Genomic DNA, 136,138 nt, shown 5'->3' with positions numbered 1-136,138 from the left:
TACAACAATTATTTCTCTTCCCATGCGCAAACAAACAATAGTGACCCGAACTTGAGATGAAAACACATTTCCTTTTCTCGCTACAACACCAGTCCTGCAACAAACATTGGTTACATACGCGCGGATATGTCATAACTAAAATGTTCATTCCTTTCAACAGCAAATAAACGACCTTTATCTTATCCATTAATTGAGTCTTGGTTTCCTTCAATTCCTCATTTGTTTCATTATTCTCTTGTAACGGGATTGGGGTATTTATATATCCTAGTCCCCTACAAATATGGTGACCCGGCCCCTTTATTTAAATGAAATGGATGAGGTTGAACGAAGCACGCAAACACACCTACAAACACCCTAGGAACACTTTACCTCTTCTAAATAAAACTGTCATAAAATAAAACCTCCTCAACCTCCAAAAAAAACAAAAAAAAAACATCTGGGCCATAAATGGTGAACCCACCAACCAACGAACAAACCAACCCAACCAACCAACGAACCAACCCACCAACCAACCAACCAACGAACAAACCAACGAACCAACCAACCAACCAACCCACCAACCAACGAACAAACTAACCCACCAACCAACGAACCAACCAACCAACAAACCAACCCAACCAACCAACCAACCAACAAACCAACCAACCAACCAATCCACCAAAATCCTCACAGGCACTCTCGGAATAGCTCCGCTATTTCGGGTGGCGATGTGTGTGGGAACATGTCAACCGGATGCTAACGTCTCCAGCATAAGAGACAAAATAAAAAATCGTCGTTTGCACATGGCTCCACGCATCGCTTCCGTTTGGAAAAAGAAAAATAAGAAACCATAAAAGAATTATGAACCAATGGCAGAGCTCCCCGCCGAAAATAAAGGCCTAAATTATCACAGCCGCTGGGAGCCGGTTTACGACTATAAAAGGAGGGGACCAGAAAGAAAAGAAGGAGAGATTCGCCTAGCTGCGTCAGTGAATGCACGGACAGTCTTCCACCAGACCTAAAGAGATGAAGAAGAAGAAGAAGAAGAAGAAGAAGAAATAAGGCACCAGTGAACTGAAGCCAACTCCGCTCTCACGTTATGAGCCGAGACGCCTTCAATTCTAACAATGCCTATTTTACACAAACCAAAGAAGAAAAAGAAGAAGAAAAACACAGGAGGCGAAAACGCCGCGCTGCTAGGTTGATAAATGTAGTCGCCGCTCTCAAGTTAAAAGCCTGACACATATCACCAAAGTAGCACGACCAGCCGCCCACTTACCACCCCCGTCGTCTGAAAAGATAAGTACGCTTTGTTTAATTATACTACCCTACTCAAGTTCATTCCGTATCAATGCATACACACGCTGGACTACCATTCTCAATTTTCCTACAACAATTATTTCTCTTCCCACGCGCGAACAAACAATAGTGACCCGAACTTGAGATGAAAACACATTTCCTTTTCTTGCTACAACACCAGTCCTGCAACGAACATTGGTTACATATGCGCGGATATGTCATAACTAAAATGTTCATTCCTTTCAACAGCAAATAAACGACCTTTATCTTATCCATTAATTGAGTCTTGGTTTCCTTCAATTCCTCATTTGTTTCATTATTCTCTTGTAACGGGATTGGGGTATTTATATATCCTAGTCCCCTACAATATACACGCATATATATACACACACATATATATATACATACACACACATATGTATACACACACATTATATATATATATACACGCACACATTATATATATATATATATATATATATATATATATATATATATATATATATATATATATATATATATATATATATATATATAAAGCTTTAGCATTTATTTACATTCCACGAGGACAAAGCAAGAAGTTTTACACTTGGAACAAAGTTTTTTTAATTAAAATGTGCAATAACAAGACGAGTATGTAAAACCGTATTTATAATAAGCTTAGTGAATAGCAAAGTTTGTTTTTATTTTTATATAAAAAGTTGTAAAAAGATTTGTAAATAAAATTATGTATCTTTAATTTTTTTTGTTTGCTCATAGTACAAACATGTAAACTTTTTTATTCTATATTTTATTTACAAAGTTTTGTTATAAACACAAATTTTTAAATTTTAAATAAAACTGTTATCCAATAAAACTATTTTTAAATGGTAATCTCCTTACTTTACTTTGCAGGCAAAGATTTTGTTTTTATGAAAAAATAAATTATTAAAAAATTGTAAATAAAATGTATTTAAACAATGTTTTTCGTTTGTTTGCCTGCGGTAAAATTTTATTTAATCTGTAAAGTTTAAAAGAAATATATTTGTATATTTTTTATTACTCTGTAAAGTGTATACAATTCAAAATAGTGTTTTTTGATTAAAATGTTTTTGCGTATTACCCCTTTTTCGACGGCTTATAATGGCAAAGTTAAAAATATTTGTATTAAAAAAAGCAATTTTAATGACAAGCTTATTTTGTTATACGCCTATTTTTAATTAATAATAAGCTTTTTATAAATAAAACCGTTGTTAAATAGTAAAACTTTTTTCGTTAATAAAAATCTGTGACCTAAAAGTTATAAAAGTATGATTCAACTCAGTTAGAACTTCCGGTTCAGTTGAATCGCAAAAAGAGGATCACATAAACAGTGTATTCCTTCTACCCTAATTGATATTCTACTAATAGACTACCTAGTACTTACCTTTCCCAATACAATTGATATAAAAAAGAATTTAACCATGGTCTCCTTGCACCCCCAAGAAATAACTTCTGCGACGGTAAATGAACTTCAACAGATTGAGTTTTCACAGCAGTCTCTCCATGATAAAGTTGTAATTAAGAAAAGAAGCCGTTCAACGCCTGATATTCAAATATCTCAGCCAGGCATTAGCAACAACAAAGTGTATATTCGTAGCTTTAATGGTACCAACGGAAAAGTTAGCTTTGCGGCTGTGAACTAAAAAAGGCATTGTTCTGCTTTCCTTGTTTGTTGTTAGGGGGTGATGTGACATGGACAAAAGATAGTTTCAGAACTATTAGCAAAATGAAAGATAGAACTGAAAAGCATGAGAAGCACGTTGACAATGTAGTTTCCCTATCAATTTTGGGGACCATAAATATTAAAGCAAAACTTAGTGAGGCCTGCAGACTTTCAATCAATCATCATAACATTAATGTTAAGAAGAACCGTGAAATTTTATCTAAAATAATAGATTGTATTTTCTTTTGTGGGAACTTTGAAACTCCCTCACGAGGACATGATGAAAAAGATGATTCAGTAAATCCAAGTGTATTTAGAGGATTTTTAAATTTTGCATCTTAATTAGATCCAGATTTAAAGAATCACTTAGAAACCAGTAATGTCTTCAAAGGTGTTTCCAAGACTATTCAGAATGACATACTTGACTGTCTTTTACAAATATACCATAATGAAATAAGGGCAGAAATTAGCAAAGCTTCCTTTGTAGCTGTCATGGCTGATGAAATAACAGATGTGTCTGAACATACACAAATGATCATTGTTTTACGGTACGTCTTGGATGAAAAAATACTTGAACGCATTTGGGGATTCTTTATTCCAGAAAACCAAACCGCTGATAGGATATCAAAATGTATTCTACAACAATTAGATATAATCCTTCAAGGGAATCGCCAAAAACTGATAGCTCAGACATTTGATGATGCAAATGTCATGAAAAGCAAAAAAGCTGGTACTCAGGCGAAAATAAAAGCAGTTTATAGTAATGCGCATTTCACTCACTGTTATGCGCATCAACTTAATTTAATAATGAGGAATGCAGCAAGCATTACACGAAATGCTAGAATATTTATCTCTAACATTTTGGCTATTCCGACTTTCTTTTCTAGATCACCACAGCGTCTGTCCATTTTTCAAGAAGCATCTGGATGTAAGCATTCTACGTGTATCCGCCACAAGGTGGAACTTTAACATACATAAATAGAGTTCATGAAAATGTTCAAGCATAAAAAAACTGTCACTGAAATTCAGTCAACATCATATGTAGATGAGACCGTTGCAGCAGCGACAGGAATTCTGAAATATTTGAACGATGAAAATTTCATATTTTGATTTGAGCTATTTCATAAAATTATGTCTCATGTTGAAATTATTTCTCGGGAAATTAGCATATATAAAGTCAATGAATACATAACAAATTTCAAAACTGCTATTTTAGAGATAAGAAACACCAAATACTGTGAAAATTCTTCACAAACACTCAAGGGCGAAGCTAAAGAACTGTGTGACTATATATCTGTTAATATAACGGACAGATATTCTTCAACTAAACATTTAATACTTGCTAAATTGTTTTACAAGATAAGCTTTGCTAGTTTTAAGAAAAAAAACTACCTACAGAAGAGATATCCTTGACAACTGAAGCATATTCCATGATTGACAAAGAAAAGTTTGAAACTGAGCTAGAAATATTTTATAGTAGGTCAGATATCCATGAGTATTGCAAAGTAATTGATCTCCTGAAATTTATTTTGGAAAACAATTTAAACGATGTTCTTAGTGAAATCACAAAACCCATAAAAATTATCTTGACAATTCCCATGACTACATAAGAGATAGAACGTTGTTTTTCAACTCTGAAAAGAATAAAAACTTTTCTAAGGAACACCATGGGTTGCGAAAGACTAAATGAACTTGCAGTGCTTTCAATTGATAAAAAAGTTCTTCAGCAGCTATTCAGAACTTAAGGAGAAAATTATCAATCTTTTCTCACAAATTAAAACAAGAAGAATTGAGTTTACTTTCAAATGAATGTAATAAGTAAAATATTTACATCTATTTAGGATTCCTTTAAGTTATTGTATTTTTATACGTGTGCATACGTATAAATTATGTATGATTTTATGTTTGTTTTATTTTTACACAATATTAAAAAAATAGATGTTTTCTTTATAACAGCACCCCCACTAATCTTAGGCACGAGCCGCCACTGCTCAAAACTGGATGCTAAAGCAGGATACTGGTCTATAAAGCTTGACCAGGAAAGCCAGATCCTGACCACTTTTCAAACACCATTTGGAAGGTACTGCTTCCAACGACTTCCATTTGGTTTAAACGTGAGCCAAGACATCTACCAGCTCGAGATGGACAGAATACTTGAGAAGTGCACAGGAGCATGCGGTATAGCAGATGATATTGTTGTATATGGCTCAACAGAACGTGAACATGACAACAACCTAAGGCACCTCATGGAAGTCGCCACACAAGAGGGCCTCACAATGAATTCCAAGAAATGCGAGATAAAACGCCAGGAAATCTCCTTCTTCGGAAATATATACACCCATTCTGGAATGAAACCTGACCCAGCAAAGGTACGAGACCTACAGGAAATGCCAGAACCACGCAATAAAACAGAACTGCAACAGTTTCTAGGTGTAATGACATACCTATTCCGCTTTATTAAGGATTTCAGCTCAAAAACCACTGTATTACGTGACTTACTTCACAAAGAGTCAGAATTCCAATGGGAGCCACACTACCAGACGGTTTTCAAAAACCTGAAGAGTCAAGTGTCTGAAACGTCCCTGCTTCACTACTTTGACCCCAAGCGCTCAATCTACTTACACTGTGACGCAAGTTTTCATGGAATAGGAGCAGCGCTTCTACAACCAGACTCAGCTGGCAATTTAATGCCTGTCTTATACGCAAGCAAGAGTCTGACACAAACAGAACAACGATACGCATGTATCGAGCGGGAACTACTGGCAATCGTGTTTGGCACACATAGATTCCACACATATTTATACGGTCATGGTTTCCAAATTGTCCCTGACCACAAACCTCTTGTCATGATCATTGACAAACCTCTCACCTCAGCTCCAGCTCGCCTACAACGAATGCTCATCCAGGTACAGGGATATAATTTCAGATTATCCTACAACAAGGGATCCGAAAACATATTGGCTGATGGGTTATCACGCCTGCCATCACCTGGTAATTCGCACCCTATCGATCTGGATGTTCGAGTTGACACCATTCGTTTCTCTGCTGACCGCATTGAAAAACTGAGAGACTGCACAACAGCTGACCCTCTGCTTAACCAGCTAAGAGATACCATTGTCATGGGATGGCCTGAGACAATCAAGCAACTGCCTACCGATATCAGAGAATTCTGGAACCTAAGAGATCAGCTATCAATTGATGACGGCCTTATCCTTAAAGGACAACAAATTGTCATTCCTCAGACCCTCCAAGAAGATATCCTAAAGCAACTCCACACCGCTCACTTAGGACAGGAGAAAACCAAACTCCTAGCCAAAGACACTGTCTATTGGAAAAATATAAACAGAGACATCGAACAATTCACAAGCTCATGTAGCATCTGTCAACAACATCAGCCATCACAAATGTCAGAGCCTCTTCTGCAGCACGACATTCCGACAAAGTCTTGGGACGTAGTTGGAACAGACCTTTTCGAGCTCCATGGACATCAATGGCTGATCATAGCAGACTACTACTCCAAGTACCCTGTTATCAAACAGTTACCTGCCCACTCACCAAGCAGTGTTGTCATAAAAATAACGCAACAAACCTTCGCGGAGTTTGGCATACCGTCAAAAGTGGTTAGTGACAACGGGCCGCACTTCTCAAGCACCCTTTACCACGAATTTGCCACAGAATGGGGTTTCAACCGTCAGACTACCTCACCTCGAAGACCACAGGGAAATGGTTTCATAGAGCGCCAGATAAGGACCATCAAGACCATCCTCAAAAAAGGCCAAGCAATCTAGGACAACACCCGAAATTGCATTATTGCACTGGCGCTGCACACCTATCTCAAACGCCATACCCAGCCCCGCACAGCTACTCATGGGTAGACGAATCCAATCCCCAATTGCAACAAAAATAGAAAACAACCACCAAGATCGGGATCAAATATATGATGCTTTTAAACAAAGACAACACAAGCAAAAGAAATATTTTGACCAACATGCGCTCAAGGAAGACCTACCACCTTTATATCCTGGCCAGAGGGTAAGAGCACAAAACCCTACACACGGAAACTGGGACTTAGCAACCGTAGCTTCTCAAGCAGATGGTCCCCGATCATATCTCCTACAAACTGCAAACGGATATATGATACGGAGAAACCGGCAGCATATTAGGAGTGCTCCAATAAGGCCAACACCACCACAAACGCCAAAGCATGTAACATTTGCAGAACCACCTGCATGTACAACTCAGTCTCCACAAAGAGACTCCCAACAATACACTCGCAGTGGCAGGATGGTACGACCACCATCAAAAATGAACTTGCGAACATTTTCTAGAGAAGTATAGCAAGCAATTCATGGGGCAGAATAATCCCCTGCTTCGCTGTAGCTATTCAGGCAGTCTACCCTGAATTAGCCCTTACCTTTTATCATGTTATATTCGCATATCTCTCCACATTTCCATGAATAAACCGGAAATCAGCAAGGCAATGACGGCAGCAACAATGGCGACCCTAAGACAAATCTGTTCGCCGTTACAACGTAGTCAAACACAATAAATACACAGGACAATTTCAAATCCCATCTCTTTAGATACACACATCATTAAAATAACTCGCACCTTACTTCAACATAGAAAACCTCCAGAGAAAGTTGCACAGCAAAAGAAAAAACCTAAATAAAAAATCACAGACACTACCGTAAACGCAACTCAGATAGCATAAAAACGCAAATAATGATTCCACAAAACACCCCAACAATACGACACCGACTAGGTTACATTCACAACTTTCTCAGCTTTAAATCGATGTAACACATGCATACACACACCAAACAGATAATTCCCTACAAGTCATTAAAGCACAAAAAACAAACACAAATAAAAAATACGACGGCCATTTTGACGCCGGAGCCGATGTGCCTTTTACTACGTCCGCACGTGCTGTATAAATAAGCCGGCCGTCAGAGAAAAGGTCAGTCTTCCAGCAGATCGCTGGCCAGAGCAGGTCGCCTCGCTACCAGTAGAAGCGGATACAGCTGTTCCCCTCAACTTTCTAGCAGCAGCAGCGGCAGCAGCAGTAGCCATTCCCTTCAGCTCCATCCAGCAGCAGCAGCTCAGCGACAGCCGTTCCCCTCAACTTCTAGCAGCAGCAGCAGCAGTGGCAGCAGCAATAGCCGTTTCCTTCAGCTCCATCAAGCAGCAGCAGCTCAGCGACAGCCGTTCCCCTCAACCTTCTAGCAGCAGCAGCGACAGCCGTTCCCCTCAACTTTCTAGCAGCAGCAGCGGCAGCAGCAATAGCCGTTCCCTTCAGCTCCATCCAGCAGTAGCAGCGGCAGCTCAGCGACAGCAGTTTGATTCAAAGCGCCTAGTCACCATATCACCGCTTGTTCCAGTCCCGGACGTCATCCCTAGACCGTACCAGCATCTAGGCCCCTGTACCTGCCCGAACCTGATCAGGCCAGGATCCCTACCTCTCTAATCCATATTCCGGCCTTCCTGACGCCCGGCTGACCGTTCCGGCTTTGATTGAAGATATATATGCTTATTCACTTTGACCCTCAATAAAGGTTGAAACCAAATTACTTCGTTTGTTCTCCTTGCTTCCATACGCTCGTGTTATTTTATAACAACTGGTGTCAGAGCGTTAAGCAAGATGAGTACAGACAGCTACGAGGGTTTCACGCGGTCAGAACTATTCACACTGATCAAAGAACAGAAGCATCTGCTGTTCAACCTGAGGACAAGCTCAACACAACCATCGGAAGAGGCACTTCAGGAGATCCGAAATGACATAGATGCCATGACAACCGCCCTGAGATCAACAGCAATAATAACAGCCACCACCCCCCACACAAGCAGCGACTACAGTATGCTAATGCGCCAGCAAACAATTCGGGACGCCATGAGACAACAGAAGCCCTTCCGCCCTGGACAGGATGTAAACCAGTTCATATCAGTGCTCACCAAAATATACGCAATACACATCTTACCGGAGGGAGCAACATACCCAAGCCTGGAGGGCGAATTTGTCAAGGCCGCGAAAGACATGCTGGACCAGGGTATATTTCAGCAAATGCTGGATTCTGCACAAGATACATCCACCTTCAACAACCTGAAGGAGTATCTACTAACAACACACGGCAGCCAAATGACCACCTTCCAACATCTAAGCAAGGCCTGGGACTTAGAACGACATGACGGCGAAAAACTAACCGACTTTGCCGGTCGACTCGAAACCACACTCAGGGAAGCGGCCGTCCACATCAAGGCAAAATACAGAAAGGACAGAAACAGTGAACTATCCGTTGACGGACTCATAGCAATCATAGGCGCAATGCTTATGAGTGAAAAGGTGAAAGCATGGAACACAAATATCTACCCGCACCTCGTCAGAACAATGGACAACCACTATACGGCAACTGGTATAGCGGCTGAAGCACAGCGATACCTGGATCGCGGCATAAAATCCTTGCTTCCATACGCTCGTGTTATTTTATAACATCATATATTGAATATGCTCAATATCATAATCTTCATATTGGTAAAGGGGGGATGTAACGATGTTATCGTTTCATTTCGTTACAATCCTAGTTTTTTAACAACGTTATCATTTCATTTCATGATAATCCTTGTTTTGTAACAACCACGCATGCGCACTGGAAATAAAGGCCTCCATGTTTTATATTTAAAACTAACAACACGCGTCTTTTCGTTTCTCTCTATTAACTAACCACACAACACGAGCTAACACAGCGTGACAACCCTCTTGTGGAGCGGGTTGAACTTCTTGACTGCAATCCCACCTATGCCACCATTAGGTATTCTGACGGGCGAGAGTCTATGGTATCTGTCCGTGATCTAGCCCGGTGTCCTGACACCGCAACTATTCAAGGAACTTACCTTAAGGAACCTGCACAGACTCATCTAACACCTGTGGTACCTAACGTAGAGGATCAGACAGCCTCAGTGCAGGAGGAGACTACTGCTGAGGAGGTACAACATTTGAACTGTGAAAATGACACTCCATGTGAAACAAGGAAATCTACTCGTATCTCAAAACCTCCTATACGCTATGGCTGAGACTAAATCAGGTGTATAGATGTCTTTGGCTGAAAGGATATGTGCATATGTGTTTGTGTATATTATTAATTCTGTTCTAGTTTGTTTAAGGTCTGCTGTGTCAGCGCATACCTACAGTGCTATCATTTTCTTTCTAGGAGGGAAGAATGTTATATTGGTTTTGTAGGTTAACTTTGTTGTTACTGTGACATTTTCATACTTCGCTAGCAAGCGTTTTCATATTTGTTTATGTTTTGGAGACTGGCGGGAAACAAGCTCAGCATGTAGAAAAAATGTGTAAGGAAAGTCCTTTAAAAAAAATTACTGCGCCCGCTGTAGATGTATAAGGAAAAATTCAAGATGGCGCCCGACTCTCTCTTTAACACGGTAAGTTCAGGAAAAGATGTTATAAATGTTGCAGCAATTCAATAACCAGTGTACACCGGTTCTGCACGGTTAGCAAGGTGCCTAGACGGACGCGAACGGTTACTCAGACCAGACCCAACAACTGTAAGATATCCTCACATGGCACGAGAAGCAACAGCAACACGATTCCCCAACCAACTCAATCGTCGCTCTCCCAACGTCTTTTACATCACCCGCTTTTATGGTCATTGTAGGCCAGCTAAATTTGCATATTGCGAGAATTCGTGTGACTTTGTGAGATATCCGCCTTTACAAAAGACGGCGGCCGCCATCTTGATCTTTCTTTATCTATTTTCGGTCGGTGCTGCTGAGCTGGTCTCGAGGTAAGTCTTTCCTTTTCGTCCGTCTCTCTTACGCACCCACACACCACGCAAACACGCGGGCGCTTATCTCCTGAATGCACATATGGGTGTCTCGCAGACATATGGGTGTCTCGCTTTCATTACTTACTTTACCTCACTATTTATTTATTGTGTATATGTACATTGTTCATATGTCACTGTCTTTACAATATGTCTCAGGAGCGTTATGTTCTTTTGTATTGCAGGCTGTACCTTGGGTTTAAGTTGAGTAAAGCTTGGTCTGCACAACCAAGTTTCCTTACCCTACAACACCACGCATACCGAGTTTCAATGGTAAGCATAGGTCAATATATCAAATGTTCTCCTGACCCCAAAATAAAAATGGTGAATGAACATCACACCAAATATTTACCCCAGCAGACGTCAACTACAAAGCTCGGTGAAAATTTCGGTGGTAACACACTGGACACCACAATAGAAAAATTTGGCAACCCAGCAATCCTAATCGCCTGAAAGAAGAGAAAGGAGTATACAAAAAGGGAACTGAAGACAAGACTAGAAGGATGGCAACAACATAAGAGAGCAGGCAGGTTAATGGAAGAACTGAGCTAAAACTACATTGAAAAGGAGGCTTCACTGCAGTGGCTTAAAAGTGGCAAATTTCCATTTGATGAAGAACAATTAATTATAGCAGCTCAAGACCAAGGCTTACTCACAAATGGATTTTAAAAAATGGCTGGTCTACAAAAAACAGATCAATGCAGATTCTGTCACTCAGCTGTTGAAAGCCCAACCCACCATATGTCTGGATGCAAGATCCTTCTAGCCGATCGTCATTACACTGCCTGCCACAACAAAGTATGTAGATACTTACATTGGAAGATCTGTGGAGAGATGCAACTAGATAGGTCGTCGAACATCTGGGAACATGAACCACCACTGATAACATAAAATGGAAAAGTGACAGTGTTCTATGATAAAGGCATACAGGCGGGCAGATACATAAAAGACAAGGCCAACAAACCAGATATAATAATATGGAACAAGCCTGAAAGGATTGCACTCATTATCGACGTCACAGTTCCAAACGACTTTGGCCTTAATAGACCAGAACGGGAAAAGATAACAAAATATCAGGACCTAAAAAATGATCTAAAAACAACATGGTCTCTGAAAGAAATAAACATTATACCAGTTGTGAGAGGAGCAACTGACCTAATAAAAAAGAATCTTCATAAATACTTAGAAGCAATCCCTGAAAAAACAAGCTATAAGGAAATACAGATAGCAGCCATAAAGGGAACAGTGTCTATTCTTAAAAGAGCTCTCGGATATAAATTTAAACTATAATAGAATTAAGTGTTAGCCCCAGGAAGGAGCCCCTTGATCTCTTCAAACTAACAAAAGTAAAATAAAAAAAAGAAAGGGGATTGAAATATGCGAAGGGGTTATGAGGAAATGGAGGAGGATGGAGCGGGCCACTGAGATTGTCAACCTGAAGTTGGCTTATCTCCAGATCTATGTAGATGAAAAACTCTGGCAACATCAATTGGTCCGGTACAAGGAGAAGATGTATTGCCTGACGAGGTTTGGCCTTGGGCTGAGCTCAGCCCCCAAAATTATGACTGCCGTGCTGAAGACGGTACTGAGTGAAGACTGTACAGTGGACAAGGCCACTTGCTCGTACATTGACAACATTCTCATGGAGGAAGCAGAGGTGACAGAGTAGAAAGTGAGAGGCCATGTCGAGACGTATGGGTTGACTTCAAAACTGGCAGAGTCCCTGGATGGATCTTCTCGGTCTGCGGGAGACTGGTGGGACACTATCCAATCGCTGGCTGGCTCAGGATAGTGTGCAGCTTTATTAAATGACAAACGAGCACTGATAGCTGGGAGGGCCGCATGACGAAGGAGGTCACAAACATGCAACAAGAAATCATTGCGAGAGTGACGAAAGAAGACCCAGTGAAAGGGAAATGGTATGTCAGCGACAGAAACGCGGGGGTGATTTGGTGCAATGCCAGCAGTCTGGTATTGGGAATCATATTAGAGATGGGATGTGTAACTGTGGAAGATGCGGCGTGGCTAAAAAAGGAAAACGACTATTACCATATCAACATAGCTGAACTAGAGGCTGCTATGAAAGGAATCAATCTAACCCTGAAGTGGGGATTGAAAATAATTGAAATCAAATCTGATTCGGCAATGGTAGTTTCATGGATCAGGTCGGCAGTAACTAGTGATAAAAGAGTTAGGACCAGAGGTGCTTTAGAAATGCTGATCAAGCGCAGGCTCGGAGCACTCAAAGATTTGATAGCGGAATTCCAGTTGAGGGTATCTGTACTGCTGGTCCCATCGGAAAAAACAAGGCAGATTCAAGGCTTGCAAGAGGGAAAGGAGGTTTCGTTGGTATGCTGTGCAGGGGAGGAAGTAAAAGAGTTACATGAAATGTACCACTTTGCTCGAGAACAGATGTTATTCCTGGCAAGAGAGGTTTACTCGGAAACCACCAAGGAGGAGGTCAAGGAGGTAGTGGAGCAATCGATAGACCCCAGACCATCCAGACACGAAGCAGAAGAGTTGCACATTGCAGAGGACTAGAAGCTATTGGCCATTGATGTGACTCATTATCGGCATAAGCTGTATCTGTCGATGGTCGACTGTGGACCAGAGAAGTTTGCCATCTGGAGAGAAATCAGGGCAGAATCTCCATGGGCAATTGGAGGGGTCATCGAAGAAATATTTTTGGAGAGAGGGCCGGTTGAGGAACTGTTAATGGACAATGGCCCCACTTTCTGATCAGAAGCCTTTAAAGAGGTGTGTGATAAGTGGGGAGTAAGGCAATTTTTTTAGGGAAGCATATCGGCTGAGTGGCAATGGGATAGTGGAGAGGAATCATCGCACCTTCAAGGCTACTGCGGAAAAAAGTAATATTTCGCCCATGGAGGTGGTATTTTGGTACAACATCTCACCGAAAACCAGACAAGATGACACAACCGTGCCTCATAGAGCCATCTTCGCATATAAGTGGCAGCATTCGTGTAACAAAACGGTAGGAATTGAGGGTAAAGAAGCTACCATTAAAGTGGGTGAAGAGGTGTGGGTGACGCCCTAATGCAAAATGTACCACTCGCTAGGGGAGAGGTGTCGGAACGGGAACGCAGTCGCAGAACAACTCTGCCCGTGTGCAGTGAAGGCAGTGAAGAGGAGGGAGTCGAGATCCACCAAGAAGCTAATGATGCACCCCAATTTGACTTAGCCCCACATTGCGGTTCTTTACAACTGGACGAGAATGTCTGTAGTGAATCTGAAAACTTTAACCCCCCCCCCAAAAAAAAAGTTGTATTGATCTCAGAGATCGGGAGGGGGGGCGTGTGGGGTATAAGCGAAAGGGAGAAAAAAAAGTATCGTTTAAGGCTAGGTTATGGTTAGAAACAAAAACAAAACAAACAAAAATAAGTAATATACGACGTACCGGGCGTATCTGCATCGCTCTTTGGGAAAAAGAAAAGAGTCGTGAACATTTTCTCTTGAAAAGTATTTCGTGTTGCTGACGTTCAGATTGTGCGCTGTCTGTGCGGTGTGACATTGGTGGTGAGGCCAGGTGTGGTCGATTGGAAAAGAAGAGGGCAGAAATCTGCTGTTGTCGAGCGAGTGACTCACTCCTTCCCAAACCTCAGCATCGAATCCTGATCGTAACAATTAGACAAATATTGTATAATTTGCTATTAAACCTGTTATTATTTTTTTTTTTAATTTTTGGTCTTTGCTCCTTTAATTGAAAAAAAATTAGGGCTTGAATTACATTTTTCAAGTAGTTATAAGCTTGTAATAATAGGAGGTCGAATTATTCAATTTTTTTAACGCATTCTTAAGATCGGTTTCTGACACACCTAGTGCTTACTGCTTGGGCAAGTTTGTCGCACATTTGCTGATGGGGAAATTGCTTGTCTCAGTCAATTCGGTTAACACGCCTTGACAGGCCCTGCCATATTTTGCTCTGTCCCAATTAAAATATTGCGATAAATAAAATAATAGTTTTATGCTTAATATTGACCGAAAATATCCACTGTTTCGCAATAGTGCAATTAGTTGGGCTTTAATTTTCTGCGAACCTACCTTTTTAGGCCGCCGCCATATTAATTTAGCTTTCCACCCGTCAAACTCGTCTCGCTGAATACATCATATAATCTTTTCTTTCTTGAAAGCAGTTTATCAAACAAATTGTAAGTATTATTTGAATTTATTTATTTTTATTTTGTTAAGGTTTCTTTGATTATGATTCTGTTTCTTTTTGGTGTAGAAATAAGTTAACGTCCCAAGATTGCACGTAAAGGAAGGCCGGCAATCTTGAATTTTCAGTCGGGTTGGGTGTTATATATATATATATATATATATATATATATATATATATATATATATATATGAGAGAGAGAGAAGGGGGGGATCGACTTGTTTTTAAATTTAGTACGAAGACGAGAGCAATGGGTCGAAGCAAGAGAGAAAAAACAAATAATAGACTCGGGAACAATTGCAAACATTTATAATAACTTTTATTGATCATTGATCATTATCCCCCCCCCCACTATTACTTAAAACATCATACAAAAATTAACATATTAACAGAATTTAAATGAAAATTTCAGTTCTATAAAACTGAAACAAAGCCTGTTTGTTCTGCAAACGTTTATTGTCCACTGCAATGATCAAGATCTACAAACGATAGAGACGCAATAGTTAACCAAGAACAGTAAACAAGGTAATAAGTCCTTATAACTCCCTCCAATATTTGTGTGAGTACGAGTGTGAGTAGTCGGTCGAACATTTATAAAGATTGATACAAAAAATGTCAATGAGGTGAACGCTAGTGAAACACATACAATGCCGATAAAAAGAAAGTCCGCACTTGTAATTTCTTCAAAAACTGCAAATTTAAACTAAATTTAATGTAACTGTTTAAACAACCTATACCTCATTTGATTCGCCTTTTATTCCTCTATAATTTCACCTGTTCATATTTGACTTTTAATTGAAATATTCTAGTGTTCACGTCAATTTAAAAAAATATCTTTAAATTGAGGAGGCAAAAAGAAAGTCCGCAGCAACAAATTCGCTTAAAACCAGCTTAAATTATCAATTTAAAATATCCACCAACAGGCAACAAAGAATCTCTAATCGTAATTGTTGTTGTTCCAGGTTATACAACGTAACATTTAGTCCATATGCTACGACTTTCTCTTAGTGGTCGTCAGGAGCTCATTAATCTGGTTTATCCAATCGAGAAATTTGTTGCATATTGAAATGTGAGGAGAAAACGGTACGAAAGACTGTGCAAAAGCACCAAAACACAGGCAGTGTTCATGATGCCCCTAAATCTGGTCGTACTAGGAAGACAATGCTATCAAAATCCGCAGCCTAAGAAACAGATTCAAAACGGCTCCCCAGATCCAACAACACTGCAATCTTGTTAAAAAGTGCTCTTTTTCTAATCTCAAGAACAGATTAAAGGAATTTAATTTGCGAGGATATGTTGCAAGATGCAAGCCAATGATTTCTGTAAAGAACAGAAAGCGCCGTCTGGACTTCGTCAGATGCAATAAAGATCATGGCTCTTCATATTGGTAAAAAGTGCTTTTTAGCGATGAAAACAAATTCAATAGGCTAGGCAGTGATGGTAGGCAGTACGTTCGTCAGAGGAAAGGCGAAGAATTTAATCCTAGGTGCTAAGTTTCAACGCTGCAAGGTGGTGGAAGTTCAGTTTTGGTGTGGGGCATTATTAGTACCAATGGCCCAGGGCCTATACGAGGGTTGTGCAATAAGTAATGCCCCTGACCCACTTCCCATAGCAGTAGAGCAACAAAACTTGGCACAGTTATTAGTCTTTCTCTAAAGAGGAACCACCCAGAGTTATGCATTTCTCCCATCGTTTGATGCAGCTCTGGAGACCGTTTTTGTAGAACACCCCAGTTTAGTCCTCCAACCACGACGTGACTTCAGAAATCAAGGCTGCATCATCTAGGAAACGCTTTCCTTTCAAAAACAACTTCATGGCTGGGAAGAGGTGAAAGTCAAGAGAGTAGGGAGGATTTCATAACCACATGCCCATGCTTCTGATCTAGCGACATGCAAGTTGTGGACTGGAGCATTATCCTGCAGGAGGAGGGTACCTTTGCTGATCTTGCCCCGCCTCTTGATTTTGATAGCTTCCCTTAATTTCCTCAAAAGTAAAGCATAATAGGCTCCTGTAATTGTGGTACCCTTTGCTAGGAAATCTGTCATCACTACTCCGTCCTGGTCCCAGAAGACTGTGAACATTACCTTGCCAGCGGAGGGCTGCATCCTTGCCTTGTTAGGAGGTAGTGAGTCCAAGTGCTTCCACTGCATTGACTGGCCTTTGGTCTCTGGATCATAGTGATGGACCCAGGTTTTATCCTGTGTAATCAGTCTTTTGAAAAACTTGGACTCATCTTCTTGGTACATCCCCAAATTCATCCTTGAGCACTCAACACGTTCTAGCTTCTGGAATGGTATGAGCAACCTGGGAATCCATCTGGCAAACACCTTATGCATATGCAAATGGTCATAAATAATAGTTTCCACAGACCTTGTACTAATCTTGACATCTTGGGCAATTTGGCGAAAAGTAATGCGCCGATCTTCCAAAATGTCAGCCTCAACTTGACAGGTAGATGCCTCATCAATGGCAGAAGGGGGGTGATCAGGTCTGGGATCTGTTTCCACAGACTTCTGACCATGTTTGAATTCACGATGCCAGCGTTTTACAAGGTTATATGATGGGGCATTATCACCATAAGTTTCTTTCATTTCATCAAAAGTCTCCTGTGGTGTGCGTCCTTTACAAAAACCGGATCATTGCTCGGCATTCAACAGGCTCTATTTCACACCTGAGTCAGTTCAAACACCTGTAAAACAGAAATCACAATTAGTTCAGAGCTGTAATTTGCCACATAACCTGAGGAGATATAAATCATTGCACATGCAAAATTTCAGCTAGATCAGACAAATGGAAGTGGGGCAGGGGCATTACTTATTGCACACCCTTCATAGTTTGCTTGCAAGGTCAAATTGATTCGACAAAGTACATTAATATGTTTACTGAGCATTTTCTACCCTACTTTGGTCGGAATTAGGATGAAAATCCCATCTTCATGTAGGATAATGCTCCCATTTGCACAGTTGGCAATGTCAAGAGGTTCCTGGAAGAGCATGATATTCCATGTTTGGATTGGCCTGCACAATCTCCAGACCTCAAACCTATCAAAAATGTATGGCATTACATCAAACAACAGCTATGCAATGATAAAATTTTAAATTTGGAAGCACTTTGGACAAAAATTAAAGAAAAGTGGGAGGCCCTTTCCCCGGAGTATTGCTGCAGTCTAATTCAAGGAATTCCAAAAAGATTGTAGGCTGTCAAATTGCTGAAGGACTATGCTACTAAATAATGACTAGTTAATTGTGTTCCTGTTGTATTTGTGTTGCATTAATGTCCTAAAGTTACATTTAAATAACAATTTTCCATTGTGCGGACTTTCTTTTGCCTCCTCAATTTGAAGTTTATTTTTTTAAATTGACGTGAACACTAGACTATTTCAATTAAAAGTCAAATATGAACTGGTAAAATTATAGAAGAATAGAAGGCCAATCAAATGAGATATAGTCTGTTTAAACAGTTACATTAAATTTAGTTTAAATTTTCAGTTTTTGAAAAAATTACAAGTGCGGATTTTCTTTTTGACACCTGTGTAAATTGGAACACCGAATCAAGTGTTGTGTGAGGTCTCAATCATCATTATGTAATCTTCTTCTTCAGGGATTTCTTAGGGAGACTCGATCTACTTAGAATATGTAACACAAAAGGAGTGGAGAAAGCCATCACTGGTCTTAGTTGTATGGGCTCAGCTTGGTGATACAATGGGTTCATCAACAGTTGATTTTCTCTGGTCAGATGGAGGGATTCCCAGTACTGATGAGTTACTTGGAAGGGTGTCTGGTTCCTTCAATGAGATCACTGGCTGGGTGGATGAGTTGAGATTGATAAGAGTCTTGTGTTCTGTTAGTTGTGGTGCTGGCATTGACAGGTGATTCAGAATATGTTTCAATGTTGAGGCAGTAATTTGATGATCGAATTTAATGTCAACATCGACTGTCAGCTTTTGGGTTGACAGCTACACAAGGATATACTTGCTTAGAAACTTCCCATTGCAAAATGTCACTCTTCTTGACCTGTCGGTCTTTACCATGTTTTGATTGAATTGGCGGATTTTGATAAAAATTTGACTAACTTGAATTTAAGAGTATTAAGTGACATATCAGCAACTGCAGTCATATCTTTTTTATATCGTCATTTGTGGTGTTGTATATCCACAGGCCAGGCATTGGGGAAGCTGGGTATTGAAATGCACCATAATCAGATGTAATTGATGCCATATCATCAGTAATACTACTTTCACGGGCTTGCATGTTTGATGACGTGATAGACAGTCACTGGCACAATGCTTTACTCTAGGGATGTGGACCATTCTGAACCATGTTTTCTTTTTGAGTTTTTGTAGATGTGTATTTGAGATGTCCTCAAGTGAACTATCAAAGAATATCTTCAGTGATAGTTTGTCATCAACTGGATGATTAGGTCTGAGCCACCTAGGATAAAGTATCTAGCTTTGTCTAGGACATTAGCAACAGTGAGGGCTTCATCTTCTATTGGTGTACTTTGAGGCTCTGCTGCATGAGTGAATCAACTGTTTACCAGTGCAATCTTCCAAACAGAGCAAAAGCAGAAGGTTTTGCTTTTAGTCAGTCACAGTGCTTCTGAAAAGAAAAAAAAAAAATCGATGCCAGATTTCAACCAATCAGTCGCTAATAATGTTGGTTTGTCATATCTAAAATGCATATGCTGTGTTCAGTTTCAATGGCAATTGTTGCCTTGGATTCCTGAAAGAAATCCTGCAGGTTTTTATTCCAGTGTGTAGAGAATAGGAACGACCATTAAGACGGGACACAAAAGAGTGACACCGTCGTCTGATGAGTAGTATACATAGAGCACGCACGCACGCACCGGTGGAAAAACTACGACTACGACGATAGTCGACTCGGAAACTTTACATGGCGCTACGAACAGGATCCTGATAACTACCACCCACAGGATACGAGGAATCACAGACGAACCCCTAGATATCAAGGGGGTAGTCCTGACTCAGATTAAGCTCGGTCAGAAGGAAACGCGACAAGTGGTCTACGTTTCAGAAAACACGTCAGGATTCTACTTGTAAGAATCGGCCCTCAAAGACCTAGGAGTAATCAATCGCGACTTCCCGCATCGAGTATCAAAGGCCGATTTATCGGCTTCAGAAAGTGGGACAGCACCGTGTGGATGTCCGAAAAGAGAATCCGTCCCAGACAAGCCAGCGAGGATCCCGTTTACCCCCACTGAAGATAATAGGGAACGGTTAGAGAAGTGGTTACGTGAACACTTTAAGTCCAGCGCATTCAACACCTGCCCCCATCAACCGTTACAAGTCATGGTAGGGAGGCCGCTGGATATAACTTTTACCCCGGGGGCGAAACCATCGGCCATACACACACCCATTCCAGTCCCTCATCACTGGAAGAAAAGGGTAAAGGATGATTTGGATCGAGATGTTGCGTTGGGTATTATCGAACCGGTACCAGCAGGCACACCTACGATCTGGTGTTCGAGGATGGTAGTCGCTCCAAAGAAAGACGGTTCACCAAGAAGGACGGTAGACCTACAAAAATTGAATGCAGCAACGATGAGAGAGAGGGCGATGGCGAAAAGGCACGTACTTAACAAAGAACAGTACGACATACACAGCCGCCCCCTCCAACAGCTCCGAGTCGGCGAGTCTGTGCAGGTGCAGAATCAGGAGGGACCAAATCCACGACGATGGGCGAAAACTGGGAGAGTCGTCGAGACAATGGGTAACAGGCAGTACAGGATACGGTTGGATGGTAGCGGCAGGATCACATTACGCAATCGCCGTTTCCTCAGGAAAATCAAACCGGTCATGGATACGCCGGAGTATCCACCCACTCAACAACCCCATCAACCACCTCCCCAAACACCAAGAAGGGAGGACAGCAAACCACCGTGCAACATGCATGAGATGATGGAGGTGGAAGAAGCTGATTGTGACACATCAGAAACAGATATGGAGGTGGACCAAGATCCGATCAACCACAAGCCAATGCAGACGAGTCCGGTCCCACAACGCAGCATGAGGGTAACACGAGCACCAAGGCCACTTTCCCCTGAAATGCAAGGACCAACTCACTACTACACGGAATTCTCCAGTCACATGACCACAAAACGACGGTAGTGTGGTCACATGGTGGGGGGAGGGCATGTAGAGAATAGGAACGACCATTAAGACGGGACACACAAAAGAGTGACACTGTCGTCTGATGAGTAGTATAAATAGAGCATGCACGCACGCACCGGTGGAAAAACTACGACTACGACGATAGTCGACTCGGAAACTTTACACAGTGGAATTGGATGCCAGGTCTTCATTGCTAGCTTTAATTTATGAAAACATGTCAAATTAGGGTCAATCCAGATTGTCACATTTGCAACTAACATTAACTTGGAGTCAATTGTATGTGGAAATGAAAGCATGTCTTCATCATCATCATCATCAAGCAATCTAATTGCCTCTTCAGTTGTATTCAAAAGATTACATGTATTCATTTGTTTCATTTTACTCTCATATTTTAATTTGAGTAACAATATTTCTTTATGACATAATGAAATGAAAGTATGAAATCTTTTATTGAAAATGTAATATTTAACGCAATACAAGCTCTACCCACTCCCACCATATGCTTAAAATAACTTTCTTTTCATGTTACTGTTGTCCTCATCTCTTTGTTATAGGGAGATTGTTTATATTTTGATAGCAAATTAAAACATTGCTAGAAATTTTATATTCAAAGTATTAACATTAAATCATTTCTCTCCGATAGGTTCATAAGAGTAGTGGTTGATGGGCAAAAATCAGAAGCCCACAGGATTAATGCTGGAGTCCCTCAGGGGTCCATCCTGGGCTCAACTCTCTTCCTGATCTATATTAATGATCTTCCAAATCACATCCTTACATCATTCATAGACATCTCTGCTAATGACACTACTATTTATGGTAGCACATCTAAGACCGTTAACAACCAAGTTCTCTCTGATTCTCTCTCCTCTGATCTTGAGCAAGTGGTACAATGGGGGAAGAGGTGGCTGGTCACTTTTAATGCATCCAAAACCAAGTTTCTATCTTTACATCATCAACGCTCTGATCCCCATCTGGCATCAATTGAAATGGATGGCTCTTGTCTTGGGGAGGCTCCATATTTTGACAAGCTTCTGGGTTTAACCTTTACTCCTGATCTTAACTGGAACACGTACATCAAGTCTGTTGCTAAGGACACTGGGAAAATGGTGGGATCCTTCTACCACTCCAGAAGATATCTCACTACTGATGCAATTCTCTATTTGTATTATATACTGGGTGGTATGGTGGTGACGTCTATTTTATTAGCACCAAGCCTGTATTTTAACTATCCGAGATTTTTTAATATCTCGATAGATATAGAGATAGTCCGTTTGACATTTATGCATATATGTTTGTTGTAAGTCGTCTAGTGAATTAAATGACCGCTGTTCATTTATCAATGAATAACGAGACGCTTTGTTATAAAACAACTTTGTTTATTTAATAAACATTCATATACACATAATCGGCGGTAGAGGTGGTGGTGGAGATAGTGTAGGTGGAGAGGGTGTGGTTGTGACCATGACAGGCAGTTGAGCATCGTCTGTCCTCTCCTTTCTGCTGTCACTCTCTGACTGACTCGTTCTTTTGTTTATCATTTGACTTTTATGAATTTTCGACCTCGTAATCCATTAACCAATTTACGTCATTGACTCACATTCTGACCCTTGGTCTTACTTGCGGCCGAATTACGTCATCTTATTCCCGGGTTTCATTTTTGTCAGTCAGGGTTTAAGTTCATTCGAACTTTGCTCCATTCAACGGTCTGACCCATAAACCGACTTGCGTCATAGGATCAGGTCATCCAATTCCAGGTTCTATTTTTGATGGCCCAGATTTCGAGTTCATTTGCACCTCTCCTCTCTCTATAACATTTGTATAAAAGCCAAGTACGTCCAAGGATGGAGTATTGCTGCCACATCTGGGCAGGAGCTGCTAAAAACAGCCTATCCTGCCTTGACAGAGTACAAAATAGACTTTGTAGCTTAGTGGGGGATGCCTTTTTCTCTTCCCTGCAGCCTCTCTCCTACAGAAGAGACGTTGCGAGCCTGTTTTTGTTTTATCGTTATTTCCATGGCAAGTGCCAATCTCTCGTCCCTCCCTCGCTAATCTTTCACGAGAAACACCCGTCTGGCTGAAGCTACTGTCAATAATTTTCCCCACTCTTTATCTGTGCCTAAATCCAAACGTAGATTCCATGAGCAGAGCTTCTTTCTCAGAAGTGCACAATTGTGGAACTCTCTTCCATTTGCCTGTTTTCCACCTGACTACAACTTGGATGTCTTCAAGTCCAACATAAACAAATTCCTGACAAACCGCCCTCTTAAGTAAGACACTCTATCAAATCTCCAATACTAAGGATTTTTAATTTTCCCCACTCTTTATCTGTGCCTAAATCCAAATTTAGATTCCATGAGCAGAGCTTTTTTTTTTTACATAGGCATCACCACTTATCAAGCCCAAGAGGCCACTCGAGGATAAGGGTTAAAGAGTGTACAGTAGAAATTGGACAATATAGTAATCATTAGTAATGGAAATTTGGTAAATTTGTTAACAAGTGGGATGGCTCATCAAGAACGTGTTTACGTTAGACTTGAAGATAACCATATTGTAGTCAGCTGGAAAGCAGGAAAACGGAAGACAATTCCACAGGCGTGCAGTTTTAAGAAAGAAGCTTTGTTCATGGAATCTGCATCTAATTCTTTCTCAGAAGTGCATGATTGTGGAACTCTCTTCCGTTTGCCTGTTTTCCATCTGACTACAACTTGGATGTCTTTAAGTCCAACATAAACAAATTCCTGACAAACCGTCCCCTTAAGTAAGACACTCTATCAAATCTCCAATACTAATGATTACTACAATACTATCTCATTGATTACTGTACACGCAATAACCCTTATCCCTGAGTGGCCTCCGGGCCTTGATAAGTGGTGACCTCCATGTAAAAAAAACAAAAAACTTGTGCTAAGTTTGAAGGCAAAATTTCAAGACTTCAGACTAGGATAAAAGTGTAGATAAATCTGTTCTGTCCACAGTGAGAGGAGGAATAATTCTTTTTGACTGAGTGAATTTTTATTAGCTGGATATCTCCTACATAAAAACCATCCATGTATCTAACTTTTCCCTTGTGTAGAAGCAAGTAAATACAAATGATTACATTACATGGACTGGATCTTTTGTTTCTATAAAGAAAGCACCCCGTCTCTCGTCTAATTAGATATATCACTTATATTGATTTATATTTAAGGCCTTCAAACATCAGCAACTATGCAGAATTGAATGGAAAACTGATGTTTGTAGATCTTCAGCATTCTAAAACCAAAGTTGCTAAAAAAAATTGGTGAATGCTGAGTGTTTTGATGCATTGATAGTATTGAAAATGGTGTACAGGAGAGCAATTTTTGTTTTATCAGGCTAGTTTCTTGTTCAAGATGATCCTGTTGCAATCAACTTCTATATATTGAAGATGAGTATGAAGATAAACTAATAAGAGGAAAAGCATGTGTACACCTAACAGCTGCATATTATACTGTGTATTACAAGACAGTCGTGAAGACTACTGAAAGCAGTCCAAATGACGAAGAACACAACAGTTGTCAAGGTTATCTAATCAATTCTCACAAGCTGCAAGGTTTTCATTGAAACAGGTGGAACGTAGAAATAGCATCATAGAAACATGGACTGATATGGACCAGTGCTTGTAACTACCTTTTTCAATAAATATACCAATGACTAACCTGAGTTTTATTAAATTTGTAGATCGTTGTAACATGAATGACAATGAACTCAATGCTAATCCAGGAAAGACACAAGTATGCCCATTTTATGTCACCAACTGTGAGCTGAAGTTAGACCTAGATTGTGCCATACCAAATTAACCAACCCAGTACTAATGATTAGAGTCAGTGCAAAACTAAGACCAACCTTACTGCTAGTGATCTACACATTGGTTGGCATGGTACTTCCCCCATATCAGAACGGATATGTATTTGAGAATCCTAATAAACAAGAAACCATCAAGACACTCCCCAGTTCATGACCACCCTGAGTCTTAAACTTGCATGGTCACAGATCTATGTCAGTGATAGATGAAATGACAAAAATGACTACTTAAACAAAACTAATCAAGAAAACAGAGAACATGTTCCACATAAAATAGATCTCTCAAGTAATTACCCTGAACAGAGAAACAGTGAAGGTTAGAAGGACAGATATCAGCCTTCACAGGTGGAGACTAGCAAGAATAAGTATCTGCTCTTGTTGGAATCCTAGACAAGCAATTTGAGACATCCTCAGTGATTGCAGTTATGGAGTAACTTATCATGACTAAGAGTTTATTGACTGTAACCTTTATGATGAACAATGGATCAAATATTAACAAGATATAATATAATCATGATCTGCTTACAGTTATATTCTTCAGTGACATAAAATTAAATTTTACACTTTCTAAATTGATCAACGTTTTAAATTATTGAAGAAGTCATAGCAGTAAAAATGTTTAATAAGTTTGGATCTGATACTAATGTTAAAACTGATCCATTTTTTCCAATCCACTCTACTCTCAAACTGAAACTGTCAAATGAAATATCATCCCAAACAAAAATAATGATTAAATCAAACACCCCCAGAAAAAAAGCAATTCGCCTTCCTTCTTGAGGTTCACATTCACAAATATCCATGGGCTGAGAAGTAATCTAAGTTATGTAAAATCTTTTATTGTAAACTACTTGAATATCCTTACATTAACTGAAATTAACCTCCAATTTTCAACTCACCCCCAATCTGCTTTAATTTCACTTTCTGTGGTAAGGACTCTAACACATATATGTGAAGACTTGGAATCTAAATCTGTAACACTCTTCCCTATACTAGAGAGCATAATCTAGAATCATATAATCAAGTTACTTCAGACTAGCCTATGTTAGTTACTTATATTTCCTCTACCATTCTTTCTCCACTCCAGACTGTACCATCAACCATGTTTCTAACAGTACAGATGCAATACTTTCCTTAGATACTAACGTCCAAGTACATGTATTTGTTTATTTTAATTTCTATCACAATAATTGCCTCGGTTTCTTGAGTTACACAGATGCAGCTGGTAGCATCACACAATTTTTCTATAACTTACATTCCCAATCTGCCTCCTAGCAAATCTCATTCCTTCCTAGTTGAGGAGCTGTTACTCCAGATGACAAGTTACTACAAAAAGCTGATTGGAAACCATCAGAGATATCCCAGGGACTAATATATTTTCTCTTCCTGCTGAACAATGTACAAAGGAGTCATCTGAATGTTGCAAAGCTGAAACAAAAATGTAGTAGGCAAAACAAACAAAAAAAAAATACAACTAAAAACAGACGGGACAAAAAACTCGCTTCTCGCAGACACGTGGGTCGTAACAAGCACAATCTACTCGCCAGAATCACCTACACACAATCTGCAGAACGCTCCCTCTCCTTTCCAGTGTCCTGCCTTTGTAGCGGCCGGCAACAGCATATTTGCATAATCGCGCAAGAGCAGACATGATTCAACGATAATTACATTAGGTAAACGCTAATAAAAGCCCATGGATGCCATCTCGGAACTCTCTCTTTTGCTTAGCCCAAAACAGACGTATCCGAGGTAAGCTCTCTATTTCTCATTTTGGTTACTGCTAATTCTGCTACAAAAGCAGACATTGAAGCACATGTTCTCAGATGGAAGTACTAAGACAAACCCTACTATCCCCAATGATTAACTAAAATGTCTGCAACTGCCATTGTGTAAAGGTAGCATGCATTTTGTTGATTCATCTGCCATAAGTCAAGTAAAAATAGGTAAAATTTATTGATGCTATAAACTATTGTAAAAGTGAAGTAGCCACAGCCAAGAAAAGTCATATTGAAATAACTTGAAATGCATTGAGTCATAGAAATTAGGAACTCATAATTTCTGGAAAATTTATAATAGTATATTGAATAGGAAGCAGTCAACAATTCCTCCACTATTCAACAACTGAGAAATTAACCTGTTGACTTGATAGTTTGATTCCAACTCCACCTTGAATTTAGCAAACCACACCTTTCCAAATTTCCCTTTATAGATAAAATTAACATTCGTAGATCTGAAAACCATGTCTTATCATGTTCATAATATTATAGAAACCTTCACAGATCTCATCTCTGCTATACTAATTAAGAAATGTTTTGCTGAGCCAGCACCTGTCCTTTCCAAACTCCATGCCATTCCCAAGTTGTGTTTCTCTGATAGCTGGAAAATTACTTCCATTGTACTAGTATTCAAGAATTCTGGAAAGAACTGACCCACTAAACTATTTCCCCAACAGTATCCTCTCCTTCTTTGCTAAAATATTTGAGCCATTAATCAATTAAGCACAAGTACATCACCTTGTAAATACTAAGTTTCCTTCTGACCAACAGTTTGGATTTATGCAAGCCCATTCTACTGCAGATACAACTGGATAAGGTTGAGGAAGTTATGAGGATAGCCTTTGATATATGCAAAGTCCTTGACAAGATCTGGCATAAAGGTTTCCCATGAAAGTTAAATCATATAATATTTCTATTGTCACTGATACATGATAAATGACATGCCTACTAAAATAATGTCAAAGATGGATATATTTTCTGATGACACCATGCTTATAATAGACATCAGAAAAAACAAATGCACATATCCAAGGCAATGGCATAAACCTCTTAAAACAACCTTTAGTCTAGTGGAATGAGGCTATAAAGGAATGGTAACATATAATGCTACTAAACTAAGCTTCTTTTGGTTAACTATAAAAAAAATTTTTTTCAAAAATCAATTGCCATGACAAACAACATTGTACTTGAAAGTACATTGTTCAGACTCTTTGGTGTAAAATTCATAGGCAACATGACTTGAAACAAATACATTGATGATATTGCCAAACCTGCTGCAAGGAAGGTGAGATCCTTCTACCATACTAGAAAATTACTCATACTTGAAAGTATCCTATATCTCTATAAAACCACCATTCACCCATGCATGGAGTATTGTTACCACATCTTGGCTGTTGCATCTTCCACTACTCTTACCTCTTTCGGTCCAAAAACGAATCTTAAATTTAATAGGTCTCACATTATAGGCCAATCTCCAACGTCTATCCCATCACCACAATGTTGAACTCCTGTGACTGTTTTATGAATACTTTAATGAAATGTACTGTGATAAACTCATAACTCTTGTGCCTCCTTGACCTATATACGCTTGAATAATGCTAAAGCAAAAAATCCTACCTCTACTCTGTTTAGGTCTCTATATGCTGGAAAGATTTCTTTAATAGTTTCTTCCCTTGGACGGCTAGACTTTGGAATTTCCATTTCTGACACTACTCATATGCTAAAGTTTAAATGTAATGTGGACAGCCAGCTTACTGATACACTCTCCACAATCCACTAATAGATAAGATCCCAAGTATTTGCCTCTTAGGACCAATGACAATATGTCTTGTTTGGAGTGCCTTGACAGAGTACAAAATAGACTTTGTGGCTTAGTGGGGGATGCCTGCAACCTCTCTCCCACAGAAGAGACATTGTGAGCCTATCCTTGTTTTATCGTTATTTCCATGGCAGGTGCTCGTCTGAACTCCAATCTCTGGTCCCCCCTCGCCAATCTTTCATGAAAAAAACCCGTCTAGTTGAATCCACTGTGAAAAATTTCCCCCACTCTATATCTGTGCCTAAATCAAAACGTGGATTCCATGAACAAAGCTTCTTTCTTAGAACTGCATGGCTGTGGAACTCTGTTCCGTCTGCCTGCTTCCTACTGGACTACAACTTGGATGTGTTCAAGTCCAATGTTAACAAATTCCTAATGAACCGCTCCCTTAAGTAAACACTTCATCAAATCTCCACACTAACGTAATGTACTTGCAATAACCCTTATCCCTGAGTGGCTTCCGGGCCTTGATAAGTGGTGATCACTGTAAAAAAAAAAGTGAAAATGAGTAAAAGAAAATGTACAAGTTAGCCTCTAAATTTTAAGAATGTCACTTTTTCAATTTTTTCGTTTATTTAGATGTAAAATAACCATTATATTTACTAATCAAAATAATGTGATGACAATATAATTATAAAGTCCAAAGCTAATCAAGACGCCAGAAAACATGTTTCTTCATGGAATAGATCGCCAAAGCATGCACTAGCTTTACCTTTAACTGTGCAACAGAGAAGGTTGGAAGGACAATTACCAATCTCCACAAGTGGAAACTAACAACAACAAAGAACTGGCCTTGTGGAAATGCCAAATAATCAATGGGCCACATCATGTAACTACAGTTATGAAATAACTAAGAACTGATGGCCTGTAATCTTGATGCTCACTGATGGATCTAGTATTGACATAAGAAACAATAATGATATTCTCACAGTTATATTGTTAAGTAACATTAAATAAAATTCTACTATTGATCAACATTTATTGAAACCATTTATTGAAACCATATATTCAAAAAGTCATAGATGTGGAAACATCAAGTAGCGTTAAATCTGAAATCTAATGGTCAATTTATTGTTTAAATTGTAGGTCAAATTATTTCTAATTTATTCATTTATTGGAATATGAACTAAGCATAAGATTTATTAATAAAAATATTCAATTCAGTATATAAAGAAAATTCCACAAAAACCTGTCTAAGCTCTTCATTTCCTTATATTTTTGTAAATTATATTCTTATATTTTTATAAATTATACTTTTTTCTGATTGCAAAACAATAATTTATGAAGTCTTAAAAACATTTTGGCATAATTTTTTTTGTGAAGTATTAACTTGCTTTCTTTTGATTGTCAGATAAACTTCAAAATACATAAAATATATAATCTTTAACTTGCATCACCTGCTCAATTTTTGTATTTTTGACAATTACTTTTTTTTTTACATAAGTCTGTGGGTTTACTTCAGTATAGGATAAATAATCTAATATTGAATTCAAATCATTTGATTTTTTATTATATTATTTTATGTTCATATTCATATTTTAATTCTAGTAAAAGTGCATGAGATTTAATTTTTAATGTTAAAAAATATTTAAAAAATAGAAGTTTATAAATACATGCTTAACAATGAAAAATCAAAATTCATCATGTCTTATTATTATGTGAAAGCAAAATTGATTTATGTTTACAAAGTTATTTCAAAAAGCCTCAACAGTAACTTTGTGACTTTAAGAAAAACACACAGCTTTGATATTGAAATATTTTTGAATAACAGGTAATTATCCGAATTTGTAAAACTGTTTAGTGTTTATCATTTATTTAATGATTATTGTAATTGTATAAGTTTATTATATATGTTTAATTTATACTTCTCTAAAGTGAATTAATTTGAACAAATTAATACAGTTAGTGATGTTTTTAAAAATAAAAAGCTTTAAGCATAAAAGGTTGAATTATATTTTTTAAAATGTAATTGAGATTAGTATTAACAACAATAGGAAAAGATAAGTGGACTAGAAAATATTTAAAGATTTTTGACATTGATTTTAATTTAAAACAGCATTTCATTTTAAATTAAATAAACAATGACCTAATGTACCTACTTAAAATAGCATGCCTTTTTAAAGTTTTAAAATGAGATAGTAAATATACTTCTTAAATAATTGCTACATCTAAATACAGAATTATATATAAATCGGAAAAGTCTGACGAGTTGCACAACAAAGATAACTATACACAAGTTGTATCAAGAAATCTGACGAGTTACACAGCAAAGTTCACTCTACACAGGTTGTATCAAGATATCTGACGAGGCGCACAACGACATTCACTATACACAGGTTGGACGCTTCTACTCACTCCCCCTAGTGACCTGCATTTATGGTGCCCAGGAACACCTCATAATCACGTGTGAGACGTGATTTTTCGAGAACAGTTTAAGACCATGGACATTAAAAGACCACAGTCGCCATCTTGAATCTTTTCATTTTTTCCTTCTCAGCCCGCACAATAGACAGACTTTGTTCCGAACATGTTTTGCGGTAAGCCTTCTCTATTCTTCCCCCCCCCCAATCTCATGATCACAGCAATGGCACGGGGGTGGTGGTGGCCTCCGCCGAGTGCTTCTTTGAAGTCGGGGGGAACACCACATGCCTAATCTTCGCTTGATCTCTCATCCGTGGTTTGTAGGTAAAAAAAAAAACTACGTCCGTTAGGAGGCTACTGATGTCTGAGTCACTTTCGAATAAAGTTAGTGTGAATCAGAGCGATGCTTCACTGATCTCCAACTCTGATTTGCTTGTGTCGTCCAGGGGTGCTTGCAACTGTGTTGACAGCTGTAGGTTCCTAACGTGACAGGGCATGCTTGTGACTCACACTGCCTGTGTGCTGATAACCTCAGTTATACATGATGTACCTTGTTATACATTTGCCATGCACGTTTTTAATCCAGACGACATCCCCTTTCTTCCACCTATCTCCAGTTGTTTCCAGTTCAGTCAACGGGTTGGTCTCTATGCCTTTTACCCTGACATGAGACCTGTAAATGCATCAACCAGCACCATGTAGGATGAGATATCATCCTTCAGGGTCACGTTATACAGGTAGACCGCTTCAGACACTGTGCAGTTCGTTCTGGCTGTGATGGTCTTGACAGTCCTGTGGTTCTGCTCAATGACCCCATTTCCGCTTGATATGTGGGCACATTAGAACTGTAGGCATACTCCCCAGCTATGAGCAAACTTTTTGAATTGCCCACTGGTGAATGTGGTGCCATTGTCGGTTAGTATCTCTGTTGGAAGGTCTCGTTCAAGGAAAACACTTTAACTGACGGATGATGTATTTAGTGCAGTGGCCGCCATATTACAAACCTGGATCGACCGCAGTCAATGAGAGTCAGGAAATCCGCATAATTGTGGCGACCACAACCGTCTCCAGTGGTCCCTCACCCCCAGCTCCCCTTTCTCCCAGCAAACAGGTGCTGGGTCGATGGATTGGCAAGCCACACAGCTTTTGACTACTCTCCTGACGTCTGCCTTCAACACTCCTGTATCAACCAACTTAGCAAAATATAAGGTCCGTTTGATCCCAGGATGCCTGCTTTGCTGGTGGACTTCCTTGATTCGATTGGATCAAACAGGCAGAATGGTGAACAGTCGCAGCATAGTCAATTTCCATATGATTGCCAAGTTTATCCCCTTGATGATGGATTCAAGCTCTGCTGGGAGTTCTTTTCTTGTTGTAGCCAGCAAGCATCCTCCACCACACCCCTATCATGGAATAGTGACATGCCAGTAGCAAGCGAGCTTGCGTCAAACCACACACTGAGGTCTCCGCTGTTGACACATTCTGCTCCATGCTGGGTCTTCCTTGCGCGCCCTGGTAAGGACCTCTCCAAGCATTGTGTTGAGAGGGGCATCATGAACTTCAACATCCCACCCAGCGGTAACATCAAACGGTCTCTGCTTGATGAATGCCACTACAACACAAAACCAGCAGCCCACAGGAAAGTGTCCCACTAACTCTCCACACAGAGAAAATATGCTTCACCATGTAGCAATGAGGGGCATGTCCAGGACCTTGTTTCCAACATAGGACGTCATTCTCTTTCCAAACCTGAAGACCAAGCGCTTGTGCACCATCTTGTAGTCTTTCCGGTTCCTTGCTAAGGAGGCCAAAGTTGCAGAGATGCTCCTTCATATGCGCCGCAGCCATAATTCCTTCATCTATGTACACATCAATATATACAGATGTTGCCTGCTGTACATGCTCATTCTTAGCCAGAACAGCATCAACAATCATCTGCATAATCGATGACACTACATTAGATCCAAACCCCATGCGTGTTAGACAATACCTTTTCCTCTTTATAAGTATGGTTTTGTAGGGCCACAGTGATTGGTGCATGCGCACTTAAAGATATGCCTTGCGAAGATCTAACACAGATACATTAGATCCCATTTGCTGCCATTCTCTCAATTTCTTAATGCATACATCCACGCAAGCTGCAAAAGGGTCCATGTGTTTATTCAGTTCCCAATAGTCGAGTACTGGCCTCACCTGCTTGTTTTGCTCGATAACCGTCATTTGCAGGATCAGGCACTTTGGGCGGACCCAATTCCTTCTCAGGATAAGGAACTAGCCACCTGTTATCAATCCAAGTCTGCATATTCTGCACGGGCTCCGAGGGGAATTTTATATTCTGGCACTGTATTGTACAACTTTTCTGGTGACTGCTCATTCGACCATTTCCAGGATACCATCCAGGACTTTGTGCACTGGTGGAATCTGAAAAAGAGACAACATAAAATTGACTGAGCTTTTATAGCAAACCTGAATCACATGCTTACAGATCATGTGATGGGGGGAATGGATAAAAACGGTGTGAGAAGTGGAAGAGGGAAGAGAGGAAGGAAATGAAATCTACAGGCATTTTTGATCAACTGCTACCAGGAAGCAACTGTTACAGGAATTAATTTATTTTGCGGGAGGAAAGGAAAAATCAGAACTGAAGTTATTTCAACAAGCTATTTCGGCTATTTTTAACTTATTTCCAGCTGACTTGCTAACAGCTCCAGTTTGATGTGAAACTGATATCCGAATTTGACAGGTTGTTATATAAAAGGGTCAAGTTGACATACAACCTCTCTGAAGTAAAGAGGATACACATGATGATTCCCTTGAGATTGGCTGGAGGCACCTTGAGTGTATATCCACAACTTAGTGCTGCCGAGAAGACTGATTTGACGGCCTTTAAAAATACACTGCATGAGGCATTTGCCATGGATCCATGTACAGCTTATGAGAAATTTGCATAAATGAGATTCATGCACAGAGCAGACATCCAGGTATCAAGAAAACCCTGTATTTTGTGAGGCACGTGAACCCAGCAGTGACAAGGGCAGATGTCAGGAAGATCATCACGTACTGTGAGGCATGCCAGTCTATTGATCCTGTACCAGAGCAATGGAAGAAAGGGCAACTTGAAGTTAAGGACATATGGCAATGGGTGGTGATGGATATTACCCATTACAGTGTTAAACCCTTTTTAACTTATTGATTGCAAACCTATGCCTTTTGCTGTGAGATGACAAATGACCAGGCAGGACGTGGCAAGTATTGTTTGCCAATTATCATCCATCTTTTCTGAGCGAGGTGTGCTCAAAAAAGATCTTGATGGACAACGATGCTGCAGTAATCTGAAGAATCCAAATCATACAAAAATAAAAGGAGTTATAAACTTGGAAACTAAAATTAAATTTGATGTTTTAAAAAAATCAATGCATAAAAATCTTTAAAAATTTAGAATAAAAACTAAAATTAATAAAAAAAAGAATAACTTGAAAGTAAAACTAAAATAGGTGGTAATTTAGAAAGTAATAAAATAAAAATTATCAAACGAATTAAAAAGAAAAAGTAATAAGAAATCAGATAATTTAAACATATAAGAATAGAATTATTTGTTAAAAATATAGGAAATATTTTAAAACGTTTGTAGGATGTAGAAAAGAAATATCAAAGATAAAAATACAAGACAAGTAATAAAGAATATTTTTGAATTATCTTGTTTAAAAACAATGGCAATTAATGATAAAATAATATTCCAACTGCTCATTTAAAAACCATATAAACTTACTTTCCTCTTAAAAGTAAAATACAAAACTAAATTACTATAGGTAGAACGATTTTATGTGCTTGTAAGAAAATGAACATATATTTACCTTGTAACATGTGAGGTAATGTAGAATAGTTTTGAATTTAAAAATATATTCTCTATCTGATGATGAAAATTTTACTTAGTTAATATCTTTTTAATAATTTCATTTAATAAGAAAGGTAATAGCATATTCGAATTTTAGCCTTGGAGTATTTACGTAATCACTACTTAGTATGAATTTGCAACATAACTAATGAAAATCAGTGTTTCAAACATATTAAAAATTTAATAGATTTTTATAGTATTTTTCCCATTTTTACTTTTACTTTAAATCATCCCAAATGAGGAAAAACGCTACTGAGACGTAAAGTTCTATTGTGAATTAGGAACCATATTTATAGGCACATTATAAATGGAGAATTGATTAGTAAGATGTGTGTCCACATTACATATAAATTTATGTGTATTCATGTAATCAATCAGAAACGAAATTCAGAATGTTATCATTTCAAAAAAAGAAGCTATTAACATAGAAACCTCATGTCAGAATGGGTGCCATTTTGATTATTTGTTTCGTAATGGATATTTACATTCAGAGTTAGGCACCAATGGACATGTTCATCAGAGCACATTCTATTGAAATACTTGTAAAATAATCACAACTTTGCATCGATGGGCCAGGGCTGGCACTTGATAGACAGTGTGCAGCCTCTTAAATTAGAATCTTTTTTCATGACACTGTCAAAGATGAGATTAGTAATTGATGCACCAGCCCAGATGTTATAACAATACTACATAAATGTGTGAATGGTGGCTTTCTAGAAAAGCACATGCAAGAAGTTTTCTCTTTTTATTTGTGGTCCTATTCTACTACAAACTGGAATTGGTTTTATAAGGATTCAGCCACTTTCTTGGATATGTTTACATTCATTTTGCCCACACATTTAGAGTAAAGTATTATGTAATTAATAAGTATATTCATCTCAGACACAGTTAAATCAGGGAGTTCGTTTATGAAAATCCGAAAGAATAAGGTCCAATGATCAACTTCTGTGGCTTATCTGCAATTTTCTTATGTTGTTTATATGTACATTCAGTGAAGTCACTATAAATTTTTTTTATCTAAAAATAATCTAATTATATTAAACATCCATTTACTGTACAAAGTAATTTTCATGAAAAGACTTTCATGCCAGACATTGTTAAAAGTTTTATATATATATCAAATGCTACAACTGTAGTTGCATCTGCCTTATTAAATGAATGGTATAAGCATTCATAGATAGCTAGTGTGATATTTGCAGTAGAACAGGCTTGTCAGCCAGAAAGAATTTTAGCATTAACAAGGTGGTGAACTATCACTATAAGAGTTAGGGAAAACTTATGGGGGCTATAATTACGCAGTGCTATTTTTTCTGTAGAATCTTTGCAGATTGATTACACATAGACAATTATTCAGATATCAGAAAAACAAAATTCAGGAGGGCATTTATTATAGAGTTTAGAGAGACCATCTACTGATGATAATTATGTTAGTAGTCATCAACAAAGGATTTAACATTGCATAACTATGTTTAGTTTAAGTTTATAGGAAGAAAATATCTAATTGAAATTATTTTTTCACCCACACTTACCATCTAAAATTTCTAATTTCAGAATATATATCTTATGTTTTTGAAAATACTTGATGATAATGTCAAAGACATTTTATTTTTACTTAGAGATGTAAATTTATTACATCTCAACTGTTTTTTTCCAGGATATAAAATTATTAAATCTCTAGTGTTTACAGCATGACACACTAATCATTGAATCTACAGTTTTTGTTTCAGGATATATTACCATTTAATTTCTAGTGTTTATTCCCTGAAATAATATCATTATATCTTCAATTTTTATGCTAGGATATAAAATAATAATATCAATTATTTATTCTATAATATGAAATAACAAAATCTGTATGTTTTATTCCATGAAATAAAATGAATAAATCTCCCATGCTTATTTCATTATATAGAATAATTAGATCTTTCGATTGTATCATTTGGGTTGATTTGTTTCTTCAAATAACATTTTATTCCTTCTTTTGTTTAAGTGAAATTTAATTTTCAAAGAAATAATCTCATTCAGTACAGTTAAATATATATAATAATTAAATATTTTCTGACATATATGAAAAAGATGAAGGGTTTCCTTTGGTTATGTTTGTATTGATACAGTTTACAATTCATTCTGAAACTGACTTTTGTCAGCATCTTCAGACAGTTTACATAAATAGATAGATGTTGATGCAATGAACGAATCAGACTATAGCAGATAACAATTTTCAGTTGTGAATCATGTAAGGCTTAAATTTTATTAACACAATTGTGTAAAGTGATAATGAATGTCAGCGTTAAAGCACAAACGAAATAAGAGAATAAAAAAATGTAGAAACTGTTTTTCTTTTTCAGTCTACCCTTACACTTAAATCTTTATCTTAAGGAAAATGTAAAAACCCTTATTTTTATTTTAATCCTAAACTAACTACTATCTATATCCTAACCTAGTTTTACTCTTACACTAAACTAACCCTTACTCAACCAGTCTGATTCAAAAGCTGTTCCAGTACAAAAAGAAAACAATCTATTATAACGACAAAAAATAAATTAAAAACCCTTAACTTTATAGTGAAAAACAAACTTTTTGCATAAAATCGTAACATTTTTTAACTACATTTTCTTCATAAAAATATTTTTTCTTAAAATTTTTCATACAGTGAGTGTTTTTATTTATTTTAAATAATTCATTATTTTTCCCATTTAATAGTGTCACTTTGTATAATTTTCAGGTTCAGAATATTTCCATTCAGCATTTCCAAGCTGTTTGCATAACTCAGAATCATGGGCTACACACTGTACAAGTACCATTATGTTTTATGGCATATAATCCATTTATGGATAATTTTTGTAATTAAAATATATTTTTTAATTTCTTAGAATCTTCAAACATTGATAGATTAATTTTATGAACCAAGACCAATGGGAATGTTTTTCAGATTTAGTACATGCATTGTAAAAACATGTTGTGGAAGAAATGGGATTATTATAACTTTTTATTTTTGAAAATTATCAATTATTTTTGAAAATTTTATTTTGGAAAATTATTATGAAAAAGTATTGGTGCTTCTCAAATATTATCATTTCTTAATTTTGTAAACTATAAAACTGTAAATTATAAAAAAATATTATTATACTTTAGATATTATTAATGAAAGTTTTATTAATATATGTTCCAATATTAAAAATCATTAATTTTACTAATAGATATGTATTGCAACTTATTTTCTTATATTTCGAATTTAATCAATAATAAATGTTAAGATTTTTTGCCTTTAAGCCCATGATGCTTCATAGTATTATTTGCAAATAGCATGTATATAATGAATAATTCTTGAAATTTATCTTTAAATTTTATTTTATTTTGCAGAATATCAAGCATTCATAAGAAAATATCACTGGATTCAAATAGATCTACATTTTCTTGATGACTTCAAATACAAAAATATCTAATGAAAAGATATTTTGAAATTATTGATGTAAATTGCTTAAAAGCCTGAAACGAGAGAATCTATACTCTTGAGAAATATAAGAATATTTCTGTCATCAAATCGAATTTTATTAGAATTCATTTTCTTATCAACCTCTTGCATATTTCTTATCTTCTTAATCTTATTTAATAGAACACTAGCAAAAATACTTATCTCAAATGCGTATGACTAATAAAGTCAAAACTCTTTAATAAATGCATGAATTCCAGGTATCAACAATAATTGAAAAGAAACGCATATGACTAATGGGGAAACCTGATATTATGTTTTGATTATGACTGTGTGAAATGGTCATTAAAATATGTAGAGAATTATTTTATTGCAATGCATTCTGCATATTATCAATTTAACAATGTTTTCACTGTAATTTAAGAAAATAGCAATCATGATTGCCATTTGACGATCTACTAAATTTTACCTCATAAAAATTGAATAAAATTTAAATGTTTCATTATTCATTACGTTTTTACACAATACGAAAACAAATTGTACTAACAAGTGTAACCTATTTCAACTTCAAATAATGAACCATAATTCTGGCACTAGAGATAAACCATATTCTTGTGAGATATGCGGCTCTTCTTTCACAATGAAACAACATGTTTCAAACCATATGCGAACACATACTGGAGAGAAACCATATTCCTGTGAAGTATGTGGCTCTGCTTTTACAATGAAGCAAAGCATGTTGCAACATATGCGAACACATACTGGAGAGAAACCATATTCTTGTGAAATATGTGGTTCTTCTTTTGCACAGAAAATACATATGCTAAACCATATGCGAATGCATACTGGAGAGAAACCATATTCTTGTGAAATGTGTGGCTCTTTTTTTACTAGGAAAGAAAATATGTTGCGACATATGCGAAGGCATACGGGAGAGAAACCATATTCTTGTGAAGTATGTGGCTCTTCTTTTACAAGAAAACAAAGTATGTTGCAACATATGCAAACGCACACTGGGGATAAACCATATTCTTGTGAAGTGTGTGGGTCTTCTTTTACAATAAAACTAGATGTATTACGACATATGCGCACACATACTGGAGAGAGACCTTATACCTGTAAAGTATGTGGCACTTCATTTAAAATGAAACAACACATGTTGACACATATGCGAAGGCATACTGGGGAAAAACCATTTTCTTGTGAAGTATGTGGCTCTTCTTTTACAAGTAAGCAAAATATGTTGAAACATATACAAAAGCATATTTGAGAGAAACCATATTCTTTTTAAGTATACATGTCTTGGTGCTAGTATAGAAAAAGTCCCCAAATTCATGGCTTCTTTCTTTCTTAGAAAAACTAAGATCACAATATTAGATGACTCGTGTAACATAAAATGACATAACCTCCAGTTTTGATCAATGCTGTATTTCAGACACCTCAATTTCTGTTTTTTGTTTACTTTTATATTTTGTTACTTAGTCATTTTATTGGTTTTTAAAGTGGAGCACAAAAAATTAAAATGAATACTTCAAAAATACCTAAGAACAGTTCAAAGAATATTTTTTCAACAATCAATAAAATATGTAAAAAACAAATCATTTTCTTTTTCAATAAATAATAAAACCTTTAATAAAAACGTTTGGTTTGTTAGTTAATTTAGTGCACATTTTGTCACTTGGGTGTTATATGATCAAAATACAATAGTTGTATGAAAGTCTCTAGTGACATCACTTTTTTTAATAGTTTCATCTGTCATTTCTCTTTGGTAAATAGAAAACAGAGAAATTTCGTTTTTAAAACATTTTTACCTTTAAAAAACTTTTTGTATTCTTATGCATTTCCCAAATCTCGGTTCATGTTGATTATTTCCAAGTTAATTTTGATTTGTGTATTAAATGCTATGTAGTTTGTTGTTATACCAGTCATCTAATATTATGTAACATAAGTTTTCCAAGGCCAGAAATTTGGAGCCCCTTGTATACATAAGCACCCATGTCTTTTACTAAAACTCCAATATGTTGCATGTAAATACATACTGCAAATAAAACAATATTTTTATGAAGTATATCATTCTTACCTTTTACACACATACTATAATTAATCAATGCTGAATACACACTGTGTATAAACTATATTACTGTCAAATATGCTGATCTTCATTTGCAAAGAAATCCAATATGCTGATGCTAAAAGGAAAAAATATTTTCGTAAAATATTTAATTTATAATATTACAGTAGATGTTTTAATATGGGCGAAACTATATTATTGTAGAATGTGTCTCACAGATAAGACACATGTGCGACATATGCAAAAACATTCTTGAATGAAATTATATCTGAAGTATGACACACTTTTTAAACAGAAATGAATTACATCACATGTAAAGATATGTAAGAAACAATATTGTTGTGGAAAATGTGGGGCTCAGACGCTTTGAAGTAATCAAATATGTCATAGGATATATTCTAGACTAGAGAAAACATTTTTGTTAAGTATATAGCTAGCTATATTTGTGTGGTCTTTATAACTCTTATTTTTGCAACAGATACACTGTTGAATCATACCCAAGCACATACCACATAGAAACTACTTTCTTATGTATTATAAGGCCCTTAATTTTCAAATAAAACAAATATGCTGAGACTAAAAAGAAAATATATTCGCTTAAAATATTTTATTCATTTATTATATCAGCATATATTGCAACACATACAAATACATACATAAGCAAAACATTATTATTTTGCAGTGTATTTCTTTGTACAAACAACATGTATGGCATATGCGAAAACATACTCGAGGGAACATTTATTCCTATAGATGTGTGACTCATTTTTTAAAACAAATGAAGTTGCATCACATGCAAATATTTGTGAAATATATAACTCCTTTTTTTCAAAGAAATCAAATATGTAACAAAATATATTCCAGACTAAAGAAGAAAATTATTTTTAACATAGACTTATTTATACAGATGTCTATATGCCGTTGCTCATATAGAAGCACACTGGATAGAAACCAAAATGTAAAATATTTTTTTTACAATACTGGAGAAACACCATAATTTATCACGTATGTGCCTCATCTCTTACAAAGAAATCACATGTGAGCACAAATTAGAGATAAATTCCAATAGTCATAAACGCCACTTGTTTCCTGGAAAATCTTTTAAAAATTACATGGCAAATATACCTGGTTACCACAGTAAACGAGAAGTATAATATTAGAAAAAAACTGTAAACCCTAATAATCTCTCAGAGTGGAATATTTGGATCCCTTACACAACAAATATTGATATGTTAAAACACATTTAGGAGAAAATTCAGCTGAGCTAACATTAAAGACCACTCGTAATTTTGGACAATATTAATTCAATTAAAACCTGACAAAATATTTTTAATGAAATAAATATGTAAAGAAACGTTTTAGAAAAAATTTTAATATCTTATAACATTTGAATATAACATTTCAAAGATTCCTTCAGAAATCATTTTATATTTAATGATAGGAAAAGACAACTTTATTTATTTATTTTTTTTTTATTACATTTTCACCCAAAACAAGGCACATTGCCACTTTGGTGTAGGGGGCTACTATCAGGGGAAACATCTACTAGGGTACTATGTAGGGATTAGGGCAGCAAGATGTTGGTTCACGTTGCACTTGAACTTATGCATGTCAGTACAGTTGGGGAAGCAGTGACCTGGAATGGAATTCCAAAGTCTAGCAGTTCTGGGGAAGAAACTACTGGAGTAGAAAGATCTTTTACATCTAGGGATCTCTACAGTGTGGGGGTGGGATTTTGCAGCTTGTCGGGTCTGTCGAGGGTGTTCACGTCATGGGGGCACAAGTGCTTGCAGTTCTTCAGAGCATTCACCATTATAATACTTGTAGAACAGGCAGAGGGATGCAACGTTTCAACGATGGGACAGAGGCTGAAGCTTAGATGCCAGTTTAGGGTCTATCAGATTTGCGACTCTCTTTTGAACCCTGTCAAGGAGCGAGAGACTAGTAGCCGATGCACCGGCCCAAATATGACAGCAATACTCCATACATGGGCAAATAGTGGCCTTATAGAGGTACAGGATACTTTCGGGTGTTAGAAGTTTTCTAGCGCGGTAGAGAGAGCCCACCTTCCATGCAGCGGCCCTGGCAATGCCCTCGATGTAATTGTTCCAACTCATGTTTCCTATGAACGTTAGGTCAAGGAGCTTGAGAGACGTACTCTCAGATAATGAGTCGTTGGCCATTGCTATAGGTGGTAGAGAAGGTTTCTTGTAATTATTGAATGAAACCAGTTTTGTCTTGGTAGCATTGAACGTTACCATCTATTTTTGTCCCCATTCCACTACTGATTGGAGGTCATCCTCTAGCGTTTCTGCCATTACTTTAGATATATGTTCATTTGTTTTCCTGTCGTGCCTGCTATAGAGTGTGGTGTCATCAGCATATATACCCATCTCAGAGGCAATTTGTCGGGGAGGTCATTTATGAATATCAGGAACAGCAGCGGTCCAAGGATAGATCCCTGGGGCACTCCCGCATTTATATCATATTGTTTAGATGTACGACCGTCGAGGACAGCCTGGATTTTTCTCTTATCTAAGAAGGATTTAATTATGTTAAGTATTCTACCAGTGATACCGTAAAATCTAATCTTCCTGAGGAGACCCTCATGCCATACCCTGTCAAAAGCCTTAGATATATCTAGAGCTACCGCTCTGCCCTCTCCTGCTTTGTCCAGTGAATGGTATATGCGTTCAGAGATTACAGTGAGGATGTCTGCCGTGGAACGGGCTTGTCTAAATCCATATTGATGGTCGGTCAGAAGTTTAGCATCTGTAAGGTGCTGGACTAGAGCATGGTTAATTAAGGTCTCAAATATTTTGGCAAAAAGTGGGAGGAGGCTAATAGGGCGATAATTTAATGGGTCAGTTCTTTTGCCAGAATTCTTGAATACTGGTACTACAGAAGCAGTTTTAATAGGACTATTTGTTGCATATCCAATTAGACCAACAGAATATGTTTCTCGGCGTTAACACATAGTTATGCACGAGTCATTCACATGTGGCAGTCAATTTGACGTATAACCACACTATTATTTGTTGTATTTTTTTTCTGTTCAATCTATTTTGTTTCCACTAAATACCGAGTTGTATCTTTCATCTGAACGTTGACGATATAACAACACTTTTAATATAAAATTTGAGAAAAATAAAAAAAAAAAAACGTTGATTCACATGAATGCACATTTAGGAGAAAACATAGTTTTGACAATATTAATGAAATGCAGACAGTAAAAATATTTTTTAAATAAGGTAAAAATGTGAAGCAATAATTTAGAAAATCCGTTTGTTTTATAACAGGAAAATAATTATATTTTAACTCCTTGAAAATTTTCATATTTCTAATATGATCAGAAAACAATTTATATTTAATAAGAGGAAAATGACATAGCAAATCATATCGCTTAACATTAATGTTTTCCCATAAAAATAAAACAATTTCTCCCAAAATGCATGTGAAATATTGGTAATTTTATTCTGTATTCGTGAATGAATTTCTCTATTTCCTTTAATACATTACTGTTATTAAGTTTACAGTTTGTACAATGCACTCTGATCATTTTTTTTTGTAAATTGATTTTAACATTAATATATAGAAATGAAAATGTTCATATATTTTATTTAATTTGTATGAGAAATATATAGTTGTTTAACTATTTTTAATTAAATAAAGTGTTATTCTGAGATGAAATCGACTAGAAGCTCGATTCTTTCTACAATTACTGGCTCTACAACTCATTCATAAATATGACTTTTTATAATTTTTGCAAAGTAGAACTTACATGGAACATCTGGTTATCTGTATCTCAGAAATAAAATATTAAGGGTCTGCCATCTTTAAACACAAAATATCAGAACGAAATTATGAATGATCTTTGTATAAAATACATATAGAACATCTAGTGTATCATTTTTCGTAATGTTTTGAATTTATAATTTTGACCGACTCATAAGCATGTAATAATATTTTCACCTAGAATATGTTCGTTTAAAAATTGCTAATCTGCACAAGTACTAATAACTGAATGCATGCACTCACGACCCAAAAATTTCATCTCTCTGTTACAGATATTGATGGTGTGAGACTCTGAAATAACTACCTCTATCATGAACATGCGGCTTGTAATGTTGTCATTACATTTTCACTTCGATCCAACGTTGCATATGAAAATTTCACAAAGAAAAATGGAAAGAAAAAGAAATTGGCTTTAGTTTTTTTTCTGTTAAAATAAAAGATGTTTATTCATGGTACTTTCCAAACAATGCAGTACATCTTATTTTAAGAGTCTCTTAGTTCGCCATATAGGTGACAAAACTCTGCTGTGTTAAACACATGCTTTTCCTTCTCATGCATCAAAATGTCTGCTTGTTCCGTCGCCATGCAGGTTTCAAATCTATCATGCTGGCCTGTCTTTGCTTCGTTGTCCTGTCACATTTTTCTAATCTTTCTTTTTCTTTCCAACACTATGTGTTCATTTCGCTCAATGGCACACAGTCATCTAAGCATTTTGTCTTAAAAGTCTATGTTACATGATAAGGGCTGTCCCCTTTTCATATAAGTAAAAATAAATAAAATAACTCACTTACAAATAACATTTTCTATTCTCTTTGTTTTACAAAGGAATTTAACCTATTTGTTAATTCTGTAACCGATATTTTTATTGTGCATTTTTTCTAAGAATTGTGAATAGTTTTTCCCCAAATTTGTATTTATTAAATATTTTAAAAGAATTAACAATTTAAGTAGACATTCCATTTAAAACCTATTATTCTTTAAAACTTATCTACAGGGTTCGATCCCCGTTTTATCTGATATCATTTTCATTTAACTAATTCTCTTTTTATTTTACTCATATGAAAAGGGGACAGCCCTTATCATGCATCTTTTTTTAAAAGTTCTCCTGCTGACTCATGATTCCAAATCCTCTGGTCACCCATGTGGTTCATTGTTGTCACTACCCATGTGCTTTTCCATGACTTGCAGTTCACGTGTGTCCCTTTTCTCTCCATTCTTATTTTCATTCTTTTCCTCTGCTGTGACATCAGCTCGCACACTAGCAAGGTCATTTGAATATGTATAATACAGCTCCTGCTGTTGAATATGCATTAGCCGCTCTGTTAGATATCTCCCCAAGCCAAAATAATTACTTACAAGAATTTATAAAAGCCTGCGCCGAGATAATAAAACAAAAGAAAAAATCCAAAGTTTAAATAAAACCATGAATAAATAAATCCAAAGGAAATGTCAGTATATAGTTTGTTTGACCTTTTCATTTTACTTTTATATCAGAATTTCCCTTTTAATTTTTTTTCTTGTAAAATGGAATTCCAACATATTTTTCTAAATATATAATGACTAGCAGTATTACCCAACCTTATTGGGGGTTGATTTAATGCCATTTTTATGCTTATTTTCTGTATCTTTGGTAAATTAAATTTTTTTTTTTGTAATCCTTAAATTTAGTAAATTTTGGTTGTATTGACACCTCACTGATCAATGGAGCTTCCACATAGTGAATGCAATGTCCCAGCAACAATCTAATTTCTTTGATTTGTCCTCTTAGCAGCTATTCTTCCAGCTCAAAACCATGCCGTCCGAGCTGATTTTTTGGGTGGCATTGTTGAGAAATTACTCTGTGGGTGCGTGTGGAATCGAAATGGAATGCTCCAAGCAAGTGGTCAGAAAGGGTTGCGGTAGATGTTTATTTAGTTTGCTGTAGACTCTTCCAAAAGAATGATTGACCAATCAATATTTAGGTAGTGTGTATGGTAAAACATTTATTTTTTTAAAAATGTCCAGGAAAAAGGTAATCAATATATGTCAATTCTCAGATACATCAGTGAAGAATTATGAGGATCAATAGAAATTGCATAGAAATATACAATTTTGTAAATTTCTATATCTGTATATGTATAAAACAAAGTAAGATATACAAAAAGTAAATGACGTGTAAGATAAAATAAATATACAAAAATAAATTTTTTGAAAAAAATCTCAATCGAAATTTATGAAAAGATTAAATGAGAAAAGAGAATTTTAAGTGTTTGTAAATGCATAAGTATTGTATAAGCAATGTGGTTTTATTGTTATGAGGAGTGTTTTGATTAGTTAGTCAAAAAACAATTTTGGTAAGTTAATTAATCTGTATTTGTATAAATAAATGTTATTTAAAGTTAATTAAAGTCAAGTTAATGGAAAAAACGGAAGAACTTTTAAAATATAAAAAAATGTTAATTTGTATTCATACTGTAAATAAGGTATTACCGTCTGTGAATTTTTGATTTAAAAAAGTAAATTGTCCAATTGTATCAATAAACGTCTTTCCAATTAATGGAACAACATTAAGAAGTTACGTCATCAAACAATAAAAAGAAAGAGAAAATAGGCTGTAATAGTCGTGTGTGCAGGTGTGGGTGACTGCGTCCGTGCGTATGCTGTGAAGTAGTAGTATGAACAATTCCATAACAAATACGGTGTAAGCATCAGTCTGGAAAACTGGCTGGTCATTTTCATTTGCATACGTACAATAATAAAAAGCGATGATCAGTTGCTGATACTTGTTGAAAACATTTTGATGCAAAACTTAGCTTAAAACACTGCCAGGCACAGCAAGTACCTTTGTGTGAAATTTCATAAAAATCGGTCCAGCCGTTTTTGAGTCTATAACGAACGAACTCACACGCACACACCGACAAAGTTGCATTTATATAATTGTAGAGATAATATTTTAATAGGTTGAAACGATAAAATCTGTTAACTGTTTTAATAGTGAGAATTTATTTTTTGCATTTTAAGAAATTTCATTAAATCAGTACTGAAATATTTCAGCTTTGTTGATCAAGATTAACGTTTTGAATGTTAACAATATGTTAAAAACCATCTAAATTTAGGCAAGACCTATCTGAGTTCCATTAGTTTTATGTTTGTTGGTTCTGCGTCTATAAATTCCCAAACAGAAATGGGATATTTTTTTTATTTTAGCATCATGTCGCCCTCTCCTCCGTATATGTTAAGAAGAACAATCCCCTCAAGTATTGCCACAGTCGTCGTCATGATGCAATATATATAAATGTCATTATCATTCTAATATCAGTGTTATAAGAACGGTTATATATGATCACCCAAAAAAGCATACAAGAACTGATATAAATGTCTCCCTCATCATCACTATCGTTATGTCTGTATTGCATGAGTCCCGTTATATATGTGTCCCGATATGAACTTGTCATCTCTTTAAATATATTCCCCGCTATATAGCAAAGTGACAGACATACATGCACAGTAATTTTGAAGAAAAAAAGGAAAGGATAGTTGAAGAAAATAATACACATGCACACGCACCCGATGGGAAACAAATATTTAAAGTAATTAAGAAAAAGAGACGATATGCCAGAATCTATGTCAAGTGTTATCAAAATACTGTTTATATTAATGTGATTTTGTTATATTTGTGTAGTTATAAAAATGGATGTTCTTTTAGTTTTTCTTGTACCTAAAATATGCCCGATGGTGCCCGAGATAAATGTACTTTTGTGTATTGTAATGAAAAACTTTGATACGGAATGAATTTAAGAAGCTTCATTTTACTCTTTCCCTTGGGGTCGAACATAAAAGAGACAGATTTTTGGTCAGTGATCAATTTAAGATGCTTCCTCAGCAGTAAATATCGCCATTTTCGGATTGCTATGAGTAAGTTGCTGGAATCAATATTAGATAGAGAAATAGTCAACCACCTCAGCAGGAATAACCTTCTTAGTGACACACTATATGGTTTCCGCTCTGCAAGATCTACCGCAGATGTGCTGACGGTTATATCCCACAGGATTAGTGAATCTCTTGACAAAGGCTTCCTTTCTAGGGCAATTGCTCTTGACATATCAAAGGCTTTCGACAAGGTATGGCATAAGCGTCTACTTCACAAGATTTCCAGCTATGGTATAACTGGAAATGTTTTCTCAATCATTAAATCATTTCTCTCCGATAGGTTCATAAGAGTAGTGGTAGATGGACAAAAATCGGAGGCCTGCAATATAAATGCTGGAGTCCCTCAGGGGTCAATCCTAGGCCCAACTCTCTTCCTGATCTACATCAATGACCTCCCTAAACACATACTTAAATCATTCGTTGACATCTATGCTGATGACACGACCATCTACGGCAACGCATCAAAGGCTGTAAATGACAAAGTTCTCTCTGATTCTCTATCCTCTGATCTCGAGCGCGTGGTTCAGTGGGGAAGATGTGGCTGGTTACCTTTAATGCATCCAAAACCAAACTCCTATCCTTACATCATCAACGCTCTGATCCCCAGCTGGCATCAATTGTGATGGATGGCTCTCGTCTGGGTGAGGCCCCGTGTTTTGACAAGCTTCTGGGTTTGACTTTTACTCCTGATCTGAAATGGAACACGTACATCAAGTCTGTTGCCAAGGTCGCTGGAAAGATGGTGGGATCCTTCTACCGCTCCAGAAGATATCTCACTACTGATGCAATTCTCTATCTATATAAAAGCCACGTACGTCCAAGGATGGAGTACTGTTGCCATATCTGGGCAGGAGCTGCTAAAAACAGCCTATCCTGCCTTGACAGAGTACAAAATAGACTTTGTGGCTTAGTGGGGGATGCCCTTTTCTCTACCCTGCAACCTCTCTCCCACAGAAGAGACGTTGCGAGCCTTTCCTTGTTTTATCGTTATTTCCATGGCAGGTGCTCGTCTGAACTCCAATCTCTGGTCCCCCCTCGCCAATCTTTCATGAAAAACACCCGTCTAGCTGAATCCACTGTGAAAAATTTCCCCCACTCTTTATCTGTGCCTAAATCAAAACGTGGATTCCATGAACAAAGCTTCTTTTTTAGAACTGCACGCCTGTGGAATTCCGTTCCGTCTGCCTGCTTTCCACCGGACTACAACTTGGATGTCTTCAAGTCCAACGTTAACAAATTCCTAATTAATCGCCCCCCCCCTAAGTAAACACTTCATCAAATCTCCACACTAACGTAATGTACTTGCAATAACCCTTATCCCTGAGTGGCTTCCGGGCCTTGATAAGTGGTGATCTCTGTGTAAAAAAAAAAAAAAAATCGCTTCTACAATTGCATAGGCCTCCTTGTCTCACTGGAAAAGGGTAGAATTTTTCTCGTCCGGGACAGAAGCAGTTATAGTTCTTTAAGGGGTTAAGGAAGATCCCTGCGCTCCGCTATGCATCTGATTGGTCAGTATGTGCCATATCGCACAGTCAGAGGAGGCACTGACGCACAAGAAAAGAGTTCTATTTGTTTCTGCTACAAAATAGAACAATTTGTCTGTGTTGCTGTATGGACTTGATGAGTGTTATTTTGTGTTTTGTGGCATTATGTAAAGGTTTTTTTTTTCAGGGTGAGGTGTTTTTCAAAGGACAATATTGCTGTAATGCATGAAATTGTTATTTAAACTATGTATAATGTAATTTATGATGTATTGATGTATTTTTTATTGTTGTCTCCAAGTTACACGTGTAAATTAATTAAGTTAAGAAAAAAAATAAGAGAGATAAGAAGGAAGTGTTACATAGCGGTACATTATTTTATTATTTTTGAAGTGTCACGCCCCCCACCTCCCAAAAAAACTTGTCGAGTTTTGTTGGTGAAGCAAAAGGAGCCTACTATTTACTATGGCTAAGGGTTGCTGGAAAGAAACAGCCAACAACGATCGTAGGGAATATAGCCTACATCTAATGGAAATGTCATAAGACCTGTCAGGAGATCTGGTCTAAATGAAATAAGGTCGTAGATAGTGGGTAAAGACTGATTCCCTAAAATAATAAGGATAGAGTGTGAGCTTTTTATTACCCTGTCAGAGCGTGGAAAATCTAGAGATTGCTGTTAAGGAAAATAGGATAAGGGGATATAGAAATATGTATTAACAGTTTAGTAAAATATCATACATTTTTTTTTAATGCCGAATGTATTGTAGCATTTCCAGGTCAAGACTAAGTGACCAAAGAGATTATTATTATTATTATTATTATTATTATTATTATTATTATTATTATTAATTTTTATCAAAGACTAGATGTTGAATGCGAAAAATGCAATAAGGAGGAAATGTTGGGAATAGAAGAATGTTTGGATAGCAAGAATAACATTAACTGTGGAATTTTAATATAAGCCGAATAGGTTAGGGATTCTAGTTGATAAATAATAACAATGAATACCCGACAAAACATCAGTTAATTTTATTCTTATGGCTACATGTGTTGATATCGTAATTACTAAGGGAGAAATTTTTATATACTCGTACAGCTTAGAGTTGGTAAGTTGGAACCGATCTGTTAGAAATGTGGTCAGGTTGGCCACGAATCTAAGTGGTATACTGATACGGCAGATCATAGGTTGGAAATCAAAAAGTGGGATGACATGATGCCCCACGGTCCTCCAAATGACAAGACTTGGAATGCTGAGACCGCCCCTGCCTAAGGATGGAGATATTAATGCCGGAGGGCAAATGGTCGAAAAGAGCAGGGAGCGAGTCTGAATCAAAGCAAAATGTGTAGAATTGATGCTAATTTGTTTTTAATAATAATTTGCAAGCATTTAAACTGATTACTTCTCAGTTTGAAACAAAAAAAAAAAAAACAATGTTGTATGTGCTCTGTTGCTATTTTGTTCTTAGCAATAAATTGTAAGCATTTAAACTGATTGCATTTGATTTTGAAAAAAAGAAAGTATTGTTGTGAGTGTGTAGCAGCAAACACTCGTTACATTCACAGGCAGGAGCTACTTCTCTCGACTCGAGATTTGGAATACATTTTCTCCCTGGTTTGTCCAATCACAAGCCAGCTCTCAACCAAGTGACCGAGTACACAAAAGACGAAATCTGAAACTCTTAACCTCTTTGATCTTGACCCTGCCTGGAAGCAGACTTCATCTGGGGTTTGGCCCAGGCAGAACGTGAGTACTACAAGCTAACAATGGCTCTTTTCAAACTTCCATCTGTTTCCACATGAGGTACCCACACGAACTTTATCATGCTAAATGCATACAACTCACACACCCATGACAACACGTAAATACACTGAAGACTTTGCCCTTTCTTTCTCCTTTAACTGGCTTCTTTCATCCCGGCGACTACTAGCTATAAACATGTGTGAACTGAACTGTTCTCTCTCTCAAGCCGGCAATTAATTCTATCTTTACACAAGAACACTTCAACCTACTAACCCGTTTCTCTTTTCTACTAACGCCACTAACGAATATGACAAAGTTGTTTATTAAATGTTAAAATGAGACTTCTTTTCGTTGTCTTCATTATTAACTAAAAGTGTTTTAGTGCTATTTTGTTTTTAAGAATAATTTGAAAGTCTTTAAACTGGCTGCTTCTGGAAAAAAAAACAAATAATAATAATATATTTTAGGTGCGCTCTTATGCTGTTTCGTTCTTAACGATAAATTGAGAGCATTCAAATTGATGAATAAACAGTCATTAGGCGGAGAATCTTTTTGAAAAAGAAAGATGAGATGACAAATGGCTATGAAGTCATATAGAAGCATTTAAACTGTTGGAAAACAACATTTGACCTGAGAGTTATGGGAAAAACTGACGATATCGATTTTGTTTTGGCTTTGCTGGAACAGAGAGATACAGAGAGAGAGAGAGAGAGAGAGAGAGAGAGAGAGAGAGAGTCGCTGAATGAAAGGGGGGACCAGCTAACCAAATATAGAAAGTATATCAATTAACTGAACAATCGGAAGGAGAAACTGTTGCCGGCGCCGAGGGTCCGTGTTAATGTCGCAAATTCAAAACGTATAATAATCAGTGATTATAATAATAGGTGATAAGATGGTGATAATAGGGATAAGAATCATAAGAAGAATCAAGTGTAAAATGGAAATGAAAGCAAGCAAGCAAAGATGACTGAGACGAATGGATAAATTATTTACAAAAGTTTATTTTTTTTATAAAAGATTGCAAATGAAAAGAGAAGATACGAAAGTTTCTTCTTGGTCGAAAAGTGACTGAGATAATTCAATGTTTTTCCATGTAATAAAAAAGACAGTTCCTCAGCTGAGGTATAAAAAGATCTTTATGTGATGAAGTAGAAAAGTCCTGCAACTGAATTAATTGAATGGTTCTTTATGTATTGTGGAGAGATTGGAGTAATGGAGACCAGCTTCCTGGGTAGTAGGAGAGCTGGATAGTGACAATTGGTATGAAGGGTTTCCCCTACATTAATCAATAACTGATTGTTACAAGAGCAATGGTCGTATATGTAAAGTTGCCCCACATATGCTTGTCGCTTGAACTTTGTCACACAGGGCCCGTAGGACCCGGGCCGACGAGTTTCTATCTATTTGCTTTCCCACTGAGCAAATTAGGCACAAGGCCATTTTTTAATGTGGAAAGATTAGGGAAATGGGGACACGCTCCCAGAAGAATAGAGGAGCTGGATAGTGACAATTGGTATGAAGGTTTTCCCCTACATTGACTTATAACTGATGGCTACAAGAGCAAAGGTCCTATATGTGGGGTTTCTCCCACATATGGTCTTTACTTAAACTTTGTTGCCCAGGCCCCTGTAGGGCCCGAGGGCCAGTTGTACTCGCCGGGCGAGTTGATGGGTTCATTTGCTTCCCCACTGAGCAACTAAGGCACAAGGCCGTTTTTTTTATGTGGAGAGTGAAGGCAAAATGAGGACCAACTCCCCGGGGAGTAGGGGAGCTGGAAAGTGACAATTTGTATGAACGGTTATCCCTACATTGATTAACAACTGATTACTACAAGAGCAACGGTCTTATATGTGGGATTTCCCCCACATATGGTCTTTGCTTGAACTTTGGTGCACAGGCTATGCAGAGCGCCATGCGAGTTGACTGGATTTTTTTGCTTCCCCACTGAGCATATTAGGCAAAAGGCCATTTTTTAATGTGGTGAGTGAAGGGGAAATGGGGATAAGCTCAAAGAGGAGTAGGTGAGCTGGATAGTGACAATTGGTATGAAGGGTTTCCTCTACAGTGACAAATAACTGATTGCCACAAGAGCAATGGTCTTATATGTGGCGTTGCCACCATGTATGGTCTTTGCTTGAACTTTGGTGCCTTAGCCTCACAGGAGGCTGGGCGAGTTGATGGGATTTATTTGCTTCCCCACTGAGCAAATAAGGCACAAGGCTGTTTTTTAATGCAGAGAAATTGGGGAAATGGGGACAAGCTCACCGTGGAGTAGGAGAGCTGGATAGTGACAATTGGTATGAAGGGTTTCCTCTACATTGACCAATAACTGATTACTACAAGAGCAATGGTTTTATATGTGGGGTTGCCCTCACATATGGTCTTTGCTTGAAATTTGGTGCCCAAACCCCGCAGGGAGAAGTGGATTTATTTGCTTTTCCACTGGGCACATTAGGCACAAGGCCGTTTTTTAATATGGAGAGTGAGGGGGAAATGGGGACCAGCTCCCCGGGGAGTGAGGAGCTGGATAGTGACAATTGGTATGGACGGTTTCCCCTAAATTGACCAATAACTGATTGCTACAAGAGCAATGGTCTTATATGTGGGGGTGCCACCATATATAGTGTTTGCTTGAACTTTGTTGCCCAGGCCTCACAGGGCACTGGGCGAGTTGACGGGATTTATTTGCTTCCCCACTGAGTAAATTAGTCACAAGGCCGATTTTTAAAGTGAGGAGTGAAGGGGAAATGGGGACCAACTCCCCGGGGAGTAGAGGAGCTGGATAGTGACAATTGGTATGAAGGGTTTCCCCTACATTGACCAATAACTGCAATGGTCTTTACTTGAATTTTGGAGCCCTGCATAGAGGAGGGCTAGTTGCCTTTAATTATCATAAAAATTGTGTGTACATTTCTTAGGGCATACAACAAGTGCCAGGCAGGTGTTATATAACAAAAAACGCTACAACTTTATGATTGGGCATGAAGCCCGAAAGGAAGTGGAGGGGAGAAAGGCGTGTCGGGGTTGTCCACTGGTCTATTCCCTAAAACTAGTTGCAATCACCACAATACCGCATTCACTCTATGAACTTAAGCTATATGAAAGCTACCCAGATGGGGTGAAAATGACATATTTACAATATTTACAATGCTAATATATATATATACAGGGTGTCCACAAAGTCTGGCTACATTATGCAGCCAGACTTTGTGGAAGCATCCTCTAGATTATGTAGCCAGACTTTGTGGGCACCCTGTATGTATGTGTATATATATATATATATATATATATATATATATATATACACATACACACACACACACACACACGTGTGTGTGTGTGTGTGTGTCTATATACAGGGTGCCCACAAAGTCTAGCTACATAATCTACAGGATGCTTCCACAAAGTCTGGCTACATAATGTAGCCAGACTTTGTGGACACTCTGTGTATATGTGTGTGTATATATATATATATATATATTAGGGATTTTTTTTTTAAATATATACAAAAATTGGGTGATGTTTATGATATATGAAGTTGTTGTGATGAAGTTGTGATGTGTATGATATATGAGGATGATGGGGGGGGGTGATGAAAGCCTTAAAACACCCAAAAATAAAGAAAAATAACAGTAATACAAAATAAAGAAACCAAATAAAATGCTAATGATGATGTGTTAGCAGGAACCCTCCCTTCCTAATCTAATTCCGAAATGCCTCCTGTTTTCCGGTTCACAACCAAAAACAAGGGAGTCATTTCCTAAGTGGGAGTGGGCAGTCTATGGACAAAACAAATGGGTGGAGTTTGAAGGGATGTACGGTGACCTCCAAGATGTGTGCCATGGGGATGGACAGAGGCAAAAATAAATTATTGGGTGCGGGCTTCTTGGAGGTATTCTAACACCTGAAAAATAAATAATGGGGCCCTGAGATTCATTCATACCAACTAGCTAAGGGACTGATCCACCATGATGGGATTTTCTTGTTTGTTCTTATAGTCGGCGTGAGCCTGTTTCGCGTGAACGTGCACAAACTAGCGGTGTGTTGTCCAAAACGAGTTGTATTGATTTAGTCAACGTGATGTTAGTGATGTCGCTCCTGTAGAGGACCAGGATATAAATACCCTGGCTTGCCACAAGAAAATAATGAAACGAATGGAATTGAAGGAAACAAAAACGCAATTGATGGATAAGATAAACGTGTCGTTTATTTACTGTTGAAAGAATGAATGTTTTAGATATAACATGTGTTCATGTCCGCACGGGTGTAACCATTGTTTATAGAGGACTGGTATTGTAGAAGGAAAAAGGAAATGTATTTTTATCTCACATTCGGGTCACTATCGTTTGTTCGCACATGGGAAAAGAAGTGAGTAATATAGTAGAAATGAGAATGATAGTCCAGCATGTAGACAAAGACAAATGATAGAGGGTTCAGCTGTACGCCATGTTAGCAGTCAGCTACGCGAAGGTATTCTCAAGGACAAGTTATATATGTAGAGAGAGAAAGAGTGAGAATGTGTACGTACGGTCTGTTAGCTTTTTGCCCCACATAGTAGCAAGTGGTGTGAGGCATGCGGTCGGTCCGTAGACCAACCAGCTCGAAAGCTGGTCCTAAAAGGAAGAATCCGCTTATTGCTCTTTCTTTTATACTTGTTTCCGGTGGTCTTTTGCGCATGTGTGTATTTCCTTTGGAAGGAAGTGACGTCGTCCATCTGTGTGCGTACATGTGCGCAAGTGTGAGTACATTTGTGTACGTTAGCGTGTGTGTATATACACGTGAATGTGAGTGTATGTACGCGAACGTGAATATATATACGTGTGTGGACGTGGGTGCATGTTTGTGTGTGCATATGTATATGACAAGTAATATAGCTTGAAATGTGAACGCATGTTTTTTTGTGAGACTAGAAAAAGGCTCGCGCAATACTCCCCTTCCTAGGAAAAAAATATATGCAGTGTATATATATTTATATATATATATATTTTTTTTTTGGTAAGTAATGTTTTCGGCAATTGACTTTTCGTCCTGTTTTTTGCTGTTGGTGTGGGTATTTAAAACAAAACGTCAAAAAGAATGGAATGTCAAAAACGGAGTGTGTTCGTAAAGAAAAGTATTTACTTACGAGTGGAAAAGCGTTTACTCTTTTTTTTTTTTAGGCTGACATTTGTTTGTTTGGTTTTTGTTGTGTGCTGACATGTGGAACGAGTTGCTTGGACAGAGAAGTGAATTGTTCGTTTGGAAGGAAAATTATTTTGTTTCGTGGTGACGTCGTGTGTCCAGTTGCCATTGTCTTTGCATGTGAGTCTGCGGTAGTGTGTGCATTGTTTGGACGGGTGCTAGTTGCGCATTCGTTCTTGTTGAACGAGGTGTTTGGTTGCCGTTGTCTTCGCATGTGAGTCTGTGGTAGTGTGTGTACATTGTCTGTACGGGCGTTTGTTGTGCATTCGTTCGTGGTTGAACACTAGTGTCTGGTTGCCGGCTGTCAACGAAACTTCCAAGTTGTGAGTTTATCAGCGTGCATGGTGCATCTCAACTCATATTGTTGATTCAACTTCTTCCTATGTGTTGATAGGGATGTCCTATAATTGTTTCTTTGTTGTTGCGTCTGCTGTGCAGGAGGGAATGTGTATAGGCCTATGTGATTTTGCTCCTCGCGTTTGTTGCAGGGTAATGTCAGGAAACCGTGAAAAATGTTTATCGAGCTCGAATTTTTCTTTTAAATTCACTATGAAGTCGACAGCTCTGTGTTTATTTTCTGCTGAGTCTGACGAAGGGTTTCGTCATTGTGGTTCGTTGAGGTCCTTGTCGGTAGCAGTTCACTTGTTTTTCTTTGTTGAAAAGTTCGTTTTTTTCTTTATCAAATAAAACGCGTGTCTCGCTCAAAACAATCAATTTAAAAATAAACGTAGGGTCACCATGCTTGTTTGTTTCGTGTCAGTCGGGCGCCAGTTTGTTGTGGACTTGTGGCATAGGAGGCAATGCTAGTTCGTCTCGCGTTCGGTTGTCACCATTTTGTGGTGTTGGTGCAAAATACGGAAAATGAATTGTCTCGAGGAAGAAACGAACGACGTGTTAAATTGAATTAAATGAACAGGAATTTCTTTCATGAAAGAAACAAATGAAAGAAAAGGGTACCACACGTGTTTAGTTTGGCGTGCGTCTCTCATTATTAACTGGTGAAGAGGAAGGTCTAAAGTTTGGCGTGCGTCTCTCGTTGTTAGCTGGTGAGAGGGAAAGTGTATTGTCGTAGAGAGAGAGAGTGAGTGTGTTTATGAGTGTTTCGTTCAACCTCATCCATTTCATTTTAAAATAAAGGGGTCACCATTTTCCTGTAGAAAGAATGGAACGTATGTTTTAAGTATAACATGTGTTCATGTCCGCGCGGGTGTAACCATCGTTTGTAGAGGACTGGTATTGTAGAAGGAAAAAGGAAATGTGTTTTCATCTCACGTTCAGGTCACTATCATTTGTTCGCTCGTGGGAAAAGAAGTGAGTAATATAGTAGAAATGAGAATGATAGTCCAGCGTGTAGACAAAGACAAAGGATAGAGGTTAAGCTGTGCACCATGTTAGTCGTCAGCTATGCGGTGGTGTTCTCTGGCACAAACAGTAGATAGAGAGAGAAAGAGTGTACATACTGTCTGTTGGCTTTTTGTCCCACATAGTAGCAAGTGGTGTGAGGCACGCGGTCGAAAGCTGGTCCTAAAAGAAAGAAGACGCTTATTGCTCTTTCTTTTATACTTGTTTCCAGTGGTCGTTTGCACATGTGTGTATTTCCTTTGAAAGGAAGTGACGTCGTCCATCTGTGTGCGTACGTGTGCGCGTGTGTGAGTACATGTGTGTACGTTAGCATGTGTGTATATACACGTGAATGTGAGTATATGTACATAAACGTGAATATATGTACGTGTGTGGACGTGAGCGCATATCTTTGTGTGCGCGTATGTATATGACAAATAATATAGCTTGAAATGTGAACGCGTGTTTTTTTTTGTGAGACTAGGAAAGGCTCGCGCAGCACTCTTAACATTTGACTTTTATTTGTTTTTCATGCTACCTTTTTCTATTACCAACTCCCTGCCTTATATGTGCACCACGGATATTATTATTATTATGATTATTATTATTATTATTACTACTACTACAACAACAACGACAACGATGATGACAACGACGACAACAACAATGACAACAACAACAACAACAACAACATGAGTCAACTCAACCCCATTTACACACATGGTATAAATAGTCTCTGCTACCAGAAACATTCCCCTCGCAAAATTATTTCACACACAAAAAATTTCTTTTCACCAAAGAGCAACGATTTTTTTCCCCACAGAAAAAATAAATAACTGTTTACTGAACAGTCAAGTCCAACAAAAACGTATAACTGGCGATTAGCGAGCCAAAACACTCTTCACAGGAGAACACACATGAAACATTTATTTTTTTTTTTTTTTAGAACCTCCACTAAAGTAATTCGTCAACAATACAATTTGTCATTGTCGTTTAGCAATGAGCAACATAGTGACATCAATTTCCACGGAAATAGTTCAAATTTAAAGAAATTTTATACAATTCTATGAAACAAATTTGAACATTGTCACAAGCATTAAGCCTCGTGTTGACACAAAAAACGATTTTAGAAGCAGCTGTCATGGATAGACATATTACAAAATCCTTAATACTTCGAATTTTCTAAATTACAACTGACACACATAAAAGAACCTTTCTTTTATTTCGATAAGCAATCCAACAAGGGGGTATTTGTAGCAGCCAAAACTTGCTACAATAACAGGTAAGAGCTAATTCTCGTGGCTCAAGATTTTAAATTTATTTACTATCTGGTTTGTCCAATCACAAGCTAGCTCTCAAACATGTTACCGAGTGTATAAAAGGTAAAACCGAGAACGATCTCTCTCTCTCTCTCTCTCTCTCACTCTCTCTCTCTCTCACTCTCACTCTCTCTCTCTCTCTCTGTCTCTCTCTCTCTCTCTCTCTCTCTCTTATCCTCTTTTTCCTTATTCTGCCCCACAGCAAACATAGCCGGGGGTGGGGGGCTTCAACAATGGTAGCTATGTCAGAAGTTTTGGGGAATTTTGACATCTGTTGCGGGCCAGGATATAAATATCCTAACTCACTACAAAAGAAAATAATGAAAGGAATGGAAAGAAGGAAACAAAACTCAATTGCTGGATAAAATAAACATGTCGATTATTTTCTGTTGAAAAATGAATGTTTTAGGTGTAACTCATGTTCATGTCCGCACGTGGAAAGAGGAGTGAGTAATGTAGTGGAATGAGAAATGGCAGTCCAGCGTGTAGACACAGAAAAAATAGAGGGTTGACATTAGTAAAGCTGCGCGCACATGCTAGTACTTGTCCGCATGGAAATGTCTTCAGGCCACTAGCTGTGGACGGGAACTTGTCTGATTGATGGACCAAAGCAAAAGGGAAAAAGAGTGAGAAGGTCAATCCAGTTCATGGTGAGAGAAAGCATATAAAGTGTACGTACTGTCTGTTAGCTCTTGCCTCAAACAATAGCAGGTGGTATGAGGCGCGCGGGCACGCGCCTCGAAAGGGAGGCGGCTGGTCCATCCACCTCTCAGCTTGGGAGCTACATCGAAAAAAGGAAGGAAACAGCTTGTCTCTTGCTTTTATAGTTGTTTCCGGTGGTCTTTTGCGCATATGTGGATTTCCTTTAAAGGGAAGAAACGTTGCCCATGTGTGCGTACATGTGTGTACGTTAGCATGTGTGTATATGCACGTAAATGTGAGTGTATGTATGTGAACGTGAATATATCTACGTGTGTGTATGTGTGCGCGTATGTTTGTGTGCACATATGTATATGACAAGAAATATGGCTTCAGTTGTGAACGCGTGTTTTTGTGCGGAACTAGAAAAGGATCGCACAATACTTCCTTCCCAGGAAAAAAAAAATATGCAGTGTATATATATATTTTTTAAGTAATGTCTTGGGCAGTTGACTGTTCGTCCTGTTTTTTTGCTGTTGGTGTGGTTGTTTAAAAAAAACGTCAAAAACGGAGTGTGTTTGTACAAAAAAGTATTTACTTATGCATGGAAAAGGAGTTTACTCTTTTTTTTTAGGCTGACATTTGTTTGTCTGTTTTTTTGTTGTGTGCTGACATGTGCAACGAGTTGCTTGGACAGTGAAGTGAATTGTTTGTTTGGAAGGAAAATTTTTTCGTGTTGACGTGGTGTGTGTAGTTGCCAGTGTCTTCACAAGTGAGTCTGCAGTAGTGTGTACATTGTTTGTACGAGCGCTTGTTGCAAATTCATTCATGTTGAATGGTGAATGTTGTTGGCAGCTGTCAATGAAACTTCCAGTTGTGAGTTTATCAGCGTGCGTGGTGCATCTCAACTCGTATTGTTGATTCAACTTCTTCCTATGTGTTGATAGAGATGTCCTGTAATTGTTTCTTTGTTGTTGCGTCTGCTGTGCAGGAGAGAATGTGTATAGGCCTATGTGATTTTGCTCCTCGCATTTGTAATGTCAGGAAACCGTTAAAAATGTTTGTCGAGATCGAATTTTTCTTTATATTCGGTATGAAGTCGACAGCTTCGTGTTTATTTTTCTGCCGAGTCTGACAAGAGGTTTCGTCCTTGTAGTTCATTGAGATTCTTGTCAGTAGTAGTTCACTTGTTTTTCTTTGTTGAAATGTTCGTTTTTTTTTCTTTATCAAATAAAATGCGCGTCTTGCTCAAAACAATTAAATTAAAAAAGGTAGGGTCACCATCCTTGTTCGTTTCACAGCAGTCAGTCGCCAGTTTGTTGCGGACTTGTGGTATAGAAGGAAATGCGTGTTCATCTCATGTTTGGGTGTCACCAATTTGTAGAGGGCTGGTGGTATAGAAGGAAATGCGTGTTCATCTCACGTCGGGTCACCAATTTGTTGAGGTGGTTCAAAATAGGAAACATGAATTACTTTGAGGAAGGAATGAACAACGTGCTTATTTGAATTAAATGAACAGGAATTTATTTTGTAAAGAAACAAATGAAAGAAAAGGGTACAGCACATCTTAAGTTTCGCGTGCGTCTCTTGCTGTTAGCTGGTGAGAGGGAAAGTCTACAGTTTGGCGTGTGTCTCTTGCTGTTAGCTGGTGAGAGGGAAAGTGTATTGCTGTGGGGACACAGAGAGAGTGTGTGTGTATGAGTGTTTCGTTCAAACACATCCATTTCATTTTAAAATAACGGGATCACCATCGTTTGTTGCGGACCAGGATATCAATATCCTAACTCGCTACAAAAGAAAACAATGAAACAAATGGAAAGAAGGAAACTAAACTCAATTGCTGGATAAAATAAACATGTTGTTTATTTTCTGTTGAAAAATGAATGTTTTAGGTGTAACTCGCGTTCATGTCTGCGCATGGAAAGAGGAGTGAGTAATGTAGTGGAACGAGAAATGGCAGTCCAGCGTGTAGACACAGAAAAAGATAGAAGGTTGATATCAGTAAAGCTGCGCGCATATGCTAGTACTTGTCCACATGGAAATGTCTTCAGGCCCCTAGCTGTGGACGTGAACTTGTCTGGTTGATGGACCAAAGCAAAAGGGAAAAAAGAGTGAGAAGGTCAATCCATTTCATGGAGAGAGAAAGCGTATAAAGTGTACGTACTGTCTGTTAGCTCTTGCCCCACACAATAGCAGGTGGCATGAGGCACGCGGGCGTGTGCGCCTCAAAAGGAGGTGACTGGTCCATCAACCTCTCAGCTTGGGAGCTATGTCGAAAAAAGGTAGGAAACAGCTTGTCTCTTGCTTTTATAGTTGTTTCCAGTGGTCTTTTGCGCATATGTGGATTTCCTTTAAAGGGGAAGTAACGTTGCCCATGTGTGCGTACATATGTGTACGTTAGCATGTGTGTATATGCACGTGAATGTGAGTGTATGTACGCGAACGTGAATATATCTACGTGTGTGTATATGTGCGCGTATGTTTGTGTGCGCGTATGTATATGACAAGAAATATGCCTGTAGATGTGAACGCATGCTTTTGTGCAAAACTAGAAAAGGCTCGCACACACCTCTAACACAAAACTGTGAATAAAATATTTAAAAAAAACTCGTAATTTTTCCTTTTAAAGTGAGTTGTTTATTTTCTTTATGGAATACACTTCCAAAATAAACTATTAAAGTTGTTTAAAAATAATAGAAATATTATTTTTTATTTTTTAAAAGACAGTGTTTACAAAGTGCCTGCACGCGTTCATGCAGCCATTTTTTCTACATAACGAAATCAATTGAATTTTACAAGTTAATTTTTTTTCAATTTTTTCACTTTAAAAATCTATTAAAATTTTTCTATTGGTTCAATTTTTACGATATTTTCAGGTTCACTGTGAAATTTTATGCTCTTTCCAATAAACCGAATATAATATTCCAGACAAACGTTTTTCTTTTAAATTCACCCCCTCCCGTTTTGAAATGTCTATTAAAATGAAAATAATTAATCTTCTCATCTCAAATTTATATATCACAAATTAAAGATAAAAGCTCAATAAGTAAAATAAGCTAATTTAAAACAACAACAAAAAAGAATAGCTATTTGCATATTTACCTGTAAAGTCCAAAGTTTTAAACCTTTTTTAAAAACATGTTGATTTTTTTTGTTTTTTAAAATTAAACCTTATAATCTTGTTACATTGTTCAGAAAATTTTGTACAATTACGCCAATTTGTTCTATTTCATTCGATGATTTCTTTAGATATTTTTAAAAAAATTCACTCCATAAAGAAGAAATAAAATATATTAAATCAAAAACTCATGTATTTTTTTGATAGAAGAAAAAAAAATCAAAAATTGGTCGAGTGGTTTGCATTTAATTGACGAAAACTGATGAGTGAAATGTGATGATTTTTACATACGGTAACCCATATCGACCAACTTTATTGACTCCAAATATCTAATTAATTACAAAGGGAAGATAAGGAGAGATAAATTAAATGTTCGTTTCTTCATATAGTTACTATCGAGATTACTTTTGAAATGTATTTGATCTAATGTGTTGTTTTTACGTTTTGGAAATAATTATTTATGTCCCTTTGAGGCATCCATATTTGACAACTTAAAAAATTGAAGAAACATGGCTTGGATTAATGGCAGATAACAAGTTGCAAAAACACGGTTTTCTGGGACCCTTGCTTTAAAAAATCCTTTTATTTAAAAAGTAGATGGAATATAAAATATAAATATGGACAAATTCTTATAAATGAAGAATGGAAGGGCCCATTGCTTAGTATCTTTTTTATAGGTAAGTGATTTTTTGACATTTATATATATTTATTAGATTTGGATTAAGTTAAAATTCATTGAATTTCGTGAAATATTTTTTAAAGAAAACCGATAAAAAAAAATATTGTATTTTTTTCGATTAAACCTTTTATTATTTTAAAATTTTGTCTTTGCTCATTTTATTGAGAAAAAAAATTAGGGATTGTAATTACATTTTCTTATAAGCTTCGAACAGACTTTAATTATTGATTGAGATTGTCGGACTGACTTCCTCATCTTGGTTGTCCTAGTGACATATGGCCGAGTGGTCCTAGACGTTGTATCAAAGTTTACAGTTATCCAAAGGTGCTGAGTTCAATCCTGAACGAAGGCAGTGAAAAAGTAACATTGAAAAACAGAGAATCAGCAACTATGTCCCAAAGCCTAGCTGGAGTCCGAACACGGTACCCCCGTAATAATAATAAAGGGTTGGGTTCGAGACTCCTAACAAACCGTTCACCTGACGAAGGCCGGAGGGCAAAACGGCCGAAACGTTGTGACAATAACAACCAAGATGAGGAAGTCAGTCCGACAATCTCAATCAATGAAAACAACTAATTTAAAAAATACAGACAATTACCAGACTCTAATTAATCAAATGTTTATTCACTACTTTGTAATGGCGACTTCTGACACTGCTACCGTACCGGTAGACGTGGAATCCTCAACTAACAAAAATGTTGCAATCTTCAAAAAACAAGCCGGAGCTAATCTGCAAGGAGTATTCAATCACGTGAAACAACAATCATCATTAAGAAAAAGAAAGAAGAGGAAAAAGAAAGGAAGAAAGATTAAGCAAGAATAAATTCCAACAATCTTTGACTGAGAGCGGAAGCCTGGAAACTTTTTTCTCTTGCGTAAATGTTCAGATAAATAAAATAATACATATTTTATCTGTGATATTGAGCAAACATTGGCCTTATTTCGAAATGATTTCCTTTCGTCTTAAATTTGTTTTCTGCGAACCTGCTCTTCCGTTCGCCATCTTGAGTCGGTCACAGTTGAAAGTCGTTTCCTTTATAAAAGCGCTTGAAGTCAGTCGAAAGCCGATTATAAAACTAAAAGTAAGTATTACTAGATAAATTAAGTATCTTTCTCGGGGCATTTGCAAAATATGTTAAAAATGTAAAGGAGATAACTAAATTTACTTAGTGAATAATCATTACTTTGAAACTGTTAGCTATCGATTGCGTATTTTTGTTTTGTTTTGAATATTGACTCCAACATTAAGAAAACGACAACTCCTTTATCATTTACCTGAACGCAATTTTTTAAATTTAAATAATTGGAAAAGTTTATAGACTGCTTCGTATTTAAAGTAAAAAATGAGGAAGAAACCAAAAAAAAAAATAACTGGTCAAATGAAACAAAAAAGAAAACAATTGACAGTTGCAAATCTCAATAGAAAGTAACAACAAATTCTCTTTTTATTACAAACTCGTTACGGTGGAAGCAAAAAGTTTAGAATGAATTTAAAATAAATGAAAGCAATTTGTTTAACTAAATAGATTTAAAAGAAGAATCTATTCATTTTTTGTACGTTTTCAGCGTCCCAAATTTTCTTCCGTATTCGCTTAGGCACAGCCAAAACGTAAGGGGAAAATAAGTGTTTTTTTGACGGAGTCTCGCTTTAAAAATCTACATAAAATCAAATAATTATCTAATTAATACGAAATTTTCACCGATTATAAACTTTATAATGGTGTTTTTTTGTTTTTCATAATATATATATTAGGTACGTGAAAGAAAAATTCAAAGTTAACATATCTCAAAATGGAACAGCTCAGCAGAAAGAGTATGCAGAGACCATTCTAATGATACTTGAACCACCTCTGTGGGACAAATAATATGAAAGTTACAACAATTCTAAAGCTGAAATTTGAGGCTAATTTTTGACAATAGAATCAATGGATTTCCTTTAAAAAGTTGTGACCGATATCAAGATTTTTCACAGTTATTTTGTCATAACTTTCTTATTTCTTGTCCGATTTCAAAAAGACAAATATCACTGGATAGAGCTTATTGAATGGAGAACAAGAAAAATATATTTTGAAAGTGTATTAATGAATTATTTACAAGATTAAGAGGTGAAGGGGGATGCTGGGGCGGAAGATGCAATCATACTAAGGCAATATTACATCCCCGCATATGAAGTCTGCTGCTAATGCTGATTTTTTTTATGTCAAAATAAACTGCAGAAGAAGCACCGTTTTTTTTATTTCTCATCATACAAACACCAATAAATATAATTTTTTTTTACATTTCTCATGAACTTTTAGCATATAAATTATTAAAATTTCTTTTAGCATATAAATTTAAATTTCGGGTTTGTATTACTGTACACATAGATTCGAAAAAGTTGTCAAAAAAACAAATATATAACAAATAAATGTTATCAAAGGCAAGATAAGTTACTTTTCTACCTAACTGGATATATTTTTCGTGTTTTTATTCAGCTCGAATACAGTGTTTATCGATGTATTGGAAAATTCAAAATGGCGCCCGGCACTCTCGTTAACACGGTAAGTTCAAGAAAAGATGTTATAAATAATAAACTAGACAAAATACTGTTAGAAATTCGCTCATTATATGTTACCGTGACATAAGTTGGCATATATTCGGTGTTTTTTTAATAGTATTTTGTCTAGTGTATTATTTATAACACCTTTTCCCAAATTTACCGTGTTTAAGAGAGAGTGGCCGCCATTTTGAATTTTCCAATACAACGGTAAGCACTGCATGTTTTTCGAGCTGAATAAACATGTTACATTGAATAAAAACAAAAAATGTATCCAGTTTGGTAGAAAAGTAACTTATCTTGCCTTTGATAACATTTATTTGTTATATGTTTTTTGACAACTTTTTCGAATGTGTACAGTAATACAAACCGCAAAATTTCTTTTAAATTATTAAAACTTTTAGAATTTAAAGTTTGCAAAATGTGCATAATAAAAAATATATTCCTGAAAGTTTTATTTTTTAATTTTAAAAATAATTTTTTTTTAATTGTAAATTTGTTTATTAGTTTATTATGGAAGAAAAAAAAAAAGCAGCTCATTAAAAATGATAAAATAGAAAAAAATACATTTTGCCGGGGAGAAATGTTTTGGTTTAAAGAAAGTAAAATAATTTAAATCCTAAAAGTTCATTATGCTGAAATAAATTTTAATAATTTAAAAGAATTTTTTTAGCCAGCCGTAGTTTGGCGTCATTGCCGTTGTTGGAAAATATTTGTAAACAAAGTGCGTAGGTTAACGATATGGCGTTAGTGAAATTTTGAAAATTTTCGTAACGGCTTCACATTTTAGGTAAACTCAAAACCAATGAAGGTAAAGTCATATAGGCTTCATATTTCGCACAAATAAGGTTTAATATCTATATTAACGAATATATATAGTTTCAAAACTATTACAACTTACCTTCAGGTCTAATAATGATGATTTAAATGACACAAAACTTCACTTCAAAAATTTTTACACTTCTACTGAACGTATGGAAATAGTTCAAATACCAGCATGTAGCGAAACATGTGTGCTACCTCATCAGTATCCCTGCGGTGTGGTTAACCCCCCGGATATAGGTGGTAGGGGCAAATTTATGACACATACCTCAGTGCACAGAATTACGGCTTACTCAAGTTACCAATGCCACTTAACCCTCGCAAAAGCCTTGTCATTTTCACATACCTATATATATATATATATATATAAACTGAAAACAAAGGGATATAGTGTTTACCTGATATACTAGGCACCGCCAAAACTGGGGGGGGGCAGGTAAGTACTTTTTGACAGACCGTCTTTTTAAAAATCTACAAAACATTAGGTAATTATCCAATCAATACGAAATTTTCAGCGATTATTAAGAGAAGAATGAACTTTATAACAGTGTACTTATTTTTCATAAACAATATTTATATATATATATATATTTTTTGCTTACAAGCCCCCCCCCTTATTTTGAGGGGGTTCCAAATATGCTTAAAATAATCCTCTGAAACTGAACAAAACATATGTTGCTGTAAGGGACGGGATTATAGATTAAAAAAAAAAACTAGTTTGCATACCTTATTTTGATGTCTGAATATCAGAACTTTGATTGTGTTTAATTATCCCGCTTTTGAGTTTTGAAGTGTGAAATTCGGTGAATATTTTAAGTAAAATCATTAATTTAAGTTAAACAAAACAATTTTTTTTTAATATTTATACGAAAAAAGCCATTTTAAAATCTTTGAGAAATAAATTAACAATTTCTTTTTAGCGAGCCGAATAATGCATGACCATTATTAAACAGGGCATGCTTTGAAGAATCGATACAAAAAAAAAAAAATTCGATAAATATGGTGCCCTTTGTGTTAAAAATATCATTATTTTTTCGATCAAGTTTGGAAACGTTTGCCGCCTTTCGACTACGGTGGACCAAACGTGCTGAAATAATTTTTTTTATTCTGTTTTAAATTGCCCCCCCTGCCCATTTTGGAGAGCCTGGCCCCCCCACACATACACATTAAAAACCAAACATACAAATGGTCACCCATCTGGTACTGGACAGCCTCAGCGTTAATAATACATTGAAATTTTCGTCACTGAAAAATAAGTTTTTGTTTGACTTTTTGGTCTTCCACAGTTTGCTTTTTATCAAGTCCAAATATAAACAGTAATCAAATCGACTCGAAGTAACTGGTTGCCTATATGAATAAATGGAATTATTTGAAATCCAGGTACTTATATTATAATATTTTTGCATATTCTCATAGAAAATCACCCTAAATCTTAGTTAGACAACAAATTAATTCTTTCAAAAACCTTTTTTTTTTTTTAAACTATTTATATACGTTTTTTGTGCAAAACAAAAAACGCCAATTGTTAACTTTTAGGGAAAATTTAACATTTAAAATTTAATTAAAAATAGTAGAAAAAGTTTTACATCATTCTGCTTTCTATATAATAAAATTCAGGGTTTTATCTTTCTGGAAAAAAAAGTTACTCAGAAATAATGGATTTTAATAAATGTAATTTCGTTTTAAAAAACAACAACAACTTGATTTTTCGGCCATTTTTGGCCGTGCCTATGATATACGCAATGGTAAACTTCAAACTAATATAAAGAACAGTATTTATATATAGAAAATTTAATCCCAACCGAATTAAAAAAGCTCAATATGCAATAGAGAGTAGAGTTTATTAGAAGTCGAATAATAAATGTTGATTGTAAAGTTCAACTTACAGTTTTAATTTTCTTTTTCATATATATATATATATATATATATATATATATATATATATAGTAATTTATAAACTATATATATGGCGATTAAGCTACACTGAATATTCTGCGTTTCATCCACTCTAGGACTCTTCAGGCTTATGCGCAAATATATATATATATATATATATGTATGTATTTGCCTACACTTCCTTCTTTATTTGTTGGTAAAAATATGCTTAAAATAATCGGGCGAAACTTAGCAAAATTTATTGTATTGTGGGAGGGTAAAAATTTTAAATAAAACAAACAAATAAATGCATGCACACACACACAAACAAACAACTGCGCACATATAAAATTTATTAGAATTTTGAATGTGTTTAATTTTTTATCTTTTGTGTTTTGAAGTGTGAATTTATTGAATATGCTAATAATAATTGTTATCTTTCAGATAATTAAAAAAAAAAATTATATTGTCGCAGTGAGGGGCCATTTTAACAGCGGGTGTCACCAGTGTTACGGGTGTGGATGATAGTTTTTCTTTATCCACTTCACCGTAAACAAAAATATTAAAAGGTGTCAGAATCAGCGTAAAGGCAAAAACGAATTTAATCGTTCATAATATGGTTTTATTTAATAATAGAAAGAAAATAAATAATTTTTTTGTTGTATTTTAATATGCATGTGCCGATTCAATATGGTAGAAAAAGATTATATCGTTCAATGTTTAAAAAAATATTGAATGTTTTTGTTAAGAGTGTCCTAGTAATAAATGTTAGGATTTTAGTGCTATTTATTGTCGAAAAAATAATTATGAAAAAGGACCGAAAGGGTTAACGACCATTCTAGCCAAGAAAGGAACAAGTGCACTTACCTTAGTTGCGAAAGAATCGCCCTTTACGCAACACATAGTCCGTTAATAAATTATATCAATTGCCAACTAGGTAGTCCAATCAATGCAATCCTTGAAGTGTCAATAAAGCCCTTGAGGTTCATTAATAACGATTCAATATGAAGAATAGGGAAGAAGTCAAAAAAGGGTGTCCAAACAACTTCAGATCCAAAGAAAAAAGGAAAAACAACAGTTGGTGAGTTTCCTCCCAATTATATGCAGAAGTATCATGTGATCAAAGATTACATGATCCAAGGGAAAGCCTTTAAAAATGGTCAAACAACAACAACAACAACAATGTCTTTTGTTAGTAATAAGGCAAGTACACAAATTCCTTTCCTCCAATAATTCCTTCAATAATTCAATTTTTTTCACACAGTCCCCAAAGGACAAGGAAAAAAAAATTAAGTAGAAACAAGAATATGCAAAAGGTCAATAAACACATTAGTATATATTGTTTAACTTTTTTTTTCATATATATTTTTTCATATATATATATATATATATATATATATATACATGTAAACTTATCACAGAGATCCTAGACTATTCTGAGAGAAGACTAGGCCTCCCTCGGTGCCGTCTCTGAGGGTCACAACCTGGACAGTACCATTTCTGTCTTACAGGAGGGGGGGATTGAATTCCCACACACCTAAAATGGCACCAGTTGTCACAACTATCACAGCAGATCATGGCTTCGTTACCCTGTGGAGAACTACATATGCAACAAGGCCAGGTCGCTTCTACCTCCGGAGGGGGAGTGCTAAGACCGTCCATAGGCTCATCAACAGGAGAGGGCAAGGCTTGAACTGAATTATCTGTGTCAGAGGACAATTCCAATGGAAAGAGGTTCTTTAGTGAGTAAACCCGTATTGCGCCGCATCCTTGCTTGATTTTGTCCTAACCACTCCATCCTCTCCGCTAAAGGTTTCCAAAACAATTCCAAGAACCCAAAAGGGTTTAAGCGAACTCTTGTCTAACACCATGTCTCCAACCTTTAATCTGTTATGGAATGGCACCCTCAAACGACCCTGGGGCTTCTCTCTAAGACTTGACAAATACTAGTACCACAATGTTCTGAATTTGGCTAGGCACTTGTCCCGAATTTGCATGGTTCTGAGCAGCCTCTCCCGGCTGGGAGGGATTTGCGAAGTAAATTCTCTGTCAGTCAGGTCTAAGAGCAGCCCCAGTTTCTCATTAGGCCACAGGAACATGTTGGGGGTCACTGCTTCCAACTCAATCTCGGAAGATGCCCGATAAGTCAGAGGGCGGTTGTTGATGTCTCTTTGGATGTCAGAAACGATGGTAAGTAATGAGAAATAGTCCAACTCACCCCTACCAACCACCTTATAAAGGCAATTCTTTATTGTTTGTATCATCCTTTCCCAGACACTATCAACCCAGGGGAAAAACAGCGGAATGGGTTGGAATTTAATCGTGCAAGAGCCAAACTTTTGCTGATAGTCATTACTCAACACAAGCCTCTGAAACAACCACGCACCTCCCAGAAATGTCCTTGCATTGTCACTGTAAATGGCCGAGGGGATGCCATACAGATTAGAGAATCTGACCAATGCTTGCAGAAATGCTAAAACGCTCATATCTGGCACTACCTCGACATGTACAGCCCGCATACTAAGACATGTGAATATCAGAAGGTACATTTTCACCAACCTGCTTCCCTCCCTAATCCAAAGGTGACCCATGAAGTCCACTCCGGTATAACTGAAAGGGGTTTCCAGTTGAACACACGAAGTAGGCAAGCTGGACACATTAGGGGGTGAGACCTGTCTTGCATTATACCTCTGGCATAATGCACATGAAGAGAGAACCATCTTTACCACTTGTCTGCCCTTGGGCACCCAGTAACCTCGTCGTCTCAACTCCGTCAAGGTAAGTGCAACTCCCAGATGCTGGCACCAGGTATGAGCATCCATTATGAGAAGTCTTGTAATAGGATGATGTTTGGCCAATAAAATCGGGTGTCTGACTTCTAACCTTCCAATTCTGCCTCCAGACCTAATAAGGCCATCAGTATCTATGAACAAATCAAGGCTCCGCACTAGTCCAGGTACAGTTTTGCCAGCAGGACTCGACAAAAAAGCCAGCTCCGCATCATACACTTGTCGTTGCATCATCTTCACAAGAACAATGGCTGCCCGTTTCTCATAATCATCCTCCAACCTCCACAATCAACCGATGAATTTGAGCACAAGTGAAGTCACTCTAAGGAGCTTTGCAAAGGATGAAAATCTCTCCAAGGGGAGAACTGTCGCGAACTCCTCCCCACTTAAGATGGTAACATTCCAGGAGGCACGAGTCATTCTCTAGCAGGGTAAACTAAGGCATGGAAACTCCTAGGTGGCCCATGGCATGGTTCCGCTACCCAACCAAGCCGGACCTTGGCACCAGAACCCAAGGTGGTCCTTGAATCTTCTTAAAGATATTCCCCTTGTAATATTCCCCTTGGGTGCTCCGATGTGGGGATGTAACAGAAGGAGGAAGAGAACCCAAGTGTGGATCCTAACTTGGCACTCATCCACTGGATGGCCTTGAGCCTATTCCGGCCAAAAACGTTTTTGCTTACAATGGTCCCCGATAAAAGCCAGGAAAGGACCACCTGTGAATCTGTTGCCACATGAACCTCTATTGGAGAGAATCTTCCCAGGTTCCTCAAAATAACGTGCAAGCACCTAAACACCAAGAAAACGGCCATAAGCTCCATCGTGGGGAGGGTCTTTTTTTAAAGGAGCCACCTTAGCCTTTGCAAAGACCAAGGAAACTCTACAATTCTGCACAGCATAAGCTGCGAAGCCGTATGCTTCAGGAGAAGCATCGCAGAAGAAGAAATGTTTGCCTGTTTCTTCCTTCCCGAATACTCTTTGTGGGAAAGAAAGTGTTTCCAGCTCGGAAAGGTCAGAGGACAGACTCCTCCAAAGGGATTAGTAATCAGAGGACACTAGTGCATCTCATTCATACCCGCTCTTCCAAAGCTGGCTTAATAAAATGCATCCTCATATCGAAACTGGCAGACACAGAGACAAGGGATCATATACTCTGGCCACCTCCCCAAGAATCTGTCTCCTTATCGATGCAGAAGGGTCACAATCAACTGGGGTCACACAAAATGTGTCCAAGAGGGGGCTGTATCGATAGCCTAGCACCTTTTCCCAATCACTGCTATGATTACTCAGCGTGCCATGCTCTTCCATATTCTCAGATGGATTCATTGTTAGAACTACAAGACTGGAGTTGAAAACCTCCCTGGAGCAATCGTTCTCTGGTCAGTTCATATAAATTGCATAGGTCTCTCGGATCATTCCTTGTTATAACTAAATTATCCACATAGAAGTTATTTTCCATCAAATATCTACAGTCATCCAGAGGGAAACGGGCCGCATGGTGCTGGAGGATATAGTTCAGAATGAAAGGGCTCAAGGCAAGCCCGAAAGTAATTGTATTATACCTGAAGCAGTGCAGGCGACTGCCATCTTTCAGGAAAAAAAAACTTGTTTTTATCAGAATCCAATTGTAGGTGGATCATCAAGAAGGCTTTCCTGATATCCGCCAATACAACATGATCATTAGTACGGAATCTGAGGAGCAGGTCCAATAGATCGCTTGTAAGGTTTATCCCTTGATAGATTGCTTCATTAAGGGAGGAGGCATCACCAACCTTCAAGCTACAGTTAAACACAGGCCTAATCTTAGTGGTGGAAGTGGGGTCTGACTTCAGCACAGGTCTATGTGGAATCCAAACATACTCATCAAATTGTTCTGGCATCACAAAGATCTTCTCAATTATGCCATCATGTTCCTGCTCCTGGAAAACCTTTAGATAGTCCTGATACAATTGTTTCTTCTCTAGTCTGCCTGCAACATGTTCTAAGGTACGTAAGGCTACAGCATGGTTTGAGGGTACACATGATAGTTTGTCATCCTCCCAGAGCAATTGAATGTAGTATTTGTTATCCCTAAACTGGATGGATCGTCTAAATTGACTGATCTTCTGTTCATCATAATTCAAAACGTCTGATTCTCTTATACCTAATGATTCCATGTTGAACATTTTCTCTAATCCTCTCTGTACTACACTGTCTGGGAAGAAATCACTAAGTGGGTCCTCATACATATTCCGGGACTCCAATATAAAACACATCAGAGATATCACATTCAATGTGCTCGAACTCATCCAAAATACCATCTAGGGTCTCAATGTGTACTGACACATCAATCTCTTCATGCACTAACACTAGGAGAGAGATCAGGCAATGAGACCCAACATTGGCCTCCAACACACCCTCCATGAACTGCATTCTCCCAGGATTGTGGCTAGGTTAATTCCACAATCTCGTCCAATCGTTGTTGAACGTCCAAGTGGCTTCAACCTTTCACTGGAAAGATATGTTCGACAACTACCAGTGTCTCATAAACAATTAACAGTAACCTGTTTGTTGTTCTTACTAAATGTTACACAAAGAACTGGTGGGGGGATAGAAGATCCTCTACTCTAAGAGTAACAGGCTGAGTTGACATGGAAGGAGAGGTTTCTTCAGGAAGAACTGGGCTCGGGCTCAGACGGCACCCTTCCCCCAGAACTACGTACAAGATTAAGTGACAGGCTCGTATTCCTGTCATCTTTGATAAGAAGACATTTGACGGCCTCCTTGGTGGTGTTCAGAATGGATGACAAGGATGGAATTCTCTTACCGGTGATCTGGATCAATTCTTCCTTGACTTTCTTGGGAAATTTGGCGAATATAATCTTAGCCATAAGGCAAGCTCCAGAACAGTCATTCGAAAATGTACAGTTGAAGGAGCCCTCCAATTCTGTGAGATGCGAGGCTGTCCCTGATATAAAGTTAATCAGGGTTGTATATGTTCTGTCCCGTCCACAGGAAAAATCCAGTATATCCTGAAAAATGTGGTCTATAATGTCATCTTCATCAAGGTATTCATTCTTCAGAACAGAGAGAGCCACTTCATAGTTCTTGTTGCAGATAGCCAAATGGTTAATTAGTAGCAAGGGTTGTCTGGAGAGCAAACACTTGAGGAAATTCAGCCTCTCGGCGTCACTAGCCATTCCTGTCACACAATTTTTGAATCTCGACAAAAAATTCCTAAAACTCATCAGATTGGACCGAATGTCCAATCCATCAAAGGTAGGTCCTATAATTTGGACCTGTGGAGGCTTTACTACAAAGGAAGACATGTTTCTGCCTACTTTCATGGAAGGAGAACTCAGGGACCCAGCATTGTCTGGGAGGTGCTTGAGGTCAAGATACTCTATTTCTTCCTGAAACTTGAGGTGTTTCGGTAGCTTTTCTTCCTGGAGTGGTTGCTCATCACCCTTCTTGGACATGAGTTGGATCTTTTGGACACAGACGTCCACCTCCGTCATGAACTCATAGACAGATTGCCTTAGGCCGGTAAATATTTTGGCAGAGGTCTCCACGCGATGGGCAATCTCTAGGTATGTCTGAATGTTAGTCCATAAAACAGAAATTCTCTTGTGTAAAACATTTTCATTCTCCTCCATATTAGTGGGTTTCTTTCATAATGTGTCGAAAAAATAATTATGAAAAAAGACCGAAAGGGTTAATGCCCATTCTAGCCAAGGAAGGAACAAATGCACTTACCTTAGTTGCAAAAGAATTGCCCTTTCCACGACACACAGTCAATTAATAAATTGTATCAATCGCCAACGAGGTAGTCCAATCAATGAAATCCTTGAAGTGTCAATAAAACCCTTGAGGTTCAATAATAACGAGTCAATATGAAAAATATGGAAGAAGTCAAAAAAGGGTGTCCAAACAACTTCAGATCCAAAGAAAAAAGGAAAAACAACAGTTGGTGAGTTTCCTCCCAATTATATGCAGAAGTATCATGTGATCAAAGGGAAAGCCTTTAAAAATGGTCAAACAACAACAATGTCTTTTGTTAGTAATAAGGCAAGTACACAAATTCCTTTCCTCCAACAATCGCTAACCCTTTCAATTTTTTTCACAGTATAGTTGCGAGGACTTTATACATGTTTTTCTTAAATAGAGTATGATAGGACTGGAGCAAAGAACTGTAGCAAAAAGGGGAAAAGAGAAATCCTTCTCATACTGAGGAAGTCATGTTTTTCTTAGAGATAAATGTTTCTTCTATTTAACAAAAGGAATTAAAATTTGTTATATGAGTGAGTTCCAGTAATGTGATAATTTTACTGCATACGTGTGTTTGATGTGACACATATACAGGTAACTTAGTATGGAACAGAAAGCAGATGCAGAACAGATCAAGCAGGCCTTTTTAACCATGTATTCTACCAATGCATTTAATGCATATGACGAGTTTGTCACTTGACAACTTTGCCCTGATGAGATGGACGACTTTTTTGCTGAGCTGCAACGCCTGGCTCAGTTGATTGGGGAATCATTGCCTGAATGTTGGTTAACGTGCATATTCGTTTCTGGACTACCGCAACATGTGCAAAGGCATCATGAGATATGTTGTTTCAGAAACAGTGGCCTTGGACATGTAGCACTGCAGTGCTAGGGAAATGTCAAAGGGGAGGAAGCATTAGCATTAGTCTCCTCCAACAGAACACTAAGAAGCTCCTTTCTATGAATGTATGTGTAGATGGGAAGATGCACAGTGTTGATTGATTCCGGGTGTTTGCAGACTAGTGAGTAAAGCCGGAGTACTAACAGCTGACAGAAGGACATCGAATGGCCCAAGATATGGCAGAATAAATGTACAAGTTGTCTAAGTTCCAGCTGCCGACATTGAGGCATTGGTCATAAACAGCTATTAGGCTTTGATCTACTGTTGAGTATTGATGCGATCAAGAAACTCAGTGGAGTTTTTTTCACAGAATGCTGACACAATGCGTTTGTTCCTCATGCTGACACATAATTACAATATGGTATTAATTGTAAGATTTTTATTTTCTGAAACTTTAGCACTTAAAAGAACTTTATTTAAGTATGATATTAATATCTGAATTCTGTATCTGTCTGGATAGAAAACGACAGAACTTTTTTAAGTATGCTATCATATTATCTTACAAACTATGCGAGGGCATTTATAATCCTGATCTGGAACTTTGCCACATGGCTACCCCTTCTTAGTGTGATTGATCCATAGATCTTGCCAGACTGGAAGACTAAAGGCTTTGATATAAACCTGTGCTTCTTATTCCATGACATTGAGCCATTACACTAGAGGTGGGAAGTCTCCAGGGTCATAGTTGACAACCTTCCTAGTGCTGGTGACATTGACGAATTTCCCAGTTTATAAATCTAAGGAGTAGGTAGGCTCTGCTTATCTCCCAACTCTCATACTTATCCTTTATTTAATAGCCAGGTGCAGTCACAATACAAGTGACTCACTTGAGACTCTCTGTGCCTCATCTTGATTCCTGATTTGGACAATGAACGCCGACTGCCCATTTGCTTAATATTTCTCTCACAGACAGAACAAATGGCTTTGCTTGCAATGCTACTTATATTCACCTGACTAGTTTAGACTATTATTGTAGAGTTATTGTAGAGTTGTTGTAGAATGTACTTTAATTTAATTTCCTTTCTTTATTTCCTTCTTAGATATATCAAATAAAATTAAAATATAAATTTCCAAAAATCCACAAAATGATCTGCAGCCGAAGTACTGAACACAGGTTAAAGACAAATAGAAACTAGCTGAACACACTAAAAGTGGAAAATTTTGTTGAAAGAAAGCTTTTTACTACTAATTACTTAACTTGCTTAATAAGTATTGTAAAATCATTGCTTATTCACCTAAACTTGTTTTTCTGCTCTTAATTACTGATATTTCTTCACTTTTTTGAAAATAATAAATTATCATTCCTTGACTGAGTTTATGTATATATGTAAGTCCTATACTTGTCGTATGTATATGGTTACTTATATATACTAAAATAACTGGCAAACTCTTTTTTTAAATTTCGAGTAAAAAGGACTAGTTACTTTGACTCCAAGATGACTGCCTGTGTCTGTTTTATATGATAAACATTATTCCAAATTTTTATACTCCTAAACTCTACCCAAAACCCTGTATATCCTAATGTATATTAATACTGTATTCTTGTAAATTATATCATCTCTTCTGTTTCAATTGGACAACTAATCAATTGCTCTTCTTCCCGTACTACTATAAAATTGCGTACGTTGCATGTACCTTGAGAAAGAGGTTCAGCTTTCAGTTCCTAACTTTAGAAGGCTGACCTTTTTAAAAAATCAATAAATGCTAAACATGTATTGATTTCTATTGCTAAGGCATGCATTAGCTTAACTCCTATTTATTTTCTATAGCTATTCTATATAATAGATACTTATTAACCATAGTTTGTACTTAGATATAAAGTGATCTGTATTAAGTAGAAACTTTATATCTCTCTTCCCCCTTAGACGGGTGAAAGTACTGGTGATTGTCTTTACATGAAAACTAACACCTAAAACACATTTCGAATCGTACCCTAACTCTTTATACTATTTTTCCAATGTATTTATTAATCCACAAACAGCATTTAATCTTTGCTGAACCCTAGTAAATATTCACCTTAAATCTACAATCCATACTCATACATGCCTGCACTCAAAACGTGTGAATAATTCACATCTTCAATCTTAATCCTATTTTGAGGCATGTAACTTCAAAGCAGATACTAATTATCTTTGATACTAATTCTATTAATCCTAACTACCTATGCATGGGTGTAGAAATACCTGGCTTTGAAACCAGGCATGGGAAAAGCCATCTCATTGCTGATGGACCTGTAGATCTGGTCAGGTCATCCATCTAGAAGTAGGAAAACTCCGATATGTAAACCTGTAAACCAATGTCGTCCCCCACCTCCGCCTCATTCCTTTCCCTTAAATCTGGGCATCTCAGGGATGCTTGGTTATCATGTATACTAACAGGATTGGACTGGGCCATGCTTGTTTGACAGGTTTGAGGGTTCTAGTTTGACAGTTGCTAGCTGCTGTTTCCGACTGACAGTACAGGAGCCCTAATTCTTTAGTAGCACTTAGAATGGTTGTTCTATCATCAGTTGAATAATATCAGGATGTTTGTAGTGCTATGTACCACATGAAAAGGGACCCTGCACTCATCTCTGGTGGGCATTCTCGAGGCCAGATTCCTGTGGATGAGAAGTCAGCTGATGGTCTCTTTATATTTCATGATGGTGACTATGCATATTCGCTTTGTCTAGCACCTCTCACCCTAAATCCGAAATTATGACATATAATGAAATGACAGCTCAATCCAAAATAATGTTTAAACCACACACACTCGAACAATGAATAGGCTTCTCTCTTGAGAATTGCATTTACAAATATCTGTGGACTTAGAACTAACTTAGATAACATAAAATCATTTCTTTTAAAAAACTTCCCAGATACTAGTGGTGGGACGATTAATCGGAATCGGAATCGTTAATCGTAAGAATCGTGTATTTTGGGAGGTATCGGAATCGCATCGTTAAAAAATACCTTAATTTTCCGATTCCTTCATTACGATTCTTTTAGTCTGATGTTGAAAAAAAGAAAATGTCCTGATATTTCTAACCACAAGAGAGAAATGTAGCATGTTATAAAAAGAAACCAAAGAAATTCATTACTAACAGGGCAAAGTGCCCCCTCCCTTACAAGATTCATTCATTCAGATCTATTGTAATCAAAACTACAAAAGAGTTAACCTGAAAAGAAGTATGCAGGGCTCTTCATTGCGAGTAAAAATTTAAAAAAATACGCTTATCTTTTTGGCGACTGTTTTTTTTTTTTACTAACAAATCTTCTAGTAGTGATTGAAAATGCTTTTTCAACTTATATTTTCTTAAAATAAAACGAGCAAAGTCAAATTATTTAAACAGTAAAAAGTTTAATAGAACAATATACTTTTTTTTTCTTTTTTTCAAATAAGGCTTTTGAAAGAAATATCTCTAAAATGAAATTGATCACGTTGTATTATTTCGCAAAATTTTGACAGTCGGCTTCTTTTGAAGTTTCAAAAAGAATATCATTGGAATAACATTAGAACTACACATGCTAAGTGGTGGTTTGCGGTTAAGGTATTCAGAAAATGAAAAAACAAAAACAATTATTTTGCTATCTCTTAAATACAGCTTTATATTTAATTTAAGCTACTACTGGGTAAGTCAATTTTCAAATATTTTTTTTTTTTAAATTTACATTCTATTAAAATATTCAGCTCATGAAGCAATTAGATATATTTTTTGGAACTTCTTTTCAGATTCCCCCCCCCCAAAAAAAATAAAATAAAATATGGCTGAATCCAAGTTGAGCGTTACAAATTTCAGAGAAATATTGGTTTTAATTTAGATTAAATAACATTTTTGGTATGATTTTACTTTAGGGCTCGTCTCACGTTCGTATAGAAAAATATATTTTTGAAAGTAGATTTAGGTGTGCTGAAAACGCCACTCCATTCTCGAGTAACTCTTTATAAAATACCTATTTCGAATTTTGTTTTTATCCCGAAAAAATAAAACTTATTCTAAAACAGACATTGGGCTTATGTTTTTTGTACCCCCCCCCAAAAAAAAACACCATGAACTTTATAAACAATCAAAAACACGTGTTAGATGCTTCCTTCGATATTTTAAAAACTATTGCCGGCCCCAATTTTGAATGCAATATTTGTTTATAACACACCCGAAATTATATGAAAATTTAGATTTTAAAGGCAAGTCGTGGTAGTGTATTATCGACATTTACAAAAAAAAAAAAAGAATTGCCTTTCCAAAATTATCCGCAATTTTTAAAAATTAATTTCCATCTAATTTTAAATTGTCCGCGAAAGATTTACTACGCTTATGTCACTTTAATACGAGTGTGGGTGCACATATGGCACACGAATAGCCTTAGTGTGCACGCGAGCGTACCGTAACGAAAGCTGTAAAATGCCCGAAAATAGTCTGAGGGTTCAGAGGCTCATACCCACTAGCGTAGCTAGGGGGGGGCGGTCAGCCCCGGGTGACAGCCATAGAGGGGTGACAATCCCCCCCCCCTCCAAAAAAAATTTTTTTCAGCCAAGCTTAGGTGCGAAAATAGAATTTATTTATTATATATTATGGAATTTTTACGTTTTAATTTAAAATCTTTTTTTAGAATATTATAAACTCTTAAGAAAATTAGTCATTGCAAAACCTTTTGTCGATTTTTATTGAAAAATTTTGTACTTATGAAATCAGTTGATGACATTTCATTTTTTTTAACTGTGGAAAAATGAGAAAGAAACCATATATATATGGTGCTCGGTAAAAATGGCACTGGTAAAAATGGCACCGGTAAAAATGGCACAAGTGAATAACTAGGTAAAAATGGCACCAAAAGGTGCTACTGAAGCTATGGAGTCCCAAATTCTAACCTCATTTTGGGTTTTATAAAAGTTCCTATTTTCTTGCCGTCAACAAGGGCAGAGTTAGACACAAGGCTGATTTTTAATATCCAGCCCCTCCCCCCCAAAAAAAGGGTCAGTTTTCATCGGAACAAAAGATTACAATTACCTCAGTTTAGAAGCATTGTTTGTCTAAAGGTTCTTATTTAATTGCACCCCCACTAGGGCAAAGTTAGACACAAGGTTGGTTTTAAATCTGGGGAATATCCAGCTCCCCAAAAAGGGGCATTTTTGATCTGAACAAAAAATTACAATTATCTCAGTTTAGAAGCATTGTTTATCTAAAGGTTCTTATTTAATTGCACCCCGCGAGGGCAAAGTTAGACACAATGTCGGTTTTTAATCTGCAAATTAGCAAAATTACCAACTAGTCACTCAGAGCAGTTTTATTAGTGAGGGTCGAAATCGCAGTGTCTTTATTTTTTTTTTTTTGCTTACGTCACCATCTCGGTGTCACCAATTTTTTTTAACCCTCCTTAACTTCAAAGAGTAAATACAATATATACAACTAAAAAAATAATTGTTAAAAATGCTGATTCTATTCATGAAAAATTCTTTTAACTAGAAATTAAAACTTAGGTAAAGATAGCTGACTGACAGCAACAGGAGTACTGGTTAACTACTGAACCACGTGGAAAGGTGTGGGGGGAGGAAAAAAGGAAATTAAATGATGATAATAAATTATGATAACCGTCTTTGAAAGGCACTAAACTCCTAAAATTTACTTCTTTAAAATTTTAGGCGGCATTCCCCGGCGATTTTAAAGAACTCTCTCTCAAAAAAAAAAAAAAAAAAAAAAAAAAATTAATTTTTAAGGTTTGGGAAAGATATATTTATTATAACCGAATTCCTGTATGAAGACTGGATCTACTTTATTGGACGTTAATTTGTGAGATAAGTAATTTTTCAATGTTTAATATGTTGTTAAAGTTTCAATTATCAATTAAATTTTTTTAATTGCGTTTTATTTTCAATTTATTTTAAAAAAACAGGGTTTAAAATGTATTTTTCAAGGTAACAAGCTTCGAAAGAAGTCTAATTAAAAAAAATCACTTAATTTTTAATTTCGACAACGAGAATTTAATTATTAAAAAAATATTGAAATGTGACATTTTTTTTAACATTTCTATTAGTTCAATTAATTTTCTTTCAATAATTCATTTCACTCAACAAACTTCACCATTTTTTGTTTTGCTTTACTTTTATCTTTTTCTGTAATTTTGGTAATTATTTTTGCTCAATTTTATCTAGTATTTCATTTGTTTTTATAGTGGTATCGTTTTTATATGTGTTCCTTTGATATACCCTATTTCAAAATTAGTTTGGCTAAACTTATTCTTTACGTAAGAACCAACGTGTAAAAGCAATGAAAAAGTAAGAAAAAACAATAGGTGTTAACTACACTTTGTGAATTATGCACGTTCATTTATAAATTATTAAATTAAATATTTATCTTTTTTTTATATTTAATTAGTATATATTTTCTTTCTCTTCCGCAATATTTTTTATTTATTTAATTCATTAAATCTGTTAATTATGAGGACCAAAATAATGAATTGTGTTAATTTATTCTCTAATTTTCTTGTTTTTGTTCTGTTATATAAATTCTATTTTATTTGTTTTTGCTCTGAAGGATTAATTCTATTTTCTTTGTTTTTTTTCTTCTGTATTCCAATTAAGTAAAATAAATTTTGCAAATTTTTCCGTTTAGTTTACTATATAATAATTTTATTTAAACCAAAACACGACTGTGTAGGCATAAAATATCTCTTCCAAAGTTAGAGAACATATTTGGGAACTACCCGACCATAAGTATAAAACTACCTGGTATATTTCAAAACAATAATTCCCTAGGAATCGGAATCGGAATCGTACTTGGTATCGGAATCGTTAATCAATATTTTCCTGGAATCGGAATCGGAATCGTATAAAAATTAGGAATCGTCCCAACACTACCAGATACCTTAGCACTAACTGAAACTAACTTGCACTCCTCCATCCACTCTAACATTTATAACATATCTGGTTATCTTCCACTTTGTAATAAGGACTCTGACAGACACATGCATGGAATTGGAATCTATATTCATAACACTCTCCCCATGACTAGGGAATCTAAACTAGAATCAGATAATCAGGCCTTCATGTGGTTTAAAATAACTTTACAACATAGCGTTAACTACCTATATTTTCTTTATCGCTCTCCTCCAAATACATGTATTTGGTGACTTTAACACCCACCACAATAATTGGCTTGGCTTGTCGCATCCTCCATAACTTTTCTATATCCCATTCTTTGACACAGTAACATTCTTGATCTCTCTCCCAAATCGTCAGGACCAACTAGCATCACTTCTGGATCTATTTCTCACAACAGTTCCTGAGGATTGTGTAACAAATGCCCATTGCCCACTCGGGAATGCTGATCATGCTGTGATAATGATAGACATCACTCTAAACTCTTGACCCCACATTGAAGAGCCATTGCTCAAAACTACAAGGTACTACAATAAGGCTGACTGGGATGCCATTGGAGATCACGTGGGTAAATATATTTTCTCTTCCTGTGGGACAGTGTGCAAATGACATCACTGAATGGTTCAAAGCAGCAATTGAAGCACATGTTCCCTCACGGAAGTTCTTTAGAAGATCCCACTCTCTCCAATAGTTTACTTCTACTTGTACAGCTGCCATTGCTCAGAGACAACATGCATACCATATATTTATCAGGCATAAGTCTAATACAAACAGACAAAAGTTTATAGAAACTAGAAGTAATTGTAAGAAAGAAATAGTAACAGCTAAGAGAGAATATGCTGAATCCACCAGAAAATACATTTAAGCGCAGAAATTAGGAACTCATGATTTCTGGAAAATATACAACAGTGTAATAAATAATGGGCAATCAACAGTTCCCCCATTATCCAACAATCATGTGGTTGTTTGCACAGCAACTGAGAAAGCTAACATACTTGCCCATCAGTTTGCCTCAAACTCTACTCGGGACCCAGCAAACCACTCCCTTCCTGCAGACAGAAACCACACTAGATGATCTGGAAATCATCCCTTCTCAAGTAATAATATCATAAAAAACCTAGACCCCTCAAAAGTATGTGGACCTGATCTAATCCTGGCTGTACTATTAAAAAAATGCTCTGCTGAGGTTGTTCCAGTTCTCTCCAAACTCTTAAACATGTGCCTTAACGAATCATGCTATCCTGTCTGCTGGAAAAATGCTTGTCATACCAGTTAACAAGAATTCTTGTGAAAGAATTGCCCGATTTGCCTCCTCATTATTTGAGTCCATAATAATTCAAGCTCTAGTCCACCACCTTACAGATGCTAAACTTCTGTCTGACCATCAATATGGATTTAGGTAAGCCCGTTGTACTGCAGATATTCTAACTGTAATCTTTGAACGTACATAGCATGCCCTGGATAAGGCAGAGGAGAGTAGGTAGTAGCCCTGGATATATCTAAGGCTTTTGACAGGGTATGGCATGGTGGTCTTTTCATGAAAATCAGATCCTATGGTATTACTGGACGGATACTTGACATAATTAAATCCTTCTTGTAGGGAAACGTGTGACTTACCTAACTAGCATGTTTGCATAATTCAACGGGTCGGTCGTGGAATGAAATGAATGAAGAAGAAAGAAACAAAAATGGCTGCCATATCTCTTTATATGCCTGCAATGTGACCATCCAATATGCAAATGAGATGCTCCTGGTTGGAGATAAAAGAGGGTTGATTTTTAGAGGGAGGTTCATTTTGAAGTTGGATTTCAAAGAAATAAGTTGAATTAGCAGAAGTTCGTTTGGAGTTGAGAGAAGGTGTGTTAAGTATACAGAAATTTGGAAGTTGGAAGTTTGAACAACAGTGACAACCTTACCCAGGAAATTATTGATGTGACGGGCGGAAGAAATAACACTCAAGTTATTGAATTATACTTCTATAATATAAATCTCACCTGTCTGTTTAAATTTATATATATGTTTGTATGTTTGCCTAAAACTTTTGACAGAAGCGATGGATTTTCATGAGATCGGTATCGTTTTGAAGCTCGACCCTTCAGACGACTAATATTGAAAAAATGGCCAAAAGCATTAATTCCTTCACCCACAACTGGGCACTTTTCTACACAGAGGGCTCGATATTTTCGAAAGTCATCCTCTCTTTTCGATTGACTAGCCTTAATTTCTGATTTGGCGATGGACTTAACAGCAGATGTCACATTATTTTTTCATGTTTTTTTTTCCTCCTTCACGGTACGGGTTTGAGCCTGCCTACCTGCCTACTACCACTTTTTTTTTGCTCAACATACACCTCCAAACGTCTGGGCAATGCTGGACACCCAGGCTAGTCCTCAATAAGAGAAGAAGCTAAGTTGTCCTCGATGGTCGTACATCTAAACAATATGAGATAGATGTTGGTGTACCTCAGGAGTCAATCATTTTCCCGCTATTTTTCCTAATATTCATAAATGACATCCCTGATAAAATAGTCTCTGAGATGTGTATATTTGCTGATGACACCGCACTCTCTAGTAGGCAAAGGGAAAACGAATGAACACATATCAAAGGCAATGGCAGAAACCTTAGAAGAAATCCAGTCTGTAGTGGAATAGGGTCAAAAAATAGATGGTAACATTCAATGCTGCCAAGACTAAGCTGGTTTTCTTTAATAATTACAAGAAATTTTCCCAAGCATTAATAGTGATGGCTAAAGATACATTACTTGAAAGTAGTTCGTTCAAACTCCTTGGCTTAATATTCGCAAGTGAACATGAGTTGGAACGAATACATTGAGGGCATTGCCACAGCTGCTGCTGCAAGGAAAGTGGGCTCTCTCTACTGTGCTTGAAAGTTACTTACACCTGAAAGTATCCTATACCTCTATAAGGCCACCATTCGCCCATGTATGGAGTATTGTTTTCACATTTGGGCTAGTGCATCTGCTACTAGCCTCTCAGTCCTGGACAGGGTTCAAAAGAGAGTTGCCAACCTGATAGGTCCTGAACTGTCATCTAAGCTTCAACCTCTGCCCCATCGACGAAATGTTGCACCTCTTTGCCTGTTTTACAAGTATTTTACTGGTGGATGCTCTGATAAACTATAAGCCTTTGTACGCCCTTGACATAAATACCCCTAACAAACTTGACAAGCTGCAAAGTCCCATTCCTACACAGTAGAGATCCCTAAATGTTAAAAAGCCTTCTACTCTAATAGTTTCTTCCCCAGAACTGCTAGACTCTAGATTTCCCTTCCGAGTTCCTTCTTCCCCAACTGTACTGACATGCAGAAGTTCAAGTGTAATGTGAACAAACATCTTTCTGCTCAACTTTCTACATGTATCCCTGCAACTTATGTCCCTGATAGTAGTCCCCTACATCAAAGTGGCACTGTTTTTATTTTTGGGTGAAAATCTGATAAAAAAAGATTTAGCGTGATTTATGATAACAGTAACAAAGAATGAAGTGCATCATGGAAATGGGCAAGTGGTTACTTTCTTAGTGAATTGAGTAACAGTGCAAGAATACACAGTGCCTTGTCATGCTAAGGATGCCTATGAGAACGAGATTCAACAGTGACAGCAGAATGGATGGTAGTGCCTTATTCAGAAGAAGAATTTGGTCCACCCATGGGTCTAATTCCCTTAATGGCGGTCGTGCAGGAGCAGAAGAAAAGGGTGCATCTGATGCTTGACTACCAGGAATTGAGTGAGTTTTTAGATGCTTTCACTACCAATGTAGAAGTGTGCATGCAGAAACTAAGAGAGTGGCGTCAGTGTGTAGCTTATGGCTCTGCAGAATGCATATCTACAAATCTATGTTGACAAGGCACTATGGCTGTTTCAAACAGTTATTTTCAGTTGTTATTCGACAGTTGGAGAATATTTTTCTTGAACGAGGGCTGTGGACGGAAATTCTGACTAACAATGGCACTGCTTTCACCAATAAAGAGTTTGGAGAATTTGCAAAAAATTGGGATTCATCTGTGATTTTGATGTGCCTACTCACGAAGTGGAAACAGATATGTAGAATTAAGTCATAGAACTGTTAAGACCATTGCAGCCAGAAAGAATTGTTTGATATTGGAGGTGATCTACTGGCACAATGTCACCCCAAAGTATAATGTTTCACCTTTTACCACACCAGCTGATGTGTTACATCGATATCATGTTGATAAGGTGTTGAAGCTAACCCGCTGCTCAAACGAGGTGTCTGAAGGTAAGTATGAAAGAGAGGCCGTCATTTGGGTTAAAAATCTGCATAACAGGTACACAATAAAACATTACACGGGTCATATTTTTAAAGTGAACAACCCGCAGTCTGTGAGAGTTGATGAGGTGCCTCGGCATGTTAAAGACCTTTGACCAGTAATACGGGCGCATTTATCAAGTGACGAAAGTGATTCTGAGGATAGTGTGTGGCTAATCTATCTGAATTCAGATCTGCTGGACAGTGATTCCGATGCTAGTAACCTCCCAACTGATGAGTTGTCTTTTGAAAGCCGACCTGTATATGAGAGTATGCATGAGAATGAGGCCCACATCATTTCACTTCTAAGAAGTACTTGATAAAGATGGATACTACCTTCCTACCCTGTTTGTGATCATCAGATCAGTGGGGAGTGTAGGGAAAATTGTAGCTTAATTGACTTGCGTGGGTGTTATGTTCATTCGCATAAGGAAAGAAAAAACGGCTAAAATGGCGGCGTTGCTTTTATTTGACGATTGTGTGTGAATAATGCAAACTATATGCAAATTAGTTTATGTAAGATACATAAAAAAGGGATAAAAGGAATGACCAGCAAATGGAAAGACGTGTTATGCAAACAGACATGTGTATCAAGATTATTGAAGCTGACTCAAAAGATTGTAGGCAGCACAAAACACAACTTTAAAACCCCATTAAAATGAATTTTCAATATATACTGTAATTTTAATTATTTAAAAAAAAACATGTTTTTTACAACTACTACATGAGGAAATAGACACCTACAACCTATGTTACCAATTTATAGTTTTTTTTTATAGAGTACTTATCCCTCTTGCATTTTTAACTATTGATGAAAACATACCTTTTGTTTTCAGATTGTTTTACTACAGAGGCCCAACTGAACCGTTATATATGTAGCTGATGTTTGCTGGGGGTGGGGCACTACAGAAAAGTATCTGAAAAGAAATAGTGAATGGTCGGTCCCCAGAATATATAAACTCCCTTCACTTAAAAATTCAGCAAATCAACTAATATTTATGACATTTTCAGTATTTATTAAGTAACAATCACAGAATATAGTGAATCCATTAATGTTTAAAAATCTTAGTAAAATGTATTATTTTATGCAAAAAATACCTTTAACAAAGTTGTAGTTTTAAGTATGAAAACCAAAATGCATGAATTTATTTTTGCTTTTTTTATAGAAAAAAAAGCATAGTAGATGTTAACAATGAAATATTTTTTTTAAGTACATATATTTCATGAACATTAGGAAAAACGCCCATGAAGCATAAAGTCCGTTTTAATGAAATCAATATAACTTGAAAAAAAAAAATAATTTGTCGAACTAGTGATATTGCTATGAAATTAAGCATTGCTTATTCAATATTTTGACTGAAAAATAATATAATGACAAAAGTATTTCATGTAGTTTTCATGATAAAAATTTGGGGGAAATTTTTAATGTAATTTTATATTTTCCTAATATGCAGAAATGTATAAACAGCAGCATATTTTTTTATATATAATCTTTAAAATAAAAATAAATTGAAAAAATGTATAGCCCGGGTCACTAAAAAAAAAATAATTTAAAAATGTTATTATTCCTACTGACAATTACTTTAAAAATGTATGGGTGGACAGAATGGTAAAAAAAATGAAAAGTACATTCATAACTTTCTATTAGTTAACTAGTAGAATTCATGTACCGACGTTCACTGGTGGAACTATGCCCCTCACCCCACCTGTAAAAAAAACAATAAAACTATGATTGTTAGTGGGAGCCACTGCCAGCCCAGTAAAATAGCGGGCACTGGCACCCATGGCCAAAATGAATGTACCCTGCTGAAGTAACAACGTTAGTATCTATAAAACCATTCTTAACATTTTATTATGTACTGTGATTATTCTGTGCCTTCACCGAATGTGTCAACATTGTGTCATGAGGAAAAGAAACAACTAAAAAACACAGCTGTGAATCTGAACAATGATTCCTCTAGCCTTTAAATTTTTCCTATCATCGAATATAGGCTTAATTTTCAGATTAAAAAAAACAAATTTAAAGTAGTATTTTTAATAACTAATAGTCAGAGAGCAATTTGTAATTATAACGTTCTAATAAATGGAACACATTTTTTTTGCCACGTCAGTTGTTAATGATGTCCCTAGCTGTTAAATGTTTCCCTTTCTTTTTGATAAGGTGTATACAATTTTTTCCAAGATATTTTGGTAATGTAAAAGCTAAGCATATAATCTATAATAAGCACCATATAAATATGCAAAAAATTGAAAAGGAATAATGCAAATGCTAGTGTTCAAAAAGTGAATGTTCACTGTAGTAGAACGTTATAATTCCAAATGCCTGTAAGCATTGATAATCACCTTATTTATGAATAAGTGAAAAATAAAATAATTAAATGGTAGGGGCAGCATTGATCAGGTTCACAACCTCATTGTTTTTTTTAATTACTCTGCAATCTGAAAGTGTTGTGTGTTTTAAAGTGTCTATAAGGATAAACGTGTCCAGTAGCTAACCCTAATTGGGTTGCCATCCTCTACTAAATATGTGAAGCCAAATATTTCCGAAAAAAGGCTAAAAACGCTAAATTAATAACTCTAGCAAAAATTTTCACACACAAAAAAAAGCTATATTGAAAAAAAAAACTGTGTGCGTTCATATATAGACATTTATGTATTTTACACGCCATTAATGTCATTTTTGTGTGCTTATGTAGATTAGTAATGTTTTAAAACGATGCATTTCATATATATTTATATATTGAAGAGTTTAACTTACAAATAATTGCATATTTTTATTACGATTGCTTTCGAAAAAATACAGTATTTTATTTAAAAAAATATGTTGTACAAATAAAATTATTGGCAAAAATAAGTTTGTTTTATTTCATCCAATAAACGTTCATGTTTTTCTTCGGTACAACAATAAAAAAAACGCAAATATCTGGCAGCTAACCTTCTCAATTTAGTCCAGATTTAAATCTTCATTATAGACATAATCCCTATATAGCATTGATAAAGGTAATGTTCAAGATTCAAAATGAGTTAAATTGGTTGTTTCTCACCGCCTTTCACATTCACTTAATTAATTTGATGACATAGGGTTTCAGGTAATATGTAAATGAATAATAAATAATTTTCTCATAAACCAAACAGATGCATTTTTGACTGGCTGTCAGAAAGCATAACATTATTAAATACAAACTATTAGTCATCGACAATTTTAATGCGATAATCATTATCATAATACACAAAAAACTATAAATCTCGTCAAATCCCATGGAAAAGATAAAATAATTTACAAATAAACTTCCATATTTTTAAATTGTTTTTAGGAGAAATCTTAATATAAAAGACGCACATATTTGGGAGTTAAGTTCTTCAATATATAAATATATATGAAATGTGTCAGTTTGAAACTTCACCAATCTGCACTTAGTCTGTTTAATGGTTGAAAACTTGAAAGCAAGGGCTGTTTAATTCTTTGTTGTTTTGACAAAGACGTAATATGTTGCTTAGTGACACCATATTTTTTATATTAGTAAGCATCCATTTATAAAGTGTAAAACTGTATTCTGGAATATGAGAATTTTCAGAGCTCAGCCAATCAGAATTGACAGACTTTGGAGAGGAAGCCTTTATTATTTGTGAACCGAAAATTGGAAAGATTATGTTAGATCAATATATTTATGAGCTAGTTACAGCCAGTGTAATCACAGAATCCGTAGAACTTGTAGAATTAGTCCTGGTGACAACTGGTAGCAGTAGTAGGACAAAATATTTAGAGACTCCTTACTCTAAAGATGTTGCGATTGTAATTGTGTTGGTCATAGGATACAATGTAGCATTTTATTATCACGGCTGAATGTATCTTAAATGGTGTTCAAAAACTACATAAGATAGTGGCTATTAGCCTAGATGTATTGAATTTTTATGTGACATCTGTTGTTGCAAACCTATGATACTTTGTTCTAGAGGAAAATTTCTGCAGTCATTATATTATATATGGAGATAATCATTTTCTTTAAAATTTGAATTCTATTTAATCATTAATAAAAAATTGTTTAAGATTATTTTTTAATTAATAATATATAAGTATAAATCGAGTAATGCAATTGGTAAAATTGACTTTATATTACAAAAATGAGTGTATGGAAGCAAGAACAACAAACAAAGAAGTTTAGTTTAAACTTTTATTGAGGGTCAATACTATCATAGTAGATGCTGTTGATATTTTCAGGATGTGCCAATGATGGCAGAGGTGGTGACAGAGACATCAATCAATTGCTTGGAGTAAGGATAGCGGTCAGTCAGCAGGCTCTTAGGAGTCAGGGATGAAGGAGGGGTAGTCTGATTTGGGGTAAGGTCAACGATGATTGTCTGCTGATGCTGTGGCTAAGACTATAGCTGGTATTGTCTTAGATGAGGTCGATGATGGTTGGCTGCTGCTGATGCTGTGGCTAAGGCTGATTTTGATGTTTTCTTAGGTGAGGTTGACGATGGATGGCTGCTGCTGATGGTATAGCTTGGCTGCATTGACAACCCCACTGCTTGGCAATCTAGCCTATTCTTCTAGACTGTCAAAAATCTACTGTATTTATATTTGGCTCGCAGATGTAGTTGAAGACATGATGGCTCTAGGCATTTAGGCATCATTTTCATTTTAAAGATGTGTTAGTTTCCACGTCTTAACATGGAGCAAGGAGTAATCTGTTTAGGGAGTATGTTCACTTCTTCATATCAGATTGATGCTGATGAACTCACATATGTATACGAGTAAGAATTATACTCTCATAGTGTTCCATGGATTAATTATTTGTGTCGATTTATGCACAGGGGGGGGGGTCATTGGCCGTAATGTCCATACTTCAAACTTGATTCTTTTTCTGTTGAATGGTTCCCTCTAGTGGTTTTCTTGCTGGATGACTTGGGAATTAAGCTGTTGATGTAGACACACACAAAAAAAAATAGGCTTTGATGCTCTCGTGTTTATTTGATATGTCCGTTTAGTTTGTGTCGATGAGCAGTGTTCCTCTCTGTGCCACCATTGTTGTCTCTATCACTGCTCGTGCTGATTTTGTTTTTTGTTTATGTAAATCTAGAAGGATAATAACTTTTAAAATAACATTTTACAAATGTGTTATCTCAAAGTCGTAGGGAAAACATTGGTAAATTCTTATTTGTATGCATTCATAAATATTCTAATTTAATTAGCATTTCCTGTTTTATTAAGATAAAATTAAATTAAACAAAGTTTTTATGCTTATTATGATATATAATTTGGTGAAAATCAGAGTAATTCATGTTTACATATTCTCTGAGACGTGTTGTTTTGTATTCTGAAAATCGTTTTTTTTTTCTTCTTTGGTTAATCATGCTATTTTTCTGCTTAAATGTATGTGCCTTTCTTTTAATTCGGTATCCTCGGAGTTTAATTTAATATTTATCGTGAAAATAGTTTTTAAAAAACTGATAATTATTTTTCCAGAGATTTTTAAAGTTTATTCATTCAAACTTGAAATTCACATACATTTTTTTTTCTTTCAACATTTTTCACTGTAATTTTTTTAAACGCGTAAATATCCGTTTTTTTTTTCCTTTTGGAGATTAACTTTGTTCAGTTATCTTTCAAGAAAAATCAATTGTACGTAAAGAAAGAATAAGATTTTTATGACAAAGGTTGTTATCCATTGGTAGGCTTTGCTGAGTTAATTTGCATACATGCAGCAAATTTGTGCCCATATGCAGTGGGAAGGGTTGTGATTATAAAAACGATCAACCTCTTCCCCTTATCTTTTTTCAGTCAATTTTATTGTTAAGTGAAACGCTCACGTGTTTGCCATAATTTCAATTCTTTACAAGAAAAGAACGTTCCCTACAATTGCTATAGGAGGAAATAGAAATTTGCAACCTATGTTTTCAGTGGTGGATTCTAGTCCTCTCAGCTTCATAGAGAGCCTTCTATATTATTTGATCGTTGACAGGTTCAAGGTCATGAAAGCCATTACATGAAACTTTTTCGTTTTATTTTTGTTCTTAATATTTTCTTTGTAACCTAACTTTCATGTCCCTGGTTTCAATTTATGGAGTTAGGATCTAAGAGTTATTATTTCGCTCATTTCAAGTGTTTTTGATTTTTGTCAGAATTTAATTTTCTTGTTTGTAATTTAACTAAATTTTAGGGCAATTAATTTTTTTTTATCTTAATTTTTGTCAAGAGAAAAATTAAAATTATTTTTTGTATGCTACAGCACCTTTTCTCCTTACCATTAATTACAATCATGGTGATATCTCACACTACTCAAATTAACTAATTCAGTTGAAATCGAAAAATTTGTCTACTCTACATAAAAAAAATTGTGAATTGAATTTAAACTATCTGTTCTGATACTATATTTTATTTTTTCTGCAGTCAGTAAATGAGAAATCTTTCTAGAATGAGGCCATTTGTTTAGCTTTCACACTTCTCACCTTGAAGTCAGAGGGAATAAATTCCTAGTGATTGTTACAGGGAAGAGACGTGGGTGTTTGTTCTATTATGATATATGACACGTTATTTTCATTAGTCCTTAAAATGAATACCATTTCTCTCAACCTCAAGAATAAAGTGGAGAAGCACTTGGGGAGACAAAACCCATCATTTCTTTTCATAAAGTATGTTAATGTTTTTAACACCTCTGTGGAATCATCAAAATAGTTTCTGGTTTAACCAAAGAACTTTTCTCACAAATTAAATGAGAAACTAACAAAATCTCGAAAGTCAAATTCTTTTGTACCTAAAAAAGGAAATACCGTTTTAAAATCATTTGATCTGATGCCTAATTAAAAGTCATTCAGAAACCTTACTCCCATCATTACTTCTCAGTCAATTAGGCAATATAAATTGACTCTTGTTTGCTCAGTTAAGAAAAGCCACCAATCTCTTTAACAGTTCCATACAGTACTCAATGTCACACCCCTAAATGTTGTCACCTCTCTTTCAGAAAGACTAATAACTCTTTTCATTAAAAGTGAAATTCCTTCTCTTTCTCCCACTAACATTATATATATATATATATATATATATATATATATATATATATATATATATATATATATATATATGTGTGTGTGGATAAAAAGGCTTTTCCATTCATAAAGGAAGAATTAGAGAATAAAGGAAATCAGGTCCATGGTTGTAGTCTAAAAGTAAATTGTAGATACTAGAAGAAGCAATTGTTGCTTCATTTTGATATTCTACCTCCTAGCTATCTGCAAAGATTGTCATTAAAAATGAATTAGGACGGTTTTAATTAAAATATATGACTACTTTTACAAAGTTTAAAATCAAAACAACCAAACAAGACTGGCGGTAGACAAAAGAGAGCTATTCCATTCGATCTTCGTTCAAAAAGGTTGACCAGTGTGGTAGGGGCAGACACCCAATCTTATATTCTCGTTTTCATACACTGGTCAAAAGGAATTAAACTCTTTTCTCTTTCATTCTCTCTCCAAGTCACGTGGGGTAATATAAGCTTAAAAACATTAAAAGACTTTCATATAACAATCAAAATATTTCTTAATATATTCGAATATTTAGAGATTAACTTTTTTAATCAAACCTTCCAAATCAGATATGATTGTTAATCTATGGCTTAGAAATAACTAACCTGATACAGTTGTACACCTAAATTTTACCAACTGGAGATTTTTATCTAGCCAATAAGTTCAAATATTGTGAGCATAAAAAATGATTTACATGGTAAATTATATACTTTACGAATTTTTGGTACTTGACTAAGTATTTGGGTCATCGCTAGATACATTTGACACAATCCTTTTCGTTTTCACTTCATGGAATAATAACAGCTCCTTTTATAACACGACCAGCCGGCCACTAGTGTGTGACCGACCTACATGTTACACTAAATGTCTTAGAAACGGTCCCCTGATGATGTGACGAGGGGCCAGTCAATAGGGCCTGAGTATTAAGAGGAAAAGCATACCTGAGATGTTAGATGTGGGTGTGTGGTGCCTTTATTCTCTGAAGATAACATCTTCACTCTGGTGGCTTTCTGGTTGAAATCTTCTTTGTCTTCAGGCCCAGTTCGTTTGAGTTAAGGCAGACAAACAACAATGCACAACATATATAAGATCATGACTATTTTATTTTATAAAATTTATACAATATATATTACAATATTAACATACAATTTACAGATCATACAATTGATTTTCACCATTACTTCTTTAAAACTAACTTTAAATAGTATTGAGGGAGAGGGGATGCACCCCCTCTCGTTTACAGAAAGGGAAAATAATATGTGCTTACCCGATGCTGTCTAGACGAAAAAGAGATTGAGAAAAGAAAGAGAATTATGGGATTGCATTTTTCTGCATATCTCTCAGCTTACAGCTAAATTACCACCTACCTGGCCATGCTGAACAACCACCACAACTGGGGCACTAAGATATAGTCCCACACCTTCAATAAGGCCGCCCAATCTTATAGTTTGTTTCTTGAATGAAAGAATATCATTTCCTGGTGTTTTATGAACAGTTTAAAACAGTACAATATGCCGTCAATACAACATTGATTTTTATATTATCTACATCACATAATCTCCTAGGGAATTCTTTACAGACTACCTCTTCTCTGTCTTTTTTGTCTTCTTCTTTTACATGAAACATGCACACAATTACACATGAGATTTTTATGGGCCACGCTATTTTCTTTTCACTTTCTGTTTTCTTGTATTTTTATCTTTTTTAGTCTTTTCTATGTGTTTATATAGTTTTTAGAATTATTTCCATTGATTTTTGTTTAGTTTTTGTTAGGGTAAAGTACAGAATAGGTTTCTAATTTTTTATGTTATTATTTAAGCCCATTAACATCACTGTATACTTAATGAAAGTTCTTTTGGTGTCTTGAACCATACATACTGCCTATTCTGTTACAACTCTTTTACATTTTATCAATAAAGAATTCGTGGAATTTTAATTAGAAATCAACATAAAAATTCAATGTTAGAACATGAAATGTATATTTCCAAAATTATTTTATATTTTCAGAATTTGCCACAATAAAAAAGAATTCCATTATTGGAGTTGAATGGACCTTTCTCCATTACAAATTTAAAAACGTCTTAAAATATTTGGAAAGTTCTTCATATACATTTCCTAATGTTAAAATGACTGGAAGGAGAGAAATCATAATTTGCTGAAGCAGGTAACTCTATTTCATATAACATGACCATTTTTCATCAAATTAAATTTAGTAAAATTTATATATGAAACAATTGTTTTTGTATTGTATAAGTTTCTTATTTAATATAACACTAACTTAAATATCAAATAGCAATCTAACTTGTATAAATACAAACATACGACATCTGAAATGATTTAGAAAATGAAATTCCTGTTCAATATAAAAAAATAAAAAGATCTAATTGGTAAAACTGAAATCAGAGGAAAAATTGTGCTGATAAAGAGGTCAGTCTTGTACAAACTTCCATTGAAATATTTTAAAATTATTTATATTGGACCAATTTAAAAATGTTCCTATCATAATATAATCTGTTGCATTTAATATTTTGTTATAGATTTTGTAAAATAGTATGTAAACAAAAGCTTATGAAGTATGTAGTTCTTCTGCACAGGAAGAAATTTGTTGCATAATATGTATACCCATACAGAAAACAAACCACATCCTTGTGAAATATGTGGTTATTTTTTTTCACAGAAAGAACATTTGTTTCATCATATGCTAACACATTCAATGGAACATTCGAATATCTATGTATCTCATATAGACTTCAAGTGTTAGCCCCAGGTTGTGGGCCCCTTGATTTTTGAGAACTTCGACTGAAGTAAAATAAAACAAAAGAGACAAACAATATTGTTGTTAGATATGTGGTTCTTCTTTTGCACAGAAGTCAGATTTGTTGTCTTATGCAAAAACATTCAGAAGATAAACCACATTCTTGTGAAGTATGTGGTTCTGCTTTTGCATGGAGGTCATGGTTGTTACGTCATATGCTAAAACATACAGGAGACAAGCTATATATTGATAGGGATGGTTCCCTGGACTGGCTCAAAAGAGGATCCCTCCATTACGACCAAGAGAGGTTGATATTGGCTGCACAAGACCAGGGCCTCATGACAAACGCCTTCAAAAAGATGTGTGGTCTAAGCAACAATAATAAATGCAGGTTCTGTAGCACTGAGGTTGAGAGTGTGGGCCACCTGATTTCTGGTTGCAAAGTCCTACTTGGAGACGGTTATTATACAGATCGCCATAACGGAGTTTGCAAATATCTTCACTGGAAGATATGTAAGAAACTCAACATTCAGTGTAGTAAAAACTCCTGGGAACATATACCCGAACGAACAGTTGGGAATCACAACTACACTATTCACTATGACTACATAATCCCTACTGCTACATATCTTGAAAACGCAGCTGTTAAACTAGATATAGTGATTTGGGACAGAGCAAACAAAAAAGCGACCGTAATAGAGGTCAGTGTACCCAATGATACAGGGCTTAACAGAGTTGAGAGGGAAAAGATAACAAAGTATCAAGGACTTATGTATGATATGAAACGAAATTGGAAATTAAAAGACGTTTCAATTATACCAGTCATCATAGGAGCAACTGAGCTTATGAAAAAGAACTTTAAAAAGTACATAGCAAGCATACCCGGTGAACCAAGTGCAAGTGAAATACAAACGATTGCACTGAAAGGGACGGCTAGAATCCTGAAAAGATCTCTTGGTTGGACTCACTAAAATAGGGGTAAATGTCAGACATCTGGTTGGATGTCCCATTCCCTAGAAGAAAAAGTTTAAGAAAACCACATTTTTGTGAAGTATGTGGTTCTTCTTTTGCACAGAAGTCAACATTGTTGACTCATATGCGAACACACACAGGAGACAAACCATATTCTTGTAAAACATGTGGCTGTTCTTTTGCACATAGGCCAAATTTGTTGACTCGGCTATCTTTCAGATGCAAGGTTCATTGTTTACTTGCGGTTTTAACGATGTAAGATTCCGTTGTACGGAAGACCAAATCGGCCAAAATGTCTATGATGTTTTTATTGGCGCTTTTCTTCGTATTTTTAATAACATTTTTTTGCACCATTTACAAGTTCTTTTTACAAATAATTTTTTTAATACTGTAATAGTAAAATAAAGATACATTTATTAATTATACGGAAAAAGTATCTCGTAATGTTTTCACACAAGATTTTTTTCCTGTTGATTTCTCCTTTTTTTTAATATTAAAATTGATTTAAAGTGATTTTCAAGCCTTTAACATGACGGAGTTTATAATGAAAACCAAATTACCGTTAAAATTAAAATAATCTTTATTAGAAATTTGTAACAAAATAACAAAATTATAAAACTATTAGATTAAAATAGAGAACTTTTAATTAAACAATGTGAACATTTTATAATGAGTGTTTTCATTAAATGTATTTTTAATAATAAAAAAAGTGAACTTTTTTTACTTAAACTTCATAAAAAAAAACGTATCCAATATAGAATTTTACTAAAATAATTTTACTATTACAGTATTAAAAAAAGTATTTGTAAAAAAACTTGTAAATGGTGCAAAAAAATGTTATTAAAAAATACGAAGAAAAGCGCCAATAAAAACATCGTAGACGTATATTATCATCTAAACAGTATATCAATTTAAATATTTAAATTCAGTAAATAAATTTAAATATTTAAATTATGGCCGATTTGGTCTTCCGTACAACGGAATCTTACATCGTTACAATCGCAAGTAAACAAGGAACCTTGCATCTGAAAGATAACCGTTGACTCATATGCGAACACATACAGGAGACAAACCCCATTCTTGTGAAATATGTGGTTCTTTGTTTGCATGGAAGAAATCAGGTGGCCCACACTCTCAACCTCAGTGCTACAGAACCTGCATTTATTATTGTTGCTTAGACCACTCATCTTTTTGAAGGCGTTTGTCATGAGGCCCTGGTCTTGTGCAGCTAATATCAACCTCTCTTGGTCGTAATGGAGGGATCCTCTTTTGAGCCAGTCCAGGGAACCATCCCTATCGATATATTCTTGAGATAGTTTAGTAGGTAGGTATTTTGCCCGTTTATGGTTGGTCCATTCTTCTGTTTTAACACTATGGAACTGGCTAGTGTATTTTTCTTACTTTTCTGGGCTATGTCAGTGGCAGGCTTGTTTGGGTTCTCAGTATCATTTGTAAGGCAGTCCTTTCACAAATGAGTGGCAAGTTGTGTTATAGATGTTGTACTACTTGTTCGATTCTGATAATGGTCTTTAATTTTCATAAGCTTGAGGTTACAGGAACTTATTATGTACTGACCTATGCTGACGATTGTGGCTCTGTGTTGATGATTGACTTCCGAGAGTCCCATACCTCCTTCTCGCCTGGGTAGGTACAAACGAGGCATGCACTGATTTCGATAAATAACTCGGTACAAGGTTAAAATTTTCCTTGTCTTTGTGTCAAGCCAATTTATGTCTTTATGAGGCCAGTCAATAATGCCAAAACTATATGTTAGTACTGGCATGGCAAATTGGTTAATTGCCGTAACTTTGTTCTTGTTTGTGATTTCAGTTTTGCAGATTTTTCTTACCCGGCATAAATATTCTTGGCTTAGTTTCTCTCTCATCTTGGAATACTGGATGGACTCATTTTCATCAATGCCGAGGTATTTGTATGTTTCCTGTTCATCCAGTTCTCTGATTACACTATTTTCATCGTGCTGTATATTTTCAGTAGATATCTTCTTGCCAGTTTTCAGAGTACACTTAGCACACTTATCCAGCCCGAGCTTCATTTTGATGTCATTAGAAAAAGTGTGGACAATTTTTAGTAGATGATCTAAATCCTTATCCGAGCTAGCATACAGCTTAAGATCATCCATGAAAAATAAATGGTTTATTACCTTGGAGGATTCTCTTTGGCGGCTGTAGCTTAGATTATAAGCACCTTGACAGTCCTCTAGAAGCTTACTTAGAGGATCAATTGCTAAGCAAAATAGTAGAGGAGATAAACTGTCTCCTTGGAAAATTCCTTTTTTTATTTTTATATTTGGAATGGATATCCTTCCCTCGCTATGGTTTAAGGTAATGGATGTTTGCCACTCCTTCATTTGATCAGTTAAAATTTCTCGTATGGTCGGGTGGATTTTGTATAATTCGAGGCATTTTAGTATCCACGAATGGGGTACACTATCAAATGCTTTCTGATAATCTATCCATGCCATATTTAGATTTTCTTTTCCTGCAATCTTCCAAAATAGTCTTATTGATGAGCAATTGATCTTTGGTGCCCAGGCAGTTTTTCCTACATCCTGTTTGTTCCTCCTCAAGATAATCACCGGATGAAAGATGGTCATAAATGCTGTCAGCTATTAATCAGTGAATAGCTTGTAAGTCATGGTTAGGCAGCATATTGGGCGATATTTGCTGGGGTTTTTTGTTTCTGTGCTTTTAACTATTAAGCTTGTATCGCCTTTTAATAGCCATGATGGTGTCGCTTCATAAGGTTTGAAGATTCTGGTGAAACATCTGCTATAATGATCATGCAATGCTGTTAGCTGTTTTAACCAGAAGTTAGATATGTTGTCGATGCCAGGTTTCTTGTGATTTGAAGCTCATGCCAGCTTTGATCTTATTTTATCTGGCGTTATTTCTGGCTCTGGCATTTCTCTTTTATTTTTGTTTGCATTGATAATATCCCCGATCCACTGGGCCTCTCCGTTATGTACTTCCTCTTTTTCAAATAAGGGTCTCCAGTAATCGTCTAATTCCTGTTTACATGGGGGATCTTGGATTTTAATTTCTTCTCTTATTAGATTTATGGGATTGTTTGCAAAATTCCTGTTTATAGGGGGGGATCTTGGATTTTAAATTCTTCTCTTATTAGATTCCTGTAGAAAGTTTTGGGATTGTTTGCAAAAAGCTTATTCTGTGTCTTTGCATTAATCTTTGCCATGCGATGTTTAATTCTTTGGGCAATGGCTGGGATTTTGCCTTCCAGTTCCTTCACTATGCTTCTGATATTTTTACAATTTGTTTTAAATTTTGTACAGATTCTTTTGACGCCGTTTTTGAGTCTACCTTCCACTGTGGGAGTCTTCATGAACTGCTTTAATTGGCTAAGCTCCTTTCTATAGGTGTTTATTTGTTTTAGCAGCTTGGCTTTCCATTTTGGTGTTGCTTTGGTTACATTAGGTTTTTTATTTCTATTTTGGTGTTTATTCAGAGGAAGTATTTTGTTGTTAATGTACAGTCCAGCTGCATATGTGACGTTATTTAGCTGCCTAAGGTCTATTTCTTCTGGAACAAGCCTTATAAGAGCAATATTGACTTTGATGATCAATGACTGAAAGAATCTTGAGGCTTGTATTTTAGGTAACCTAGGCCTCTCTTCCATGCTCAAATTGTTAACTTTTTCTATTGTGTTACAGAGTTCCTCTTCTATTTCCAATTGCTCATCATCTGGTTCTGGAAGCAAAACACAAGATGGAGTTTTTCTTGGTGAAGGAGTTATTTCACACATTGATGGAAATGCAGATGTGTTACCTGCTTTATAGTGAGAGTGAGCTGGTGTAGAGGATTCTGTAGGTATTTGAGTTCCTGATATAGAGTGATGCACTTCTGTTGGACTTTGTGCTGTTAGGGTTATCTGTTGAGTAGCTACCGACAACTGTTGCACTGATCTAAGGTGGTGCTGTTGCGGGCTCACATTTGCGGTCTCATCAAATTCGGTGGAATACAGAATAGGTTTCTCTAGTGGGTTAGCCTGTGTGTTTATTAGGGCTGTTATTTCATCTCTCATGTATTTTAGTTCTTCCTCATTAAACACTTGTTCTTTTAAAATATTATATTTTTGAGAGATTAAATTACTCCGTGGGATATTCTTCTTCCATGGACAGAAATAGAAGAAAATTTCCCTCCAGGTTTCTGTCCTTTGCTTTTGTTTTACATATTTGCTCTTAGCATATTCAATGGCCCAAATTAAAGTCCACTTTTCATCCTTACTCCATCTGGACTTTAGTCTTTTTTCAGTCTCCTCTTCCTGAATAGGGAGGTAATCATTTTCAACATCTTTTAGGGCTTTATGCTTTATATTATTTTCGTCTTCTTCTGTTATGTATCTCTTGATTTGTGATACAAGGGATCGCAACTTAGCAACTGTTGTCTGCTTTTTTTCTTCAGGGAGGTCAGAATTCTTGATTTTCTCTTGTAGGATCTCATTCGAAGTTCTGCTCCATTTTTCAAACTTTGAATAATGGTAGCAATATAATAATACCTTCTTTTGTGCAACTGTTCAGGTTTGGGCTTTTAGGCCTCTTCTATTTCCTTTTCTTGTAGTTGCACATGATGGTTTGGGGCCAGGATCTAATTCACGATCTGTTGACTGATCCAAGTGGAGCTCTTTCATGGTAGTACCATTATCTGAGGTAAGAGGGTTCACACCTTCAAATACCTTTTCTCGTCTGTTGTGTGAACGAGTAAAGGGACCCTTTTTATCCTGGGCGACGGTCAGCCAGTATGGATTATTTTTGGTATTCATTTTCATTTTATTTCCTCATTGTCAGTGGCTTTTGATTTAATATTCAAAGCTACCCTCTATAAATAGAGGGGTTTCCCCAATCCGCAACCTGCAGAATGAAAAGAGACAAACCACACTTTTGTGAAATATGTGGCTATTCTTTTGCACGGAAGGAAACTTTGTTGTGTCATATGAGAACACATACAAGAGACAAACCACATTCTTGTGAAATATGTGGTTTTTCTTTTGCACAGAAGGCAAATTTTTTCACTTATATTCGAATACATATAAGAGATAAACCACATTGTTGTGTAATATGTGGTACTTCTTTTCCACAGAAGTCAAATTTTTTGCATCATATGCTCACTCATGTAAAAGACATAACATTCTTCTTAAGTATTTGATTCTTTATTTGAACTAAATTAGCTTAATAAAAATCCTTAGCAATATTTATAAGAAAATCAAATAAGCATTCCGATGATGTTAATTTAATTTGCTTTTATATGTTCAGTGTTTTTATGCTCCAAGTTAAATATCAAAGAAACGGTCAAAACTGACGGCAACATAAAGGAAAACTTTTACAATGTTTACATTTCATATGTTAAATTTGGATACACATCTGTGCGGTCAAATTTGATTCGATGCCACTAAAATTTCACAGGCTATATAAACCTAGAAGTCCATCTACTGGATTTTGTTTTGTATCTCTATGAGCACAGGAAACAAACTTATGACCGAACAAAATTGACCAAGAATAAAACTGATAAGGTAAGTCGACATATTTCATAAATTTTCATACAAACAATAGTGTCAGAATTCTTTTCATTTATAATATTTGATATTTATTAATTTTGCAGAAATTTCTTTAAAATGTTATCTTTTATAAATTCAAATCTGCTTAATAGAAAAATCAGCTCACTATTATAGGCGCTAATTCACTATAGTCAGCACATTAGCAAGTTTTGTTTGTGTTCTCTTCTCAAAAATATTTTGTTTTACTAGACTATGCATTTTTATTCTGAGTTTGTCAATCAAAAAAAGTAATTTTAAAGTTCTTCAAATTTTATTTCCAAACAATACTGAACCAGAACTTTTTGTTGTTTTTAAGTATGTGTTTCTGTTATCATATTTATAACTCTTTACTTGTATTTAAAGTAGAATTGTGTTTTTCGTGGTCAAAAAAACAAACAAATACATAACAAATAAAGCTACTTATGCACTTATGTTACTGTGCTGAAAAAATAACGTTATTATTTAGAAAGCAATTCTTAACACTGGGGAAAGGGTGTTTTGTAACTATTCGATCCATTTCACCTTACAATTTAATAAAAAAGCTATCGGAAAACTTTCATTGAACTTGAAAATGTTGTTGGGAACCACCCTCCAAATCGACTAATCCATCGTCCATATAAACTTTATGCGTGACGGTCTCAGGCGGGGATCTAATTCCAGAGCAACTCTTGCATGCTCGGTGAATTACACACTGTTCCTTTGTAACCTTTCCTTTGTAACCTTTCTGTTTTTCATGTAATACATGTTCAAACCTTTCTCTGTTTTGTTCTTCTTCGTGACTACTTGCGAAACATAACACTGGTGACATTGGATTCGAGATACATACTAACATCTAAAACAGTGTTCCCATAACACTAACCATATTGAATTCGAGATACATACTCATGTCTAAGACAGTGTTCCCAAAAACACTGGCAACATAGTAGTCAAGATACATAGTCATGTCTAAAATAATGTTTGGAAAACATTAATGATGTTGAACTCAAATGTTTATCACACTTAACAAAGTGTAGCATAACACTTGTGACTGAAGGACTTGCAGAAATTTTAAAACAATATGATTAATTCACCTCAAAAAAACACAATTACGGAATGAAAGAGTTGGGCAAAAAGTTTGTCGCTACTTAAAAGGTAAATCTTTATTTTGTAACAAAAAAGACAAAAAGTTTGTTGCTACTAAAAGGTACTTTGCAAAAAAAAAGTTTGTCTCTGTTTTTCTCTAGTAAAAAGTAAATCGTTGCTTTATTTTTTGTTTCAAAGGGAAATATACACTTGATTTTTTTTTTTTTTTTTGGTTTGAACAATTAAATGTCTTCCTAGATTAATATATATCTTCTTTTTGCTTTGTTTTATTGTCCTGAGAGGAAAAATAAAAATGTTTTGTTAAGCCCAACCAGACACGTTTTTCTAACCAGACAACGAACGTTTAAGATTGCTAAACTAGACAAAATGGACGAACTAAAATTAGCATAAGCACATTTGACTAAGTTGCAAATTGAAGCACCCAAATGCCAACAATGTACAGAGAACAGCAAAAGGAATTTCAAAAACAGGTGGCCAAAGCTAAAAACAGTCGGCTGAGTTACACAAACAATTGGCAGAATGGCAACAATGTACAGAGGAACTATTGGCAGAACATCAATTACAAACAGAAGAGTTACTTGCAGAAATCACAAAGAATAACGCACACTCTGAAAGCAATTCAGATTTTTCTCAATACAATATGGTCCGCAATAGATAATTTTAAGTACAAGGAATATATGCTACGTTTGACAACAAGGAAAAGGCGTGGCCTGCAAAGTGGAAATGGACTATGAGCCAGGCACCAGATCGGCTGTGCAACACCATTCCAGAGTATGCAGTTTCCACAAAGAATAGGGCCGCATATGAAGAAGAACTTCAGATGTGGATTGATAACGGATGGTTAATACACAGGAACGTCTAGGACCACCCAAAGGATTAATTCCGCTCATGGCTGTTGAACAACCTACTAAAGACAAAATTCGGCCCATAATGGATTACCGAGAATTGAATCAACATGTTGATGATTTCACTGGAAACGCAGACGTGTGCCCTGCTAAACTAAGAGACTGGCGTCAGAAAGGGAGTAATGTAGCATTGCTGGATTTAAAGAGAGCCTACCTGCAGATACGTGTCCATGAGTCATTATGGCCATTTCAGACAGTGATAATCAAGGGAAAACGATATTGTTTGACATATTTAGGTTTTGGCCTAAACGTAGCACCCTTAATAATGACAACTATTATTAAAACTGTTTTGATGCAGGATGAGACCACAGTAAAAGCTGCTTCAGCTTACATTGAAGACATCTATGTTAATGAGGATATAATGTCTGCAGATGTGGTTCAAGCAAAACTGGAATCGTTTGGGTTAATAAGCAAAGACCCTAAGAGCCTAAAGGACGGGGTGCCCGTGTTAGGCCTAGAGGTCTATGAGAAGGGCAATACTTTGCGATGGAAGCGAGGGAGCGCAATTCCAGAGTTACCCAGTGTATTGACAAGACGCATTGTGTTTTCTATTTGCGGTAAATTAGTAGGACATTCACCTGTCTGTGGAAGGCTCCGATCGGCAACAGGAGTGTTAAAAAGACGAGTAACTGCAGTAATTAAAGGATGGAACGACATGGTGGATGATGATTCTCTCCAGCAAATGATGGCTGAAATGTTGTCCAGAGTACCTAGGAACGACCCTGCCCAGGGTGAGTGGCAATTATCTGGAAACGAACTGAATGCATGGGTTGACACAAGTTCACTGGCTACAGGTGTCGTGTTGGAACAGTTGGGTGCCATTGTGGAAGATGCGTGCTGGCTTTGTCCGAAAAATGATGTCCAGCATATAAATTTGGCAGAACTCGATGCCACATTAAAAGGGCTTAATCTTGCATTGCAATGGCAGGCTAAGGTTGTGCATCTCCACACTGACTCGTTGTGTGTTTACCACTGGTTGACCGACACCTTGACTGGAAAGGCTCGAGTTAAGACTAGAGCTGCAAGTGAGATGTTAGTACGAAGGAGACTGGCAATAATAAAGTGTATAGTTGATGAATACAGCTTGCAGGTGGACATTACCTTAGTTTCGTCGATGCAGAATTTGGCTGATAGCTTGACTAGAGTACCAAAGAGGTGGATTGATGTAATGAGGCAGGAATCTGATCCTCCACAACAGACATGCGCGGCCGTAACAGATCAGTTAACACCTGACCAGATCTGTACAATACATCAGCAGAGTGAACATCCCGGAATTCGGAGGACAACATATTTTGTCCGAAGAGTGTGTCCCTCAACTACAAGAGCATCAATCAAGGCAGCTATACGCTCGTGTGAAGAGTGTCAGCGAATTGATCCGGCACCATCCCAATGGCAAAAAGGGAAGCTTGAGGTGGAGGACAACTGGTATCGAGTAGGAATGGATGTAACGCATTATGAGGGCAGGCATTTTTTGACCTTGACAGATTGTGGTCCGACACGTTTCACGATATGGCGCCTGTTGACATGACAGGATGCATCTAGCATTATACGACAGTTGAGAGCTGTCTTTTTTTAACATGGTGCCCCACTGGAAATTCTGACTGATAACGCCACTACGTTTTGATGTCAAGAATTTAAGAAATTTACGCAGGAATGGAAGATTAGGATGCGTTACCGATGTGCATATTTTCCAGAAGGTAACGGTATAGCAGAGCGGTGTCACAGCACCATTAAAAGAATTGCGGCCAGGACACAGTGTTCTATTTCCGAAGCTGTGTACTGGTATAATGTGACACCAAAGGACGATGCAACACCAGAAACTGCACCAGCTAATGGGATTTACCGCTATGAACAGCGTATAAAAGGAATTGATTTCACACCATCAGTGGTTAGCGTTGGCAATACACCATATCAAGTGGGAGACCATGTTTGGGTAAAACCCCCAAATGCTGGGTGCACTGTAAAATTTAGCAGAGGAAAAATAGACAAAATTATAAGTCCTCAGACCATGTTGATTAATGGTGTACCACGTCATGTAAAAGATATCCACCCCTGTTATACCTCTTCTGATTCTGAGGATAATGAGGAAGATCACATACAGTTCAGGGATGATCCTGATCGCCTACTGCCTCTACAGGTGAGCATAGAAACATTACCTACAGAACCAGATGAGGGAATGATGGAACATACTAGTGGCAATAGTGATGAGGACGATGGACATGAGAAAGTAATACCACCAGTTCCTCGTCAAAGTACCCGAGAAAGACGAATACTGCCCACCCGCCGTGATTGTGAAACACCGCCTATAGCACCACGAGAGGGAATGATGCAACATGCTGAGGAAGATGGAACCGAGGAAGTGATGCCTCTGATTATTCGAAGGAGTTCCTGACAAAGACGGATACTGCCCCCTTGCCCTGATTGTGAAACACCGCATAGGGAACCACAAGAGGGGATAATGGAACAGACTGGTGGCAATAACGGTGGTAAGGAGGAAGATGGCAATGAGGAAGTGCTTCCCCCCGATTCTTCGAAGAAGTACCCGACAAAGACGACTGCCTCCCTGCCCTGTGTGTGATCATGAGATCAGGGGGGAGTGTAGGGAAACATGCGACTTACCTAATTAGCATGTGTGCATAATTCAATGGGTCAGTCGTGGAATGAAATGAATGAAGAAGAAAGAAACAAAAATGACTGCCGTATCTCTTTATATGCCTGCAATGTGACCACCCGATATGCAAATGAGATGTTCCTGGTTGGAGATAAAAGAGGGTTGATTTTTGAGAGGGTCGTTCATTTTGAAGTTGGATTTCAAAGCAATAAGTTGAATTAGCAGAAGTATGTTGGGAGTTGAGAGAAGGTGCGTTACATGTACAGAAGTTGGAAGTTTGGACAAAAGTGTTAACCTTGCCCAGGAAATTATTGGTGTGATGGGTGGAAGAAATAAAACTCAAGATAATGACGATTTCGCCACATATTCAACAGTAGTGAACAAGCATTGTGATGATTTTAAGGTTTTTTTTTTTTGTTTTGTTTTTTTACATAAACGTCACCACTTATCAAGGCCGATAGGCCACTCAAGGGTTAAAGAGTGTAGAGTAGTCAAAAGGACAACAAGTTGTCTGAAGTTTTTTGCACAAGGTTTAACCTTAGGAAAAGATGCGGAAATCAGGTGCAGAGTTCTCACGAAATTAGAAAACGAACCGAACTTAACATTGCAAAAATTGACTGAGGATTGTCAAAAAGGTGAAATAATAAAAACCAGATGCGAAAAATATCAAAGCAGGCATCGCAAATATAAAAAAATAATGAAGAAAAAACCGTTGAGACGGTACACAGTTGAAAAAATCAAAAGCACCGAGCCCTTGCTTCAGATGTGGTGGAAAACACTAGGTGAAGGATTGCCCATTTTTTACAAAAAGATGCCTGATATGTAATAAAATTGGACATAAAAGCACTCACTGCCAGAAAAATCAGAACAAAAGCTGGATACGTCAAACAATAATTAAAGACGTCATAGATGAAAACCTACGCAAATATGTAACAGTCAACATTCTCGGCGAGGATATCAAATTTCAATTAGACAGTAGGTCGGATCTTTCAATTATAATTTTCTAAACATGGAAGAAATTACGAAAACCGACTATGCTAAGAACCAACAGAATAGTGACGGCCATCAATGGTACAAAAATAAATTTTGAGAGTGAATTAATCACCAACGTCACTGTAATGAGGCGAAACGTAACAGAGAACAAAGGCAGTCGTTTTCAAGTTAAGCGCCAGAAGCTTTATTACCGATACGTGTTTTGTACAGAGCTCTGCGTGCTTTGCACGCCGTTTCGTATTTAGTTGTAGCCGTAGCTACGTACTTCACAACATCCCCCTTATTCAATAATGTTTTATTGTTTTTTTTTATTACTCATTGCAGTCTGGGCTTATGTGTGTTTTTGTTTATTACTTTTAAGTGTGTTGTGTGTCGTTGGTGTTTTGTGTGTGTGTGTTGTCTAGTGTATAGTCTCTTAGTTGGGTAGGGAGTTTGACAACACGACTAGACTTGCGAGGTTGTTTGTCATGTGTTGACAGTTGTTGAAGTGCTGGTTTCGTCTGGTCAGCGTTATCTTCTGCTGTTTGCTGTATGGGAACATGATTAGGTATGATGGGTGTGTTGGTTGAGCAGGTGGTTGGTTGGCGAATGTGTATTTGGTTTCTTCTGTAGATTTTCCCATTTACTTGGACTCCGTAGCTGCGTGGTGCTTCTTTGCTAGTGATGATGCCAGGTTTCCAATCGCTGTGAGGGATCTGCGGGTGACATTTCACCCTAACAGACTGTCCAATGGTGAGGTCCGGCAGAGGTTTACTGTGTCTATCATAGTATTTTTTTGCTACCCGTCTTTTATTGATGAGTGCTTGCTATGTATTTGTTTGCACTTGTGGTATGTAGTCTGTGGGTTTGCAAGGTAGCATGGAGCGAGTGCGCCTTGAAAAGAACCTTTGTGCCGGTGAACTATGCATGCCAGGTGTGATAGCATTGCGCCATTCAAGTATGGCTTGCCAGAGGTCTTTCCTTTCTTTTGTTGACTTTTTTATAATTCCTTTCATCAGCTTCACTGCCGCTTCAGCCCGCCCATTTGATTGGTGATGGTGAGGGCTGGCGGTTATGTGCCTGATGTCCCATGACTGTGTGAACTTGTGAAACTCGCTACTTATATAGTTGGTAGCATTGTCAGTTATCATAGTAGCTGGTGTGCCATGTGTGGCAAACATAGGTTTGATCACCCTGACAAGGGAGTTTCCGCTTAGATCCGGGAGTTGGCCAACTTCCACAAAGTCTGAAAATATGTCCACCACTACCACAAAGTGTTTGCCGTTTATCTCAAAACAGTCACTGGCAACAGACTGCCACGGGTGAACTGGTATCGGGTGGGTCATCAAAGGTTGTTTTTGTTGTTGTGGTTGTGTCAGTTGGCAAATTTCACACCTTTGAACAGCTTCCGTGATCTCCGCATGCATTCGTGGCCAGAACATTATATCCCGGGCTGTGTTTAGTGTGTATTGAATGCCCAGATGGGATCTATGTGCTCTGGTGATCATGTCGGGTCTAAGTTTTGTCGGTATGATGAGGCGTGTGCCTCGATATGCCAGGCCATTTTCAGAGGACAGTTCGTTGCGGTATGGCCAGTATTCCCTGATGTTGAGTGGGCTGTCATTTTTGTCCTCTGGCCACCCGTTTTTTGTGACTTCCATTAGTGTCCTTAATGTTGCGTCACAGTTAGTTTCCTCTTGTATCTGTGAGAGGCGGTGGTCAGTGACAAAGTGGTCGTCTTCCATATTGATGTTTTCTAACTCTTCTGCGAGTTCCTGTTCTTGCAGATGAAATATGGTAAGGTTCTCTTCCATTGTCGCTGGGGCAGTAGGTGGTGATGCCCGAGATAGTGTGTCACTAATGTACATTTGGGGTCCTGGTTTGTATCTCACATCTAGAGAGTACTTTTGGAGCCTTAATCGCATTCGCTGGAGTCGCTTTGGGCTCACATGAATGGGTTTTGCCAATATTGTCTCTAGGGGTTTGTGGTCGGAGAGTACTTTGACTTTCTCTTTGCCAAGGATGTATTGTTCAAATCGTTCTGCTGCGAAAACGATAGCAAGACACTCTTTCTCTATTTGGGCATAGTTTCGCTCAGTTTTTGTGAGTGCCCGGGATGCATATGCTATTGGGTGTCCATCTTGTGTTAAGACTGCCTCAAGGCCAACTTCTGAACTGTCACATTCAAGTGAGACCTCCTTGCTCACATCATAGTAGTGAAGAACAGGGGCTTTGGTGATAAGCTGTTTGATCTGCGTGAATGCTGTTTCATGTTGTGGTAGCCAGTCAAACACAGATTCCTTGTCAAGAAGGCGTCGCAGTGGTTCACATACTGTGCTGAGTTTTGGGGCAAACTTGGCGAGGTAGTTTACAACTCTCAGCAATCGTTGAACACCTTGAATGTCTGTACGGCGTTGCATCTCTGATACTGCCGTGACCGTGTCTGGATCGGGTGCTAGCCCTTGTGCACTGAAGATATGTCCCATGTAACTAACAGAAGATTTTTTAAAGGTGAGCTTGTCCGGATTCAGCTTTATTCCAACTTTGCGGCACCTTTCCAGGAGCGCTGTAAAGGCAGCATCATGACTTTTGTCCACTTCCGCATCACTGTCACCAGACCCGTAGATTATGGTGTCATCTGCGATAACTTGGGTATTTTCAAGTCCTTCAAGGCAGTGGTCGAGTCGTCGCTGCCATTCTTCGGGGGCTGAGCTGATTCCGAATGGCATTCGAAGCCATCGTATTCTGCCAAATGGGGTCCAGCAGGTTGTCAAGTAGGAAGATGATTCATCTAAAACAACCTGAAGAAAGCCATCTTTAGCGTCAACAACCGAAAACAATCTGGCCTTCTTCATTTTAGTTGCAATTTCCTCAACAGTCGGTGTTGGGTAGTGGTTGCGCCTGATTGCCTTGTTTAAGTGGTATGGGTCAATGCATATCCGCAGTTTGTTTGGCTTTCGGACGACGACCAGGTTGTTGATCCATGGGGTTGGTTCTGTGACCCAGGCTATTACTCCTTGGTCGACCAATTCATTGAGTTTTCTTTCTAATTCCGTTTTCAGTGGCAGAGGAACCCTGCGGGGATTATTTTGTATAGGTTTGACGTTTTGGTCGATTTCGATTTTGTATTCGCCTGGTAGTTTCCCCAGGCCAGAGAAAACGTCTTCATATTTCCTGAGGATATCTTCTTTAGTAATTGTCCTTGTCTCCTTTACTTCATTCAGTTGTTGCACACATTCTGTATTAAAAGCTATCAGCCTCAGAGCTGAGCTAGCCTGTCCGGAAAGTAGTGAAGGTGAGTTGCTGTCCACCACTTGAAAGTTGACTTTTTTTCTTATGCCATTTATCTCACAATGAAGTATTACTGAGCACAAGGGTTGCAGTATGGAATTGTCGTACAGCCTTAACCTTGTGTGAGAAGGCTGTAGTGGTGTTTTTTTTAGATGTTTATAGTCGGCAAGGGCCAAGGTGCTGCAGCTTGCTCCTGTGTCAATTTGGAATCTACACGTGGTCCTTGCACTGTCTCCTGGGATGGATAGACAAATGTCTGCGTGGTACTGTTTGCGGTCTGACAGAGATCCCAGAACATAAATGCTTTCATCACTGCTGGGCACTTCTGTTTCAACATAGCGCACTTTTGCAGTTCGTTGCGTCATGGGTTTGTTTGGCCGTTGTGGTGGGGTAGGCTGTGTCTGTGATTGGCATACCCTGGCAATGTGATTGCGCTTTAGGCAGATCGCACACGTTAGTCCATAGGCCTGACATTTCCCTTTGTCGTGGCTCTGTCCACAGAATTTGCAGTCCTTTATAAATTCGCGTGTCTTTTTTTTTTGTCTGCTTTCGTGAAGTGGACGTTCTCTACTGGTTTGTTAAGTTTGCCGAGCTGTTGTTCAGCCTGTTCAGTGCTTCGGCAAATATCTATTGTCCGGTCTAAGTTAAGTCCAGATTCACTAAGGAGTCTGGCCCGTACATTATTATTGCTGGTACCTATCACAATTCGGTCACGTAGTAATTCATCCTCAAGTGCACCGTACTTGCAGGTTTTAACTAGGTTTCTTAATTTGTTTAAGTAGCTGTCAAATTTTTCGTCCTGTTCCTGTGTGCAGGAATTAAACATATACCGTTGGTATATGATGTTTTGTTTAGGCTCAAAGTAGTCTGTGAGCCTTTCCAAAATATTTTTTGTACTCGCTTGTTCCTCTTCCGATATTGGCAGATTTTTGTATATCTGTAAACATTCTTTACCGATGACAGAAAGCAGAATTCCTACCTGTATTTTTGCTGCTTTTTTTCCAATTTCCGTTGCAGCTGCATAATTTTCCCAGGTTAATTTGAAGAGGGCCCAGTTCTCTCGTAAATCGCCATCCATTTCCATTTTCACTGGTGGTGGAATTGCATATGCCATGTTGTAGCCGACGAATGTATAAAAATGACCGAATCCACGTGGTTGATAAATTCCGTGTCAGGATATGTAACCACAAAGTCCGAGTTAAAATATGTACGTTTTGCTGAACGATTATAATTATCCACAGTGTTTACGTTGTTCCGGAAAGAAGAAAAAAATGAAATCCCACTTCGTTACACCATGTAATGAGGCGAAACGTAACAGAGAACAAAGGCAGTCGTTTTCAAGTTAAGCGCCAGAAGCTTTATTACCGATACGTGTTTTGTACAGAGCTCTGCGTGCTTTGCACGCCGTTTCGTATTTAGTTGTAGCCGTAGCTACGTACTTCACAACAGTCACCTTGCTGGGAAAAATTAAAAAAACTAAAAATCTATGTCTTAAAAACTAGTGAGAACCTGTTTGGTTCCAATAGCATGAATGAATGTCATTTGTGGGATATTCCTATATCCACATTTTGCAAAAAATTAGGAACCTATCCAGCTGAAACTTATAACCAGTTTTAAAAAAGAATTCCCAAATGTATTTTCTCCTGGCTTTGGGAGATGCACAAAAATGGCCGCTGATTTTAAGCTAAAACCGGGCACACAACCGTTTTTTTTTTAAATTGTAATGTCCTGTTCACATCTCTGAACAAGATAAATCAGGAAGTGGATAGATTAGAAAACATTGGTATACTGGCTAAAATTGAATATAGTGAGTGAGCTGCTCCAGCAATCTACGTAAAAAAAAGGTTGAGAGAGATCAGCGTTTGCGCTGACTTCTCGACCGGAATCAACGGGTCGTTAGAAGACTTTCACTATCCATTACCAAGTCCAGAGGAAGTGTTCACAAAATTAAATGGCGGCAAGTTTTTCTCTAAGATCGACCTGAGCGACTCTTACTTACAAATTCCTGTAAATGACAAAGCGCTAACCTCCTCTGTATTAATACTCATTGGGCTTTGTAAAGATATGAAAGGCTTGTGTTTGGAGTCAAGGTAGCACCCACGATATTCCAGCAAGTCATGGATACCATGCTGAGTGACATAGACAATGCCATCGTATATCTAGACATCATTATAGCAAGCAAAAGCAGGGAGGAACACGCAAACCATATCAGACAAGTATTCAGTTGAATACAAAATTATGGGTTTAAGATCAAAGAAGACAAGTGTGAATTCTTTTTACAAAAAATCAAGTACCTAGGACATATCATTGATAAAGATGGCAGACGCCCAAATCCGGACAGGGCGACCGCCATTAGAGAAATGCTGGCTCCAGAAGAAAGGAAAAAATATGTTCAATGTCAGTATAAAACAAAGGGTTATTTCAATAAAAAGAAACATTAAAATGGCAAACTAATGTCAAAATTGTTCCAAACTTGGCCGAAAATAAAAAATAGTCAAGCAATATTTGCCAAAAAGACTTACGAGAATTTATTCAAAGATAAAAAAAACTGTAAAGTTAGCACATACAGTAACTGGAAAAAAAATTAATTTTATTGTGCAAATATTTTTTTCATTTTAAACGGGATTATTAAAAAGTTAAGGGCGTATGTTATAAAAATCTTCAAATCAATTTAGTTTGAATTGAATAAACTGCTGCCCAAAAGGAAAAGATACTGATTTCACACCCGGAGAAATCAGCTTGGGAGGGGGGTGCTGTGGGGAACCACCCTCCAAATGGACTAATCAATCATTCATATAAAATTTACACATGACAGCCCCAAACGGGGATCTAATTCCAGAGCGATTCTCACGTGCTCGGTGAATTACCTATACTGTTCGTTTGTAACCTTTCTTTTGTAACCTTTCCGTTTTTCATATAATACATGTTTAAACTGTTCTCTGTTGTTTTGTCCTTCTTCATGGCTACTTGCGAGCCATAACAGAAAATACTATTCAAAATAGCACAGTAACATAAGTGCATGAGAACCTAAATAAATGTTACCAAAGGTAATATAAGTTACTCTTCTACCTAGTTAGACAATATTAAATATTTTTATTTAATGTGAAATGTTTATTTGTTTCGAAAAATGGACAAATATGGAATTAGGACCCTGGAAATCGAGTGATTCCAAGGGGACACTTTACAATTTACACTGGTTGACTGCCAATGCATATGTCATTTGTAAACAAACATACACAACCTTAGTTGTTTGTTTTATTCATTGAGTTTGAGATATTAAAGAAACGTTTTCTTCAAGCTTTGCACTTCCATCATTTCTGTGAGCCTTTAAAGATGACAGTATTGAGGAGAGTCTAGTCCAATTGAAGATTTATTCTGACTGGATTTATTGGAAATGTAATTTTGTTTAATTTTTATGTAAAACATCAATGTTAATTTTATTTTTTTAATAACAAACAAGGTATTTTTCATTTACAATACAGACTTTATTACGCATACGAACAAAAATTGTTATAATATTTGATAATTTTAACAATTATTACATGCATAAAAATGTACTTTATAAGTTTTCTCATATAAAAATATATATATATATATATATATATAATTAAATAGATAGAAATTAAAACAAAAAGATTACTAAAAAAACCAAACCGGTTATAAAAAACGAGGATTTAGACGAAAGTTTGGCCTAGAAATAATTTAGAATTTTAAAGAGAAAACAAGAGTAAAATTTATGTAGATAGTTATTTATGTGAGGTTTTTGGAAAGTGATAAACCAAAAATTAAAGTTTTTTTTTTTTTTTTTTAAATCCATAGTTTTCTGCAAGCAAAGTCACTTGCCAGATTTCAGCACAATAATGGGGTGCACCTGTTGAGAAAAACAAATGAACTCTGCAGTATTGTGTGCTTAGTTAGGGCAGGCTGCAAATGCTAGCTTCCAGTCGTTAGTAATTCTCGATACAATTAAAAATTCAGATGAATGGGAGACATGTGAAGTCTCCAGAAACATGACTAGGAAGTAATTACGAGGGTAAATCACTCAGATTAATTAGAAGGGAAAGGTAAAATATGCCATAAATATGTAACAAGAATAAGGATGTAACAAGATATCTTATAATTTTATTTTAGAGATGTATGAATCTGGGGATAAGCCTGTTTTGGGATCTTGGACACTCTGATGGAAAAGAAAGGAAAAATCGCATAAAGTTACCATCATAGTTAGGGATTCAGTATGTGCAGTAGGGTTTATTTAGTTAAGGGTGATGTTTGAGATTTCTTTGTCGAGTTCTAAAAGTTCAAGCTAGGAAATCCGAGTGAATCAGTATGATAAAAGCTATTTTACATAATTAGAAGCCAACCACTAAAATATTTAAGTAAATGAGCTTTGCTAAAAGTAAAATAGTGTAGAAAATGAGACAAAGCTCTAACTAATAGTAACACCACAGGAGAGAAAGGGTCAGGACCTATTAGACGTGGAATCATCGAGTGTATAAAGAGATAAAATCAGATCTGGCTGGATTAAACAGCTAATATTGATCCTAGGAGGTTGTACTCTACATCCAAATAGAAATATGCCAGGAATTTTGGATGAAGATTCTGGTCTAAATATAATTAGGGAGTAAGTTGGAAAAGGGCTGACCAAAAAGTATTTAATATGAATCCCCCGTTCACACCCCACTATTCAATGCAAGGATTGACCCCTGAGGTACACCTGCATTTATATCATATTGTTTTAATATATGACCGTCAAGAACAACCTGTATTCTTCTCTCATTTAAGAAGGAATTTATCATGTTAAGTATTCGTTCAGTGATACTGATTTTCCTGAGAAGACTATTGTGCCTTACTCTATCAAAAGCATTAGATATATCCAGAGCTACTGCCTTACTCTCCCCATCTTTGTCCAGCCTATGGTATATACAAGAGATTACAGTTCTGCTGTAGAATGGGCTTGCCTAAGTCCATATTATTGGTCGGTCAGAAGATTTTTTTTATTATTACATTTTCACCCCAAACAAGGCATATTGCCACTTTGATGTAGGGGGCTACTACAAGGGACATAAGCTACAGGGATACTATGTAGGGAGTTGGGCAGCAAGATGTCAGTTCACATTACACCTGAACTTCTGCATATCAGTAAAGTTGAGGAAGCAGGGACCTGGAAGGGAATTCTAAAGTCTAGCAGTTCTGGAGAAGAAACTACTGGAGTAGAAGGCTCTCTTACATCTAGGGATCTCTACTATAAAGGGGTGGGATTTAGCTGCTTGTTGGGTTTGTCAGAGGTATTTACATCAAGGGGTACAAGTGCTTGCAGTTCGTCAGAGCATTCACCATTAAAGTACTTGTAGAACAGACAGAGAGATGCTACATTTCGTTGATGGGACAGAGGTTGAAGCTTACATGACAGTTCAAGACCTATCAGATTGCCGACTCTTTTTTGAAACTTGTTTAAGAGCAAGAGACTAGAAGCAGATGCACCAGCCCAAATATGACAACAATACTCCATACATGGGTGAATGGTGGCCTTATAGAAGTACAAGATACTTTCGGGCGTTAGTAACTTTCTAGCACGGTAGAGAAAACCTACCTTCTTCGCAGCGGTCCTGGCAATACTCTCAATGTAATTGTTCCAACTCATGTTTCCTGTGAACGTTAGGCCAAGGAGTTTAAAAGATGTACTTTCAGATAAAGAGTCATTGGCCATTACTATTGGTGGTAGAGAAGGTTTCTTGTAATAATTGAATGAAACAAGTTTAGTCTTGGCAGCATTGAATGTGATCATCCATTTTTGTCCCCACTCCGCTACAGATTGGAGGTCATCCTCTAGTGTTTCTACCATTTCTTTAGATGTGTATTCATTTGTTTTCCTGTTGTGTATGTTATAGAGTCTAGTGTCATCAGCATATATACCCATCTCAGAGGCAATTTTGTCAGGGAGGTCATTTATGAATATTAAGAATAATAGATGTCCAAGGATAGACCCCTAGGGCACTCCCACATTTATATCATACTTTCTTTTATACTGTTTTTTAAGATAATAAACTATGTTTATTTTTTAAGAAGTTAAGAAATTGTTTTTCTGATCTCTATACAAAATAAAGCTAATACAATTTTTCCTCAACTGGAAAAAAGTATGCCCTGTAATTAAGAATTCAGGTTAAAAGTCATCTCCCTCTCAGTACAGACCTATAAGTCTCCTCTGTGTCATTAGTAAGTTGTTGGAATCCATATTAAATAAAGAAGTAGTCAACTACCTCAACAGAAACAACCTTCTTAGTGACATGCAATATGGTTTCCGTTCTGCTAGATCTACCGCAGATGTGCTAACGGTTATATCTCATAGGATTAGTGAATCGCTTGACAAAGGCTTCCTTTCCAGGGCAATTGCTCTTGACATATCAAAGGCCTTCCATAAGGTATGGCATAAGGGCCTACTTCACAAGATTTCCAGCTACGGTATTATTGGAAATGTTTTCTCGATCATTAAATCATTTCTCTCTGATAGGTTCATAAGAGTAGTGGTTGATGGGCAGAAATCAGAGGCCTATAGTATTAATGCTGGAGTCCCCCAGGGGTTCATCCTGCGCCCAACTCTCTTCTTGATTTACATCAATGATCTCCCAAAACACATACTTAAATCATTCGTTGACATCTATGCTGATAACATGACCATCTACGGCAACACATCAAAGGCCGTAAATGACAAAGTTCTCTCTAATTCTCTCTCCTCTGATCCTGAGCGTGTGGTACAATGGGGGAAGAGGTGGCTGGTCACTTTTAATGCACCCAAAACCAAGCTTCTATCTTTATATCATCAACGCTCTGATCCCCATCTGGCATCAATTGAAATGAATGGCTCTCGTCTTGGGAAGGCTCCATGTTTTGACAAGCTTCTGGGTTTGACCTTTACTCCTGATCTGAAATGGAACACATACATCAAATCTGTTGCCAGGGACGCTGGGAGAATGGTGGGATCCTTCTACCGCTCCAGAAGATATCTCACTACTGATGCAATTCTCTATCTGTATAAAAGCCAAGTACGTCCAAGAATGGAGTACTGCTGCCAAATCTGGGCAGGAGCTGCTAAAAACAGTCTATACTGCCTTGACAAAGTACAAAATAGACTTCATGGTTTAGTGGGGGATGCCCTTTTCTCTTCCCTGCAACCTCTCTCCCACAGAAGAGACATTGCGAGCCTGTCTTTGTTTTATCGTTATTTCCATGGCAAGTGCTCGTCTGAGCTCCAATCTCTTGTCCCCTTCACCAATCTTTCACGAGAAACACCCGTCTGGCTGAAACTACTGTCAATAATTTTCCCCACTCTTTATCTGTGCCTTTATCTGTGCCTAAATTAAAATGTAGATTCCATGAGCAGAGCTTCTTTCTCAGAAGTGCACGATTGTGGAACTCTCTTCCGTTCACCTGTTTCCCACCTGACTACAACTTGGATGTCTTCAAATCCAACATAAACAAATTCCTGACAAACCTCCCCCTTAAGTAAGACACTTTATCAAATCTCCAATACTAATGATTACTACAATACTATTTTGTTGATTATTGTACACGCAATAACCCTTATCCCTGAGTGGCCTCCGGGCCTTGATAAGTGGTGACCCCTATGTAAAAAAAAGAAAAGTATCATAAGTTTACCACTGCAAATGCAACACATACATTTATTATCGACAGATTAATAGCCATTATCTTATGTAGATTTTGCACATATTTGCATTCAGTCATTATAGTAAAATCTTAAATCAATTCCTAGGAGCATCAAAATCCAAATTATGTCTTTGTTGCAGGGAATAGCAAAACTTTTTCTTTCTAATTATTTTCTAATACCACTGACCCCATTCGTAACTGGGAAGTTCTCTATATTGTCTACTAATTTTGCTACTTCACCGTTAGTATTTGGGTAACTAGATACATTTGACATTAGCCTTTTTGTTTTCATTTTATGAAATATTAATGGTTCCCTTTGATAAGGCCATCCAATCTCATAGGGTTGATTTTTGAATAAGAGAATATCATTTTCTGTTGCTTTACAAATGGTTAAAACAATATAGTATACCGTATACAGATGGTTAAAACAATACAGTAAACAGTATAAGTGTTCCTTTACAAATGCTTAAAACAATACAGTATACAACATTGATTTTCATAATATTTACATCATATAAGCTCATACAGAATATTTAATGGACTACCTCTTCTGTCTTTTTTTCTTCTTTTATACAAAACTTACGCACAATTTCTCATAAGATTTTTATGGGCCATGCTATTTACTTTTCTTCTTTTTAGTCTTCTCATATTTATTTCTGTATTTTTTGTCTTTTCTGTGTGTTCATACAGTTTTTAGAATTATTTCCAATACTTTTTGTTTATTTTTGTTAGTTGAAAATACAGAATAAGTTTCTAAATTTTTATGTTATTATTTAAGCCTGTTAACTTTGCTGTATACTTACCAAAAGTTTTTAATGGGGGTGGGGCGTACATTCATTCTTATACCGGACACACTGTTTATTCTTCACCTACTCTATTACATTTCATCAATAAACGATTTATAGAATTTTTCATAGAAATCAATATAAGAAACTCAATTTTACAACATGAAACATGAAATAAATTTATTTTATATTTTCAGAATTTGCCACCATAAAAAGAATTTCATTTTGGATATGAATGGACCTTGCTTCATTGCCAATTTAAAAACGTCATAAAATAATTGGAAATTTCTTCATATAAATTTCCTAATGTTAAAATGACCGGAAGGAGAGAATCATAATTTGCTGCAGCAGTTGTCTCGTGATTTCATAAAACGTGACTACGTTTTATCAAATTTGCTAAAATTTTTGTATAAAACAATTGTTCTTGTCTTGTGTATATGTGTCTTATTTAATATAACACTTGCTAAAATATCAAATAGCAGTGTAACTTTAATGAATACAAAAAATCCGACATCTAAAATGATTATCAAAATTAAAATATTTTTTTAATATCTAAAGATGAAAAAGCTCTTTCTAATTCGTAAAATTGAAATCAGAGGCAAATTGGAACTGATAAAAAGGTCAGTCTTCCATTAAAATATTTTTAAATTTTTTATATTGGACCAATTTAAAAGTGTGCCAATAATCATAATACAATCAGGTGCATTTAATCTTTTGTGGCACATTTTTTGTAGAATAATATATAAACAAATATTGGACACAATACACATCCTTGTGAAGTATATGGTTCTTCTTCTGAAAAAAAGAGCATTTGTTGCATAATATGCATACCCATACAGAAGAAAAACCACATTCTTGTGAAATATGCGGTTATTCTTTTGTACAGAAGGAACATTTGTTTCGTCATATGCTCACACATACTGGAGACAAATCACATTCTTGTGAAATATGCGGTTATTCTTTTGTACAGAAGGAACATTTGATACGTCATATGCTCACACATACAGGAGACAAATTACATTCTTGTGAAATATGTGGTTCTGCTTTTGCACGGAAGTCAGATTTGTCACGTCATATGTTAAGACATACAGGAGACAAACCACATTCTTGTGAAGTATGTGGTACTACTTTTGCACAGAAATCACATTTGTTGACTCATATGCGAACACACACAGGAGACAAACCTTATTCTTGTGAAATATGTGGTTCTTCTTTTACACAGAAAGAACATTTGTTGCGTCATATGGTAACACATACAGGAGACAAACCACATTCTTGTGAAATATGTGGTTCGTCTTTTGTACGGAAGTCAGATTTGTTGTCTCATATGCTAACACATTCAGGAGACAAACCACATTCTTGTGAAGTATGTGGTTCTGCTTTTGCATGGAAGTCGAGTTTGGTGAATCATATTCAAACACATACGGGCGAGAAGCCACATTCATGTGACGTATGTGGTTCTTCTTTTGCACGGAAGTCAGGTTTGTCACGTCATATGCTAAGACATACAGGAGACAAACCATATTCTTGTGAAATATGTGGTTATTCTTTTGCACAGAAGTCAACTTTGTTGACTCATATGCGAACCCACACAGGAGACAAACCATGTTCTTGTGAAATATGTGGTTATTCTTTTGCCCGGAAGGAACATTTGTTGCGTCATATGCGAACACATACAGGAGACAAACCATATTCTTGTGAAATATGTGGTTCTACTTTTGCACGGAAGTCAGATTTGCCACGTCATATGTTAAGACATACAGGAGATAAACCACATTCTTGTGAAGTATGTGAGTCTTCTTTTGCACGGAAGTCAAGTTTGTTGCGTCATATGCACATTCATATGAGAGACAAATAACATTTTGTGAAGTAAGTAATTATTCATTTGCACTGAAGGAACATTTATTGGCTCATACAAAAACATCCAGGAGACAAATGCAAACGAAGTTTTAAAGTTAGCCTCATAAAAAATCTTTAGCAATATTTAGACACCCCCTGGAAGACTAAGTTCTTCTGAGGTATTTGTAACAGGCTTATAAGGGTAACACCTATATTTAAAAGGGCCATTGGAAAGTAATGCATATTTTAATAAAATAAAATCTAAGTTTCAAGCTAAATACTTAAAAATTAAGTAATATAAGAAAAAGTGAAAAGTCATATTTTTGCTACGTATGTTGTTGCTCTATTTTTAATCATTTTTTGTTTCTTATGTGGCTGCTCTGTATTTAATAAATCCTATTTGCACAAACATGCAACACATACTATTGTAATATCTGTTAAGTTGCTTCCATCCCTAGCTAGAATAAAATGAACAAAATATTTTAAAAGTGAAAAAAATATTCTTTTAAAGTGTGTATAGAAATATGCTATTCTCTTATACACACACACACACACACAGGAAATAAGATAGATATTCTAATGGTCCGCAAAACAGTTTACAGAGATAAGAAAGGACGTAGTTCATTACAGTAAATTATTTTAGGAGTGGTCTGCCAAAAAGTCTTTATTGTTGTGTTGAGGATTTTTTCGAGCAAGATCACCGTGAAGTAAAGTATTTGGAGCATCATGCATGAAAATCCAAAATATTTCCGTGAAACTATGATCTAGGAAAGGCTATTTGTAATTACCGATGGGGGACACAAAGAATACTCCTCAGATAGCAAAGGAGCAGATGGTCTCATCCTTTAAGCTTCAGCTAGTTGCAATGATCAACTTTCGAAGGACACGGAAGAATACTCTTCCAACACAGAGTATGATGCCAGACCGTTATAATGGCAAGAGAATATTATGTTGCTAATCACTCATGGAAGATTATATGTAAAAGGAGAATAAAATAAAAAAGCTGTCAATATGCAACATGTTTATATGTTAAACGTGGACCCAAGCATATATAATATAACAAAGTATATTAAATGAAATATTTTTATAGACAATAGAAGATATCTTGTGGGTTGATCAGTGTAGGTAGATAAAGCAGGGATTTTCTGTTTTGATCCTCAAGTGTAGTGAGTGTATAAATGAATATACTGATTAATAAGATCAATGGCTAGGATACAAGGAGCCCAGTTTTTAGGAACACCCATAAGAGAGAACACATCAGAGGAACCATCAGATGCAAACTCGTCGAGTTTTGTTGGTAAAGCTAAAGGGGCCTCTATTTACTATGGCAAAAGGGTGGCTGGAAAGAAACAGCCAACAACTGTCGTAGGCAATATAACCTACATCAAATGGAAATGTCCTGAGACCTGAAAGGATATCTGGTCTAAGTGAAATAAGTTAGTAATTATTGAGTACAGACTGGTCCCCAAAATAGTAAGGATGAGGTATGAGCTTTTTCTTATCCTGGCAATGTGTTGAAAATCTTAAAGGAAAATAAGATGAGAAGAAAGAAAAAAATGTACAAACTGTTTAGTAAAATATGCATCTTTTAAAATATGCAGGACAAAGGGGTGTTATATTGTAGAATTGTAAACTCTTGGATGTTAACATAAACCAAACAGGTTACAAATTCCAATTGGTAAATAATAACAAATGAATAGGTTACAAAACATCAGGTAATCTTTTTCTTGAAGTTACATGTGTTGATACTGTCATTACAAAAGGAGATTTTTATATACACATAGTTTTCAATTGGAGGTTTGAGTTTAAGAAAGACAGACAGCCTGCCGACTGGTCGTATTGGCTTTATACCCAAAGTAGTTGCCAGGGTAAATTCGATTGAATGTAAAACTTAAGACAAATCTACAATTTTCTAATTGTGAAAACATTCTGGGAATAAAAGTTTCTGAAAATACGTCTGAAGTTTCTAATCGTTTCCTTGGAATGATTCTTCATTGCAGCTTTTCCAAGATCCATCAAAATGTCTCTTTATATTGTCCATGTTTGCTATATGTTTTGTAAATCAATCAACTAAATGATCACGAAATAGAGAAACTGGAAACGATCACAAATACTTAAGACTTTCACATACATGAATACATATATAGTAGAAATTTGTCAATGTTAGGTTTTTGATACAGTGAAGACTACAACTGCTACATGTGGCCTCGTCTTGTCTGGTTTAGGTGACGTGTAATTTTAAGCTCTTGAGTAACTCAGAGTTATCTCCCCTTTAATTGTTAATGTATAAACGTGTGTCTTTGTGTCTCATCATGTAAGTAAAGCAAAGTGTCTTCTTCATCTGTGTGTAAAACTAAAAGCAATAGAATTAAATGTAAGCTTACCAAAAGAGAAATACCAACGATGCAACTTGTATGAGACTCGATAGTTTCCAAATTACGTTACAATTTATTAAGTGTGTTGAATCCTACTAAATCTGGGAAGATAGTAAGTAAAATGTTGGACAAACAGAAAATAGTAGCTACAGGCTCAAAAGTTGGAACATGTACGATTTCTGTAGCGGAATCGGCAATAACCAAAATGGAGGTAAATAAAGAGCTTACCCCGCATATGTCTGTTGTTGTGTTGTGAGCCGAGCGGAAGAGAGTTTCAAAATGGCATCCATGGGGTTTTATTGGCTTTGACCCCATGCAATTTTCATGTGATCTCGTGCGATTATGCAAATATATAATTCCCGGCCACGATAAAGGCAGGAGGCTGAGAAGCAGTCAGCGAGTGTTTTGCAGATTGTGCGTAGGTGGTTCTGACGGTTGGATTGTTCTTTGTGGCAAACCACGAATCTGTGAGAAGCGAGTTTTCTTCTGCCTTTTTTCAGTCTCCTTCTTTCTCTACTGTTATTACAGCCAAGAAATCTCTCTCTTCAAAGGGCGAAACTGACTATTTCTTATCTGTTCCTGATTTTTTCCTGCTACATTTTGCTTCAATTTCAACTGCAACAAAGTAAAGGAAGCGGCCCATGCAGCAACTATTTGCTCATGCAGTAACACAAAAGAGGATATCTTTTGTGTACCATGTTTGAATGAGAAATCATCATTATTCCTCATTTCCAAAATCTGGTGGAAGCTAAAACAGTCAACATCTCAGAATTGTGCATAACGATGTTTGTGAAAGTGATTTTTGAAATATAAAAACCATTATGAAAATATCATGGGAAAGACAACTTTTTACTGATTTATCATCTCAATCCAAAATGGAGACATCAATATCTATGACTGGTAGAAAACGTCACCAGTATAAGAAATGGAAAGCTGAAAGAACCTGTAGACAAAGAACGAATTGATTGTCAGAAATCTCCTTCAGACGAATGGCGGGAGGAATAAGATGCGAAAAAACTTCCACAAAATTTCGAAAAAGATTCATTAGGCAAATGTCAAGAACTAAATCGTCGACCAGCTAGTCAAATTGGCAATGGTTGCTTTGACCGGGGCAAATGAGATGAACGCCAAAAAGATGCCGCCCCTGATCCAAAACAAATGGAGAGCTAAAGCAACCCAAAGTTGGAGAAAAGACAGAGAAAACTAACAAACTGTTGTCTTGAGACCAGGGTCATGGCATAAGTGCAACACCCCGAAACAGCATATTTTCCTCTAACCTTGCCAACGACTCTCCTAAAGTTGAATATACATGTGACCTCTCTGTAAAAACTGATAATTCACTGGTGTAAGAAGTGACTTTGAAGGTAAATGTTGCAATATTTTTGAGTTATAATGGAGTATGGTCCCTGACAGTCGGGAGATTCTATTTATAAACGATGCTGCTGACGAATCAAATTAATTCACATTCTGCTACCAACCAATCAGAAACCAGAATTGGCCCATAAAAATTAAACCTTTTCTGCAGCAACTTTGCATATGTTTTCTTTGTGTCAACACGGGAAGAATCTTTTGCTCTGTGGTTTCCAACTCAAGAACTGTCTACTGAGAATCAGTTAACCCCAGGATTGTATAGAACAACTAACCATCAGAAACTGTTCTGTCTACTAAGAACCACTCACCTCCAGGACTTGTATAGAACAACTGAAACTGCTGTGTCTACTGAGAACCAGTGAACTCCAGGACTTGTAAACTACTATCAGAAACTGTTCTGAAACTAAACCTGGCTTACAACTCAAGAGGTTATGGGCCCAACATGAGACTTTATTTCGATGGATCCGAATCCAAATTCGAATTGTGACAATTGAAATTTTTAGGATATCTACGAATTCAAAAGCTACACAAAGTACTTCAGGCACAACCTGAAAACAGAAACAACTCTGACTTCATTGAAAAGAATGCAACTGTCTTTGCGGAATTAATACAGTGCTTAGATGACGAAAATCTATCACTGGTAATGAGAGAAACCCTGGACAATGGCTTCAAAGCATTGAACATATTAAGAGAGCACTATTTATCGAAAGGAAAACCCAAAATTATTTCTTTATATACTGAGCTGAGCTCTCTAAAATGAATAGAAGCCGAAACAATTACAGATTATATTATAAGAGTCAAAACCACTGCAAGTTAATCTCCATGGTCATCAAAGGATTACCGACTGATTTAAAGCCATTTACCACCGTGATAACCCAGAAAGAAACACCCATGACTTTTAATCAATTTAAGGTGGCACTCACAAGTTACAAGGAAACTAAGAAAATGATCAAAGAAAAAAATGAATCTACAAATATCATGAAATTTAAAAATGCACACATAAAAACAACTAAATTAAATTATACCCATGCCTAGAATAAAAACCGCAACTTTGCCAAAAGACAATTTTTTTCCTAAGATAAATACAAAAATTATTTGCTATAATAGTGGCCGACCTAATCACAAGAGTTTCCAGTGTAGGTACAGGACTTTCAAAGGAGACTCCATTAAAAATATGGAGAGCTTCGGTAGCGAACATACATTCTTATTTTCATGTACGTTTGACGCTTCAACAAACAGTAACAATTTTCTTATTCATTGTGATGCAAGGGCACGTGGTTACGAAGCCTCAGAATCATTTTGTAGAACACGCCGACGGCAGTCGAGTAAAAGATATCATTTTGAAAAGAGGCGATGCTAAAATCTCACTAAGGAACAATATGGATGAACTTTGTTTCTGTATTCTAGAAAACGCTCTTCTAATCACAAAATTTATACAAAATATATTTTCTGTACAAGCTGCCATTAAACAATAGGCAAATATAAACTTTAGCCCCAATAAATCACAACTGTACCCGAATGGAACTGTATTCAACATTAAAGAAAATGGAAGACTATTATTTAAATAGCGTAGTCCCATCAAAAACCGCCTGCCATGATTTACAAACATGGTATACAATTCTTAGACACTGCAATATTCCTGATATTAAAAAGTTGCCGACAGTGGTTGGCGGAATGAAAATAAAAACATCAAAAAACTTTAACTGTGACGTTTGTACGCAGGTAAAAATGACAAACTATCAAAACCAGACAAAAAGGCCACGAAAACCCTATCACTGGTGCATTGTGACTTGAACAGTCCCGTGGAAGCGATGGCCAGAGAACATTATAGATATGCGTTGAATTTTTTAGATGACCATTCGGGTTTAATTATGGTTTATTTTTTAAAGAACAAATCTGATACCTGTCAACATATGGATTATCTTTCCTGTTTGGTTATAACTCTTGCTGTAGGAGTTACGTCCTGTAATGTTTCTCACCGAGAACGCAAACGCTGGTTTTGTTTGAGATTTTATTCAGCCGAGACTCTGCTGTTAGCATTTACATTCTGTTTTAGCCTGAGCCAGAAGTTCCCAGTGTTTCGCCAGTGTCTGGCTATTATAGTCCCCTGTGTACATATATACATCACGTCTCCCCCCCCCCAAAAGGTCCATTTATCATGGAAAAAGGATAGGGTAGACTGCCCTTGTGACACTTTTGTGGTCGAGGATTATTTTGCCTCAGTATGTGATCATTAAAATACTTTCTTTTTTTTTGAAGGTTAAGAAAAAGTAAAAGGTAATTGTTCAATCTTTAGTCAATTCGGTGGTCTTATTGTACGGCCTGATCATTGAGGCTGGGCTGGTGGGGTATGTTCACTCACTTCTATATCTGGCTGCTCATAATCACGTGAATTCCTATGTGTCAATGGAGTCTTTTCGGTTGCTGTATCTGGAGGCATGTTTAATTCCTTGAAAATGCGTTCTGAATTGTTTTCACTTTTATAGCAAGCTCCACTCTCCCCAATGGTTTACTTTCACATGTGCAGCTGCCATCGTGCAAAGGCAGCACGTGTACCACAGATTTAACCGACATAAATCCAGTTCAAACAAACAGAAGTATATAGAAGCCAGAAGCAACTGTAAGAAAGAAATAGCGACAGCTAACAGAGAATGTACTGAAACCACCCAAAAATGCATCAAAGCTCAGAAATTAGGAACCCGTGACTTCTGGAAAATCTACAACAGTGTAGTAAATAATGGGCAATTTCCAACAATCATGAAGTTGTTTGCTCAGCAAACGAGAAGGCTAACATGCTTGCCAGTCGGTTTGCCTCCAACTCCACACTAGACCCTGCTAACCACCCTATCCCAGACTTTCCTTTTCCACACTTGACGATCTGAAAATCACCTCTTCTCAGGTGCATGCCATTATAAAAAATCTTGACACTGCAAAAGCATGTGGACCTGATCTCATCCTGCTTGTGCTATTAAAAAAGTGCTCCGCCGAAGTAGCTCCAATCTTCTCCAAACTTTACAACAAATGCCTTAATGAATCTTGCTTTCCTGCCTGTTGGAAAACTGCTTCTGTGGTACCAGTTTTCAAGAATTCTGGTGAAAGAACTGACCCAGCAAATTACCGTCCCATTAGCCTCCTCCCACTTTTACAGTCTATTCAGGATATGGATCTTCATCATATCACTAGGGACCAGGAGATCCATGAGGAATTAAGCAAATTACAGTGGTCTCCTAGTTTCAACTTTTAACAAGTCACCTTGCCTTTCTAAAACGATTTTATTTGGTGCGACGCTTTGACTGAATACAAACGTTCATACATACCTTTCCAACACAGATGAGCAGTTTTGAAATTATACATCAGGTGTCCGAGCGACACAGAAATTGGTGACATCACATTTCATATGGACCGCTATCAACAAGGATGTACATGACCGGTCACGGAGTTGTATCCTTTGCCACAAATCCAACTTCTACCCAATCCGGCAGACACATTAAGTGTCTACTCTGATTTGCTACCTGTACCAAGTGAAATACTTGCAGTATTTTTATTCTTCTCCTTAAGAACGACATCTCATTTAGGAAGGAAGTGATGTAGCAACCACTATGCCCAGCCGGAACGTTTCACAGCAATCAACGCTTTGAAACGCCCATGCATATGAAGAACACATAGGAACATGACGTGATGTGACTATCGCACATTTAAAAGAAAAGAAACTATTTCACTCCTTTGCATATTGATATGGCCTAAGGTGGCCTATTATACGGAAAATCAAAGATAAAGTGTTCCATGAAAGGAATAAATAAATATACACTGTGGTTTGAATACTGAAAGAGAATTTTATTTACATATTTACACAGAGACAAAGCATGTTAATATTCAGGGGGGGGAGTCTTTGTTTTACAAGGGTCCGGTATAATCCGGTGACTCGGCTCCTTATGTAGAATGTTCTGGGTTGGTTACCTCTCTCTACATAACACCTCTCCCCAAGCCAATTTCTCCTTGGAGAATTTTGCTTAATACCGTTTGTTTTTAGGTTTGGGGCTCAGCCGGTTAACTTTTCTTTTTACCCTTGTACTTTTTCTCCTCAACACCGTTTGATGGGGTGGAGCAGGTGGTGAAACTGGTACTCTCTGATCTGGAGTAGAAGATACTACTCTCGGAGTAGGTTGTGCTGTGAGTAGAGGAATATTAAAAGAGTCATACAATACCTCTAAGAGCAGTTCATTGTCTTCTGCATGTCTGTAGTCATCAATGTGTTGAGGTCTTAGCTGATTCATATGCCTACGACAGTCAAATTTACTACTTCTTACAGAATATAGTATGTGTCCAATTCTTTTCATACTCATTCCCTCCTCTCAAAAGCTTTTCGCAGTCCTATAGTTCAAGAAGAATATTTTGTCACTAGGTTTGTAGAACCTTGTCAAGTGATTTTCTCTCGTTGCTGTTGTCTTGGTTGCATTTGGTAAAATCCTGTCAAATACGGATCTTATTTTCTGTGCAAACATTAGTTCAGCTGGTGACGTGTTTGGGTTAGGAGTGATCCTGTATACAGACAAAAAATTTTCAAGACTCTTCTCATCAGTGTCCATACCTTGGTGTTTTCTTAAAGCTCTTTTGAATGTGTCAAGAAATCTCTCTGCGAGGCCATTTGGCCTTGGATGGTATATTGCAGTTGTTAAATGTTCAATGGATAGGGCCTTGCAGAATTCTTCAAACTCTTTGCTGGTTGTAAAGTCGAACAGAATGAAGGAAGAAAGCGACCACGTATCTGCGCATGTCATCTTACCTGCTGGGAGGATCACAGGGAGGGCAGAAATTAAAAATGGCAGTTGTGGTTTTTTGTAAGATTATTGAGTGATGACATCACCCCTCACATGACTGTTTTTCTGGCCGCCAATTGGCTGATGACGAACACTTGGACAATAAAAGGAGTATGTTCAGAAGATCAACGACAGTGTGTATCAACTGCATCAGTGTGATTAGAAGTTCGATGTGTGTGTTAATCAACTGCCGTAGTTGTGAAACGAATTCAAGCTTTAGAAGTTCGACGTGTGTGTTAATCAAGTGCCATAGTTGCGAAACGAATTCAAGCTATTTCAGCGAAATGGGGGAAAAAATTGACCTCAAATTAATGCCAGAGTTTGATGGATCGACCCCGGTACTTGACTGGGTGGAAAAGGTGGAATTACATTGCCTTTTGTCTGGCATAAAAAACTTCGAACGTGTTGTTCCTCTGTGTTTGTCCAGCGGTGCCTTTGTGGTGTATCAACAGCTCAGCCATGAGGGCAAACAGGACTACGAGAAAATCAAGGCGGCGCTGTTCAAGGCGTTTGCGATTGACCCCCCCCCCCCCACTGCTTGGGAGCAACTTGAGGCAAGGACCTTACGTTCAAGCGAAACGGTCGACATGTACTTGGCAGAGCTGATAAAGATGACAGTGTTGTTTGGTGGACTGCCTGAGCGGGCCTTAGCATGCAAATTCCTAGCAGGACTCCCGACAGGAGCAAAGCAACTACTACGAGCTAGCTCAAGTGCAGATTCGTTGCCCCTTAATGACCTAGTAGATCGGGCCAGGACTGTAATGAAGAATTACTCCGAGATGAGGGAACCAGTAATTGCTGCTACTCAGTCCATACCAAATGATAACAAACCGTATCAGGGACCCGGTCCACGTGGTGGAATCATATGCTACAGATCCAATGAACAGGGCCACATTACAAGGAACTGCCGGCAACAACCAACGGCTGTTCACTGCTACCAGTGTGAGGAAACTGGCCATATAGCTCAAGAGTGTCCGGAAACGGAACCGGGTACAAGGTGTCAGCATCGACCTCTTCCCCACACAGAAATTAAATGAGACGCTGCCGGTCATCCAAATATATATATCGACGAAACACTGTGCTCAGCACTCCTCGATTCCGGGTGCTCCTGCACTATCGTATGTGCAGATCTCTGCCACACTTGGAGAAAGAAGAACGTCAGAGTGATTACCATCAGTGGAGAGACGCACACATGTTGCGGGGTGGGCAATGTAAACATTCGGACCAAAAATATAAGCTCTGCTAAGCTAGAGGCGCTGGTAGTGCTCGAAAAAACCCTGAATTTTGACCTGCTCCTAGGATATGATGCCATCAGAGCCCTTGGTGGTGTCTATATAACGGCGACGGGGGCGGTACATTTTCAGGAGAAAGCCCCAGTGTGTGCTGCGCTAAGGATCGACCAGCCAGACTTCAGCGTCAAATTGACGAGCAAAAGAGGGCTTGGACTGCCTCATGGAAGTGGTCGGGAAACCGGAAACCAGTCAAACTGCAGAATGGAATAACTGAATACCATGTGCCCGACCACAGGCGTACAAAGAAGAACTTCGCAAATGGATCGAGGATGGCTGGCTGATTCCCTACCCCTACAAGAAACTTGGACCTCCTAAGGGTCTGATCCTATTAATGGCGGTTGCTCAGCACAACAAAGCCAAAGTCAGGCCAGTAATGGACTACCGAGAACTGAACTCATATGTTGATGCATTCACAGCTGATGCTGATGTGTGTGCTAGCAAACTACGAGAGTGGCGCCAGCTGGGTTCTAATGTGTCCCTGTTGGATCTGACAAGAGCATATCTGCAGGTCCGGGTTAGCGAGACAATGTTGCCGTTTCAGACAATAGTGTTTGCCGGTAGTAGGTATTGCCTCACAAGACTGGGCTTTGGGCTGAACGTTGCGCCCCAAATAATGAAGACGATCGTCAATGCTGTATTGTCACAGGATAAGACCGTAAAAGAGGGGACATCAGCATACCTTGACGACATATACGTGAATGAAGACATTGTGTCGTCATCACATGTGAGGGCCAACCAAGCTAGCCGAACTTGGACTGATGTGTAAGGATCCAGAACGCTTGGAGGATGGCGCTCATGTCTTGGGGTTGAGCGTTCAACAGAAGCGAGGGACCTTGAAGTGGGGGTGTGGAACTGCAGTTCCTGAAGTGCCCCATGTCCTCACGAGGCGGGCAATATTTTCCCTGTGTGGAAAACTGGTGGGACACTTACCAGTATGTGGATGGACTCGGGCCGCGACAGCCATCATGAAGAAGAGGGCGAGTGCAGTTACCAAAGGCTGGGATGATGAAATGGCAGACAATCTGTTGCTGTGCATGCTGAAGGAGACCATCACAAGAGTCAAGCAGGAGGACCCCGCTAAAGGAGATTAGTGCGTCCAGGGAGACAGGCTAAATGTGTGGGTGGATGCAAGCTCCCTCACAATTGGGGCGCTATTGGAGATGAACGGGTCTGTGATTGAGGACACCTGCTGGTTGCGATCAATGGATGATGCTGCTCACATCAACCTGGCAGAGTTGGATGCGGTAATAAAAGGAATAAACTTGGCACTCCAGTGGAAAGTCAAGGAATTATGCATACGCACAGATTCGCTGTGCGTACACCACTGGATAGTTGACACACTAACAGGCAAAATGAGAGTGCGCACCAAGGCGGCTACCGAAATGCTAATCAGACGAAGGTTGGAGACAATAAGGAAGTTGGTGGAAGGGTACGACCTATCGGTGAATACGGTGCTTGTCACTTCAACCTGCAATCTTGCTGATAGACTTACCCATGTGCCCCAGAGATGGTTCGACGCAATGAAGAAAGAAGCCGAACCAGGGTCTTTATGTGCTGCCTCTGTTGAGGAGACGGATAAAATCAAGAAGGTACACCATGACAGTGGACACCCCGGAGTGAGACGGACATATTATTTCGTACACTTAACCAACCCGTCAGTGTCCAAAAGCAAAGTAGAAGCAGTGGTCAAGGAATGCCAAATATGCCAGTCAATCGACCCTGCTCCCACCAAATGGCAGAAAGGTCGGCTGGAAGTCAACGAGAATTGGAGCCGACTAGGCATGGACATAACCCATTATGGTGGTCAGCACTTCCTCACATTGATCGATTGCAGACCAACTAGGTTTGTGATCTGGTGACTATTAGCAAGAAAGGACTTGGCTAGTGTCATCCGTCAATTAGAGTCCATATTTTACGAGCGGGGTCCACCTGAAGAGATTCTCACTGACAACGAAACAGCCTTTTGCAGCGGAGAATTCAGGCGTTTTGTAGACGAGTGGGGGATCCGGCTTAGACACAGATGTGCTTATGTACCGAGTGGCAATGGTATAGCGGAGTGGTGCCACCGAAGTGTGAAGAGGATAGCAGCAAGGAAGCAATGTATGATTGCAGAGACAGTATATATGTACAATACAACACAAAAGGATGACGCGACTGCTGAAAGTGCACCTGCTAATGCGATACATTGCTATCGAGTGCGTGTTAAAGGCATTGACACCTGCCTGCCTAATCAAGAGAGGACGCAAGGACGGTACAAGTTAGGGAACACCGTCTGGGTAAGGCCTCCCAATAACCGATGTACGACCAGTTTCAGAAGAGGACGGATCACCGGCATAATTAGTGAGCAGGCTGTGCTGGTTGATGGTACTCCACGGCATGTGAGGGATGTCCGGCCCACCTTTGATACAAACCAAATGGCGAACAGCGAAAGTGATGAATCATCCAATGATGAAATGTGGATCCGACCTATGCCCCATTGCCGTGATGACATGGCTGAGAACCTCAGCACAGATGGCGATAGTTCCAGCGCCTCTTCTGAGAGCCCCAATGACGATGGAGCCCAGCTTGATGGAAGGACTGCTGGCAACGTTAATGGCGACAGGTCTGTTACACCTTCTGAGAGCTCGGATGAAGATGGAGCGCAGCCAGATAGTAGGACTGTGGACACTGACCCAAGTAGCCCAGATGAAGATGAAGAAGTCCAGCTAATTCCCCTCCATAGGAGTGCTCGTAACAAACGACCGCGGCCGCAATGCCGCATGTGTGATTTTGAGACCAGGGGGAGGTGTAAAGTCGAACAGAATGAAGGAAGAAAGCGACCACGTGTCTGCGCGTGTTGTCTTACCTGCTGGGAGGATCACAGGGAGAGCAGAAATTAAAAATGGCGGCTGTGGTTTTTGTAAGATTATTGAGCGATGATGTCACCCCTCATGTGGCTGTTTTTCTGGCCGCCAATTGGCTGATGACGAACGCTTGGACAATAAAAGGAGTATGTTCAGAAGATCAATGACAGTGTGTATCAACTGCATCAGTGTGATTAGAAGTTCAACGTGTGTGTTAATCAACTGCTGTAGTTGTGAAACGAATTCAAGCTTTAGAAGTTCGACGTGTGTGTTAATCAAGTGCCATAGTTGCGAAACGAATTCACTGGTAAACTGGGTGCTGTTGTCACTGACTGTGATTCCTTAGCCTCCTGACATGTGTGATAGAACTAACAACTGCTGTAATTATGGTTAGGATAATTTTATTCTTGTACATATGCAGCTGTGAAAACTGCAATAAAAATAAATAAAAACGATTGGCATAAATGTGATACAAAATGTATAAAACGATATAATATTTAATAAAAATACATGAAAACAAATAAAATAATATGATCCTGCAATGGGTGGCCGTAATAAAAGGATATTTAAGAAAGGTATTCCACAAGGAAAATAAATGGATAAAGAGGTTCTGAAGTAATAAAGAAATAGAGAAGTTTATTGAGAATATTTACACAGACAGCATGTTATATTGGAATTATTACGGA

The 136,138-nt window shown here is 37.1% G+C and overlaps 2 long non-coding RNA genes across 2 annotated transcripts; both read left to right on the top strand.

Moving 5' to 3' along the window:
• The first annotated feature begins 14,648 nt into the window (after positions 1 to 14,648).
• LOC145292231 (uncharacterized) lies at positions 14,649 to 51,544 on the top strand. The gene is made up of 2 exons (XR_013869578.1): positions 14,649 to 14,966; positions 38,137 to 51,544. It is a non-coding gene; the product is annotated as an uncharacterized LOC145292231 (long non-coding RNA).
• Positions 51,545 to 64,017: 12,473 nt separating this feature from the next.
• LOC145292230 (uncharacterized) lies at positions 64,018 to 124,708 on the top strand. The gene is made up of 4 exons (XR_013869577.1): positions 64,018 to 64,562; positions 96,319 to 96,475; positions 103,326 to 103,582; positions 121,113 to 124,708. It is a non-coding gene; the product is annotated as an uncharacterized LOC145292230 (long non-coding RNA).
• The last annotated feature ends 11,430 nt before the right edge of the window (positions 124,709 to 136,138 follow it).

The sequence above is a fragment of the Euprymna scolopes genome, chromosome 13 (assembly GCF_053919585.1).
Source record: "Euprymna scolopes isolate OS-2025 chromosome 13, ASM5391958v1, whole genome shotgun sequence".
In the NCBI taxonomy this organism is placed as follows: domain Eukaryota; kingdom Metazoa; phylum Mollusca; class Cephalopoda; order Sepiida; family Sepiolidae; genus Euprymna; species Euprymna scolopes.
The sequence above is the reverse complement of the archived record's forward strand: the minus strand, read 5'-3'. Positions and strand labels throughout refer to the sequence as shown.